The sequence below is a fragment of the Aythya fuligula genome, chromosome 2, assembly GCF_009819795.1.
Source record: "Aythya fuligula isolate bAytFul2 chromosome 2, bAytFul2.pri, whole genome shotgun sequence".
Classification (NCBI taxonomy): Eukaryota; Metazoa; Chordata; class Aves; order Anseriformes; family Anatidae; genus Aythya; species Aythya fuligula.
The window spans coordinates 16,808,019-16,929,914 of record NC_045560.1 but is presented as its reverse complement, the minus strand read 5'-3'; the positions used below and the strand labels follow the sequence as shown (position 1 = coordinate 16,929,914).

At 42.6% G+C, this 121,896-nt stretch overlaps 3 protein-coding genes across 4 annotated transcripts; 2 read left to right on the top strand and 1 right to left on the bottom strand.

The window, feature by feature from the left end:
* Positions 1-15,422: 15,422 nt before the first annotated feature.
* On the bottom strand, positions 15,423-15,767 carry LOC116486891 (Sjoegren syndrome nuclear autoantigen 1 homolog). Its single transcript, XM_032183440.1, has one exon. It carries the CDS (start codon positions 15,765-15,767, stop codon positions 15,423-15,425), a length of 345 nt encoding a protein of 114 aa, XP_032039331.1.
* Positions 15,768-17,059: 1,292 nt separating this feature from the next.
* Positions 17,060-75,161, top strand: WAC (WW domain containing adaptor with coiled-coil). Of its 2 annotated transcripts, none has more exons than XM_032181480.1 (14): positions 17,060-17,185; positions 17,340-17,376; positions 18,825-19,020; positions 41,841-41,947; positions 42,544-42,659; positions 43,050-43,162; positions 44,628-44,936; positions 54,660-54,905; positions 56,770-56,892; positions 57,860-58,011; positions 62,107-62,225; positions 69,166-69,349; positions 72,134-72,261; positions 75,022-75,161. In XM_032181480.1, the coding sequence occupies exons 1-14, from the start codon at positions 17,145-17,147 to the stop codon at positions 75,089-75,091; spliced, it is 1,941 nt and encodes a 646-aa protein (XP_032037371.1). In that variant the 5' UTR covers positions 17,060-17,144; the 3' UTR covers positions 75,092-75,161. The 2 variants fall into 2 exon arrangements, with proteins under 2 accessions (XP_032037371.1, XP_032037370.1); XM_032181479.1 differs by having other exon boundaries at positions 69,163-69,349.
* A 26,460-nt stretch (positions 75,162-101,621) lies between these two features.
* On the top strand, positions 101,622-105,802 carry BAMBI (BMP and activin membrane bound inhibitor). Its single transcript, XM_032183135.1, has 3 exons — positions 101,622-101,788; positions 104,305-104,592; positions 105,009-105,802. Exons 1-3 carry the CDS (start codon positions 101,713-101,715, stop codon positions 105,422-105,424), a joined length of 780 nt encoding a protein of 259 aa, XP_032039026.1. The 5' UTR covers positions 101,622-101,712; the 3' UTR covers positions 105,425-105,802.
* The last annotated feature ends 16,094 nt before the right edge of the window (positions 105,803-121,896 follow it).

The following is a 121,896-nucleotide window of genomic DNA, read 5'->3' as shown; positions in this document are numbered from 1 at the left end:
CGCGCACAGGGCTGAGGCACTGCGACACTGTCGTTTTACATTAGACTGCAGAGATATAATATGTCTGTTTTTTCTTGTAATGCTTGGCCCTGTAATTGAATGACTGCGAGCTTATCCAGACATCAACTGCTCTTGTGGCAGCACAAATCCCCTTGCAGAGTTGTTATCTCCGATTGCTCCCAAATCCAGACAACAACTGGCTTATGAGAATGCCAAAAATGCAGAGGCATTCAGGCAATTGCTGCGAAAACAAAGCAGCGAGCCACGGATGGCGAAGAGGGGACGACGAAGCAGGGCACTGTCGCTGCTGTGAGGAGTTCAGCATAGAAAAATGTTCCTGGACTGGGTCTGCGATCAGTCCCCCGGCGCGTGGCCCGGCAGCTGGGATCAATACCGCTGCAGCCAGGGTTCCCAGCGAGCTGAAGCACAACAAAACACGCACTCACGGGGGCACTGCCTCTCGAGAGCACGCATTTCCCAGTTAAAATGAAGGTCAGTCGTAAATTACATCTCTGATTCCCTCGGGATTTCTCCCTCTCGCTCTGTTTTGGCAGTTTAAGGCCTCTTTGATATTTGAGCAAGGCCTTTCCCTTAGCACATCTGATCTTGATTACGGTTTATGGCAATGGTAATTCTGTACCTCCCCAAGGCAGCAATTTTGAGAGGAGAGAGGGAAAGCAAGTACAGTATGATTGTTTGGGAGAGGGGCACGCTGTGGAGTATTTTAACCATTTCTCCATTTTGTAGCTGTGGCTCTTCCACACCGATCAACAGCATTAATACTGAGCCCTTCCTATGGCAGTGCCTCACGTCCACCAGCGAAATCACTGTGTCTGGAGGCAGAAAAGACCAGGCTGTGAATTTATGCGTCTAAACACCAAGCTCTGAACAATGAAGCTGTGGCTTGGGTGTATTTTTTGATGCTTTGTTTCCTGGTGAATACAGAATGGGATGGGTGAAACCCAGCCCAGCTCTGCCTCTCCGTAGGTGTGGAAGGCAGAGGGAGATGCTCCATCCGCGGACACGGCGCTGGGAGCATTTGAGGCAACGTGGAGGTGGCAGAAACGTTGGTGCCGATTTGTTTTTGTGATGTGTTAGGGCCACGGGTGGTACACGGCGTTTTGGCACACAGCTGCAATTGCAGTGAGGGTTTTCGAGCCGGTTTGTACCATGTGCTTCATTCCCTTACTGCTTTCACTTCTCTGCCTTGGTTACACCGTAACCTCTCCGAGTTCACTGAGGCTTTTCAGAGGGCTTGCAGTGGCTTTTACAATGTGGAGGGCTCTTGAATTTGAATAACTACTCTTGAAACTCTGGCACCACCGGCCTGCCCCCAAACAAAATATATTCTTGCAGACTAGAAGTGCGATTCACAAAATGGTTCAACTGCCCTTCAGGCACTACAAATGCCATCCAGTTAGCAAAAGCATGTGATGGGTATGGTTTCTTTTGAATAGGTGACCATAAACATCTCCCTGGGAAGTGCAGGCAGCCGGGACTGCCAGGCTGGTCGCTGTTTGATTGGGGTGCCTGCAGAAACACAGCGCTAGAATTGCCAGTCATCTTTTTTTTTTTTTTTTTTTTTTGAGTGTTTTGGGTGGGAGTGGTGTTGTGTTGTTGTTTTTTGTTTGTTTGAAGTTTGCCTGTATAAAACTTTTTTATAACATGCTGTAGTGAACCTGCTCAAGGAGGCTTTTACAAGCCAAAATTTCCACTCTGTTAATGCTAAGGAAGGGCCCAACAGATTTTTCCTTTCCCTTTAGTATTTAAGTTAGATCCTCAGTATTACCTTGGGTTGAACAACTTGTGAGGAACGCCACATGAAGGAAAAAAGGCTTTCTGCTGTACCTCTCTTGCATTATAACTGTGAGGAACGAAGCAGAGGTTTGAGAGCCCAGGCAGGCAGCGGGGAGCGGGAACCCAGGCTCAAGTGGGAAACGGTGGAGCCAAAGAGCCTCGCTGCGTCTTGCTCTCATAAATCAGCCCAATTATTCTAATGAGGAGAGCTGGGTCCCTCTGCTTCAAGCCCTGCTGGTTTACAGAGAGAGGGAAGTAAATAAAAGAGAACAATGGTGGCTTCTGCTGCAGGAGGGACAAAAGGATAGAGGACAATAGGACGATGCTCCTTGCCACTACTGCATCAGGAGGGAAACAGGGTGGCTTTGCACAAGCCCGAGGAGTTATTCCACGTCGGAACCAAAGTGAGAATCTGGCCTCAGCAGCATCTCCTGAAGGAAAAAGCAAGTAAAATAGGGAGCAAAGGCACGTTGCTTTCAAGGCTCTAAAAAGTTGTCCTACGGGCAGAAAAAGATGGGGACACAAGACTTTGCAATATCTGTTTAAAAAAGACACTTTAAATACAACCCTGACTGGAGCTGTAATGGCAGGACCAAGTTTTAGCTCCCTGCCTTTGGGTTCTTACAGTAAAAGATATATTTTTTGGTTCTGAGTTAAAACTCTTGCAAACTTGTCTCTTCAAAGATGTATTTTGGTTCCTTTTCTTGCTCTGTAGTGTTCTTGCAATTGTGAAAATTAGAAACTTGTTTTTCTGTGATGGCAACTCAGGTTCTTATTTACTAAATGAATCTGGGAGCCGAAGCTCTAAGCAAACCACAAACTACCATGAGATTTATTAATAAAATATGAGAGCCAAAATTATGTACAGCCTTATTGTTTTCTATATTTTCATCTTGTTCCCTCTTATTGTCCCCTCTCTGCGATGACTGAAACAAATCATTCAGGTCTAGATCTCTGATTATGACACCCACAAAGCCTCCTTGCTATTGTTTTGGCCAAATTAAAAACATTTGTCAAGAGTAATTGTGGAATGGCATAAAAATTCATCTTTAGGATGAGGACTTAATCACTTCTATTGTGATAAATGATTCTTTATGTTAGGTAATAAGTTTATATATATATATTTAATAAAGAAATGTTTAAAGATTGACAGTTTTGGTGGTCTTTGTGACATTCTCCTCTCACGAAAATTTTTCCTGATCTCCCGGGATGTTCTCAGAAGCTTATTCTCTCTTTTCCCATGTCAGTTTTCCTAAAATGTCTTAATCCTGCACTTTACTTGGCACAAGCATGGCACACTTACTTCTATCTTTAGCTGCAGTCTGATAAATTATTCCATTTCTCAGGCCCATCTCCAGTCTCCAGCTAGGTGCTGTGGTCATATTTTTGGCCTTTCAGACTCCAAAGCAAGCTCTGTAACTATCAGAAAAACCTCCTCTTCAGTCATCATTTACGTTCCCTGGATTGATTTTGGTGAGCTAAACATATTGTGATGTTTGGAGATGCCCTAGACCCTCCCCTTCAGCCCCAAAATGTGGGCTCCTCCAGTGCTCCTGAGGTGAAACCTTGCTTCTTTTGTGATGGGAACATAACACGGGGGAATTTTTGGTAGGACTTTTGAGCATGACCAGCAGGCAGCGTTCAAAACAACACACACGAGGCCAAACACCAAGTGTGAGATGGTCTTTAAGTCATTAAAAAGATCCAGAATGATTCATACCTGCCTTTTATTCCCGAGCCTTTCATATTTACTTGCTTTTGCATTTTCCACCTTTCCTTTACCAGGAGGAGAAATGGAACTTCAAAGGGGGGAGGAGGAACAAAGAAAATGCCAGGATTTCAGGAGCTGGGCCTCTCAGACATGCACCGAGAATCCTGAATCATAAAGTCCAGAGATACAGCAGAGCACAAGACCCATGAACTTTCGGTAAGCCTTGTGGTGTAAAAAAGCTTTGGTAAATGATTAAATTCTTAGTGTTATCTTCAAACTCATCTCTGAATTTTAAAATTATCTTCGTTACCCTCTTTGCACTGTAATTGTTTCAGTACTGCTGCCGTACAGGAAACAGCACCAGAATCAGAAGTTACAGATGGGGAAACTCAGCCCTTTGAAAATCAGTAGCACTGCACAGCTACTTTGCTCTGCTGGCTCTGAGTGCTTTTGTAAGTGAGCCTATTTTAACTACAGATTAAATCAGAGCTTCCTGATGCAGCAGAATCAAACGGCACAGGCAGCATCACATAGCTCAGGCAGCACACATGGCCACTTCTATTTGCACTTCACACAGAGCAGAAGCAGAGCAGAGACCCCCAGCTCCTCGTGCCTGGCTGGGGGCTTTGTGGGGCTCTGCTGCCTCCCCTCGTAGCAGCTCATCCCGCTGTCCCTGCAGAGCTGCTGGCTGCCTGGTAGGAATAAAGGGTCTGGGAAATGGAGGCTGTGCTGTGCTGAGAGCTCCTGGCTCAGAACAAACACCATGCTTAAAGCAGCTTCTGGCAGGTGAATCCAGATAGAACTTGGAAAAATGCAAGCAACGGTGGTGTGTTGTTTTGTTTTTTTTTGTGTCCAAATGCAGTGATCCGTTCGTGGCCTGTGCAGCCCTGGCTGCCTCAGAGCTCCCCTCAGAACGATAAAACTGAGGAGAAGATAATAAGCAGTCATCTGCTGCTGTACTTATTTCCAAATATTTTTTCTCTTAAAGCTTTCCTTTCAGATCTGGGGCCAAACCATGGGCATGGGCCGTGCTGATGCCAGGAGAAGCTTGGAGTGACCGGAGCTGGAGGAGGCAGGAACCAGAAGCGCTTTATGCAGGACGTACGTCAGCCAAAACCAATGGTCTCTGAGACCTCTTTAAAATATTTCCCAGCAAATACCCAAATGTAGAAGTTGTTTAAGGCAAAAATGTTCATGCGAGGCAATAAGGGAAGATTTAATTTAAGTCCACAGAAGCCAAGTCACACCTCATTGTGTTTGCTTGCTGACGACTTCACTAACAGATGAAACTATAAAATACGCACTGGTAAAATCTAAGTTAAAATGTTCAGCTTAATGATCAGAGCTGAGCTTCATTCTAGCTACTGCAGCGTAGTAACACATGGTTTATGAACAGTTATAAATTAATTTCATATCCATATAAGCACCAATAATTGTACTGTATTATCCAGCTCATCTAAAATAATAATTAAAAAAAATAGATTTGAAAATAAACAGGCCCAAGACCAAAAATCCACATTTTGGACGGGCAATACTTGTCACCAAGAAGCTGCACACACAAAGGCAGCTATTGGAAGAATAATTGGCCCACAATTACATGCAAACACAGCATTTTGTTGTTTCCCCTTCCCCTGCAATGGCTGCTGGCTTTTAGCATTTGCATGATGACTTTTTTTTTTTCTGAAGGAAAAAATAGAGCTCCCGTGGGGGAGCTTTACCTGCCTCCCATGTGGAATTGGCTTTTTGTGGAGCAGATTATCCCATTTATTATTATTCATACCTTTAAAGAGAAAGAAAATTCTTTCCCTGCTCAGCCTAATAATGATGTAGTAGGGAGGGAATTTAAAAAAAAAAAAAAGAATAAAAAGAAAGAAGCAAACCTCTCACTTGCTACTTCTGCCAGCAAGCCTGCTCAATTCACATCGAGGCCAGCAATTCTGTCCTTTTGTGCTTCTCCTCCTGTTTGTTGGAGGCCAGCACCAGACACTGCTCTGGCCCGGATTCTTTCACTGCATTATCAGAAGGCTGCCCTTCCCTTGTGAGAGCTGAGATGATGCATGCCAATAAAAGAAAAGCAAATTTTCTCTGGTCTGGAGGAGCCAGTTTGTCACTAAGACTTTGCTATTAGTTAATAAAAGTACAAACTATGTGCAAACATACAGGATTTCAGTTAGCGTGACAATTCTTGAGCTACCATCCTCTTTCTGTCTGCATTCCATCACCCCATACAGCAGGAAAAACAATTGTTCCTTAAAACATTAAAAGATTATATGCAAAAATGCTGGTACCCAGCGATTTCACAGCACGCAGACCGTTAATTGCTCTCCTTCCACCCGGCAGTGAAGGCATCTGGAGCATTTCTCTCTAGTGCAGCGTACCGGGGGATGTATTAGTTTGTAAAATAGAGCAGGGCTACAAAGAAAAGTGCTGAATGCACACGGTGTCGTTTTGTAAGCAGCCTTACTGTGAGCGCACTCCACTCTAGCACAGCACACGTTTGTTATTCTGCAATATAGGTCACAGTCAGAGCTTATGGGTCATATTCAGCGCTGGAAGAACTACACAGCTTTCTCAATCAGATCACTGATCTGCAAGCTCTCCCATCATAATCCTTTTTCCTCTTTTTATTTTCAAATTATGGCCTTTTCTCAAACACAGTGCAATCATTTCTGGAGCAAATTCAAGTCACTCTGCATACGGCAGTACTATTGACTAAATTACAGCATCCCGTATTTATTTCTGTATTTGCTGATGACCTTAAATAAAGTCTGAATTTGTTAGCACAAGGACATTCTCATTGACATACAGATAATAAACTTTTCTTTAATCTCCACAGCACATCAGGAAGATGGAGTGTAATGCTCCATCCACCCATCACTTCAGCCTAAAAGTCAGCCTTGTTAGGATGTAGTTTTTCATAGGATGCAAATCCTTTCAGATCAGGTGTCTGTTATTTCTCTACAGTACAAAGTTCTTACCCTGTCCAGCCATAACTTCTGTAACACTACCAAACTGAGTGAAATCTGTTTATCTTTGCAAACTTTTTTTTTTTAAACAAGTGTGCCAGAACATGTCTGGACACTATGAAGATAATGAAAGCATCTCTGGCCCACCATGTGGCAGAAGAACAGTGCGTTTCTTGTTGGCAGCTTGGGAAAACTACAAACATGGCCATCAAGGGGCTAGGAAATAGGATAACTGCAGGCTACAAAGTGAGTTTGTAACAAGGGTGTGAGGGTTATTGGAAGCAGAGGATAAACAACCTAATGCATGTCTCTAATGACCTAAGTTGTCTTTTTTAGTAGCACAGTATTGAAGTGTCAGATAGGTACAGAATGCTCTCAGCAGAAACCTACTAAATATTTTGCACATTTTAATATAGTTTCAAGAATATTTATATTTATTGCAATGCGTGAAATAAGAGAATACTGCTGTCAGGTGTCACCTATCTTACATTAAAGAGGTTTAGAACCGGCTTCTTTTCCTTGTCAGAGAGCCCTGTCCATCCACATCACTAGCTCTTTACTTGCCAGGCTACTTCACTTCTATTAATCCAAAGTAAGAGCCACGATGGAAAAAGGTTGGCGTACCTTTGTCTACACCTGCAGAAGCCTGTTGCTTTTACATCACAGATTTATAGAATGGTTTGGGTTGGAAAGGATCTGAAAGCCCACCCAGTTCCAACCCCCTGCCATGGGCAAGGACACCTCCCACCAGCCCAGGCTGCCCAAAGCCCCATCCAGCCTGGCCTTGAACGCCTCCAGGGATGGGGCAGCCACAGCTTCTCTGAGCAAACGTATGGTCAGAATGCTGTTGTAAGGACTATATATGGGATAGAGTTCAGATCCTGAACCTCAATGCCTAGAAATCCCTTAAAGAATGTTGGTAAAAATGCCTGGTGGTCTCAAATAGACTAATATAAGGTAGTAAGTAGCCTGCTGAAAACAGGCAAAATGGAAGGATCTGTGAAGACAAAGTATTGGAACGAGGTTAGACTTGTGAAAGTAATTTATCATCAACCACCAGCACGGCTCTGTTCCTGTGACCCATCTCCTACAGTCAGCTCCCAAACATCTTTGAGTAAAGGCTTGGAGAAAGCAGGTCTGGAAAGTGGGAGCAGCTGTTCTGGAGCAGGGTTAGTTTGCCATGCTGGGTGTATCCATGGAGAAATGGAAAAATACTTCTACATACCATCATGACACTGCATATGACGTGAAGTATGCATTTATTCAGTTATTTCTCTCCCTGTAACACACAGGTTGAGAACATGTAATCCCGTTATTGCACACCAAACACCAAGCAAGACGTGGGACCCAGGGAAGTGGCAGAGTCAGAGCGTTCAGTTGAGGCTGAAAAAGTGAAGCCTTCGCTTCCAGATCTGTCCCCAGCTTTGGGCAACTTACCAGCAAGTGTCACGGTCTATCAAACAGGATAAAGGTGTTAACAATGTTAACATATATACAGACTCATTTGCATATGTGTATACGCAATTGTGTATATTTATGTATATACACACAAATATTTGGCATTTATGAACACTTTCTAAAATAAAAAAAAAACAGAACAGCATGAACTCAAATCTTGTTTCAGTTAAATATACGTATTTTCCTTCTGATGGTCCCAAAGAAAAGCCATATATTCAAATACACAACATGAATGTGGACTGCAGGGTGCCAAAAACAGCACCATGTGAGGCCTCAGCAGAACACTTCATTAAAAAACAAAAAAGCAAAAGTACACTCCAAATTGAACAAGCAACGCTTGTTGCAAATCGTTTGAAGAACAAAGGGGATCAACAGAATTTGAAACACAACTGAAAAATGAGACAGCATTTGACCAGGAACTTGGAGTACTAACTGATGAACACCAACCACTTCCAGGCATGCAGGCTTCCGGGGAGCTTGGGCAGCCACCCGGATTTTCCCCTGTAGCCACGGGTTTTTGAACTGCAACAACTTGAAACAAGAACACTCAGGTCTTCAAAGAAAAGCCCCAGAAGGTAATAGGATTTTAAACAAACATCCTTCACATGGAGCTGTGTGTCACTAGAAGACAAAACTTCCCCAGTGTGAAGGAAAGAAGCAGATTACACTTTTTAGCAAGCCCAATGAATCCTGTGTGCACTCATGAGCCTCCACATCCTTGGTCACTTTTTGGCAGGGTAAATTAACCCTTGCTGCAGGACTGCATCACATGTGCTGCTTCTAATTAGACCTGGGCTTCTACCTTTAGAGCTAAGGACTTTGACTAGGCATCACCAGGTATCCCTTGTGACTGACAGTATGGACTAGGTTTTCTTTTTTTCCAGCTTGCTTCAGGAAACCTGCTTTGACTTGTCTCATAACCCTTTACGATGAGCTGGACTAAGAAAGATGCTCCTCTCTTCCCTTAGGTGGCCGTTCTCTGCTGCACAGGCAGCTCCCCTTTTGTCCCATGCCCCGAAGGATGAAGTACCTATTCCCTTCAAGCTAGCACCAATTCTCCATGAGGGACCAACATTTAATGAACAGTACCTTGGGTTTGTCTGCTACAGCAAACAATGCTGCTTAATATTGCACAGGAAGCAGCACAAATCTCTGACAGGATTTCTGTTACTGAACAACTGCATAAACATACAGAGAATTACTGCTGCCTTTCTGTTTTTTAAACACCTTAAAATACAGTTCAGATGTGAGCACTGTATAAAAACACATCATCAGTACCTAACAATCACACTGATTTTCAAGCCAAGGGTTCTTACTGCACAAGAGAAGAGGCTTTAAAAATGCAAAGCTGGCAGAACACAAAAAAGATTTTGTCTCTGGAACTGAGACTGATAATCATGCCTGATCAGTACAGGTGTCTATCAATGTTACATCAACTTGATAATAGAACAACAAAAAGAGAATGATAGAATAATAATTAAATCTAACTCTGAGTATGGATAGGTAGGTTTGAAAGCATTAGGAAATAAATTTGCCTTTTTTTTTTTTTAAAAAAAAAAAACAAACTACATGTATGTTCAATTGAATCAACTATATGAAGTGGGAAAAAAAATAATACAAGTTGCAGATCCATCATGGACTATGATGGAAATAATTTTTAAGTGTTCCTATATACCAGATATCTATGTTAGGAGAAGGAAATCGTCAGGCTCACTACAAAAGCATTCTCATTTTAAATACAAACAAGCACGGTGCTCTGGAGCATGAGAACCTATGCATATGAAACTCAAATAAAATAACACCCATGATGATTAAAATTTAAAGTGATCTATTTTTTACCATATTTTGAAATAAATGTTTAAAATTAAGTATTAAAAAATGCTGAGCCTCTTCCTTTGCTTTATAGCCACTAGGTAACACTTCCACCTTTTTGATTTAAGCTGGCCGCTGCAGGAAGCTGTGTGCCTGTCTCTAGAAAGATACAAATGAAAAAACTCAACACTATTGTAAATGCTTCAGAGACAAGTGCAAGTATTCTACAAAACAGGAGTGGAGGTAAGCAGAGGGGAGAAATCATCCCATATAACTTCAGGTGCCTTGGAGTGAGATGTGTGCCAGGGACACCGAAGCTCCCATTCCAGTCAGAGGAACCACAACCGGTCCCACCTCCAGAGGGCGATTGATCCGACTTCTCTCCCAGGCCTCTTCCTGAACGTGATGGATCTGTGCTACAGATGCCCATTTTGCTCAGGACGGAAGAATCCTATTCCAAGCACTTTACTTCCCCCTTTCTGATGTGCAAATCAGGCATACTGACAAATAGTGCTGGCTTTGAACGATGTAGCAAGACAGAGGCTTGCGACAATCACGGTGCAAAGATTTGACACCATCATTTTCAGTCCTACAGCTCAGAAAGACATCCAAGCCTGCACTAAAATTGGCTGTCTGATCTACCGTACTGGCAACTGTGGTGCATCCGTAGCCTCATCTTGCAGAAGTAGACAAAAGATGCAGATTTTATTGCTCTACAAGATCTTGTAAAACTACTTTTCAAACTACTACAAAACAAAACTGCTTTTTACTAGCCTTACCTCTTCTAAAAATCACATTTTCATAAAATTAAACTACAACACTTCACTCCTTTTCACACAAATCCCATAAGCTAAAGCCATGAAATAATATGTAACTCTCCTGCAAGCCTGAACCTCTCTGTAATGTCATATTAATAGCTAACATGCACATAAATTGTGTCACCTACACACATCTGTTGTGTTGTGTTTTTTTTTTTTAACGTTGGATATTAAATAAGACTTGGTCTGAAAAACAACTGAGAAATACAACAATCAAGGAAAACACAGGGACAACTGAAATGAAAGGCAGATTTATAAAGTAGCAAGGGACAAAGAGCAAAGTAACAGCAACTCTCAGTTTTAAAAGACGTGTAGAGCACTTACCCGAGAGGCAGATGCAGTGCTGTACCCCTACCCACACAATCACAATGACTGACAAAGCAAGTGGAGCACAAACTGAACCTAAGGCTAATCTGTCCTTCTCCTGATAAGTAAACAGATATAAATATCTGTATTTAAACACACATACATTAAAAAAATCTCAATAAACTCACTGATTTTAGGAAAGCTTCCACATCCATACACATCTTTAAAAAAGCAACCAAATCAATATTAATGAATTTACTCTCACTCACAACTAAAAAGATGGGGGGGAACCTTGTAAAAGGAATAAACTGTTTTACCTAATTCATACATAACCCAGCAGTCCAGGAACTTCTCAAGCTGAGCGATAACTTCAGCAACTGCTGCAAACTCCAAGTTAAGGATAATTTCAGCACCTGCCATGAGCTACATCTCCTAATTCAAATTTCTCCTAACAAGTAAAACCACCTAAGGAGTATTAGGTACTGGTCTTCTGTTCAGGACTCACCTAGATGGTGAATTAACTGTAGACATTCAATCCTTTTTCTCATTGTCTTTGAGTTTTCTTGTTCCAGAATAACGGTGTCTTGTTCCAATTACATTTAATCCGTTTGGAATAAATCTCACTCACACCACAAGCTCTAGATGGACCTGAGATACCGAATTCTGGAACTGCATTTTAAGACCCAGTCATCTGGTTAATTATAACTTGCCTCATCGTTTGAATGATCAATTCTTTGGGCATCTGAAATTCTGTCTAGTCTTGGGAAACAAACCTATTGCACTCACAAAGTAAAAAAAAAAAGAAAAAAAAAAAAGCAACATACATTCCTCAAGATCAATGTGACATCCATTCCAAGGGCATCAAATAAACTGACAGACTCTGGGTTCTTTGTAAAACCCAGCAGTTCACTGATCGCTGTTCCTAAAAGAGCTGCCAGGGTCAGAAGTAAAGGAACGTGTCTGGCATGGGGCTGGCAGAACACTTACCCAAGGAGCTGGAAGCTCAGACGGACAGACTCTCTCACATCTGGGGGATTTGAAGCGTCACCTCGCTCAAGTGGCTGCTGGTTGGATCCTGTGCTATTCTGGAGAGCTCTCTCTGCAGCCTCCCGTTGGAAACGGCCACTGAGTGGCTGAATGTGCCAGTTTGGCCAGAAAGAAGTAAAGAGCCAGAAAGAGGAAGAAAAAGGCAGGTTGCCCTGCTTGTGGTCAACCTCAGTTGATTTCCACGTTTCCATGTATCAGGGAGCAGGAAATGCAGGCTGTAACTCAGTACAAGCACAGTTTGAGCTGAAACAGAAATTAAGAGGTCAGCCTCCATTTCTGTCAGGCACCCTTAACCTTCTGGCTTTGCAAGCACTCCACATCCACATTTCCTCTTTACTTACCACCCCAAAAATTAGCACTCATCCCAGCCCACTCAGCCCTTTTCCTGGTAACGTGGTTAGCAAAAGCTGCGTGTGTGGAGGTACCTGAATAGCGAGCATCCCCGCAGAGCTACGGATTGAGTGACTGCTTGTACCTGGGGCTTCCGCCAGTGGTTTGTGTAACCACCTCCACACAGAGAATTCCTTTCCGCATACCACCCAAAAGCAGTTTCTCTGGTAACCACCAAACACCATCGTAAATAATAAACTCTGTTTACTTGGCAGGAGTCAATACTCAAACGGTTTGAAAAGCCTGTTGATCACTAGAGCTTTACGTGGTGAGTACACACTGCAGCGTGGTTGTAAAAGCTGGGAGTCATCACCTCTCCTCCAGCTAAGTACTGGTATTGGGAAGCCAGCTGGAAGAGCCACTACCTTCATTCAGGAAATGAGCCCAGAGCTCTGCCTGCATTTCACAAGAGCTCTGAATCAAGCACAGATATGAGTTTCATAAACCACATCTCCTCACAAACCAAATAAGCTGCAAGACACCCTGAGCAGCACTTCAGACCCAGCACTACTGTTTGCTAACCTGAACTTTGTCATTAAAGCCCCTAGCTTGCAACAGTCAAGTAACTTATGGAATCTAATCCTGAAGGCCATGCAAAATCAACGTAGAAAAGTAAGTTAGGAACAAATATGATGCTTCAGATTTATAACCAGTCTTACTTCAGGTAGTGTCTTTCACAAGCCAGCCCCACAGAGCTGCTGTGATCTCCAGATTATCATTTCTCTTCTCGAAGTCTCTTAATTCACGTCTTCTGAACAAACTGAAGCTGTTTAAGAAAATCTGTCAAGATTTGTAAGTATACCAGACAATCGATAAAAATACAGAAGACCTACACACCTGAAAAAGGTTTATGACTTCAATAAAAAGATACACTGCATTCCTTTGGGTCAGTACAGAACACAACGGCAGGAGCCATTCTTAAGCACCATTCTGCAGGTGCACTTCACAACGACTGCCTCACTTGGAAGCTATTCCACGATGAACAAGCTCTGGAGATAGGCTATTATTGCTCCCCATTTGTGAATCTGAGTTTAAACAGAAAATTTACAGATTGGGACTACTGAAAGAGCTCTAATAACAGCTTAACTTCTTATCTGAAATTTGAGAGGCGCAATGGAAGTAAATATTAGCTAACAGTTATATTCCCCCTTGATTTTGTAACTTTAAAAAAAACACATCTCAAGTTGCAATTGCAGTTGAGCTACGCTTTGTGGTAATAAAGGTTCTGAGGTAGATATCTTTAAAGACTTACAATGCATCCCCCAAAGGTTTTAACATCCTAAATAAAGTAATGAGAGACATTAGTTATAGTACAGGATTACTTGGAAATAAACCAGTAATTACTGAATTACTGTCTGAGATGGATAACACAAGAAATTAACTGTACTGCTCTTTGTAAACTTTCCCCGGTAAAAGCTGTTTTTAAAGTAGACAATTTCAAGCTCCCTTTCAGTTAATGAAGTGAACCCAATTACACGTGCAACTTTAAAAAAAAAAACAAGTCCTTGCTATTTAGTTAGTACCTTTCAGAGACATCCTATTGCGATGTAATTACTACCATGACCAGACCAAGGGGAAAGAGAATGCCAAGATACATCCAGTCAAATCACCTTTCTGCTACTAAAAGAAAAACATTTTTGCTTTTATGCTTCAGTTCAGTATAAACAAGGGTGCCATGAATAGGGTGGTACTACAACTGTAACAGCACTCCTGAGGTTCTCTCATTTTACCACCTCAGTGTTACTCAGGGGAAGCCAGTGGAAACGCTACACAGTTGTTGATTAGCTCCCTCACGCTAATCCCTGCTGCAAAAGATGGAGCAATCAGAAGGATGTAAAATTTGCTTATAATTATTGGTGAAGAGCCGTTACCGAAACCATTCACATCTGCATACCCTTTATACTTGCACCTGAGAGACACATGGTTATCAAGTAGGGAAACTGCAATTGCACTTGTTTCAATTCAGTGAATTGTTACAGAATGAAGATTTGACTTACAAAGCAGATTAAAGTTGCTGCTAAATGTGAATGAGCAGGACAAAATTCATGCGCTTACACAGAGAGACTTAGTGACTTCTAGATATAAGAAACAGGACTGAGATCTTTGCCAGTTTGGAGTCCTCCTCCCAAGGCTCTGAACTACGTGCCTCATCCATAAGAATGGATAACAGCTGCCCATCTACCTCCAATCTCTTTTTTTCTTTTTAAGTTCCATTTTTATTTATTTCTCTAAATTCCACGTTGTTCACTCTTCTTTACAATCTCTTTTATAGTTGGCCTTAGTATACATGGTGTATCTATAGCTGCTTGTAGTGCTGTGCCTTGCAAGCAGGGAGCATGTACTTGTACCTAAACCTTTCACCAGTGTGACTCCTTTCTATACAAGGTTTTTGAGTATAGCTTCAGAAAATGCACGAACCACGTGGATTCTTACAGTTTAACCTTCCATACCCTGCACTATGCATGTTTTCTTACCTTATCTGAATTCCAGGTAGGAGATGACTGTAAACACTGGCTGTCTTTGTGCATGCAACCGAAAGAAACCTCCGAACCCCTTAAAAGGAGGGAGCTAAGTAGCTGGTTCCTAAGTATCTGGTCCCTAAGTATTCAGAAAGTGAAAAGAAGTATTATCTGATTTACTTGCATCCATTAGTTTTACAATGGTTGTCTCCTAGCTGGGTAAGTAGGGAAAAGAAAAAAAGGGCAGGGGAAGGCAGGTGGGGGTAAGAGATCTGTCGAGATTTAAAGTAATATTCAGGCATTCAGTAGCAACCACCTGAAGCTCAACAGTAAATTTTTTTTTTTCCTGTATTTCAGAATAGCCTTGAAACATCAACACGTAAAAAACTGACAGCCTCAAATCTGCCTCAACTACGTATTTGCAATAACTTTGCAGTGATTTAAGTGACTATATAGATTTTGTTAATAACAAAACATCAACTTTATTTCATCTATTTAATCTACATTTTTTCCTAACGCATTTAAAAGCCATGGGAATTGTATAGAAAGGTTGAAGGGAAAGTCCCTCTCTATTTGCACTGCTGAGGTAGAGTTCTGTGGCTAGCCACGTCTCACCTAGCAGAATTTTAGTACTTTGGATTCCAAACACTTGACAGTTTCACGTTACATTACTTTTCAGTTCTGGGGTATGCTTTAAGTCTCCCACCTCCTTCTTCAGGACATTAAGCAAAGTTCTAGAACTATCCAAAATCTTCATGTAAGCGGTTTCAGCTTCGTTAAGAATTTTACTAAGATCATTCCGTAAAGCTATCTTCTGGTCCAGGTTTTCACACACATGCTCCAATTGTTCATTCAGGACTTGAATTTCATGCTGGAGCTTATTTTTTTCCTCTTCTGCTTGCTGGATTTGTTTGTTCAGCTCCTCTTTTTGCATACATAAGTCTTCAATGTATTTTACCAGCTCGTTATTGTAACCCTGAAGAATAGCTCCCGGCTGAGTCATCCTCCACTCCTGTGCCCGAGCTCTGCCACGGCTTCTTCTTGGCAACAGCCTTCTGCACCCTAACAAAGGGAAACAAGGAGAAAATAGAAAGTTCTGTAACAGTTAGTGTGTATAATGTGATGATAAGGCTGAGACAGGGTGAGGATACGCTGTTAAAGGTTTATACACTGGTTTTGAGGTGGGCCATGCTGTGTCCCTTGGTGGAATGGGGGCAAGACAAAAGGCAGAGAGGGCTGAGCAGGGGGGCTGAACAAGCACAGCCAGCAGCACCCACATGTTTTTAAGCAAAATAAGGGGAATAACGGGTCTCCCCTCGCCCACAGAGCCCAAATTTACCACAACCCACTCAATCTGACCCCCCCAGCCCCTCCCAGCCCCACCACCCCCCTCCCAACCACCCCTCCCGAGCCCCCACCGCCCCTCTCCCCACCCCCCTGAGGGGGGGACGCTGAAGCAGCGCAGCCCCCCAGGGACATCTTACAATCACCTCCTCCCCGCCAGCCGCCTCCTGGCCGCGGCCGCGCCGCGCACAAAATGGCTCCTGCCTATACATCAAGTCCCCGGGCGGAAGGGGAGGCGAGCCGGGACCTTCCCTTTCCTACCTCACAGCCGGAGCCGGTCCTTTATGGGCGCCCCATCGCTGCCCCCCGCCGCCTCTTGTGGTCCCCTCAGCGCCAGGCTCGCCCCCTCAGCGCCGCCCCGTCAACGGCCGCGCCGAGCGGGTTGGCGGAAACAGCCGAGCGCTTCCGAAGGGTGTGGGGGGGGTGGAAAATAACACGAGCCCTCGCTCCGGAAACGGCCGATGTTTTCCGAAGACAGGTAGCGCTCGGGAGAGGAGGGCGGGGGGAGGGAGCGGCGGAAAGAGCCGATGGTTGCCGAAGGGCGGGGAGCGGGGGGCGTGGGGCTGGGCGAAGGCAGCCGATGTTTGCCGAAGGCAGAGTCGCCCGAGAGCAAAGGGGACAGCGGGGACGGCGCGCGGCGGAAAGAGCCGAAAAGAGCCGACGTTGCCCGAGCGCGGCGGCGCCCGCGTTTCCCGGATGTAGTTGGAGGAGCGGCGGCGGCGGCGGCGGGCGGCGCAGTGGGGGGAGGAGGCGGCCGCGGCGGCTCCCACAGCGGCGGCCTCGGCGCTCCGGGGGCGTCTGAGCGGGCACGGGGCCGAGCTGCCGGCGTCTGGAGGAGGAGGAGGAGATGGGCCCGTGAGCGCTGCTCGCAGCCCAGCCCAGCCGCTCCCCCCCCCCCCGCCGTGCTCTGCCTGCCTGCCCCCGGTGAGGCGGAGCGCTGCCTCCCCCTCCTCCTCCTCCCCCCTCGGCGCCCGTGGCCCGGCCGCGGCCGTCGCCTGCTGGTGCCCTCACACTCACGCACACAGGCCGGGCATTGATGGTAATGTATGCGAGGAAACAGCAGAGACTCAGTGATGGGTAAATCCCTTCCTCCTCCTCCTCCTCAGGCCCCCGGCCCCTCCGCCATGTTGTGGGCCCCCCCCCACCCCACCCCCCCCCTTTGCCCCGGGGCCGCCTCCTCCTAACGCCTCTCTGTTTTCTCTCTCTTTTCTCTCTCCGTTTCTCTCTCCAGCTGTCACGACCGCAGGGGGGACTCGCAGCCCTACCAGGTACCTGCAGCGCCGGCCGCTAGGCCCGGGAGGAGGAGCAGGGGAGGGGAAGGAGGGGAAGGGGGGGGGGGGGGGAGCTACTCCAGCCCAGGCTTCGGCCGCCGCCGCAGGCCGCGCCGCCCCACGGCAGCCCGGAGGGGGGCCCGGAGGCCTGAGGGGGTGGTGAGGGGCCGGGGGGAGGCTGCCCGAGGAGGGGACGGGGCTGTGGAGCTGCTGCGAGGCCGCCGGGGCCGGGCCGAGGAGGAGAGGCCTAGTGCGGGCCGGGCCGGGCTCGGGCCTAGAGGCGGGGAGGGGCGGGAGAGCGGCTCGGGGTCGGCGGCGGAGGAGCGGAGCCCCCGGGGGGAGGTGAGTGGGGGCCTCCCAAAAACAAAAGGAGGCTTGTTCCACCCCCCCGCCCCCCCTTCTTTAGCCCTTTCTTCGCCCCAAAACTGCGGCTGTGGGTTGAAACCTGAGCAGGGCTCGATTGGAGACCCTGAGTAACTTGAAGGGGGGGTGTGTGTGAGGGTTAATTTCGACGGTTGCCAGCTGCTGGGCTCCTTCGCCGAACATCAGAGCCTTGAGCTGCTGGCAATAACCTGGATTTCCGTCAGGCAGGTGCTATATTCCTCTGCCTTGGCTATGGGGAAAAAAAAATCGGTTCTCAGGGTGTGAATGTGGGGAATGCTGCGTGTGGTGATATCCCTCTCCTTAGGGCACATAATGGAAGTGTTTTATTACATTTCTGGGTATTTGTGCCACCGTGAAGAGCAATCTGACAGTCCAGGGCAGCTGTCAGTGACAGTTCATGTAAATGTAAACACTTGCCCCTCAGAAGCTCAAGCTGCAAAATCAAGCACGTCAGAGAGAGGCAGAACATGTCATTTTTGGTAAACGTTTTAAAGTTAATTTGTCAAGTTACATGTTCCCCAAATTATCAAGTTACACGCTCCCCAAACTCTAGATTTTTATTACATCTGTTACCAGGTTGCTAGTACTGAAATCTACCTCACAAAAGTTAAAGGTAGAGGTGAAACTGAGCACCCTCGATTACAGTCTGGAGGACATATTCAAAGTTTACACTGATTCAATGCAACTTTATGTTTATTCTCTTAATATCAGCAGAACTTGTGCTTCTCCCAGAAGTGTCAGAAGTACTGCAGCCTATGTACTGCTGAAAGTATGCAGTCCATCACTGGAAAGATAAAGAAATTAGGTCCATCCTAACGGCAGTTGTTAACTTTGGATCATGGTGGGAGCAAATGGTTTGAGTTCTAATTACAGAACTTGTTGCTTTAATGTAGGTAATTAAAATTAGAAAGGCTAATGTTGATTAATAAATGGGAAATGAAAAATTAATTACCTTTAAAAGTATATTGGAAAGAGGTCTGAAATTTAGATCTGATGTTAATTTTTTTCTGTGACTTTCTGTCTAATGTCAATGCCTGCTCTCTTGCCATCTTCTGTTACAGGCTCTTAAGTACTCATCCAAGAGTCACCCCGGTGGTGGTGATCACCGTCATGACAAGATGCGAGACACCACAGATCCTTCACCACCAAATAAAATGTTGCGGCGCTCTGATAGCCCTGAAAACAAATACGGTGACAACACAGGGCACAGTAAAGCAAAAAGTGTGCATACTCACAGAGTTAGAGAGAGGGATGGTGGTGAGTTATCTTTAACCTTTATTTAAGCAATTACTAATCCTCATAAGTATCAAAATTGAGCAGTTACCACTCAGGTGAAGGGAACATTGCAGTAAATGGTATGCCTTGATGCTTGGAAAACTACAGAGAAACCAAAATGCACGTTTCTTTGGAAGCAGTCATTTTGGCAGTATAATACCTATTGATTTTCTTATTTTTACAGGTGTAGGAGTTTCTGTTTGGATCATAAAGCTTATATAAACTTTTCCTTTTTTAAATTAGCAAGTCTGACTTATTTTAGACATGGAGCAACATTCAATAACGTGAAATGGTATTCTAGATTATTTTTCACCAGCGTTGCTGTCTTAGAGACTATAACATTGCTGTTTTAACATAATTTTGTGTATTGTAACGCTCTACTATGGCGTTTATCCTCTGAAACACATAACTACATAAAAAGGAAGAAAAGCTTCATATTTAGATGCTGTGTAGAATTCTTAACAATCTTAGAATGATGATCAAAGATAGTTCTTAGAATCCCTCTTGGCAGAAGCTTAGAGTCAGTCAGCTCACCTGTGTTTTTACAGGGCATGATAGATAGTAATAACATGCACAGATATTTCTTAACTGATACTATTTTCTATCCCTGCCTCCTAGAAACAGGAAAGAATAGGATTTTCCTTTTAATAAAAGATGTAACAGCTATAGTTCAGAAAATTGTGCTTACTGACTGAATTTGGAAGCCTGTTCCCAGTTTTGTAAGTATTCTAACTTGATATGAAGAACAAATATAAAGTATTCCAGTAGAGAACTTGGAACAAAGAAGCATTGATTCAAAGTTCCATATAAAGTTAACAATCTGTGATGTACGGATATATTTATGCTGCAGGATTGTTACTTGTAATAGTTTAAGTAAAATGTCTGGAAGTCCCGTTTAGAATATACTAGTTCACTACCACAAGGATATTTATGGTATCCAAGTGTTCTTCCTAATTTTTCTCCTTTTTTGGATTAATACAGAGGCTCTGTAGACCATTGATAATGTGATACGGTTCTGTAGAAGAATTACAAAAACATACATCTTCTGTTAGTACGCTGGTTTTCATTATATTTGATCATACTTGGAGGCGTAGGAATCTCACAATCAAATGCATGTGTAAAACTGGTAGGCTGCTGTTCTGTGCTACTTTCCAAGACACAAATCGGCCTTCTCTTTCCTGTTCACCTGTCTGAAGATATTCGTCCTACATACTCCTGTAATTCTGCTGAGTTTTGCTACAATCAGTAATTTTTTTGTTTCAGTGCAGCTACGTTTAGTGGAGTTACGCATATATGAAAACATCTGGAGGATGAGGCTCTATATGGGGAGCACATTTGCTTATTTGAGTACTGAAACTGTTTTTAAGGATAGGAAAGATATTCTGAAGTTCTCACTGAGTCTGGCTGGATTGAATAGCTGGTAAATGACCTGATGTGTGGGTGTTCACAGTAATGATGGAGGAAAATGAAATATTTGTAGTTCTGTAAGTGTAAGGAACACTTAGAAACTTACTGCCCCTTCTCCTTACTAAGGCTGCAAACACAATTAAGAAAAATCCTGTATTCTGATCTGAAAGTGCTTCTGTCTACATCGTATGTTAGTAGACTAGGAGAAGGAAGTAGTCTTAAACAGTTTGAGGGAAGTTAGTAATTCTGAAACATAAGCATCTGTAATGGAACGGCTAAGTGATTTGTGTGTGTGTGTGCTGTTAATAAGGTTAGTTTGGTGCCAGTTTAAGGGTTTCAGAACATAATCAAAACAACCAAAGTTGTGTTAAGCACAACGCGTTGTATATAGTAAACCAAAGTTGAGCAGGTATGGGCAGGAGGATGTTAACTTTGTCTTCCAGAGTAACTACATACAGGTTTGCACTTGTTGGTTCTTTTTTTCTGTCCCACTATGATTTACTGAATCTTTCTGTCAGTATGAATTGAAGGTAGGTGTTAGAATGTAGGTAAATGTGGACGTTTGCACGTTGCTAATATCCAAAAGACATCATCCAATAATTTACCATGCCCTCTGTCTGCTGAATTGCACTGAGGTACTGTTTGTTGTTGTAATATTCACACAGTTTTGCAGGTGCAGACGTACAAGGGAGAAAAAGGAAAAGTCTGTCTTTGTTTAAATGAGCAGGTAACAAATTTTTAAAAAGCTAAAAATTTTCTTCAAAGTCCTAGTGTGACTTTCTTACATCATCAGTGTAAAATAGGTTTGGTTGTGTTCTTCTTGTAGTTGCCCTGCGTTACTTTAAAATGAGGTGCTTGATTTGTAACTACTAAAAAGATATTATTGCCTTCCTGTTATCTAGCTGAACTTACCAAAACAAATCACATTGAAAAATCTCCAGTATTTATTTCCCCAAACTGCATTAAAGCCCCAAACAAACCATCTGTTTTTCTCTCATCCCTTAGAAAATAAAACAAAAATGTGGAGTGTTACTGCTGAACAGAAAGCTGAATTAACCGAACCTGCTCCCTTTCAAGTTAATCTTTGAGAAGTCATTCCTGTATAACCCTTACTAAGTTTTGCTGTGAAGTGATAAAAAAGATACACCAGTACAGCATGCTGATTGGTATTTCAGACTCATTTAGTCATGACTGGTTCACTTTTTTATGGTAAATACAGAACTGGCTAAGTGTAATTTAAAGATTTGAGTGGACGCATATAAAATGTAAGAGCTATAATTAAATTGATTTCAAATGAATACCTCAGAAATGGTAGAACCTCCCACTGCAAACAGCTTTGGTACCTGTGTAAAGGTATTTGTCATCATCCCTTATTTTTGTAGTATTTGTAGCAGCATCTTTTGTGTTCGTAGAACTGTATCCATGGTGAGAAATTTCGCCGCTTACAATTAAAACTTGGGTTGGGGTAGGCCCTCCATACTGATACAGTGCAAACAAAACATTTTTCAGAGTTGCTTACAGCATGGTTTCTGTGGAAAGAGACTACGTACAGAGACGGGAGGTTCTCTGGAGAGGGACTTCGAAGTGTACCTTGTACTAATCCTAAAACTTGCAAGTTTTTGTCACATCCCTGCTTTCCAAAGAGAACTGGTAAGTCTAGCATGTAAAAGTGCTGGATTAACTTTGGTCTTGCCTTCAGGTCCCCGTGCATGGGGATATTGTCCCTGTGTGCAGGGGTTTGAAACATAATGAACAGCTCCCCCCTTCTCTGTATCTCTTATTTCTAGGTCAGCTGCTATAGGCAAGTGCGGAGTTTGAAGAGATTAGGAGTCCTGTGAGACCAACTCAAGTGTGAAGTTCCTTAACAGTAACAAATAGGGAATTACAGCTGGCATTGTTTACAGGGAATAGAAGTATGAAGGGCCTTGCAGAAGGGGAAGAGTGTTTCCATTAAAAAGAAAAGGGAAATACAAAGATTTTAGCATTCCCGTGCCCAAGGATGGTGGATGATACTTGTAGGCCTTTTCAAAGCTATAAAGGAAGTGATAATATTGGTGTAAAAGTACAGGAAAGAAAGCAAAGAGGTCAGATGTGTAGGGTAGCTTTGGGAATGCTGTGAGGGGGAAGGGTGTGTGTATGTGTGTGTGTATACACATTATTTAGGAGTAAGAATTGCAAGATGTGGCCTTCACGTTGTTGTTTTGTTTTGTTTTCCATCTGAAGTTTCTTCCTACTGAAATATATGTGCCAGAAAGACCAACTAATGATAGAAAAGATACTTCGCAAAACTTCTTGGGGGGGGGGGGGGGGAAAGAGTGCAGTTAAACCAAATATACTCAGTTGTTTATTATAGTGAAGAAAATGCTGAGTATTTTGTTGCGTTTATATTTGAGACGTTGGAAATGTATGTTTACTTCATGTTATGATCATGATAAATTGTTTAACATCAATGGAGAACATCAGTATGCACAGCATGATTTTTTTTAGCTGGATTGTATGCTGTGTATGCTATTTTCATAAAATTTCATTGTAACTTGTGATACTGAAGTTCCAAAATACCACTGAACTTTAGTGAATATTTCTTTTGCATGCTTTTTTTAATTGTCAAGAGCACTCTCAGTAACAACTCCCTCTGCTCTGTGATACAGTCCTAACATTCAAAATGCTACAGCTAGCAGGGCCTGAATGGAATATTTTATGAGTCCCTAGTTGTATGGAATTGCTGCTGGGAGCTTCTGTCATGAATTGTTTTCGTGCTTTGTTTCCAGTGGTTCCTGAAGGAGTTCAGAATGCTCGTTGCAAAAGGAACACGGAACAGCTGGAAGCAGGAAGCTCAGCTTTCCTTTCCTGTGTGAGCAACGCTCACAGGAGAGGAGGACAAGAAGCTGGCATTTGAAAAATAAACTATAAATAATAAATAAATGGATAAATTAGCACGATCGTTGACCACCAGTCAGAAATGAACAGGGCATTAGGGCAGGTGCAAGAGTGAAGTGCTACCTGTGCAGCACTTGCTGCAGAGAGGAAATTACAGGACTGCTGGAAAGAGGGAAGTCTGAGAAGAGTGAATCATAGTGGAGGGTTGAGTCACTGTTAACTGCTGTTGAAGTTATTATTCATTACTATGAAAACAGTTCTCTCACAGTAACCGTGAGATAGCTGGGATGAGAGAAGTCTGTGATCCAAATGAGCATGGATCATCCCTGAAACATGCTTTGAAAGCTGCATCCCACCCCAACATAAAAGTGTTTTTTAAAATAAATAACAAAATAAAAAGAAACTCTGCTACTTACTGCTAGTAGTTTGGATGGCTCTGATGGAGGTGGGATTTTTTTCCCTTTTATTATTATTATTTTTAATTAAAATATTTGTTTCCAGAACCCGTTAGTACTTCAGCTTTTCTGTGAATTATAGACAAATGCACACACACAAAGGACAGAAAAAGTCGATTTCTGTGGCTTTCTAGTTTTGGATAAAAGCTTGCTTTCTTTCACTAATATTAGTACCTTCAATTGGTTGCACTTAATTTTAAGAGTTTGTTTCAAAACTTGGAAATTGTAGATAGAGGATAACTTCACTCTGTATGTTTGGCAACATTTCTGATTTTTTTTTCTGTATTTTTTGCTGGATTTGCTGGGTTTTGTTGTTTTTTTTTTTCCTTCTTCTGTGAGAATCTCTAATAGAAAAATGGAAAGTGTGATAATGGAGTCACAGTGAGTGATATAACTTCTGTATGCACTTCCTTTAGTTTTGAAGTGCAAAATGTCAATGACAAATTGCTTTTAGTTTTTAATATGTATCATTGATACATAAAAAGTGTTCCTTTGTGTTGAGTTTACTTACGGTCCTGCTTTCTGAAGGTATGCTCCTAGCCTTAGCCTGTATATTCCACTTCTGCAAACTGTTGCCTGGGCGTTTGAACTTGTACTTTTGGCTTGCTTTTCTGAAAATGAGAAGCAGCAACGAAAACTGGTAGTTTCTGATGAGTTGCCTGCTGCCAGGCAGTAGTAAAGATAGCAATTTACAAATTATGTTTGTTTTTTCTTTTTTTTTTTTTTTTTTTCTGGAATCGCTCTGTACTGTGCAATGGCCCCTGCTTAAAGTTAGTTCCTGAACTGCTGGTTGTGACAGTGGTGTTTTCTGTGAGAGGAAATAATGTTTATTCACAATTTACGTTTGTTTTTCATGCTCTTTTAGCTAATCCATACAGACTATCAAGTAAGCCAAGTATCATTAAATTACGCAGAACTTGCAGGGAAAGGCCTGTCTGGTTTGGCTGAGAGAAGAGGTGCTTTTCATTGCAGTGTCGTTTGCCCTCTGCAAGGTGTCTTCTAGTTCAACGCGCTGTAATAACTTTCTGGTGGAAAACAGTAGTTTAATGGCACCAAACTTGCAGTGTGAATTACGTTTAAGCTTCATACAGGCACTTCCTAGGAATATCTTTACTCTGGGTGTACAAAGGAATTGTTCTTTACGTAAGTTCTTCAGTAAGGCCAAAAAAAAACGTTCTGGTATTGAAAAACAGTTCTTGACAGTGATGCTGTTAGGCCCTTGCATTGCCAATACATGGTTGTAAAGCAAAAATGAATTTCTGGACTTTAACATCTGAAGAGAGAAGCATTTATACATGTTGAGCAAGACTGGTCTCCTGTTAGTGTGTTCTCTTGAATTCTGAAGGGTCCCAGAACATTGTTGTATTTCACTGCAGGTGTTTCTGCTGTAACTTCAGCATTTGATGGTTCTGTTCCTGTTCTTCAAGGACTTGAAAAGATTTCTTAGCTTTTCACAATAAAACTACCCTAGAAAAAGTGCTTAAGTTCACTACCTCACTAGCTGTTCCTTTATCCCAATATTATATTAGACAGCGTTCATAAAAGAGCACTGTTTATCTACTACCGGGCTTATTCTCCTTGTTTGTTTTGCACAAGTTTCATTTTTTTTTCTTTTAGTGAAGTAGTGTTGTTTTTTTTTTTTTCCCTTGGAAAGACTAGCCTAATGATGCAGGGGTTTTTGGAATAAACCTGTATTCCTTTGGTTCTACTAAAAATACTAACCAATAATAATTGTGGCTTAACAGATTTTTGCTGAACGTTGTATTTCTGTCTGCAGTTTTATGCACAGGGAAGAATATTAGAATTTTACCACATGCCAGTTACCAATTTTATTTAAATTTTCGTCCAAGTGTTGCTTTGTGGAACAATACTTTAAAATTCATTCATCTGTAGTGATTGACAAATTTATGGTAATACATAAGGGACAAAATTTTGTCAATTTCTGAGGTGTGAGCTTGTAAAAAATAGTTGATCCTGTAAATTTTAACAGCGTTTTAAATTATTCCAAATACATCTCTTGACCCTGACATTCACTTCAAATATTTTCCTGCTGCAGATAGTTTTTCTCAGGCCTTCAATGAAAACAAAAATAAAACCCTTGAATGTTGATTTTCAGTTCAGCTCTTCAGAAAATTTGGCTATCAGCAAAACAGCCTGGAGTTGTCCCGCATAGCTCGGAGAAATACGAGTGTCTCGTGAGAAATTCTGTTGAGGGAGGAGAATATTCTGCAAATCAGAGTTTGGTGGATGAATACTGGCAGACTCCCATCATCTTGCCACAGGTTAATAGGTCTGAAAGAAGGAGATGCTTGTGTATCCAGCACTTGGTTCTTCTCAGTGCTTTCAAGCTTGTGAGGTCGAGATGCATGTTTTAAGACAAATTATACTTGGTTCTGACTAGAAACTGATGAAAAGGAGCACTACTTGGAGCACTACTCAAAAATAACATTCAGTTGGACATTCTGACTTCCAAGTTATTGGAAAGGGAGATGCATTTTTGAGTGGATGACTGACAAGAGACCTCATTATTCACTTTCTCTTTATGAGAACTCTGCTAAATGTTTGTGGCCTTGACTTGTGACTCTATGTATGCAGCAGCATTACGGTGTGTTTGAAGGGAATGGAAAACAAGATACCTAAATGCCTTTCTTGATTAGACCCCATGCTACTTTGGAATAATTTGCTTCTTGCTGTGCCTGTTACAACGAGAAGCGTTGAAAGGGAGTAGTATGTCAAAGTTTGATGCTGTAATTTTTCTGTTTCGCTTTTAAGACACACCTAATTTTGTTTCTACAACAGTGATACGATAAAATAATTTCCTGCTTTTGTCATCACTCAAAAAAGGCATGTAATGCAGTATTGATCCAAGTAGCAAAGGCAAGGTGCTCAAAAATGAACTAGATTCTTCTGTGAGGAAGAAATCTTAGGATTCTTCACAATTTGTCAATAATTTGTCACTGAATGACAAATAATAAAAACTTTTAATTGTACAGAGCTGGTAAAGCTATGTAAGAGTGCAAATGCTAACTTCTCTGCAGGTAAAAAGTGGTCTGCTGTGTGAAATGTTACAGGAAGGAGTGGAAGTATTAAGAGAAGGAAGATGACTGCAGATAGCGATGACTTTTAAAACAGATGTGAAACTCCTGACGCAATTAAGAGCATAAATACTGAGTGCAGTGTTAGCCAGAAAGGCTTTATAATCAGAGGATATCAAGTGGGACCTGAGAGAGGTTACCTCTTAAAGCTAATGGGACAGCTATTGGAATACAGTCTCTGCTTTGATTTTCACAGTTTAGGAAGGATGCAAACACGGAGATTTTCAGAGAAGAGGCAAAAAAAAAAAGAGGCTGTAACTGATACTTGGGCCTTAGAAGAGACTTGATGAACTCTTGGTTTAGTTGCAATGGAAGCATTAAGGGTTTAATTCAGTTAATAACTACAGTGAAAAGAAATGGCATACTTTAATATTCATTCAAATTAAAGAACTTTAAAGAGTTCTTTAGCAAACAAAGGTGCAGCAAGATCCAGTTAGCTTAACTGAAGTATTCAGAAAATAGAAATTAGGCACAATTTTTGCTGTTGTCAGTAACAATTGGGGAAGCTTACTGTGACAACTTTTGCAGAGCTAGATGTTTTCAAACAGAATTACTTAAAGACAGTTCTCAGAGGCATCTTCAGTGCAGAAAGTTGAACTAGCTGTTCAGAGATCCACTGGCAGATAAAACAATAACGTGAATATTTGTTATTCAAATGATCTAGATTAGTGGCCTCTTCAAAATGGAACAGATTAGAAATTGTGAGTTAACTTTGTAAGTAAGACTCCTGTGATAACTTTTTTTTCCCTAGTGGTTGAACTTAGCTCATGGCACATGGAGGTTATCACAGAATAGAATCACAGAGTCATATAGGTTGGAAAAGACCTCTTAAGATCATCAAGTCCAAGAGTTACAAACCTGTGAACATAGTTCGTATTGAACTGTAGGATTTTTGGTCATTGAGAGTATGTTCTTCTGAGTGCTGTTTTGAGGTCAAGTGAAACTATGACAGATCTACTGGCAGCATATATGCTTTGATTTGCTTGACTGGTTGTTATATTTGCCAGATTGGCTTTTAGTATGAGTTGGCCGTAACTACAGAGCTTCATCTATTTGGACAGTATCTGAGTATCATGAAATTGCTTTAGTGTTTCAGGTTTGCAGAATTTGCACATGCCAAAACAAATGTAAAGTTCTTGAGTTTCTTGTTTTCTTTGCCAGGACTTGTTACAGAAAGGTTGACATGCTTGCCTGGGTGGCTTTTTACAGAATTATTTATAAGGCCCTTCTACTTCCCCTCCCCCCAGCATACATATACATTATTTCAAAATTAAATTCACTGATTTGAAAGAGAGTAATTGATACGCTCTGTAGGTAAAGATTTCTGTTTTGATTAGAGAAGCGTTGTATTCATTAAACTTGTCAATTGTAGATCATGTTTTTGTGGAATAATGTGAATTTAGGGAATAATTTGACTTAAATAATCCTTCAAGCTGGTTTTAGGTTTATCAAACTGTTGGTTTTTTTCCTGATGTTTCCAATCTCATTTTCTTGTTCGTTCCAGTTAATTTTGGTTTAAGTATACTGAAAATTAAAATGTAGAATCTTTTTTTTTCTGAATTGTGATACAGATGTTTTCACTCAATAGAAAGGATTAGTGTGTCTTGCAGAATTCCTTGAGGAGGCATGGTATAAACTGAAAGAACTTGTAACTCATAAGAACTTGTGAAATCTTTGCTTTAAATGAAATTTCCTTTTCTTATGTATAAGACGATGAAGTCAAGATACATGATCAATTATCCAAATGAAATTGCTGTCAGTTTTTCTCCTCTCCATGCCAGATATGCTGGCTTATCTATTTGGATACTTTTCTTGTAATTCATTGTGACTCTAAAGGAAGCAGGCAAAGTAGTTGGACACAGGAGGGTGACAGCTTGATAGTGACATGTGGCTCCTTGCTATCTATGTTTCTGATTCCCTTCCTCAACTTCAGCTTTGACTGAATGTGAGAAACGGATCTGGGTGTAGAGACTGAGATAGCTACAGGATGAGACGAGAAGCAGGATCAACTAGGTTACTTCTGTTTACATTAAGATCAAATCCGTTTTATTTAAGTATTAAATAAGGCAATATTGAATGGAAACTGCTCACACATCATTTTGTACAGTAATTTCACGAACATTTAAAATAATAAAAGCCTGTGCTTAAGATAGTAAAGCTTCTTATTGAAGAAAAAAAAAAATTAAATCTTCTGTAAAATTACATTTTCCTCTTTTTTGAAGCTATTTGTGATATTTCTTTAAAAACATGCAAAAAAAGTGTGTTATACAGCAGTACAAAGTGACAGTATTTTGATCTGAGGCACATGTGTTTTGCGGCTCAGGAAGTTCTTGCAGTACAATCTGTGTAGGTGTTCTTGTGAGTCCAATTCATGTGATAAAGTGAAATTCCTTCTTAATGTTTTCCTAACTTCAGAGAGTTGGGAGAGCTACCTGAAGTGTAAATAAAAATAGCTCTTCTGTGCCTCCTCATGGGCAGGTGACTAAAACCCAAAATGCTGCCATGTTTAGGAGTGGAAGAATACAGATTCATCTCTCTCCATGTGTGTAGAGTTGAGTTAATAGAAGTGCCTATGTGGTGGATCCTGAACAGGCAACGACATGGAATCATTTTGATAAATTAGGAGGAAGGAGGTGTGTTTATCTGGGATGTGTTCGTATGTGCATTTAAATCCCCAGTATGAGCAATTTGCTTTTATTTTAAAGCCAAAAAGTTTGGCCATTACTGGGGTAAAGTAACATCTTTAATTTGCTGTTTTCTCGTGAAGAGCTGTGCACTCAGAACTGGTGCTGTCATTACCCCGTGCAGTTGTTCTGTCAGAGAAGCTGCCGACCGCAGAAAAGCTTGTGAGAAGGGAAGCTGTGAACATGCTGACTAATTTTGGCCTAAGCAAAAGGCAATGAGATAATAAATACTTGGAAATTAAAAAAAAAATAATCTTAAAAAATATAAACCATTTCTGGTCTGTTTTTAGTGATGTGAGAGCTTTACATTTTTTCCTGTAACTGTACCAAAGGATTTGAGGTTTCAGTGATTCTGCTCTTGCCACTAGTTATCTTACATCGGCTTATTGCAGGATTCTGAGGATCAGCCTTTTTGTTAAAGGAAAAAAATCATCATTTGAAAGAAGAACCATAGTAATAGGTATGTTAGCATTAGATTTTACTGGTTTCAAACTAAGTAAATATGTTAAATTGCCTTTTTTGGAGCTTTACCACAAAAAAAAAAATCTCAATCTAGTTAAGCCTTCCAATAAAAAAAAAAAAAAAAAAAATCTCCCCCACGCACTGCTTTTTCAAACCTGTTACATCTGTTACTAGAAGTAAGTTTCATTATCCCTGGAAAGATGTTTTTTTCTTAAAACTTGTTTCTGTGGAAGAGAATATTACTGTAGAAATCTGATCTGTTGCAGAAAATGTAGGGCATGGCAGTCTTCTGAAACATTTTTAAGCAGCAGTATTTACAGCTCTGTCCCAGTTACACAGATTAGTTGCTTTCCCTTGGTTTCCTGTATTTCTTAAATATCCTGCTGTTTTATGTCCTCCAAAAGCGACAGTCTTCTTCAACACTTCTCTGGGTGCGTTTGTTACTGAGCTTGTCAGAGTAGCTGAGCTGTAAATTATTCATACCTATCGGTAACAAAAACAGGGAAGGAAATCTATGATCTGCCCTACTGTTGCGTTTCAAACATACCTGTTCACCTGAGAATGTAGGGGCAAAAACGTCTTGTGTTTTGTTTGTTTGTTTAAGGCAAATAATTATTGTCCAAAGCCCCATCCAGCCTGGCCTTGAACACCTCCAGGGATGGGGCAGCCTGGGCCAGGGCCTCACCACCTTCTGAGTAGAGAATTTCCTCCTAACCTCTAATCTAAATCTCCCCTCTTTTAGTTTAAAACCATTCCCTTTTGTCCTGTCACTGTCTGCCCACGTAAAAAGTTGCTCTCTATCTTTCCTAGTAGCCCTCTTTAAGTACTGAAAGGCCGTGATGAGGTCTCCCTGGAGCCTTCTTTTCTCCAGCCTGAACAGCCCCAGCTCTCCGGCTGTGGCCAACCAGCCAATTCCTTATTCACTGAATATTCTACCATTCAAATCTATTTCTTCTGAAGTTGTTGAGTTCCTCAGCCCTCCCAGTGTCTGTTGTTAGCATTTCTCCCTTCTCATTTATTGGAGGAGGAATGCTCTCCTTGGCCTTCCTTTCCTGAGCAGTGGACCTCTAGAATCCTTTCTTATTACTCTTTGCAGCCCTTGCCAAGTTCAGTTCCACCTCTGCTTTGGCTTTCCTGGTCCCGTCCCTACATATCTGAATGGCATCCCTGTACTCTTCCCAGGTCACGTCCCTGCTTCCCCTACCTGTGCATTTCCTTCTTGCACCTCAGTTTGACGTGTGCGTCCTTGCTTAGCCATGCTGTTTTCCTGCTTTGCCTTCTTGATTTCTTACACAGGGGGATGAAGAGATGTTGTGCTGTAAGAAAAGCATCCTTAAAGATTTGCAGGCTCTGATTCTGTCCCTAAGGACAGTTTCCTAGGGGATCCCATCCACTAATTCTTCAAGGAGCTGCGGGTTTGTTCTGAAGTTCAGGGTCCTGGCTTTGCTCTTTGCCATGTAACACACGTTTATGTGTAGGTTCCTCTATACAAATTAGGTAATGCACTTAAACACAGGAGGAACAAGTGAGGTAATTTCATGTAATTACATTCTTCTGGCTGATGGTGATTTCATGTCAGCTGTCACCCTTGACATCAGCGGGCATTCACGCACCTCCTGCTTAAGTGCTTTGCTTATTCAGACACCTGCAGCTGACAGGTTAACGCAGACTTAATTTTCAAATCTTCTCACTTCTTCTGAAAGAATACTATATTTACCTGATGTAATATGGGGAATAATACGATCATTTTCCAACTCAAGTGATGTCAAGTTCACCTTTCTTACTGGCAAAACGCTGTCTGTGCTAATGATTGCAATCTCTCTCCACTCATTTGAGAGTGTTTACTTAGCTAGGGAAATAAATGAGACACTTCAGCAACCAGGGAATCGTAAAATGTATTTTCAGTGTGTAAACTTCAGCTTTTGTGGAGAGTAAGGATTTCCTGGGATTTCTTCTAGTAAGGAAATTCCAGGAAAGATCAGTTGAATTTTTCTATATATTTTTAAGAATTATTAGTTTGGAGGAGGGAATAATTGTCATCTAGTGTGCTTTCCATGTTGGAGAATTGTATTGCACAGCACCTTCGTTAAGCTATGCTGAACGTTGAGCCTGACACTGGCTGGGAATCCATGATGTTAGAAGGCCAGTGCTTTTATTTGTATGTGTAATATCTACATGCATGTGTATACATAAAAATAATCTCTTTAGGTGTATCCTTGCTATAATTGAGTGTTTTTCTGTAACTGTACTGCATGCATACGAAAAAGATCTACTGTAGTATATATTCAACTAGATTTTATGTTGAATGGCACAAGGAGATCCATTTCTGTGTAGTTGCTATTTCTGTGTGCTTGCACTTCTTTGGAGGCAACTTTCTTCATGCGTTTTTAGTCTCAAGAGAGTACTCTGACCACTTAAATGGTCTGGTCATCTCTGAAATTAACATCTGAAGTTTGATACAAAGAAGAATGTAAGTCTTGCAAGAGGCATGTGACCAGAATCTGTGTGCGCCTGTGGGGATGGATAATGCAGTTTTATGATAAGGTAAAATAAAATAAGTCTATATTCTTGCTGATTTTTATAAAAGTTAACTGTCTCTGCTTTTTTCTTTGAGCAGAATGTTAGCAACACTATAAACAGCAGAAATGAAGGTGAACAAATGCTTCTGTTGTTTTTTTTTTAAGAAACGTTTTCATTAATGACTGTTGCTTAAACTTTAAAGAAAGTTCCCTTTAGGCAAATTGTGACATGGAATGTGCATTTTTTTTAAAGAAGTTAAGCATGGAAATGTCACCAGTAGTTCACTACACGATCTTCGATCTTTTTTTCTGAGTGAAGGTGTTTTATAGCTTTAACAAGATAACAATGAGCTCGGTATTGAGGCAAGGTTGTTAGTTCCACACAGTATTGATCAAACAGAATTTTTGCCTTTGTGTATTGAGGGTTTAAATACAAAAAAAAATGTGCACTAGCTTCCTTTAAATGCGTTTTTTTTTTTTTTTTTCCCCTCTCTTCGCTGTTTTGATCTCTCTTGCTGGTGTTGAATGAATACCGTTGCCTGGCACAGGGAAGCCCATGGTGGAGGTGCTGTTGGATTTCTATCACCAAACTTTATCTCTTTGTGCTGTATTACAGCATTGTCGTGGCAGGGCTGTTCACTAGGGTTTTGTGGCAAGGCCTCAGAAGGGGGAAATTCAGCCTATTGCCCTTACGCTGTGCAGATCCACTTGGAGTTGAGATAACACCATTTTAAGTTTGTGGTAAGAGTTCTGGCTATCAATTTGACTCTCTTGTTTTGCATGTCATAATTGAACCCCGAAATAACAAAAAGGCATTTGCTCGAGGACAAAAAAAGTCTCTTCCTCACTTTCTTGTTCTGTATCAGAGAGATGAGTGTTTTCTGAGCTATAGTCAAGAACTAAAGCATGGTTTTGCTTTACTCTCAACTACATCTAATTACTTCTTAGGGTAATGTTCCACTCTAATGCAGGGGGGATAATGTTAGCAAGTGGTGCAAGACTAAAAAGACCTATAGTCTTTTATATAGTGGGGAGGTTGGTGCTTTGTGTTTTTTTTTCTATTTTTTTAGAGGGTCAGGAATATGACCGTGAGTTGCTGAAGTTCACAGTACCTTTTCACACTTCCCATGGGTAAAATTGTTTAAGCTGTTTTTTCAAGCAGATTGATCTCAAGTAAGATCATAGAATCGTAGAGTGTCCTGAGTTGGAAGGGGACCCACAAGGATCACGGAGTCCAACTCCTATAGGAGTTAGGCAGCTTAGGTATGCTGGGACAGGCATTTTGGGCATGCTAAGCAGTGTTGAGGATGTTGCTAGCAATGTTCTCTATTAGCTGCCCTAATCCAAGGGGAGGAAATAGCAAATGGAAATACGAGGAATTTGGTGTCCACTTACAGTTCTTAATTTCCTTTAAACTCGACGTGTACTTTTCGATTTGTCTAAATGGGTCTGCTTTAGAATCTATATAGTCTTTCTAAGGTGTTCTAACTTTTCCTGGTAAGAAGCTGACTGTCTGCTGCTTTATTTTAGGAGAAACAGGAAATTCATTCAAATAATACTGCTTACTGATCCTCAGAAATGAAATAATACCGATGTAAATTTTTACAGGTGATTTTAAAATCTTCAATCTTTTTTGCCTGTTTTTATTTTGATAGTTGAGATATCAAGAAAGCTGCCAATATGTGTTTTCTGTTTAAAAAAAAAAAATAATAAAATGGTAGGGATTTGTGAGCGGAAGGAGACTTCTGTGGTAGCTTCACATACTATGTTAGAAGTGTTTTACATTTATGTACCTGTGTTTATGTAGACTTACCTACATTACAGTGATGAATTCAGTTGTGATCTAGGGGGATCACAATCTTAGCCAAGGAAGCACCACCTGTGGAAATACGGTATATTTATATATATATATTTATTTTTAATTTATTTTAAGAGGGTAAACCTTTATGCAAAGCACTTGGAATTTTTGAGTTGGTAGAAAGTCATTTTGTGTAGCTTGGTTGAAGTTTCTGTTGTCTAACCAACTCCTTATCTTGAGTTAACATATATATTAACTCAGATAAAGAGAAAAATCTTTGAAATGTGTAACCTACTTGGGAGGAGACTTGGATCTGTTGTTTGCAGTACTCAGCGTAGTGATGTAAAGGTGCGTAAAAAAATCACCTTTGGAAAATGGAAATGATACACATTTGTCTTTGCCAGCTACTCTCTTTCCCTGCTTATTCATGCATCTTATTTCTGTTTCTTTGCTCTGAACTATGAATTCCTGGATAGCCTCGTAATTGTTGTGAAAGGACCCATGGAAGGCAACCTGCACTTGTTTATCCTCTTGTTCTCCATGCCAAGGTAGAGAGGGAGTTCCCTGATTTTTGGTAAAACACCTGAATAAAACTGTTCTGCGTGTGAACCGAGGTGTAATTCAAGAGATAAAAATAGGAAGAGAACAACAACAAAAAAAGCAATAGTGAGATTGCTTGGCTGCCAACTTGTTTGTAGTTGTAGTAGTGCTCCGAATCTTACTCTTTCAGGTACCTGTTTGTATTTTTTCTGGAGTGCAGTGGAAACCTGTTTTTCATCCCCTAGCCTTTTTACAAGGAATGCCTTGGGACATGAAATGTTTCAGCAGCTCACTAGATTCAGTGAACTTTGTTCATTGAACCTGATAGTTTTCAGCAGTGTGTGCAAGTTGAAAAATGATTTCTCACTGTTAACTGGGGATGGGCAGGGGGTTAAGGGAAGGAAGAAAACAGCCCCAAAAATCTTTAATTATTTTGCTGTAGCTATAGCAAGGAAGAAAACGGGTTAGAAGGGGATGATTGGACAAAAATAGGTTTATATCTCTTCTGCCAGTGATATAGTGATATACAGCACCTGAGCTGTTAGGTCCATTCAGACCAAAGTGCAGCAGCTCTAGGAAAACAGCCTGCCTGCTAGCTGCTGGAGTAGTAAATCCCTCAATATTGATATGTGAGAGCTCAGGGTGAATTTAATTTGAGCCATTTTATTATTGCCTTTGCTTTTGTTTTTGATGGGCAGATAACTGCTGTTCTTTCTAGAGGGGTTTGTACTGTTTGGCTCAAAATTAAACTGCACTTTCTGAAATAAAATTGGACGTACCTAATTAAAATAGAGATGTAAACAGAAGATAGCAAACTTGTGTTCTGTAATGTGTAAGAGAAAAATAGAAGCTAATATTTCATTTTAATGATAAGTAGTATCTTGGAGTTCCTTGGCTATTTTATTAGTTAAACAGTGCAAGTCCTTGGCTTTCACTGGTTTATTGCTCCTGCCTTTTCCTTCTGGAGGTGTTCCTTAGCATTTTAGAAAGACAGACCTACTTTTATGTTGTTTTTCTGAAGTAAACATATGCATGTAGTATCCTTTTCATCCCTTATTAGTAACGTGTCCCCCTCCATGTTGTGTATGACTGTTACACTAAGGTCTTGGACTGATTTCCACAGAAGCTTCTGCAAATGCTAACTTGGAGAAAAAGATGAAAAATTCTTTCCAAAGGGAGGATTGTCCTGAAAACCAGCTGTTAGAGAACAGCACAGGCTTCTCTGTTCCAGATAAGGGACAGGGCATGAGAGGAGGAAGGGCAGGAGAGGAAGTGAGGCTCTGTAAGTTATTTTGCTCACAGTGTAAAACATTTGCTTCTGGGGGCATAACGAGTATTTAATCGGGTAGTAGAGAGATCAGGCTAGTGTTTTCTTTCTTTGGCAGAGCACTCTGCATTCAACTTAGTATGTTATGAATTTCTGGAAAATGTTACTGCACAGTCGGTATATTCTCTGAGGCCATTGCTCTGCTAGAAAAATGCAATTTTTTATGATTTTAGTTGCCTATGGAAGACAGCCATATTTTATTTCAATACAGCAGGCCACATAAAAAAGTACTGAAGAAAATCATGTTTTGTCTTCTTATTTTTACATGTGGCAAATAAAAATGACTGTGATAAGCTGTTCAGTTAGTGCTGAGACATGGGTATTGTGTTCCCATTAAGTTATTTTATTCCCTCCCCTATGCAGAACTGTAGAAAGTGTTCTGCACAAACATTTTCATGGAATTAACGTTAGCTGAAATACACTTCAGACGTCTTAATTTAAGCACACCAAGGCTGTATCATTTTAACTCTTTAAACAAGTCTTAATTAGTTATCTCCATAAAGTGTCACTACCATAAACTATCGTGCTGTTAAACTTTCTGTTAACAAACAATGTCCGTGCTGTTGAGAAGGGTCACATTCTAGCAGTGTCTCCGGTTGAATAAATTGGATTGTGTGTTAGCCAAGAGATGGAAAGGGGAGTCACAGAACACTATCTGTGGAGTATAAATAAGTTGAATAAACTTCCTTGCTTTTCTGCTGCCCAGTGCTTCTTTCTGTATGCCTGGTTTCTGAGCACAGAAGACTATCCTAAAATCCTTCATAAATCCCTTTTGACGCTGGTGGGAGTGAAGGGGAAGGACAGGCTTTGAGTTACAGCACTGATTATTGCTGGGGGGTGTTTTTTGTGCTCTCTGCCTGGCTGGTGGGCATTTGTAAACTTTGTATTATCTGCACTGGGACTTTTTATTATGGACAAAAGTGAGGATATTGACAAGGTATATATATCTAACAACAACAAAAAAGGGATCATAAGTGCTCTGTGTGTAGATTAGTGTAAAATTAACTAACATACAGTACAGTATTGTTCAATGGTACACTGCTGCAACCACCATAAACTTACTCTTTGTGCTTGGCCAAAATCTTGGATATCAGGGGAGGTGTGTGATCGTATTTACTGCCTAATTTCTCAGTGTTAGTTTTGTGGAAAGGATGTAAACCAGCATTTTCCTATCGTTTGCTGGTGTGAATTATAGATTATCTTTTGAAGATAACTTTAATGTGTCTCAGTGTTCTGATACTGCTGTTTCAGTTGGAGGTTTGTTGATACTGCATGATATGAGACAGAAGTCGTTTTAATTAGGCTGCGACACCTGGATGCCAGAGGAAAGTGTTGACTGCATGGCGGTATGTTTGAGTCTTTTAATCAGGCAGTGAGCAAATTGGTTTAAGGTGGTTACAAATTGATGCTGTAGTTGCTAGTAGAGGTTTGGGAAAGTGTTTCAGCTTGTTAATGAAAGATGGGAAGGAGGGAAAGAAATTAGGTGCTTTATTACTATCTAATGCTTACCTAACTCAGAATTTCAACTTTTCTTAAATGTAAGAACTACTGAAAAAGTTGACTATACTGCAGGATGAGGTATTTTCTTCACCCTATGTTATGTCTGTTTCCAAGTCCATCATAGTGTTGAAGCCTCATTGTGGATCAAAATGTCATTGATTCAGCAGTTTGGATCAGGAGAGTACTTTAAAAAAAAAAAAAAAAGTGAAAGTGAGACTTGGCATGGCAGAACCTCCAATGTGTAGTAGGCATAAAGTCACAGCCGGTTTTTTGAATTGGTTCCCAGAACCACGCTTTTTGTACTTCCTGCTGATTTTCATGCATGAGTGAGGAGGATTTTTTTTTGTTGTTGTTGTTTGAAAGACTTGAAGATAATTATGATAGTTTAACCTTAACCTGTCCTATGACCTGTTCATAACGAGCGATAGTGTTAGTGACGGCTTGCTGTCACCGTTGCACCGCTGCAGTTCTGTACAGCCCTAGTGCTGTGCCATTTTTGGCAACCTGCAGTTAGAAATAGCTCTCCCCAGACTTAATCCTTCCCAAAAAATGATTGAGCTGAGCAAAGTCACGGTGATGGTGCTGTGGACATTTCCATAGGGAGTTCTGGAATTGCTACATCCTAACATAAGCTAATATGTATTTTAAAAACCAGAAGACTTTATCCTTCTAAGAAAGTTAGAGCCTTGCTAGCTTTAACTAGGAGGTTCCAACTGTTGGGAAGAAATAATAGGAAGTGCTATGAGGGAACACCTCCAGGGGCAGTGAGCACTGCCTGCCTTACCAGGCCTGTTTCTGGGCCATGGGGTAATCTCAGCGATCCCGTCCTTGTGATCTGCTTCCCGTCAGCAGCTTGCTGTGCGTGCAGCTTGGAAATAAATGCAGAGCTGATTGCAGCAGTCACAGCTGTGTAAAAGGATTTGGGGTTAGGTGTTGTGAAACCAGCATATGAGGGGAACTCCCCCTCTTGGTTAGAGGCAAACCTCCACAGGGGGGTCGCTCTTTGAGTACCTTTCTACCTTGGTGAGCTCCTGAAGATCCTGAGCAGCTTTCCCTGGGGACCTGAGCTGGCAGTGCTTGCAGGGCTGGGTTGTCAGAACTCAGAGAACTAAGATCACAGAGTTCTAGCGTGTGGTTAACTTGGCGATGTGTGTTTTTGCTGTTTACGTCTGATCTGTAAGCCGTTAACCTCGTATGAAGTGCCTAAAGCCCTTGTTCTTCAGAGCCTCGGCTGCTTCTGAGATGGAAGCTTCCTAACAGCAAGCACCGTGTCGGCAGCTCCCTGCCTGCTCGTTCCCTTGAGATTCTGGGCCTGATCCAAACGTAGAGCGGCATTAACCAGAAAACTAAACGGAGGTTTGTGGGGAAAAGCTGCACCTCTAATTGCACTCTGTAATTGCCCCAGACACCACCAGGTATGTAATTACAAGTGGCCTTTCGAAAAGCCCAGGGAGCTTGGCCTGGCAACCTGAGGCCGTCAGCATTGCAGAGAGGCCACGACGGGTTTTCGTGCAGCTGGGGCCAGCTCAGATCACTGATTTAGGGCAAGTCCAAGTGCGTGCAGCCTGGCGGTCCTGCAAGGAGCACTGCAGCTGGGCTGAGAGGCCTGGGGGGCTCCTTGGGCAGGAACTGCAGCAGAGCAGGCGTTGCCATTATCAGGGCCAGCTGTAGGTGGGTGTGACTGCAGCGCTCTGATACTCGCTCAGAGGTGCTTTGTGACTCAGCCCTGGCTGGAAAAAAGCCCTCGAGGGAACAGTGCCAAGTGGGGGGATGCTGCTGAGCCCTTACACCAAGTGGGGGCTGAAGGGCTCTTCAGTGAGTTTGAGGGATTTGTTTACAGGAGGGATAGAATTGGCATTAAAGGATTGTATTGATTTAATACATACGTTGTTGGCTCATACTCTTGTTTGGAAAACGCTTATTAGATTATTCAGTGTGGCTGTTTATTTAGACCACGATAGGACTTAAAACTCACCAAACACATATTGAGTATGCTGAATATAGCGTAATGGAACTGCATCTATAGTAGAGGATCACAAATAAACTATATTCGTGTTTTCTGAAGTATTAAAGGGACTGATACCAACAATTTGTTTAGACAAACCATCTGATAAATTTCCATCTTTTTTTTTTTTTTTTCCTTTGAAAATGGGGATGATTTTACCTCATAGTAGAAATTAATGTGTCTGTGGTAAGCAACCTACAGAAATACGTGAAGATATTTAGTAACTGTATCTCAGTAGAGTCTGGAAAGGGTACAGTAAATAGATAAAGACTATTAACAGGATGATTAATACAAAAATAATAAACGTCTATCTCATTCTGTAATCAGTCTATGAAAAAGATCAAGCCTCTGTTGATACGGCTGATGGTGGAGCACAGCCTTGTAATTATAATGTTCTTACATGCATTTAAGGGAATTAGTCTTTCTATAAATGCATAATGAAGTCTAAATTCTGGAATATTCTAACTTACAGTGAACGAGGTGACTTTATATGTTATGCAAGTTCAATTTTTTGTTATTCAGATGTTTGCAATGCACATGAGTATGGCTCTGACAAGATTGACACCCCCCCCCCCATCATAAGTGTCATTCCACCTGGCTCTGAGCACACCAGGTAGTGTTGGTGTAGCCCTAATTGCCTTGCTTTAGCTAGGAGACATTTCAGAAGACTTCCTTTTTCCTCTCCCTACCCTCAGTCTTTAAAGTGAATGTCATATATTTGTTAGCCAAAATAGTGCTGGAAAAGGTTTAGAATTACTGATGCTTCGGGTTGCCAGTACCGTGTATGTGCAACTCCATCTTTATCTTTTGTAGGGGACTAAACGTGTTAGTCATGGTGTACCTCTTTTGTGATTGTTTTTCTAACCTGTGTGTGGGGGCACAAGTTTGAAATAGTAATTCTGTCAATGCTTGTATAGTCAGAAATCAGAATTTGTATTATAATCTCTCCTGTGCTGTACGTGGTATATTCCTGGTCATCATCTGTGTGTGTGGCTTTCAGAAGACTTGTAACAACTTCTCGTAATGGCTTCGTTCATTCCTACCTGTTACTCCAGTATTGGTGGGGCTGTTTATTGGTGGATGTTTATTGTAGTTGCTCATAAGATTTAGTTTTTGCTATTTACAAAGCTCTTTGACTTCATATTTAGCTTGCTCTACGGTATGTGAAGCTGCTAATTCCTATTGTAGTATTCCTGGGTATTTAAAAACTCGGTAGAGGAAAAGACAAAAAGAATATAAAATTTTCTTAGTTTGGTGTGATTTATGTGAACACTTACAAATTAGGAAGAATAGAAAAACTGAACAGTTTGTACTTAGAATTTCACTACAGCCTCCTACTCCTTCAAAGAGCAGGATGTTTATAATAAGATCACAAAGGGTAAATGGATGAGATTGTTTAACTGGAAATTAGAACCGTTCAGGTTGAATTGGTGACTTGAGCGTAGGCACAAATGTGGTTGTAAAAAGTGCTTAAAACTGTCTCCCTTCTCATATCCCAGCTATTCCTTTGTGTTCGAGTGCTATCATGGCAGGGAAGAAAACTAGGTTATCTCAAGAAGCAGTTGTTAGAAGGCCAGAAGCGTGCAGCCCTCTGGGAAAGGCTGTTTTTAGTATTCTAGATGTTGGCACCTGTACTGCAGGAAAATTAATCTATATGCATAAATAGAAATAGTTGCAAGGAGTCTCAAAAGGGTTAAGAAAACAGCATTGCTCCAGTGAACTTAAAAACGGTTCTTGTGCATGTAACGCTGCGCTAATGATGAACCCATTTGAACTTTCTAGCTTAACGTTGAGGAGAAAATATTTCTTAATTTTGGAGTTGACACGTTAGCATTTTTTCAGCCTACTGAAAAATAAAAGGCAAATAAACAAGCTACATGTTTTGTAGTGGAGTGAGATTTGAGAGTAAAAACAGTGCAAGGACAACCTATGTTATTGTAACGGGAAAAACAAAGTGAGCTTTACCCTTTATGCAACAGAAAAAATGTGTATGTGTCTCCTGAAATACTTCTGTGTTTGACCTATGTCATGCTCCAGGCTGTGGATGATGTGCCCCCTTCCCACCTCCTTAGAGTGCAGATGTTTAATTTCTTTGCAAACAAACGTGGTAATTGTCTTTCTTTTTTCTTTTAGGGACCAGTTACTCTCCACAAGAAAATTCACATAACCACAGTGCTCTTCATAGTTCAAATTCACATTCTTCTAATCCCAGCAATAATCCGAGCAAAACTTCTGATGCAGTGAGTATTTTTGATTGGTATTTGTCCTTGCATCAATCACCCCATTCAAACAGACTTCAATAGCGTTTTGTCTAAAATGGGGGGAGGGGGGTTGTACATTACTTGTTTTATTGAATTATCCAACATCAGGCTTTATTTTATAAACGCTCTGCATGCACAAGCTGCGATTGTTATATGGTGTAAAACTATTCTAATTGATAATCATTAGAGGTTTGAGGTATATATCTTGAATGTAAAATATGACATGATTAAATGAAGTAGATACAGAAAGAAATATTTCCATGAACTTTGTGGGTAAAATCGTATTGTCTTGTCTAAGTTTAATTATTTATAAGACAAAGTACATGTTATTGTATCTCAATAAGCATAGTATTATATTGGGGGGGGCTGGTGAGAATAAAACAGAAGAAACTACTGTAGAATGCAATAGAAGTATAGTGGTCATGTCTTTAAACTATCAAAAATGAAACAGGCATTTAGAGATGGTCTAAGTAGGAAACAGTGATACGGGTACATGTGAGAACACCACATAGTATTAAATGTGTATGTTAAAACTCTGGGGTAGCCTTTTGTCCAACACTGTTTGTATTTTAAAGGCTTATGATTCTGCGGATGATTGGTCTGAACACATCAGCTCTTCAGGCAAAAAGTACTATTACAACTGCCGAACAGAAGTTTCACAGTGGGAAAAACCAAAAGAATGGCTGGAAAGGTATTTGCGTGTGTCTACTCTCGATCTATAAAGAACATACAACTCCTGTGGTCATGTAGAGAGTGGTTGAGTTTATATAGTAGATTACTGCTATAATAGATTGGGTCCAAGTCTAGTCTTTCTGCACTGTACATGGCCTCTTGCACCTGTTTTCTCCCTTGATGATCCCAGAGGCAGGGGAGGGGAAATGCACATTTTCTTTGCTATCTTAGCAAGCCAAAACAGGTCTTCAACAAGTGCTGGTGTCAGGAAGCAATAGATAGTTTGCCAACCCCATCTGCAGCAGTGACCTATTTGAATGATTTAATTCATCTTTATGTAACTTAACTGGTAGAAAGTATTACTAGGTGATGTTAAATTTTGACTTAACTTGTGCTTTCTTTTCTTCAGAGAGCAGAGGCAAAAAGAAGCAAGCAAAATGTCAGTTAACAGTTTCCCAAAAGATAGGGATTACAGAAGAGAGGTGATGCAGGCGACAGCTGCCAGTGGGTTTGCCAGTGGAAGTATGTGGTTGCTTTTTTATTTTGTTTTGTTTTTTTGTTTTTTTTTTTTTTTTACAGTAATATATTCTTGTCTTGCTTGCCTTACTGTTTTCTTTTCCAAACTTACAGAATAAAATAATTCCTTTTCCTTAACTGTTTTTCTCTCCTCTTTATATAAAAAAGCCAAATCTGATGGTGCGGACAGCTCTCTCAAATGTTGTTTCTTAAAATAACCCTGAGCATTTATTAGTACAACAGTTGCTTAATGCTTTTCGTGGTACTCCTTTATGCAGCTTTCACTGTGTAACTTAATCTCTCCATGGGTAGTTATAGAAGCTTGCATTGTTTATGGTATAGTTGCAGTGTTGCGATTATTGAGACTTGTCAATTCTGAGCATGAAATTAGAAATACAGAAGTCTCTCCTAAAACCTTGATTTAACACCTGAAAATAGTAAAAATAACTTGATGGATTATGATATTGGGGTTTTCAGAAGCCTGTACATGTTATTGAAAGGGTATTTGTACTGAGCCCATACAATTAGCAAAGCCTTCCTCAGACTGTGAATTTCTATTTGGAGTTTTCTTTTTCCTCATACCTAGCTTTAATCTTTGCCAAGTTTTTCTAGGAAATGTGTGACCGTTTCCTAGAAACGTGTGAGATTTCTTCTGTATGCAGATTTAGTTTTGTTAACTTCGTAGCATATGTCTCAAGATGGTTTAAAAGGAGAAACCAAAGTTTATTTTTCTAAAGTATCTTGTTTCTTTGTATTGCAAGGGACTTGACAAAGCAGAGGTGTGTAAAGGACTGTTCTTCTGTGTACATTGAAACACATTGCAGTGCTAAAACAAAAAGCATAATTACATATTTCAGTAACAACTTGGTTTGTGACACATGAAAGTCTAGGAATTGAGGGGAAAAAAAGTTCAGGACTCGCATTAGCATGTGACAGATGCAGATTAGTTGCCCACTTCGTGTGTGGTTGTCTTGAACTAATTAAACTAAGAAGTAATTCTTTGTGGTAGTACTGAAGTAACTTGAAATGGAATTCTTTGAAGGCTATGATTTGAAACTATTAAATTATACTTGGTGCTCAGTATTTTTAATGAACAAAAGAAAAATGGCGCAAATTATCTTTTAACACTAAATATAAGATGGATATAATAGATTTTGATTTAGATTCTTTTAGGAGACTTCAAAAGGTAACTTTGACTGTAACGCTCGTTATAAGCAGCCTTTCATCAAAACACAGTGCTTAACCGGAACTCTAAATCAAGGACAGGTCAGAGAAAATGCAATTTGTCAGTGAGTAAAATGAATTTTGCCTTTTTTGATGCTAATCTGCTTGAGATTTTTTAAATCATAACAAGTTCAGTCAGTTCTAGTTATTGATGTGCAACTGTATTAATCGCAGTATAATCTTAGACGAGTTTCTAATATATTTTTTTTCCTTTTTGCAACGTTACTTGGGGAATCCTGAAAAAAAGTGGAAGACAAGCATTCCAGTGACGCCAGTAGTATGCTCCCACAGAATATTTTATCTCAAACAAGCAGGCACAATGACAGAGACTACAGACTGCCAAGAGCAGAGACTCACAGTAGTTCTACTCCAGTACAGCATCCCATCAAACCAGTGGTTCATCCAACTGCTACCCCAAGCACTGTTCCTCCTAGTCCATTTTCTCTACAATCTGATCACCAGCCAAAGAAATCCTTTGATGCTAATGGAGCATCTACTTTATCAAAACTGCCTACATCCACATCTTCCATCCCTTCACAGAAAACAGAGAGAAAAGGTACGTCTAATGCAATTCCTTGTAGTATTTAAAATGATGCAGTGCCTTTGCTTTGCTTTCTTGGTTCAAATATGTTGCTTCTGGAACTGAGATACTTCTGGTGTTGTCTGTCTGTAACCCAGTTAGTATTTTGATGTGTTTACTTAAACCACATTTGCTCTATCTTACACAATTTTAAATTGACACTGTAGTGTTTACTGGCTTATTCTGCAAATTATAATTTCAGATGATCTCTTAGTAATACATTTTAGTTTTTTTTCCTCCCTCATGTTCTTTTGGATCTTTGCCATTTTTTGAGTTCTTAACATAGATGTAACTACACTGTTTGAAAGTCATTTTGGACCATTACATTTTCTGAACTGCTGTTACGGTTTGGAAAGCTAGTGTCAAACTGCAAGTGCCATTTTTACAGAAAGCAACAAAATTTTCTACATATCTTTAATAGCTACTCTTCTGTTATGATCTGTGTTTCATGATGTACTGGATCTTCAGGTCCAAGGTTGCTGAAATTTGTATTTCTTTGTTATTATACCTTAAACATTTAGAATAATCAAACAAAGATCATGACTTCTTTGTGTGTTGTGAACTTTTAAAAATCTACAAATTAATTGGATTTACTTCATTGCTAGGGAAGAAAAGCTAAAGAAGATCGTGGGACTGGAGAAGTGTATTATTAGTGATGTTTGGGTATAGTTGAGTTCCTAGAGAATAACGTTGTCAGATGATGATGTTTTGGGGGAATTGGGAGAGGAAAAAAAAAATGATAATCTGTTTTTAATACAAAGTGTTACCTAACTAGGATGACACTGGATTAATTTTTGAACAGCCTGTTGCCCTGTTGAAATTTGTGGGTCTGTCTAGGAAGAATGATAAGTCCTAAAAAGCACTCCAAGACGACTCAGGTCTGATATTAGTCTTAGGCTCTGCATTTGCTTTCCTGCCTTCCATTTTTTTAATTAAAAAATTGCAGATTTAAGTGCAGATATAAGTACTTCAGATAATCCAAACTCTATTGTTCATTGGCAAATAACTGCAATGTAAGGAAATTGCACGTGAAGAATTTTGCTGTTTTTCATTAGATTTTGTGCAGTGTTCACAGGACCTGAAACATAATTGACTATAAATGCAGAGGAACAGAGGAAAGCCCTTTCCTATGCAAAGGAAGCAAGGTGTCTGTGTGTGGTTCCTGTACAGAACACCATGAAGTTACCTGCTTCAGCTCAACCTCTGTGCTTTGAGTGCAGTTTGCACTCTTTTAAATGTGACAGTGCAAAATGTCCATGTGATATGTTCTATTCTTAAGCATATCCTCTCTTTTTTTTGTTGCTGTCTTTAAAATATACTGAAAGAAAACACATTTTACTCTGTTTTGGATGTTTGATTCTTGTTTGGTGTGTAATTGGACTTCAAACAGGGTATTCTTTACCTGTTTTCCACATACCTTTCTTACTTGCTTCCAGTTAAACTGAGCAAATGCATTTTATTGCAGCTGAAGGAATTTCCCACTGTGACTACTGCTAGAAATGTTGGCAGATAGTTCTAGTACTTCTTACATGCAGTATTTGTTTGAGAACTGAGCATATACAATTGGGTACATAGTGCAGGTGACCATATGGGGCAGTCTTAACACTATAAATCCTACCTGTCAATCTCTGTTCCCTTGGATGCTTCTGTCTTAATAACCACTTAATTCCTGTATTCCTACATAGAGATTTTTTTTTAAGCTTATATGAGTGAAATGGATATGTTCTGCCATACCGATGACTAGTTGATGTAAATATTTCATGGCACTTAATTATGAGCAAATGCAGCACTTCCTGAGCTTCAGACAGGGTGGATTGCAGTTTTAAAGGTAGTAATTGAAGGGTTAGAATAGGTGAATGTTAGGCTTGACACACTTCTTCATGCATTTCGACATATTGCTTGAATTATCTCTCTTCATTCAGAAGCAGAAAAATTCAGTGCAGATAAAAAAAAAAAAACATTTAAAAAAGGTGTTCTCAGTAGTTTTGCCTTTTTATTTTTTTGTGATTAAGACTTTCATTTGTTTTTTGGATAAGAAATTTGACCAACATAATATTTGTAGCACCGTGTGTGTTTGAATGAAGGGAGTAAGCAGTGTTGTAAGCAATGTTTTTGTCTAGCTTTCTTCTGTTACTCATTCTCCCAGATTTGGTTGTGAACCTGTAGTATGATAGGTATATCATTTTTCAAGTATTTGTTCATGGTTGCTGTACAAAATGAAGAAAACCTTGTTCTGAGATAGTCAGTTCAAACAGTCTTTTAAAAGTATCTTTGTAGAATAGGAAAACGGTTTGAGAGGTTCATTTTTATGGTAGTCGAGCAAAAAAACAGACTTTGATTTTTATTTTTTTTCTGGTCAATAGCTGTGCCATCCCATCCCTCTCTCTCTCTAAAAAGAGGTAAAGCTGTCTTTTAGCATTGCTTGTAAAAGTAGCTTGGTCCAAATGACTGAATAATATGTGAATTATCTTGCCTAAATGAATTTTTTTATTCCTGTCAATGTGTTGTTGGTGGCGATATGCCACTCTTTTAATAGTTCTGTTGTGTGTATTATTTATTTTTTTTTTGATGCAGTAATAGCTATGAAGGAAAAAGAAACACAAACAAGAACACTTTTTTCAGCTCAATCTCTTTTGCTGCAGGGGTATGTTGTAGTCCCACAAGGAGATTGAATAAAATCCCTGGCTGAACTATAGCTCAGCTCTTAGCAGTAGTCCTCTGCCCTCAATGGCTGGCAGTGGTGGAGAGTTCCTGGGGAACTATTTGACCTCTACCCTTTGATTTGAATGTTCCAGTCAGAATCTGCTGCTTCTGTTTGTGCTCACTGTGAGTGCTTTATGCAGGTAAAGTGTGGGGTTGCTTTTCCTACTTTTTGGCTGCTTTATCTGTAGGGCACACCACATATTTTCCTATTTCTAATTCAGTTACTGTATGAAATATTTTACCGTCTGTATCTTAACAGCCTGTGTGTCTGTAGGATAATTCTCACACCTTTCCAAGTACCGTCCTGTTTCTAGTCCAAGTCCACTTCTGTTTCTAGTGCAGCAATACTCTGAAAAATGTCTGGCAGAATTCAGCAGGATGGCCGCTGCGGTGTTGTGTGGGTGGTGATGTGGATGCTGACAGATCGAAGTGGTTGGTCAGTGACAGCTGAGCTTCTTCCTTATCCTTTTCTCACCCTCTTGCTTTTCATACTTATAACACTTGCTAGTCTTCAACAGTGAGTTGGTAACCTTGCTCCTGCTATTGTTGCATCTTCTTTGGCAGAGTTTTGCAGTTCTAAGTATATTACTCAATTCATACAGTGGTTACAAAAAAATGACATTGGTGAGGTTGTTAGAGGTTTATTCTGCTGTTTCATACATGTTTGCTGAGCATAGCTTTTGCATTTACTCTGGCAATTGGGAAAAATTATAAAAATTATCTTCTGAGACTGAAGTAATCCGACATGAATAGAATACATTTTTTTTATTATTATTTTGGAGAATTAGAGTACGTTTGAGAGAACCCAGTTGCTGTTATTTCCTTAGTTGCATTTGTCCTAAAGTATTTACAAAATGCTTTGCTTCTAAATATTCACATATCTTGGTAGGGCTTAAGGTCCTTAATAGATGGAATTGAGCTGTGCGAAAAAGCTAAATGCGACTCACTGCTCAGAACATGGTACTTCAGCACAAATGAATGTGTTATGATTCTTAGCCATCAGCACTGAATCAGAGCAGTTCAGTGAGCTGTTCTGGGTGGTAGCTGTTCAATTATAGAGCAGAAGGGAGGTGTAGGGGGCAGGAAGCCATTGGCTTTCTGAACATTGTGTAGTGCTGGTTTCCCCCCATGGAGAGCACAGCATGAGAGCACGTGTGTGACTTGTCAATGGCAGAGATACAACTCAAGCTCACAATATATGAATTCAGGGAACTGAGCGCGTTGTGTCTTTTAATGTCATTAAAAGAAGCAAAACAGGAAAACGTGAAGTAGTTAGAGCTACTGGAATGCGGAAGGGGTCATATTGATAATTTGGGAATTACCCAGTCAATTGTGAGTAATTTCCATATCATTATTATATACATATATATATATATATATATATATATTTGTTGGAATAAATCACCTGTCCACATACATGCCAGAATAAGAGCAAGCCATCTACAGCAGTCTCCAGCCACGATGCGCAAGGAGCCCCTCAGCGTGCTGACTGTCAGGAGGAGGCCTGTGAAGGAAGCTGCTGCGTGCGCACACAAATTCCTCATCCCTCTTCACTTCTGTGACACACACACACACATGTGCGCTCTCTCACAAATTCCTCGTCCCCCCTCAGTTCTGTGTCACAAACACACACACACACAAGAATTCCTTGTCCCGCCTCAGTTCTGAGGCCTACCAGCATGCCTGTGCAGCGCAGCATGGGGACGAGAAGGGCAGGCCCGGTGCAGGCCCAGCTGGCACTGTGTGGTGCTGACAGGGCTCTGCTGGAACAGGATGCCTGGGGGGACTTAGTTTTTCACTTCCTGCATTAAATCTAGTCAGAATAACTTTATTTCAGTGGCAACATACTAGGCCAAGAACTTCATTTCACCTGTAGATGCTGGTTTGCTTAGGAGCAAAGTGGTCTTGTCACGAGAGGCAGCGACTGGCGACAGCAAGATTCTCGAGCCTTTTAACTTACTGCCACAAACTTGGAGACTCTAAGCTTTTGTCTTCTCCTATCTAGGCTGTAATCAAAGAACGTTGTGGCACAGCTGTCTAAAATAATCTGTGGTAAATTTTTCTTGAAAGGATTGCTTGGCCCTTTTGATAAAAAATCCATAGTGCTTGGGAACGTTCAGTATTTCAGTTCTGCCTTGAAATGACGTTTCGGGGGCAAGCAGGAGCCTCCAGTTCACTTCTTTCACTTGCCCCTTTGTGAAACCTGCAACCAAGATGCACCTTTGTACATCTCAAATTTCTCATAGTCCAGCAGAATGATTTTAAATAGAAAGCCCTCCTCTAATCATTGTGGTCTTCAGAAATGCTTTGTTCTAATGTAAAACCACTTACGAGTTCTTCATACTACTGTAAATTAATCTCCACGCCTGTTTTGTGTTTGCCATCTGGTTGCTTTCTTTTCCTACTTTTTTGGATGGCTTCAGTTCTTGCTTCTCTCCCATGATAACAGATACTGGTCCAGAAATGTGTTTTGGTCTTAAAATATATATAGCCTGCATCTAATTAGTTTGTTTATCTGTTTGGGTTTTTTGCTTGCTCTTTTTGATTCGGAACAGTGATCTTAAGAGCTAAAACATAAATATCAGTTAATGAAGTTTCCAACAGGTCAAAAGATCACAGTGGATTATGTTCTGCTCTTAGTTTTAATTGTTCTTTTTTTTCTTTTTTTTTTTAAGAGTTTTATTTGGTACTTTTATGATAGTAGCTGAAATTTTATGTGAGATTAGAGTCGTTTGTGTAGAAGTTGGTGTTGATGTGAAGGAACTTGAGAATTACCTTGTCCAATAGCAGGCAACTTTAACTCACTGTCATCTTAGACGTTTTTATGACCCTTTACAATATGGTTTCTTTCCTTTAAGAATGCTTATTCTAAAACACACACACAATTTGCATTTTCTTTTTGTAAAATTTCATAGTTTCAGAATTAATCCATGACAGATGTATTAATGCGTAAAATCAGATTTATGAATGACTGCCATGTAATCAAAAGCCTTATTTTGCAATAATACTGTACGTGGCTTATGAACGTGAAGTTGAATTGACTCAGGAGTACAGAACAGCATGTCAGAGCTGTGTAACTGAGAGATTTGTAGAGAAATGCAACTTTTCTCAGTATGCAATTTTCACCTAACATGTTCCACAATGGTTGTGACTTCAAATTCAGAATTAAACAGTCCTGTAACTCTTAACGCTTTATTTATTGATTAAATGTTTTAGGAACTAGGAAATAATAATTTAAATGCTGAAAAAACAAACCGAAGTGTGTGGCAACTCATACAGTGAAACAGTCTGAACTTAAAGCAGATCAGAGAAGGGCTATTAGGGAGGAGGAGAAGGGTGAGAAGTTTCTGCTTCTACTTGTAGGAAAAGCAGGAGAAATGCTGCAGTGAGTGGTAACGTGAGGATTTTTGTAGAACTGACACTCCCATCTTGAGGAGTTTTGACTGGTTATGTTAACTCGAGAGGTGAAAGTTGCAACTTCTGGTATCATAAATGAAACAAATTTCAAATCTTTGTTAAGTATACAAAAACAGTTATATAATTATTTAGAAGTTTTTTCTTAATTGGCTGTCATTTGTATTTCCTTCTGTCTGTGAAATAGCGTGTCTAGTCTGCAAGCGATGGAGTGAAGTAGTTTGGTTTAAAATAAGTAATGAAAAATGTGATTTTACAGAAATAGTCTGTATTCTGTATTTTTAGCATATTTGCTTCCATCACAAAGGAGTTTCCCATTATTGAGAAGAAAATGGCCGTTCAGGCTACTTAAAAATGACAAATACTTCCACAAAAATACTTTTCAGACTTTTGATTTGGCAGAAACACTTTTGTACCCTTTATATCACTAAGTACGTATAGATAGTCGTGATCATAGGGATACATTCATCTGTTACATCTGGACTGTTATTTTCATAATGTTAGCAGTCTCAAAAAATGGAAGTGTTAGTCTTAGCTGTTAGTCTTAGCCATGAATCTTTTCACGTCATTTTCTCTAGGTGTTTAATGTGGGTGGAAATAAGCAAAACAAAACATACCTTTCATAGGTGTATTTTAACATGTACTTAAAATGTCTGTAATAGTGCAGTTACAGAATAGCGAGGAGTGTTTTTATATTGTCTAAAAGAATTAATTGGATTGTGTTGGTTGTTTTGGTACAATACACTTTGTATTTTTGTAGCAGAGAAGCTCACTCAAACTTAAGTACTTCTAAAGACCTCTGGCATTCAGTGGGTTTGTAGGGCAGACTTTGAATCTGCCCTACAGCAGACATCGAGTCCTGCTGTACAAGAAACGAGAAACACCCAGCACTGATCTTGAGGTCTGCCTTCAGTGTATTGCTCGCTCAAGTTTGCCTTTGATTCGGTTTCTTTTTTTGTGTACAAAGCTGCAGCATGGGTGAAAAATACTTTAAGCTGTTTGGTGTAGTGGAGTGATTTGAAGCTCAGGTGTTGCTTATGTGAATTCATAATACAGTAGTGAGTGCTTTCTTGACTTGGAGTAGATAATTTCATCTTTTTACCACTGGTCATAGGAACATGATTGGACTGATGTAACACCACTAAAATAACACAATCTAACTGTGAAGACATGCCTAACTACATTAAATATGTCTTGAAACTAGTCCTAGTAGTTGCTTAGGTTTTGTGTTTGTTTGTTTTTTTTTCCATTTATTTATTTCTGTTCATTTTTATTTTTTTTAATTAGGGTGGTCCACCCTGCAAGGGTCTCAAAACTGTGGTAAAAAACTTACAAGTACTAGCATGCCCCCCTCTGCTTTATCTCCTTGCTTTTGTCTGCCAATATATCTTGTTTTCCTTATGTGCGCTATGGCAGATACAGGTTTAGTTCAAACTTTACATGTTTTTTAGTGTGATAAGGTTCTTGTTTACTTGATGTAACTTGGCTTGCGGTAGTTTGGATACATTTACCTAGAACAACATCGTATTGTGAGATTTTGTATGTAATACTTCTATAACACAGACTTTTATCAGTGTCTTAACTGTATTAAGGGTGAGGGCTTATACGTAGTCAATTGTCCTAGTCCTGTTAAGGAAAAAAATGTATAAAAAATTGGTAACATCATCATTTTCCTTTTCAGTTTGTAATGCTGTTCCTTTGTGTTACTGGAAGTTCTATGTTCTCGTGAACATTCCTGCCAAATAACCAGGTCCCTTTACAAATACAGTAAAAAAAATAAAAAATAGATCTATTATCCCAAGGCTTTTTGTAACTAGATAGGGCCACCTCCTTTTTTAGAAGACTTCATGAACCACTGGAATACGTCTGTGTGCCCTGGCTGTTGCATCCTTACAAGCAGTCAAAATAGGGTTCTTCAGCATTTTTTCTGCTTTACATTTCTCAGCTAATTGTCAGCAAAAGTTTTTTTTTGTTGTTGTTGTTGTTGTTGTTGTTTTTTCAGTATCTGTGACCTGTTATGAATTTCCTGCAGAAACCATGTCCCTTCTGTGTTTTGTTGCTCTTAGAGATTTATTATCTCAGTCAGGTTTTTTTGGTTTTTTTTTTTAACATTCTCCCACTGTGTCAAACTCAAAAATTGCAGTTCAGGCTGTCAGACAACAACAGTTTTTAGAAATTATGTGACATGTTATTCTTAAGTAGTAAAATAAAAAAAGGCCTTTTGATTTTTCTTCTATAGTAAAAGTCAACCTCTTCTTACCTTTACTTTCTCTCCAAAGGAAAAAATAATTAAAAAGTGACAGAGTTTCTAAACCAGTTATTTTAGCTTTCATTTGGATTTTACTTGAAATATGGAATATCCAGGTTGATGTTCTATGTCCAATTTGAGGTGGATTTAAAATCAGGTCTTCAGTATAATGTACAAGCATCCTGGTTGAGATCTTGGATCCACATTCATCTTTTCATTCTTATCCAACCTGTTGGTGCTATAGGAGTGCTCATTTTGATGGAATTTGAGGGTCAAGCTTCATGATGTGGTTTAATGGGGGCGAGAGAAAGGGAAGCTAAAATCAGAGTACAGAGATCCAGGCTTCTTAAAGAAAGGATACTTGAAGTGACTGTGTGCCCGTAGCGTGTGGAAATGTGTCAGTGCAGGAATTTCTCACAGTACTGGAATGGAGGAGAGACTTTCAAATTAACTGAAAGTTATGTTTAAAGTGTATTAAAGAACTCTCATTAATTAGAACCAAATTGCCATATGATATCATCTAAGTACGATGTAATTTAAGAATTTAAGCGCTAAGCATGTATATAGGCAAAAAGTGTTGTTAGCTGCTAAAAAGAGATTAAGCAAATAAAGAATACAGGTCCTGATGCTTCAGGGGAAGTTGACAGCTTTGAAATTAATTATGAGCAGATATATTTTTAGATGGCTTTTCCATTCTGTTGTGAGGATGCCACAGGATGTGAGGAGCTCATGTTTTAAGTTTTCAGAACAGCTTACCATCTTACATTGTAATCCTGAGCAATGTAGGTGAATTGTATATGATGGACTTGGCCTTTATTTTGTAGCATCTTGTAGTCTGGTCTCTGAATAAGGGAAGTATGGCTTCTGTTCTCTGTCAAATTTGACATACTAGTCTGTTCGTAAAGTCTATTAATTTTACAAAAAAGTTTTTCTTCATTACATGTTTTCCAAAGAAGGATTGAAACGATGGGTAAAAACATACAAAATGAGTATATGCACAGCAGACAGAAATTCCTCAGAGATTTTTTCTTTTAAAGTTTGTCCTAATAATTAGGAGTACATTAATGGTAGAAAAAAATCCCATTTGTCATATTGGCAGCTTTCAGTCAAATCCTTGAAGTAAAAGTATTTTTTCTGTGTGTTCCTAATAAATACTAGGTTCAGTTGCCTAAATTATACTAGTTATCAAATATCTTCAGTTTTTATGTGAATATGTAGCTTTTTTTCATATAGTAAAGACTTTGATCTTCTGAATTGAATATGAATGTTACAGTAGTGAGAAGTTGTGAGGCTGTATTGAGGAAATTTAAAATTACTTTTTGTATTCCATTCAGAGTCTACATCCGTGGACAAGTCTGTACCCCATTCTTGCACAACTCCTTCTACATCTTCTGCTTCTGGACTGAATCCAGCTTCTGCACCTGCTTCATCTGCTCCTACAGTTCCTGTCTCACCTGTCCCACAATCACCAATTCCTCCGTTACTTCAGGACCCAAATCTCCTTCGACAGTTGCTGCCTGCTCTGCAAGCCACATTGCAGCTTAATAATTCTAGCGTAGATATATCCAAAATCAATGAAGGTAAGAATTCTTTAAAGTTGATGTAATCTTTTATTTATGCACATTACTGTAATAAAATTAAGTAAAAATTAAGCTAATAAATTCTCATGTACGTGAGCGGTTTCATTGAGACTGGTGACTTAGTCACTGTATCAGCATTCTGTTGCCCAGAATTTCCTGAGTTTTTTTATTTGTTTGTTTCATGTGATACTCCTTGTTTTCCACAGTTTAAGCTCCTATTCTGATAATGGTTTCAAATACCAGAACTTCTAGGGATTATTAAATTTTGTTGCCTGGCAACTTTTTTCTTTAACATAATGTGTTAGCTGCTCTGAATAAAAGATAGCGTATTGATAATTTTCCAACCAGCTAAATTTTACGCATCTATTCTCTGTGTCCCTCAGGTATTTTGTCACATAGACTTTATTGGAAGGTTTAGAACTAGCTGTAGTGCCTCTCAATACAAGAACAGGTAGAGTTGGTGTGTTCTGATTGTAATTTTATCTCATGATGTCTGCGTGTGTCAGGTTACCGGAGGAGATGTTGGGTAGTGGTTTTGTCGTTGGTTTTGTTGTTCAAACGTGTTCTGCACTGATCATCAATTTAAATTGGAAGCAACACGTTTACATGTAGTGCCCAGTGATAATGAACTTTTTGAAAGTGCACACCAGGAAAACCTAAATAGTAGAATTTTACTTAAAACTTAGGATTTTGTACATTACAATCGTTTCTGAGGAAAAACTCAGTTGGCTTCATTTTAATCAGTAAATCTTCATTCACTGCTAGGAGGCAAGTAGGTTATTACTTTTTTTTTTTTTTTTTCCCCCTGTACTGGGAGAAATTTTTAAAAGTATTATACCAGGTTGGACTGAAAAAGTAGGAATGTTGTAGTTTGTGTTGGAAAAAAAATAGGTCTTGTCAACGCCAGTTGTGTTTTATTGGTAAGTTGCTAGCTTAAATTCCCTGCCTTTTTTATGTGGACACATCTAAGCAGCAACCATGTCTGTCTTGGAATAAAAGTGCTTAGTATTACCTTGATAGCATGAGGGCATGGCTGACAGATTAAAAAAAAATGGGCAGTGTGACTTCAGCCTGCACAGCAGGGCTGCCCTCACTGTGCACAGTGTAGGGTTACTTTGTGTTTGTGCTGGTGGGTCTTTTTTCTTTCAGACTTATTCACGGGTAGTGTATCCTGCAAAGACTCTAGACCTTTTTTGAAAAGCTAGTTCAGAGGCTGGATCTCCTTGGCTCAGACTGTGCAAGATGCTTTAACTGTGTAGTGCAGCTTAAAACCATTTGGTTGAAAATTAATAATTTCTTAATAAGGTGGGAGCAAATGGGACTGAAAGTCAGAACAATTTTATTTTTTTAAAAGAAAAACTAGAGCATTTTAATTTTACCATAATTGGTATTTTAAGGTATTGTTATTTTTTGAATCGGGAATGGTCTTTCCCCCATCCCCTCAAATCTCTTTTTGGGGTGCTAAGTGATACAGCTTTTATTTTTTTATTAGCAGTATTTAATAATTATGGTAGCTTTAAAAAACCTGCTTATTCTGCTTACAGCAGTAACAAATAGAACAAATGTGTTCTTTGTTTGCAAAAATTATAATTGATCCATAAGATCAGAAGTTGAAGAGTTAAACAGTTTCTTAAAGACTTTTTAAAATGTACGTCTTCAACATAAGCTGCTAAATAACAAGGACTTGGTCAGACATGCAAAGCATTCATGTATTGAACTAATGTCATTGCAAAATAGATCAGGTGGTGCTCTGATTTATTGTGGACATGGGGAAAACAGTTGATAAAAACAGCTTCTATATGTTTAGGCAGTTTGAACGGTTTAAACTGTTTACAATTCTCAGTGAAACGTTGTTTGTTTTTAGTTCTAACAGCAGCTGTGACACAAGCCTCTCTGCAGTCTATACTCCATAAAATTCTTACGGCTGGACCATCTGCTTTCAATATCACTTCCCTTATTTCTCAAGCCGCACAACTGTCTACGCAAGGTATTTAAAGTTGTCTTCTCACTCGTGTAAAATGGTGAGGTTGTATTTTATAAAAGCTGATACAACTGAAACTTGCAGAAGCTGTTTCTTGTCGTATCTTTGGCCACATGGTGTAGAGGATCTTGAACACCTTCCTTTCCCAAAAACAGGATAAGAAATCTTTTCTTGGGGATCAAGAAGCTGGCCAACAACTAAGTAAACGTGTTTTTCTGTCTCACCTTTTGGGGTTTTCTTTGTTTGTTAACTTTATACGAGTAATGTGAAACTTGCAAGTTTGTTCTGAACCTTAATGTGACTTACTTAATGTTTAAAAGAAAATGTAACTTCTGTGGTTGAACAACCCTCTTGTAAGGCTGTGTAGCTGTGACTCTGGAGGGAGACCTTCAGTTCTTAAAAGGAGTTCATTGTACCTGGTGTTCTTTATAGTCTTCTGTAGATAATTTTCAGCTTCTAGGCATGGTATTGCTTCAGGTATCTGTAGTACATTGTGGTTTGTAACTTAAAGCTAGAAACTGAAATCAAAGTCATGAATATTGTCATGATATTGAGTAGATAAGCTGTATTACAATTACACTAACTTTTAAGTAATGATGGAAATGTGACTTCGGTTGTTTTGTCTTAGGATGAGTGAATAGGTACAGCGTTCATGTGTTTTATGTTACATTGAACTGAGCACTTGAAAATAAAAATCACAAGTGAAACTAATGTAATCTCTTCATGTGTAAAAGGCATTGAGCAAAGGCCTCTTCCATTCTGCTAAGTTTTAGAAATGAACGTTTTGGGGAAAATACAATTCTTTAGGGTTGTTGTTGAACATTAGATTGTTCCAGTTGTTCACGTCCCCACCCCCGTCCTTTCAAGTTGAATCTGTTTGTGTATTATCTAATATAAAATACTGTGAAATACAAGATCTATTTCAGTTTAAGATTGGATATGGTTTTATAAGAAACAATCTTCTCCTTTACAGCTCAGCCATCGAATCAGTCTCCAATGTCTTTAACATCTGATGCCTCATCACCAAGATCATATGTATCTCCAAGAATAAGCACGCCTCAGACTAACACCGTTCCACTTAAACCTTTGATGACTACACCACCAGTATCATCGCAGCAGAAGGTGGTAAGCTCCTCTTGATTTATGGCATATTGCAGTAAGAAACCATTAAGGGTAATAGTAAGTATTGCTGCTTTATATTTCCAGGTACTAGCTGTTACAAACAGGATGATAAAATAAGTGTGTTATCTTTCCCAAATGGAACAGAAGCAATTGGAAGCAACTACTCAGCTGTGTTTTCCCAGTACAGCTCTAGCATGGTCTTACAGTACGCTTTTTTTGTTCTGCAAGTAAATATTGTGCTCACCTCAGATGCTGTCTTATGCAATAGTAGTGTCTGTAGATAGTAGTAAGAGATCAATATTGTAGCATATTTATATGAGAAGAAAAGCTTGCTATGAAAGCAACAGTTCTTTAGCTTTTAGCCGAAAAAAAAGCTTGTTAGAATGAGAGGGATTCTTACGGGATTTGACTTTTTCTTTGCTGTAGTCTCAGATTTGGTTCTAGGTGTTTACAAGGTCAATAACATCATGTGCCTTTCCCTTCCAACCCCCTCCACCCTCATTCATTCAGAATTTCTTAATCAGATCAATGACAAGGAAATATTAATTGAAGCTAAAAATTAGCTTCTCTTCCCAGAAGCGGATGGATATGCAGAAGAAAACAAAGTTGTGACTTCGTTTTTTCTTTTTGTGATTCCCTCTCATGGGTGACTGTTCAGAGGAAAAGAAGTCTTTTGCAGAATCTGAGCTCAGTATTCCATATCCTACAAAGGCAGTATTGAGAAATAAATAATTTTGGAGCTAAGATAGATTTATTCGTTTATAGAATTTCTCTGTCCAGCAGATCGGAAGCGTAAATGTAATTAGGTAGATGAACTTTCCTTTTTCTCAAGAGTTTTTCTTTCTGCTTTTTAAAACTTGAAAGTCATATTATAGATCAAAGGTGGGAAGAGACCTTGGGCTGTAGGACCTTCTATTAAGGAAGATTTTCTTAGTAGAAGGCAGAGCTATTAATTTCTACCTCATGGTGGAATGTAACATTTTTAAATTCAAGATAGGTTGCTCCTATGCCTTTTAGGCAAATTTTTAAAATAACGAAACAAATCAATGTAATTTTGGCTGTGAATAATGGAAGAAAGTTAAAGAGGAGTTTGACACTTCTTTGGAGGTTTGTTTTTCATGCAGTGGGGACTTGTCATCCTGTCTCTTCATTGTATACAGAGATCTTTAAGATTGAGACCCTCAAATTCTAACCCAGTCTGTCAGGATGTTGCTCACTGTATGCAGTATTTCATCAGTGGAAGAAGCATGAACGTAGACTTCGGGATTCTTTTTATTTCCCTCCTAAAATCTGTTTTCCTCCCCTCTTGACTCTTGTGCTTAGCTAAGATGCCTTTCAATTTTCTGCTAGGAGAAGAACCTCTTATAGTTTGATGGCCTTAACAGAATAATTTTATCTCCAGGAGGACAGATTACATTCATCATTTTATTCTAAGCACCTAATTTTCTTACTCTTGAGTTCTTTCATGGATGTAAACAAAACCAAATAATTCCTACAGTTGTTTGTTGTTTTTTTTTTTTTGTGATTCACAGTGGTACAAAGATTTGTGAAAGCTAGATGCGTGTACTAATCCTTTTGTTTGTTGTCTTTGTTTCTGTCCATGGAGAGCATCATTAATCTATGTGGTTACGTCCTATAGATACAGGTGATGAGTATTTAAATTGTCACATAGTAAGCTTGAAACTAAGAAAGGTGATATCTGGCATTTTCAAATGCTGGGATATGAAAATATATATTATTTTTCCTCTTAAGCTGTTTACCTTCAATCGTCTAAAGTTGATCTTTCTGGTCTCTACAGTCTAGAGATCTGGATCAACTTTATTCAAGTTCTGGTCATCAGCTACTCTGTAAGACTTTCAAAAGTTGTATTCTGTGGCATCTCCTAGATCTACAGTACTCTGAAAGAAAACATGAAGAAATGACACCTCAGCAGGATTTTTTTTTTCTACTTTTATTTGCAAGGCATTTATCCCCGTCTTAGAGCATCTTTAGTACTCGTGCTTTGTACAGGTGTTTTCCTAGGACTATGCAGACCAAGTTGCACCCACTGCCTTTTAACCGGTACAAAGGCCAGCATTAGACCTATAAAATAGGTGGCACAGTAGTTAAGTATGTGCGAAGAGAAAGTGAAGGCGAGCCAAATGTCGTAAGTAAGGCCAACGTGTCTTGGTAGACCAGCTGTATAATTGAATATGCCTTTGGGCACATGAGCCTTCCCTCAGGTTTCCAGGGGAAGCAACAAACTTTAAGGCTAAATGCAGGTTTGAGGAGAGTTGAGCTCTCCTTTTTTTGGGAGGTGGGCTGGGTGGGTAGCAGGGCTATTGATCTTATCACTGAGGTCAATTATGCATCATCCAGATGTGCTGTGGGGCCAGGACACTGTTTCAGGACACAAGCTACCTGGCTTAGGGGGCTTCTCTGCAGCAGGCGCAGACAAAGGAACTCGCACTGTGCAAGCAGAGCGCAGTGCCAGATCTGCAGTTACTTCCAGGCTGGCTCTGGAAACAGCACAGTGCTATTTTTAGGACAGGGCTTGTTTCTTAGGGGCTGCACAGAGGTGCCTGTACTGCTTTTAAACTCAACTGCTACGGCTGCCTGGAGGCGTGCTGTGTGCATGGGACAGCCCCGGTGTGAGTGATGCCAGGATCTGATGCACCACATCTGGCTGTTCTGCTGTGTCTGTGTTGTATGGTAACAAACTTTGGAATTCCTGTAAAATAATCGTGTAAAGCATACTTTAGAAAGACTAGTCAGACTTGGTGAGAATGTCGATTATAGAAATTTGGGAGGGAGAGTGGGATTTAGCCCTTATTCTTTCCTGTTCTAGTAGTCTTGGAATCTTCATAACACTTAGGAGATATGGAATAGTTCAGAGGTTTTGTAGCTTCTTTAAAGCTGCTTATTTTTATCTCAAATCTGCTTTTTTTTTTTTTTTTTTCTTACAAATCCTTTTAAAATTTTATTTACTTATTTACGAGCCAAGGAGCTAGTCAGTATTCTGCTTTGGATCTGCAAGGTGATGGTATTACCTGTGATGGACCTTCCTTCTGAAACGATTCCTTCTGTTAGAACAACCTCAGTAGTTGTTGTCTGCTCACAGGGTGACCAAAATTCAGGCATTGGAGGCATTGATAGCAAAGTTTTTCATGTCACACATTTCATAAAGATACTTTGGTAGTCTTCATAAGTCAATTTACGAATTACTGGTGTTCCATCCTCCTGAACTGTGTACTTCTCTATAGTTCTGTTGACTTCAACTGAAATGGTCACTGAATAATCTACAGTAATGTTGCTTTTTCTTTCTAGAACCAAGATCTTTTCATCTACTAGTCAGATTTTTTTTTAGCTTTTAGCGATAATAGGTTTTCCTCTTAGACAAATAAGTAGGTTTAATATTACATAAATATTTCCTGGGTATTTAAATAGACTTGGGAAATAAGTTCATTTATTTCAGCAGAGACTGTCTGTGGCTTGTTTCACCGGCATCTGTTTCTGAAATAGAGCATTTTTTTTTTTTTTGAGGTTCTGATAAAGACTAGCTGCTAATTTACACCAGCTTGATGTCAGCAAACACCAGACAGGCACCCTGATTTTTTGTCTATATGGATCTCTAGAATCTGTTTGGCCTCCTTCCCTATTGCTTAAAATTGTTACTTTTTTTTTTTTTTTTTTTTTTTTTTTTTTGGGGGCAGGGTGATACAACTTTTGGAGCTGCTGCCTCTGTTGCACTTGTTTAAAAAGGATGGGGTTGTGTGTATGGGGGAGAAAAATCTTGAACTCCAGATGCTGTAACTTGAGTCACTTGAGCATACATTAGTATGTTCCTGCTTGTTTTTTCATCCTGTTGTAGTTCAGGAATTTGAAGGAAAAAGGTCAGTAGCACTTAAAATAATAATCAGCTCTTCTGAGGCTTAAAATGGTCTTGATGCTTAGAAGAGATGACTTATAATAAACAACAACAAAAAAAACCTGAAAAATACAAAATTTCATCAACGTAAGATGTACAAAAAAAAAAATTGGTCTCGTACCTCGTAATTTCCATGTTTTGCTCTGCTATTCAGTGCAGAGGAAACCTAATGAAGTTTTTGAACTTTCCAGGTTGCTACTCCAGGAGTTAAACAAGGACCAGCTTCACAGTCAGCACCGCAGCAGCCGGTAATAGCTGACAAGCAGGCAGGCCATGAACCTGCCTCTCCTCGAAGTCTTCAGCGCTCAAGGTATGTTGAAATATTTCTCTGTACTGGCCTTTGCTTTTGTTCTGAATCTGGGCAATGTGCTATGTGTTGCAATTTGTGGATTCTTCTTGGCTCTGTATGGAACGTATGATTTAACTCTGCTGCTGCTGAGAGGATGCAGCTACATATCTTCATTACAGATCTAATGTGGATTCCTCCTTTTGAGGACCGTTTCTAAGAGTTCAGTTCACAGAAGCAAAATTAAATTCTTATTTCCACCCTGTCTCTCTGGGTTCAATTCTATAAGTGATGCCTTATATTCTGATTCTGAGTTTGGGATTTTTTATTTTCTGTGCAGTTATGGGATTCAGTGCTTTAATTGTGTGGTTGACTTATTGTTAGATGTTGGTGATGTCTTGCTGTAGTGTAACTTGATTTTTAAATTAGGGCTTTTCTCTAACATACAATTTTGCTGCTTGAATGAAAAAAATAATTAATTTTTCCTTGGCCAGCCTTTCTTTTGTGGCAACATTGCAGCCCATTCAGATGTTGCATTTTACCAACATTAGCCTTTGATTTACAGGATGTGTTTAGAATCTGTGTCTTGTCTGAAGTTTTTCTTTGGGGAGATGTTTTTTCCATTGTGTATGTAGGATGTTGGGCACTTAATCGTTTTGGCTCCAGAGGCTGTAAGACACTGATGTGGTGCAGTCACGATCTAGAACTATGGCAGGAGGGATACTTGTCTTCAAAACGTGCATCATTCCTGAAACCCTGCAAGCTGTGTTGCGCTTAAAAACTAGATTTTATGGTTGTGGAATAAGGTGTGCAATGTGATGCTTAAAAATCAACCAACCAAAAAAAAACCCACCTCTTTTCCATGGCAACATCCTCGAAAGCAGCGGTGCTTTCCATATCATAATATAGTCAGGTCTTTTTGGCTGCCCTTCTGGGACTAATTAAGGAGGACTTTGATCGCGTGTTATCATTGCACTAGCTTCAGTGTCTAGTAATTATGGATGGTGCTGTTTAGATCTTTCTAAATAGTAGTATTAAAAATAAAATGATATTTTCATAAGGAGCGGTTAGGAGTTGGGAGACCTTTTTGGCCTTTGGTCACCTTTTCCCCACGGGAAATCTTGCTGAAGAAGGCATGCGTTTTCTTGGGCACGCTCACCATGGGTTGGAGCCTGCGTGAGGTGATACTGGTTAGCATTTGGTCTGCTGTCCCATTCCCTCACCCTTTTGGGATTTAGGACTTCCTGTGCTGGCGTGACCACTACCCACATCCAGTTCCCTTCAGATACCTACTGGCCCTGTACAAACCAGTGCTCCGCTTGGCATCAGCATCGTGCTGGAGAAGGGAAGCTGGGTTTGACCCAGAAGCTGAACAGCCGAATAGAAGGGTCATGGGGGCAGCATCCTCCTGTGTTCGAGGAGGAGTCACAGGAGACTGTGCACAAGTAGAGCAGAGTATGCAGTCTAGCATCAAAGGTAGCATGTCAGTATCTTTACCTAAAAATTCAGGTATTGTTAAGTGTTATGCGTCTCTCAAATGTTGCATATATGTGATAGTGGTGTGTTGTGCATCACAAGCTTGAGAGTTTCTGCTGCTTGTTGACTGATTTTACTGATATTCACTGATTTCACTGGTGTCCTGTTCAAAAACAAAACAAAAAGAAATGAGGATCAAGTGATTTGGAAAAATCTGTATGATGGGTATTTTATTCTGTTCAGTGCTGTGGAATTGAACAAAAATGGACCAGCCACAATGCAGGTTTACTCATCTGCAGATTTCCTACATCTGTACTTCTGAACTGATAAAGAACGCACTTTTCCTTCATAAGAGAAAGCAATCGCTTGGATTTTGGACTGCTCTTAGGTCTGGCTTCCTTTTGTCTTTTTATACAAACGAGCAACAGCTTCACAACCTGAACTGTGAATGGGTGGTCCAGAAAGAGGCTGTAACAGTTAAGGATCTGTTTTTCTACATGGCTCCAGTTTCAACACAGATCCGTTGTGCGGAAGTTTTGAATGTTTCCTTGCTGTTAGTTAGGAAATTAATGCAACGTAGGCATACAGTGAGCCTTTCTCTTAAGAGATGATTCCAATGGCATGCCATGAATTATCACCATTTTAAAAACAAAAAACAAAAATAAATGAGTGTGCCTCTGTAATTAGTTTCATCAGGTTACTGTTCTCTCTTTATTTCTGTAAAGGGCCGGGAATGTTTTTCCCTTTCTTTAGAAAATGCAAAACTGCTGCTGGGAGGTCTTTCCCCCAGTTTTTTTTTGTTTTTTTTTTTTTTAACGTGTTGTAAGATTTTTGTATTTTGTAGTAGTGTATTTCACAACCATCCTGTTTTCATGTTCTCGTACAGATGCTTTTGCCTGTCTGGAAACATTTCATTACTTGTGGCACAGACAGTCTGTAATTCATTTAGCAGCTAAGGCGGGTATTTGGCATTAGTGAAGCATTAAAAACCAAACCAGTAGCTTCGTATCATTGCTGCATCAGTAGCTCCCCCTGCTGCTAACGTAGCAATGCTAGGATGTTTTATGACAGTGTGTTCTACTCATAATTAAGATAAAACTGTATTTTTGAGAAACCCACAGGCTTAGTATTTCCCTGGAATGTTTGATGTCTTGAGATTTCTACTGGTTAGGTAGGAGTTAGGGAAGTCAGGATAATGAATGAGGGAAACAACTCACAGAGGGACTTTGATCCTATTGCAGCTAAGGTGGAAATAAGCACTGAAGGTCATGCCTCAGTTCTGCTTAGTAAATAAATACAGCCTTTCTCTAAACCAGCAGTATGCTGATGCTGTGTGAATACACAGAATGATTTAGGTTGGAAAAGACTTCCAGTTGTGATCTAGTCCAAGTCCTAACTCAAAATAGGACCAAAGATCAAGTTGTTTTGGTGATTTTTGAATGTCTCTAAGGATAGGAGCTTTGCAGCCTCTCTGAGCATCTCCTTTGAATGTTTGACTACCCTCACAGTGATTTATTTTTTTCCTTATGTCTAATTAGAATTTCCTTTGTTTCAACTTGCACCTCTGCCTCTTGGCCTGCAACAGTGCATCTCTGAGAAGAGTCTGGCCCTGTCTGCTCTCCCCATATGTAGTTGAAGACAGTAAGAAGATCCTCCATCCCCCTCCCCCCAGTCTTCTGTTTTCCAGACGGAACAAATCCAGTTCTTAGAGCTTCTCTGGCGTGTGCTTCAGCCCCCTAAACAGCTCTGTGGTCCTCTGCTGGATTCCTCTGGTATGGCAACTTCTTTCTTGCCCAGTTTTGGGCTACACACTGTGCGGTACTCCAGGTAGTGTGGCTCTCACTAGGAGAGAGGAAGAGTTGCTTTCTTCAGCTGTGCTCTTTCTGATACATCCCAACTTGTGCTTGGCCTTCTTTGCCACAGGGATTCATTGCTGACCTGCATTTAATTTGTCTGCTGGAATCCTCAGGTCCTTTTCTGCAGTTTTACCCCCTTAGCAGCAGCCAGCCTGTGCTGTTGTGTGGGGTGGTTCCAGTGTTGTTGCAAAGGGGAATTCCAGCCCAGCTGCAGGACTTTGCCTTTTATTTTCTTTTTTTTTTTTTCTTTTTGAAATTGATTCCTGTCTGTCCATTCCGGTCCCTCTGGAGAACAACCCACCCTACAACATACTGACTGTTCCTCCCATCTGCACGCTCACCAGAGGAGCTCTCTGTGGCATTGTGTGTCGTTAATAAAGACCTAATGCAGCATTGGCCCCAATATGGATCAGTGGAGGACAGCATTAGGCTCACTGGTGTGCAGTTGGACTTTGTCCTGCTGACTCAACCCTTTCGGGCTGACAATCCAGTCAGTTTCTGTTCACCTTGCACATGAAACACAATCGTCAGTGAGTGAGGAGTTAAGCTATAAGAAAACTACAGGAGACCATGGCAGAGGCCGTGCTGACGGCTGATAAACAGCATCACTGCTTTCTCCTGTCCTCTAAGCTGATCATCTCATCGTGGAAGTAAATGAGGTTGGTCAGGCAGAATTTGCCCTTGACAGATCTGTGCTGACTCTCTTTATTTTGCCTTTTAGTTTTTCGTGTACTTGGAAATGCTTTCCAGGCAGGCTTGCTCCATAATCTTCACAGAGACTGAGGTTAGGTTTACAGGCCTCTAGTTCTCCAGTTCATCCTCCTTGGGTGCTTCCTGAAGATGGCTGCAATGGAACATCTGCCTTTCTCCCGCATCATCAGGCAACCTTCCTGCTCACCTCCATGCTTTGACGTGATGCAGCACCTCAGTTACACCAGCCAGCCAAAAAAAAAATAGCAAAAAAAAAAAAAAAAAGACAAAAAAGTCACTGACTATTCTGGCCTCATCCATGTCCTTTGCCAGTAGGTTCGCTTGCCTTACAGAGGGGACAGCCCCACCTGTTCCTCAGCCTTTCTTTGCTGCTGATGTGCAGCCCTTGGTACCCTCACGTTCTTGGATAGGTTCCAGCTTCAGCTTCAGAATCTAAATTCAATTTTTTTCCTTACCAACTGAACATTTCCTATTTCTACCCTTAGCCATTTTTACTTGTAAGTGGTTTTAAAGTGGTTAAACCAATTACTGAAGAGAACATGTAGCATGAAGTAACACTGTTCTTTCCCCTCGTTATGTTTTACATTCCTTTTTACAACTTCTACTGTCTGAAATCAGGGGAGGTTTATGTATACAACTCTAAGCAAGCTGCCTGACAAAGTCTTCCTGCATAAGTGTTTTTAATAAGAGCTTTTACCCAAGTTAGGGGGCACTGAAAAGAGTGAGGTTAAACAAAGTTGTGGAGTGGGACATGAGTCTTTGTTGCTGCAGAGCAGTGTGCCAGGCCTAATTCAGGCTGTTTGTTTGGAAAGCTGGTGTACTCTGCGAGTGTGAGCCATTTGGGTAAATGGCTGGGCACTGGGCTGTGAAGATCGTGGCGTTGTGCTGGGGGGCTGTGGCAGTCCTCAAGGGGGTGGTTCGGTGGTGAATTGTGATAGCTCCTCTCAGACTTGTTTCTTTACGGTACTTGCAAATAAGTAGTAAGAAAATTTTAAGAAATAGACTGAAATTATGGGCGTGTTGAAAGTTACTACCAGTGCAAGAGGAGATGGATTGCGAACAAGTGCATCTTGTGAATAATGGCTAGGTACTTACTTAAATAGTGCCACCATTTCTCAGCATATTTAGTGCCAAAGAAAATCATAACTGTGAGGTACCTCGCTCTTAGGATACTATATAAAGTGATACTCTTTTTCCTGCTCAAGATTGCTGCTTCCTTTGTCTTCCCTTGTAAGGATGGTGAGGACAGAGGCAGACTGAACTCATCTTGACCTGTCAGTGCCCGGCATGCTTTAACCAGAGCTACTCCTGCCTCTTAGTTAAGTGCAAGAGCAGAGCCCCCCTCTGGGAGTGGAGGGGCTGTGGAAGCGATTGAGAGCACTGGGAAGGGATGTAAGAATATAAAAGCCTTGTTTTGGCAGGGACCACGGGAATAAAAAAGGATATGTGCTGAAACTCCACCTGCAGCTCTGGCAGTTGTCAGATGCAGTTGGATCCATATGGTGTGAGCGTGGTGTTTGTGCTGGTGTTGATGCCTAGGCTTCTAGACATGTGGAAATTAAGTGATTTTCATTTATTTGGGGGGAACCTCTGTAGCTTGTTGGGCTTGATGTTAGGTGTTCAGCTTGTATACCACAGCTTTGTTGAGGGAAGTGGTACAAAGGAAACAATAAAAAACTTCTTTAACTTGAGAGCTTACAAACTAAGTGTAAGGTGAAGGGTGGGTACTTGGAAATTGGGACTACAAGGATTAGCCAGTCGTATCAGTTTACCAAAGATTTAGCTGAGCAGAACCCACCTCCTCTAGACACTGCAGCAGGAATGGGCTTCTAATGAGATGGGATTCGTAGAAATGAACTTGATATGATCCCTCCTGTTCATGTGGAGCATCATGGGGTAGAGAGGAAAAGTGTCTTGTAAAGTGGAGTGAGAGGGCAACTAGTAGAGGGAATGTGATTTAAAAAGCAATGCTTAAAGCAATAACTAGAATACTTTATAGGTAATGTAATATTGAACTGGGTGGATGGCAAAAGACTGTTATCAAAAGATCAGCATTAGAGGCTTGTTTAGTAAAAATTTGCAGAGTTTTTTGACCAAGAAATACAGATGCAAAATAGAATTGGAACCGCTGTGTATGGCAGTAGCATTCAGAAAATGTGGAAGTCAGTTTTGCTTGCATGTGGAGATTGAAAGAGGCCAGTGAAAGGCTTTGTTCAGGGTACAGTGGCTTTGATTTGGCTTACAGTGTGAAGTTATTAACTGAACATGTCTTTTGGTCCCACTTATTTTTGCTTCTGTGAACAAATTCTCCAGTTTGTGTGCTAATGTGAATATATTCAAGTAAAGCAGTCGAGTTGGTAGCTATAAATGTGATGCTTCTGGTTTTCTGAACACCTGAAGCGAGGATGTAGTGTATCAGCAGCCCCCTAGGCGTTGGTGTTTTGGCATTGGTAAATGGCTAAACTCCTCAAAGCCCATATGGGTGTATTTTTAGAGCAGGAGATCAGGCTTTGTGCTTAATAACTGTTGTGGCACTTGCTGTTAATCTCTTGAATATGCCTGCCTGGCTCTGATGCGTGGTTACTGAAAATCTTAGGTTTGCAGCTATTGGCATACGTAACAAGAAGGTGAATATGCATGTATATATTCTCTGTGTAACACTAAAATATAAGCACAGCTTACATTTCTTGAACAGCTATCAGAGTTTTAAAGAAAAAAACCTCTGCCATGCTGTAGCACTCAGATGGTTCCCATACAACCATGAGGTTTGTGGAGAAGTGCTGCAGGGCTGATCTACCGGCAATATTTATGGTTTAAATGCTTCATGTACTTTGTGGCTGGAAGCACTGAATAGTGATTTTCTCTACACGTTTACATACGTTTTTAGATGCTTATTTTTCTTAAATTCTTTCTTCTAGTAGTCAAAGAAGTCCATCACCAGGTCCAAATCATACCTCTAGCACTAGTGCATCGAATTCAACATCTGCACCGCAGAATACATCTGTACGACCCACTTGTTCATTAACACCTACGCTAGCAGCACACTTCAATGAAAACCTTATAAAGCATGTTCAAGGCTGGCCTGCAGACCACGCGGAAAAGCAGGTGAGTACGCTTCTGCTCTGCTCCTTCTGAGGGTGCTAAATGGGTAGCTTTAAAACTCTTTTTGTTACCCAGGTTGCTTTTTCTAGAAATTGGAAGCATCTTCAAAAAACAGAAACATGCTTGTCCTCAGCCAGAAAGAGGTGGGAGATTAGGCCAGACCTTGCAGGCTTTACATGCGATTACTGCTTAGCAGTTGGGTATTTTCTTGCTTAATGTACCAGTGCTTTTGAAATTCTCTCCGATGGAAGAACAGTCGTCATAGCTATTTTCTCTTATTGCCAGAGTTCTGTTGAAATTTACAAAGAACATAAATTTCAACATAGTTTTTCAATAACAACAGTATCTTTGATAGATGTCATTAATTAGGTGATATAGTTAAAACTATGTGAGACCAATCCACAGTTTGAGCCCACTGTTATTAACTCTTCGCAGTGAAAAAAAGAGCTGTGCTTTGTTTGTTGTACCTGTTTTTTAAGGTGATGTAGGGGTCTCAGACTAAATTTGGACTTCATATTTTTTTTTGTTTGTTTGTTTCCATAAATGGAAATCCATAGAATCATTATTTCATTATTTCATAAGTAAGTGCACGAAACATACCCTTCTGGTGGTAATATGGGGAAACTGGATGCATGTCAGCTACTTGAAATGTGTTACTGAAAGAAACCATATTGATACTGAGTCCAGTTCAAGGCCTTTCTGTCACAAGCAAACCAGTCTGACACAGTCTGTCAGGTATTAACCTTACTTGGCCCAGCTGACTTTGGTCTTTTGGCTGCATGCTGGCTCAAGGCTACATAGGAAGTTTTTGGCAAGTAACTTGCAGGGTGACTCTTAGAAGTGCAGTCTAGACTCATTCTCTGTGTGGATTCTGCTTTGGGTTCTTGGTTGTTGCCTTGGTTTTTTTTTCCTCCATTAAGTTTGAAATATAATTTTAAGGTATTGAAAAGCTGTGCTGAGTCAAAGCACCATTGCTGGGGAAGGTGTGCTACATAGGGACGTGATGCAGCACAGTCACTTGTCCCCGTGGCCTTGGCCCGGTGCTTGGAGAGTTCAGATTGGTAGTGTTATTTTCACTGTGTACTGAACACCTTTTAATAACAATCTTATATGCAAAAATGATTCTAAGACCTTCTGGGTGAAGTTGCTTTAAGATGGATGGCTGGACAGCTTAAAAAACTACTTAAAGAGTGGTTATTGCTGGTTTGCTCTAAAAGCTATGGAGCTGTGTATGCAGGACATGAGATGATGACGTCCTGCTGGAGCCCAGGTGTACTCCTGGATGTCAACAAAATCCAGAAAAGAAAACTTAATGGAGGGAATTAGATCACAAAGTTCTTTGACCTGGATAAATTCCAGAAGTTGATGAAGACCTCTGCTAAATACAGTTCTGTTCAGGAAGGGAAAAATGAGGTGTACAAGTACTTCTGCAGATGTTGCGGATTAACCCCGGTAGGCAGTTAGGCAGCACACAGCTACTTGCTCACTGCCCCCGCTGAGCTAGGGGACAGAACTGGAAGTACACAAGTGTGAGAACTCCTGGACTGAGATGAAGGTAGCTTAATAAAGAAAAGGGAGGGGAAACAAACAAAACAAAACAAAAAAAGGCAATGCAAAAGCCATCGCTCACCACCAGCTTACTAACCAACGCGCAACCAGTCCTGAAGCAACAGCAACCCCTGGAAGATTGCACCCACCCTCCCACTGCCCCCCCAGTTTTCTTGCTGAGCATGATGTTACGTGATCTGGGATCTCTCTTTGGTCCTGTTTGGGTCAGCTCTTGCAGCTGTGTCCTCCCCCAGCCTCATACACACCCCCAGCCTGCTTGCTGGGCAGGCAGCATGCGAAACAGAAGGCCTTGACAGCGTGTAAGCGGTGCTCAGCAGTAGTTACAGCATGGGTGTGTTATCAGTACTGCTTCAGGTACAGAGCCAAAACACAGCATCATACAGGCTGCTGTGAAGAAAACTAACTCCATCCTAGCCAGACACAGTGTGGCAGAGACCAACATTGCTAAACGGTAATACTGCAGGGAAGGATCTGTTTGAGAAATCAACTTTTTTTTGCATTGTGCTGCTTGCAAGAAGTCCTCTTCCTATATCTTGGTGTGATGCAGAGAACCTCTGAGTAATTGCACTACTGCTCTTGGTGCTGTTGAGTTAGCTGGAGTCAGATATCAAGTTCAGTGACAAGAGGTTAAGAAATCTTCAAACTGGGAAGATGGGTCGTGTCTTCTGAGCATACACATCTGCTCATCTCCACATGGCTAAGTGGAAACACCAAAGTAATGGAGTTTGTCTAGAAGAGAACACCTGCGGAGGGTTAAGTTTTGTTTTCTATATGAAGTAGGTGAAAAGAAGATGGCATTCAACTGCTTTTGTCACTGAAGCTTAATTTAGATGAGAAATTTAAGTTGACCATTGAAAAAGCAGCTGGAGGCTCTTAACTACTTGAACAAATTAATTAGCACATGACAGGGTTCTGAGTTTCCTAACTTTAAGATGATTCAATAAACATTTGTTAGGATCAAGGATATCTGAACCATTCCTGCATCAGTCTGAGTTAACATCATCTGTTGACATCCAGTATAATTTCTGATTCTAAATGGGCTTTTTTAGAGAATTTACTGCTCTTCTGATTTAATTTACAGTGTGTTCAGAAGTCATAGCACTTCAGAAGTTACAGTGCTTTGCTGTTTCAAGACATTCATCCAGCAGTCCTTTAGCTACAGCCAGTTGTTTCCAGTGCTTGGGTAAAAATCCTAACCTTTATATTTAATTGTTGCAGGCATCAAGATTACGTGAGGAAGCCCACAACATGGGAAGTGTTCATATGTCAGAAATTTGTACTGAATTAAAGAATTTAAGATCTTTAGTTCGAGTATGTGAAATTCAAGCAACTTTGCGTGAGCAAAGGTAAGTGGGTTTGTTTTCAAAAGCATAATTTTCAAGGTGGCATTAGAGTTCCCATTCAGGTATTGTTTTCCATGAGCTGTGTTTTCTGATGGCTTTGTAAGCAAGCTGATTGTTAGCAGGGGCGAGAGCTGTCTTCCCTCTGTGCGTTCTGTTTCCCAGGCAGGTAACTCTTGATAGTGCCTAGTGGATAGAGGCAGATATGCAACAGCTGTATATATTTTTGCTTATACAGATGGAAAAGACATCTTTCCAGATACATTAGTGGGTTAAGATTCTCACAGTAGCTCAGAATAATTCTAAAATACCTGTCCATACTTGATGCATAGATTACATAGATACACATCTATGTGGTTTATACTGGTCTTAAACACTACAATTTTCATGAGATGTTTATTGGGTCAAACAAGTCTGACGAGTTCTTGTTGATATCACAAGCTAAGGAAAAATAAATCTGTTATTTGGGTAGGAGGTATCTCAGAAGGTCTTGGGGTTCTTCAGTGAGAAAGAGGTGATTATGGCAAAGTAGACTTCTGCTTCTCAAGTCAGTAATGCAGGGTGTCTTTCTTATTAACAGCATGGTTGTGTATTGTTTCAGAGACTGTTGTGCAACATTGAAAAGTTTAGTCTTACTGCATGTTCTGACACATTTTTCATTGGTAGTCATGATCTTGAGTTAACTTTCATACTAAGTTTCCTTTCTGAATGATGTTATCCTGTATACTGTGACACTGGTTTGACTACAGTGATTCTGATTTCCTATTTCATTCAGCCTTAGTAGCGTTGTATGCTTTTTAAACAGCTAGTTCTGTCCCAGAAGCTCTTGCTTTTTGGTAGTTGGTAAAAAAAAAAAAAAAAAAAAAAAAAAAAAAAAAAAAAAAAAAAAAAAAAAATCCTTGTAATCAGGAGTAGGCTGTAAAAAAATTTGTACAATTTCCCTAATAAACAAATATAAAATGTTAATTCTTTCATAGCTTCATAGTGTCATTACATAAATTATAGTTTCTGTAGGAACTGCTTGGTTCCTTACAGATGAAGTAAAACCTCTTAAGCTTTCAAAGCTTTCATTTCTGTGTCTGGAGGCACATTTTATCTGACATAACATGTCAAATGTCATTGCCGAGCTCCCTAAATGGCACCTTGTTTCTTGTATGCCATGAATGGATATGGATGATCATGACTTTGAATCTCTGGTAATCTTTCTTTTTGCTGCCATCCCAAAGACAATGAATATGTGGCATAAGTAATAATTTGGGTGGGAGGATAGGGGGGAGGCCTTCACAAAGTATGGGATGATCAAAGCCTATCAACCTGAATGACGATATCATTTCTGTATTTTTGTACTGAATAGAACTATTTAGGTTTGTTGTGAGAAGGAACTTGAGCTTTGTTCAAAGCAAGTGTGTTGTTTGAACCAGAAGTGACAGTTTGTGAAATGACACTCTTCACTCACTGGTGCATTTCATACGCCTATACCTTTTGAGCTTAATGTGTTTTTCAGCGTGTCTGTCCTGATTATTTATCTACTTTTTAGTAGAAAATTGATTTTTACTGAACTGGGGATGTATTTGAAAAGGGTTCTACAGAAGTCTGCTAAAGTGGATGCACTTTCTTTATCTGATTGAAGTTGCTTTGGACTTGCAGAATATTTGTCATGTTTCAACTCTTTCTTAATTTTTTCTTCATTCATATGCTTGCATTACACTTCAGTGTTATGGAAAGTTGTTACAAAATATTTATTAAAAACTTTAGGAAACAGTATCTAAACCACATGTTTGTTAACTGAAATAATTGCTTAGGCCTGTGCAGTAGTAGAGGAAAAGTTCATAAGGGAAGTGTTAGCAACAAAATTGATTTCTAAGTAAGTGTAGTTGCAGCTTTTTTCTTGGATCTTCTAATAAAGGAATTTTCCATAACTAGAGGCAAACCTCAGAATCTATTTTTCCTCTACCAGTCACAGAGCCAAATACTAGAAAAAAAAGGTTTTGCCTAGAAGAAAATTTCCTTGTTTAAAACTTCTTCACTAAATTACTCTGTATGTGGCTGAACCAAACTAAAATACATCGGGCCATGTTATGGAGATAAGCATTTTAGGGAAGCAAGAGCATGTGTAACTCTCCTGCCTGCACTGTTACCTAAATCTAGTGCAGTATAAAATCCTGCAGAACAATGGGAGGAAATCAGTTAAAAGACATGAGGGCAGTGGCTTGTGTCTCTAGTGGCACTGTCTCTCCAAGAACAGGCAAGTTCAGGTAGAAAACAAGGCTGCGGGGGAAAAAAAGCTGTAACCTCTGTACCACTGGAGGTACTGAGGTTAGGGTGGGGACAGAGGAGCAGTGTATTTGCTGAAAACTTGAGTGCTTTGGGTTGTTGCACAGTTTGGAAAACTGCATCGCAGACATAATAACATTTTTCAGAATATTGAGCTCATGTACTCTTCTGCTGTGTTTCACTTCTTCTTGAAGTTAAATTCAGCTGAATAGGAGGCTTAAATGTCACCGTGTTTCGGTCATAATGAAACTCAGCAGCTTAGTTTTCTAAATAACGGAATCTAATCCTGCAGGTTTCTGCACCTGCACACGGAGCCTGTAGGTGATTAAATAGATTGGGAATTCATTTTAAAATACTTCCAAGTTTATTAATGGAGCTAAGAAGCTTGGAATCTTCCCAGGAAATTGTAAAGTATTTGTGTAGATACTTGCACTTAGTATCTCTGTACGATGAAAATGTTTACGCTAATTCTTTTTTTCTTTTCTCTTGCAGGATACTATTTTTGAGACAACAAATAAAAGAACTTGAAAAGCTAAAGAATCAGAATTCCTTCATGGTGTGAAAAGTTGTAAACAATTGCACATGGTTTTGAGTACAGGAACTATGAAACTGATGCCCAGTCTTAACACTTTTGAGCTGCATTTGAGTAGACTTTGGACCGTTGAGCTGGGCAGAAAAAAAGATGACATGGGGAAGGGGACAGGAGGGAGTCAAATTCAGGGGAAAGATACAAGAATGATTTGTAAAACCCTTGAAATGTAGATTTCTTGTAGATGTATTCTTCACGTTGTAAATATGTTTTGTAGAGTGAAGCCATGGGAAGCCATGTGTATCAGAGCTTAGACATCCAAAACTAATCAATGCTGAGGTGGCTAAATACCTAGCCTTTTACATGTAAACCTGTCTGCAAAAATTAGCTTTCTTTTTTTTTTTTTTTTTTTTTTTTTTTTAGTTAATTTATCATTCAGAAATCTTGCATTTCCTAAAATTCAATGCAAGCGCCAGGCGATCTGTGTCTAAGGCTGCAACAATTTGGGTAATGTACAAAAATATCATGAAACAACTGTTTCCACACTTGCACCGAATCAAGAGCAGTGCTTCTCCATTTCTGTTTTACAGAGAAATGTTTTTCATTTTCTGTGTTCCATTTCCCCGTGAAATCCTAAATCTGATTTTATCAGTTTTTTAATGCTTCTAATTTTCTCTTTTTCTTAAGGCACTGTTGCTATGGCACTTTTTCTATAATCTTTTCATTCCTGTGTACAGTAGCTTAAAATTGCAGTGATTGAGCATAACCCACTTGTTTGTATAAATTATTGAAACGTATTTCCATTTGCACCCTGTAAGAATGGACTTATAGTACTGCTGGGCATGTGTGCTGAAAGTACATTACTTGCTCAAATATAAAGAAATAGCCCAATGAACATGTTAACATGGTTGTGGGAGGGGAAAGAGGAAAAAAAAAAAAAAGCTAGTCAGATGTGAATTGTATCTGTTGTAATAAACATGTTAAAACAAAGAAACACTGGTTTTCATTTCCTTTGGTCAACACATTAAATTTTGGTCTGTTTGGGGACTCTTTATTAGAACTGTTCTTGTTGAACGTTTTTGTACTTAAATAATTCCTCAAGGGAGGTTTTGTTTAAAACTTGTAAACAGGAAATTGTGTATAAAATATTTAACGAAATATAAAATTCAACAAGAATGATTTAAGACACCTCCCCAACAGTTGTCATATGTTAACTCCTGGTTTACTTGTCTTGATATTATGACATTTCATTTCGAAGGATGTTTGTGTTGTAGCTAACTGTTTAAGTCTGGTGCTGACTGCTGTTCTTAACCATCACAAAACGCTGAATTTGTGTAATTGGAGCAACCCACCGTTTGAAAATGGTGGCAAAGCTCAGCTTTGTATATTGTTTCCTAAAGTATATTAAAAATAAAAAAGAAACTATTGCTACTACAAAATAACGTGACTTTTTCTTTGCTTAAAACAACAAAAATAGCGATGGCACTGCCAGTTTATTTGCAGAGGTTCGTATGTTACAGTAGTTTGTTGAGTGAGTTCACAGTTCATTTTTTTTAATCCGTAACCTTAATGATAAAGGTATTGACATGTGATGCTACATGCTGTGTTCCTAGAAAACCCTGTCTTTCAGCACCAGAAACGCTACTTGATTTTCTTTTGCCTTGTCTCATCCTGAGTGGGCTCAGATCAATTTTATTTATTTTAAGTAGTTTTAATCAGTGGAAGTTGAATGCTCTGTCCTGAGACATTGCAAATGAAGCAAATTAAGATAACTAACAGCAAAAAAAAAATCAGATATAGGACAGAGTAATTTGTTGTTCACTTTAATTTAGTCTGTGCTCTTGTGTTTTCTATCATGCAGATGTTTGGTTTTGCTCAGAAACTGGGAATAGAAACATCTTGAATGCATTATTTTTATCATACATCATTCTGCCCTTTTAGACAGCAAGGCAAAGTGACTCAAGGCTTCCTGAGACTCTTACATTTGCCCAATGTCCTATTGCTTGTGGTGCTTGTGGTCTTGGGGTTGCCCAGGACAGGGAACTGGCAGCAAAACAGATGGAAGTAGAGATGGGCTTTCAGCAGTGGGAGTCCTTAGTTCTGGTATTTTGCACATTGCTTATTAGCTAAGACAGATCGCTTCTCTCTTAATAGATAAGGGGGGCCTATTTTTCATGAGCTTACTTCGTTCCCTTGATTCATAGGGTATCCACTATAACATCCTCTGTCGATGAATTTCACAGGTTAATTTTCTACTAGAAAATTCCTTTGAGTCCATGTTGTGCTTTTTTTTTTTTTTTTTTTTTTTTTTTAAATAACCCTCTATTTTGAGTGACTTTATTCGTATATGCTTAGCTGCTGCCTGTGCGTCTTTTATCATTCACCATTTTACAGGAAAGTCTCTTCCAGCCTAAAAGGTTGGAGTCATTGTTTTCACAATGAACGTACCCCGGATCATCCTTCTCAGCCCCTGTGCAGCATTAGTAGTGGTCACAGAGAATTTGGAAGGGACAAGGATTAATTTGCTCATTTAACTGCTTAAGAATGCGTGCACGTACATCATGCAGAGACGAGCTCTTCAGGTGATGTCCTCTCTGAACTAATGCAGTAAGGACTGCTCTGTCAGCCTCAGATGACAAACAGAAAGCTTGTTGGCTCCTGGCTCTGCTCGCCACGCAATAGCTTGTTTTCCCCCTTCCAAAACCTGGAGTTGTTGTGAGCTGAAGAGCGACAGCTTGCCAACCTCATCAGGCAATTTGGGGAAGAGCAGGCTCTGCTTTAAAATAGATGCCAACCAAATGGCAGGAACCGAGTTAATGTCCTTCAAAACAGCTTCACTAACATACAAATGCAATTTGGGCTTTTCTGTGTTATCTGGAGTGACACACAGGGCAGGGGGAAGCGATATTTTGCTTTTTCCTATCAAATCTTTCTGAAGCTGGACAACAAAGGAATGGGCAGGTGCACTGAGAACCGATTACCAGCTTATTATTTATTATCTATCCCGAAAATGATGCTATCCTTTCCAGTGTGATTGACATTTTTAACCGGAAGGGGCTTTATTGGCTCACATTACACCTGCAAGTCAGATTGAGTGAATTTCCTCTGGGGCAAGGCTTGTTTTCTTCCTAGGCAGATGTTCAGAAAGCATTTACTGGAGTTGTGGGATGTGTTTCCTACGTTAATTACTTGATATGGCTGGTCAAGGAATAGTGTTGAAGACCTGATAAAAGAACAGTTGCTGAGTACATTGCTTTTGGTTTCCCTCTTAGGTATTCGCTAAGCAACTATTTAATATAATAAAGAGGAGGTGTTAAGAATTGCTTCACGAGTTTGTCCCAGCAGCGCTGCTTGCAGCTGTACAATCGGTGTTTCACCATCTGGTGGTGTGCTCAGGGAGCCCTGCTGGAAGGACGGGCTTCGCTGTAAAACCACGGGACTGGTCCCAGGAACTCCCGTGTTGTTGCTTTGTAACACCACTATTTATTTGTTTTTGTTTGTTTGTTTTATTATTATTATTTTTTTTTTTCCCCTACTCTACAGGCCTTCTGATGTCCTTGAAGATCTGTTCATCTTCCTCACTGGCCTGGATATTAAGATGACATAGCTGTTATCTTCCACTGCTTAGATGGATGTTCTTTTACAGCAACGTTAGTCTCCTTTAGGACTTGTTTTATTAACTGTATTTCATTTGGTAGGAGGGTCTTTTCTTTTGGTGGACGCCAATGTTGTCTTCACCGTTGCAGTTAAAAACACATTCAGAAGTAGTATATTTTATTTGCTTGACCTTCAAATTGAGGCCAAAGAATTAAAGGCATTTTGCTTTTTTTGTTTGTTTGTTTTTGAGAAGGAAATGGTGTTACACCTGCAGCCTCCAAAGACAGTTAAGAACATAGTAGGTATTTATGTCATGTCTACTAAGTCTGTGGATCAAAGATGACTGTATCTTACAGTCTCCCCTTTCTTTCCAGTCTCACCTTTCTGGTGATGCTCTGCTGAGTCCTTTGCTGCTGTGAGGTTGGCCACGGTGCTCAATGTTGTGTGTTCTGCTGAATGAGAGCAGTGGTGTGCCCTGAGCATCCCATGTCATCGTGCTTTGGGGATATTCACAAGTCATCTGTACGTAAGGGGCGTTCACTTCAACCCTAAATTAATATGTGGTACTGAATATGTAGCAAAATCTCAAGTCTAATATTGGATTAGGAGCTGGAAATTTTTGTGAATGCTTCATCCCTGTTGCTGTTTCTGAAGCAAAAATCTCTCCTCACCAACACACACTCTCTTGTACAAGCATAAGATAATCAGGATAATTTGGGGTGTTATAAAAATAGCGCCTTGACTTGTGAAAGTTACCGAGGAATATCCTGAGCCAAGGTGCCATCTCGTTGATGCTAGCACTGCCCTTCAGCTGATAACTACTTAGGAACGGGATGTCGTGTGACATATTTTTAAGAATTGGAGCTTTTGATCCAGGAGGAATTCATTTCTTTGCCCAGTTCAACTTTTTTTGGCAGTTGTTTGCTTTTGCAGTTGAAATAGTTAAGCAAAAGCTTTCATTTCCAACCAAGATCCACATACATGTCGACTTTGCAGAGAAAACTTTCAGCTTTGATAGTTTTGAATTCCTGCTACACGTTGCTCTTGTGAGCTATCTGGATCCCCTAGGACCTGGGGCATCAGGTACTATATGGCTCCTTAGATCTGCATGCAGCTTGACCAACCTTATCTTTCTAGATGGTTATTCAATACACGTGATGCTATTTCGTCACCTGCTGTTAGTCACATGTGCCAGAGAGCACTTTCAGAGGGACACTGTTTACTTCTGTGTGCAGCACTGTGCTGAAATCTCAGGATTTGGTCTGAGTGGTCGGAATGGCCTGTGATGTTCATTTTCTCTTTTTACTGTGCACTGCAAGTTCAATTAATTACGGGTAATACTGTCACCACCATCTGTACAAGTAGCTAGAATGGTGTGAAGTCTCTTATGTTTAATTCTCTTCCCCTTTTCCTACAAAATGTTTAAGGTTGACATGTAGCTGTCTGTCAGTGTGTTGCCTTTCAGACCTAACAGCTTCCTTCTGCCTGCCCTGGCAGATCTGTTGTCAAAATCTTACGCGTTTCTTTGTCCAAAAATCAATTATTAGATTTTTATTTTTTTTTCCAGTGTAATTGGGATGCTGTCAGAGTTTGCTTGGGGTTCCTGTTCTGCTAGATGCGTCCTCATTAGCAGCAGAGAGCTTGTGTACTGGGAAGAGCTATTTGGCAAAGGGGCCGAAGCCTGTGGCAGACGGTGCTGCAGAAGGTGACCGTGCTGTCAGTAATTCTGGATGGTGTGCTGGTGCCAAGGGGCTCTGACCTCCGCCACTTCCACACAGGTTCATGGAGCTGCTCCTGTGCATGCTCGGAGTAAAGGCTTTTCCTTTCTTCCGTGTTTTGAAAAGCTTAATTGAAAAGTTTAATTATTTTTCTTCCTGTCAGGATTTAATTCCTTAGGGAGTCTTCTTTTTTAAAATGGGAAAGCTGTTAAACCACTGGCAGCGTGTCCCTGTCTTCGCTTGCTGAACAAAACTGCCTTTCTGCTTGCAGTAGCATTGCCAGTAGAAACATGGGTAGGTGAACATCTTGATACTGTTCTTTCTTCTAGAATAAAAATTCTCAAAGTTCACGTTGACCTAGGGTGGTTTCCAGATTTCACTTAATTAAAAATAATAATTTTGTTGTATATTTTGATGTCACATCCCTTGGCATCTCTTCACCAGAGCAATTAGAGATGGAGGGTATGCGTAGGTGAGTGTGGAGTCTGCATGTAACTGCAACAGGACAGAAGTACTCCTCTTGTTTTTCTTCATGGGCGGTTTCATCCAAAAGAATTGTTGAGGGTGAGGTTGCACACAACAGGAGGGCTTACCTGACATCCTGTTCCCTGCAGTGAGAGCAGACCTTTCCTTATCACTTCCCTGCTCCCCGCCGTGTGCTCCTGTTGTGTCCCTTTTGTCAGCTCTGAAGCTGGTCAGGGAGCAAACCCCAGCAGAAACCTGTGGTACGTGTGCCTGCTGGTTTCACAGGCTGGAGAGGCTCACCAAGGGCTGAGCAAGGGCCCTTGCCCTTCCAATATTGAAGGAGAGGTCAGAACAACCCTTTGGGCAGCAGTGAGCTCAAATGGTAAAGTCTAGCAGCTCTTAAAACTCAGAGGTACATGTGGAAAGAGGGGAGCGTGAGGCGTGGAGATGGCTATATAGTTTTCTGAGGTTTGAATGCAGGTATGCATTCACCTGAAAATGTCACTGAAAATGCCATCCATGTGTGCAAGCAAAAAAAGTCCTGACCCAGCAGCCAAGCTGCTGCATTAACTGTACAATAAATTTTCAAGTAAGCACGAGTAAAGGTAGAATTATCAACCGTGATCTCAGTAAAATATTTAAAACAAAGCACCCATCCCAGAGCAAACAGTGCATCTTGGCAGGTTTGGAATGTGAATGGAGGAGTGTCTCAAAGCAGATGCTAAATTGTTTCTCCCTGTTAGACTGACACCGAGCTGCTGATCATGCCTTGATGGTTTCTTTAGATACCATCTCTCAACAGCAAGAAAAATCATCTCCGCTATCCACATCTGCCACCTGAGGAGTATGAAGCATTTCCTGAACACCTGAGCTGCTCTGGGAAGGTGTCTGCAAGCCCTGGGAGCACACAGGTGTCCCACTGCTGGTCCAGGGGTGGGCTGCCAGGCAGAGGGGCTCCCACAGCTCCCGTGCGAGCTCAGGCTGCTTCATCCTCTACTGCTCAGTTACAGCATCCTTGACCAATGTCAGATTAAGTAGAGTTTGTGTGTTGGGTGTACATTTCTGACTACACCTTTCTGATTTTTACCTGAAATGGCAGCAATTTTTCCAAGTCACTTAGGCTTCCAAGTCTAATTCAGAGAACAGAAGGCAACCATTTGGTAGCTGGTTCACAGGGCTTGCTGTGATGTGCTTTTGCAGATGCGCATGGCTGATCTTCATGGCATAGGTAAAGCATAGCTGTGATCTGTCAAAATGAGTGGATAATAGGATGATAAACATCATCTCTGAATAGTACTTAATAAAGGACTTCACTTGTGCATGCTATAGATAAATTACTCAATATTTTGTAGTCTGAAAACAGTTTTCCATTATCAAGCACTGATGCAAATATCTCGCTATTTTTAGGTAAGCTACTCACAAGAATAACGTGGGTTCACATTCAATGTGCTAAGCCGTGGGTGCTAGATTTTGGATGATCTGCTTTGAAGGCATCAAGATGTAAAGAGACTTAAACCTTAAAACTTCAAGACTGCACAGTTAAACAAATCTAGATGGGGAACACCTAAAAGAAACCTGCCATGAACATTTTATCAAATTCCCATTTACAGTATTCTGCATTTTGAATGGCACTTTACTCTTTCATGTTGTTGAACTTGAGTGGGATTTTGATTATTAGAAGAGTTCTCACAAGGGAAATGTAATTATATGCATTTTTCATCAATGGCTTCCCTAGCTGACAAGTAGAAATGTTAATATAATATCTTCAGCCTCTTCATAATAGGGGTTATGGGATTTTCTCTTTGGAGCAGGAGGGATTCATTCACTAACACAGATTTATTCAAGAGAGAGTTTCTATCAGGGAATCTAATGTAGTTGTAAATTATTTTTGTTATGCCTCAATCATTTGTATGCAGTAAGCAAAGCATGCATACACGAGAAAAGCCTTTATACTGTGTATCCTAAAAACATTGAATTCAGAAAAACAAACAAACAAACAAACAAACAAACAAAAAAAAACAAAAAAAAAAACAAAAAAAAACATGAGAATCTATAACTTTCCCAAGGGGAGGAAGAAATCAGGGGAGGAAGAAGTCTAAAAATGAAATCAGACTTGCTTGTTTGTTTTGTTGCACGCTCAAATTCTGCACAGGCTTAACATTTTCAGTGAAGGTGGATTAAATTTCAAGACAACACCATCTTTTCTGTGCGCTTTTCCATTTTGTGGAATTTCCTGGAGTGAGTGACAGGACACTCCTGAATAATGGGACGAAAAATTAACTGAATCCACCTTGCAGTATTAGTCTAAAACTCAGATTATGAGTGCATTTGAATCAGTGCAGAAGTAGTCTGCAGTGGCATTACAGTCTTCACTGAACTGGAAACCACCTCCATCTCTACTTAGGAACTGTGTGCCTTTTCAGATGGGCAGTCGCCCGCACCAGTAGTGTTTTAGTGATGTTTCAGACATGCAATTTCTCTTTTTCCAGGTAGGCTTTTATCACCCATTGTAGTGGGTGATATCTATCTTCGTGCTTAAGTTTTTGACTCTTGTTGTCTCATGACTAATGTTGTTTCCCTGCCAACAAAGTCCTACTGCCCTTTACCTCCTTTGGTCAGTGTCTTGTAAAAACCAAGCTCCTTCTGCTTTTGATGCAATTCCCTTATTCTACCCTATGGTGAAGTCTCTTTGAATACTCACTGGACAGCATGGATGTTGCTCTTTGGGAAAAACTTGTCTAGTTAATGACTGACAGCCCTTAAACCACTACCTCTCATGGGAAGAAAGCAGTTCTCTGTAGTCTGCATCTGAAACGTTTTGGGCAGCCCCAAAAGTACTCATTAGATAGAAACCAGCCTTGATCTCTGGGCTTGCATGCACTAGAAATCATCACCTAACTTCTCTCACCCATCATCTGTTCTGTTTTTTTTTTCTGCTGGACACATGTATAAGAAATAGAAAAACTCTCCTGAGTTGCATGTGCTTATCAATCAGGCACCGCCACCACAGTACGACCATCCTACTGTGTGGCACAGCCAGGGTGGTGGCTGCCGGGTGTCAGGGCTCTGTGGGGAGCTGTTGGTGCTTCCACAGCTGAGCCCAGCCTTGGCAGGGGGCCCATGCCCTGTCCTTCTTGTCCTGGTGCCCCCCATTGCCCTGTCTGGTGCCTGCAGCCCCCCTTTCCCTTCACCCCCTGCTGGAGAACAGGCCATGGCAGGAAGGATCGGGATGTGCAAGGTCAGGGCCTGGGCCTGCTGCTCTCTTTACCCACTGGCGGAGCTTGTTGGGGCCAAGTTTCCTCTCTCCAAGCATTTTCCTCCAAAACAGCAGCAGAAGGCCTTGTTCCACCTCAGATCTGACAGTGTCACCCTGTGCCTTCGTTCTGAGGCCATCTGAACTTCTGGAGCACTTCACCAGGAGTGAACCCCACCAGCACCCTCTGGCAAAGCGCCACCTTCCTCCAGTGCTCATAACTCATGAACATAACTCCTCCAGTTTCTCATAACCAAAGCCCAAGGGAGTCCAGGCTTTTTCCCGATTAAAGCTGAAGGCTTAAGGCTGGGTGAAAAGACTGGACACACTGTTTTGTTTTGTTTTGTCTTGATGCTACTTACGCTTCTGACTGTTGTCATCTGAGCTACCGCAGTACACTTTCTGCAAAGGATCTTCTGGGGAATGTAGATTTTTAAAGGGTGCTTCTTCAAAAATAATAAAAAAATAATAAAAAATCAGCAGTACTTCATGTGTGTGAGTGCTGTGGGTATGTCTAGGCCTTAGAATTGCCTCCATGTGTGCGGGCTGCAGCACCTGGCAGGAAGGTGCCTGCTGCTGCCTCAGGTTTCCCCCTCACGGTGCTCATCTCAGTCTGTCCCTCAAGACCCCGGCCTCAATGCTGTAAAATATTGCCAAGCAGAAGCCTGCCAGGAGGGAACGGGGCTTTGAATCCTTCTGAATCATCTTGGAAAAGGTGCTGAGCCTTGAGGCCTGCACTTGAACTGGTTTTGCAGGTTTGTGCGCTGCTCCTTTTTCCCTTTGATTTCCTCCTTTCTCAGTTGAAATGAACAGAATCTTAATATGAAATATAATAGAAATATAATAACATGGCTTTTACTAAAAACAATTAAAGGAACCAGGGAACCAGCCATGTAGGCTTTGTTCTTGCTGCCATTAATAGCCAGGAGCAGACCCCACCATTTTACCATGACTGGCGACTTCAGCAGGGTGGCTCTGGTGACATTGCCTCGCCCTCAGTCTGGATGCTTTTTCTTTCACGAATTTGACATGTTTGGGGACACATTAGGGAAATTACTGGGGAAAGCATTGTTTTCATTCCAGTTGTTTTTGCTCGAAGTGCTGACACATGCTGTCTCTCCAAATCTTGGTGATTAAGCGAGGAGGCTTTTGACCCTGGAGATGACAAATAAATTCGCTCGGTTTGCCAAACCAGCAATGGAGTGTCTTGTGACGAGAGGGTGCTGATGAATTTTTTCAGCTCCCCCTGCTCCTGTCCTCTCTCTTCCCATGTTTGTCCTGTTCCTAGCTTTGCTCCGTGGCGGAGCTGCTTTTTTCCCTTGGTCTGTGTCCTTTTCCGTCAGCTTACCGGCAGCTGCCAGAGCACAGCGCTTGGGTTTGCACACCCAACCCCACACCCAGTGGGTTTACAGAGAGATTTTAAGACATCTACCTGGAGAGAGGGTTTGAACTCACTGCTCTTTCCCCTCTAGGTTATCAAAAGCCTCCAGCAGCCATCCCAGATCCTCCTTTGTCTGGCTGTGCTCTGGTGGGAGCAAGGCAGAGAAACCCCACAAGGTGTAGTGCTTGCCCTTCCAAAACCCCAGCGGGTGAGGTAAAAGGACGGGACTCGGTCAACGGGAAGAAATGCAGCTTGCCTTCCAGCTGACCTTCGGGCTTTTACAAGCTTAGAGAGAGAGAGTTACAGAATTGTTAACAGCTATTTTATTACACTTACAGATCGTGTGAGCCGCATTTTATTGGAACGTGGGCTTGGCAGTTTCTGCATCTGGCTGTGAGTGAAGCTGGAGGCTGCGGCTCTGCGGGCGTTAACCCCCTGGTGCCAGGGCTTCCCGCTGTGCTAAGCGAAGCCAAACGCTCGGCACAGCTGCAACCTGTTTCGTTAGAGAGGTGCCATGCTGGAGGATGGTCGCGGCTGGCCAAAAGAGAACACGCTGTGGGGTTGGAGGGATATGAGTACAGAGCAATCCTTTCAGATCAGAGCACCATATACTGATGCCATTGTTTAGTTTTGGGAGAGGTGATGCTGCTCAGGACCCAGCAGGGTCCAGCTCCAAAGCTGTTTTTCCCAAACATTTTCCAAACAAGAGCTCTACTCAGAGCAGCACCACCTTAGAAAGAAAACTTCTCTTACTTTTCTTCTGTAGGCATCATTTTGAGGCATTCTGTGGAGTAAGCACCTGAAATCTCTGTGGGACAGCATGGAGGTGCTCAGCTCCTGCCAGGGTGAGGCCCTGGGTCCTGCTCCCACCTGCTGGAGGCACTCCTGTAGTGCGAAGGTACCGAGAAACAGGACATGCGGCTGTGTGGCTCCAGAAAAATGTTCTCATAAGGTGTTACAGTTCAAACAGGAGAGGAAGACAGTGGGGACTCCTCGTTTTTTAAGAAAAGTTGATATATGCTTTTGAAAATTCGTAGGTTTTGGTATGTTTGTTTTGCTTTGCTTTAATAACCGTGCTGGGTAGAAAGTAAGACTCTCCCCATAGACCTTGCCACATAGCTCTGTTTTCTTGGGTGTTTTTTCTTGTTTGGTGCTGCTTGTTGCTCCCTGGCATCAGCTCTACTATGTATTTCTGTCTAAACATCCCTAGCTTCTCATCACGCTTCGTAAGGTCATTTTATTTCAGGCCTTGGCAATTTGGGAGGCAGAAAATTTGGATGAGAGGATGGGAATGCTGAGAGTGCCTGTTCCCTTTGCTCTGCTCTCTGGCCTGGTTTCGCATCCATCTGTCTTCACAAAGGAAGAGGCCCTGGCAGCTATCAGAAGAGGTGGGATGTTGTAGGCTGTTTTGCTAGTCCCCATGTATATTGGAAGAAAACCAAAATCCATTGACCAGCCCAGCTTGGCAGCACAACGGGAATGTTGCAATGAGATGATTAAGAAGTTTGATTGATTGATTTTAATACAAGGACCAAGACTTGGCTCCTGTGTGTTTGACTTCCCAAATCTGCTTGGACACAAGCTGGTCTCTGTCAAAATATTTCCTGTGTACCACGCACACCCATGTCTAGCATTAAGAAAACATTTTTGTGGGAGAGCCATGAAAGGGATGTGTCTGCTACCTGTTCATTCGTGGGTCATATGTGGTCATGCAAGAGCAGCTGGAAAGGTCACAAGGGTCTTCAGTGGCTTTGGGCTATGCCAATAGCTGGTTGATGCTCAGGGTGAGTAAAACCTCACCCAAATTTATGAGCAATTATGGGAATGGACCTCACAAGTTTAGTTCTTTCTGGGATTTGGGGAGTTTCAGACAGTAGGAAATGGCCTTCACTCTGCAGAGCCCAGTACGGTATAAAACAAGTTGCACTGACAGCGACAGATGCACTGCAAAAGGAAGGAAGAAGCTGCTGTGGTAAGCAGGTATCTTAGCTTGATGATTCCATTTGAGCCTGTCCCTGCAGCAGCATAACGTATGAAATGAATTAACTTTTCTGAAATTCCCTCTCTCATTTGCTTGTCTAAGGGAACAGCAGAAGAATTCACTGAGTCATGAATTTTGGCATAGATTTTCTAATCTAAGCATGCTGACCCCTCCTACCCATTTGACTTTACCAAAGTTACCCCTTGGTGACATCTTGCAAGCTCCCTTTGCTTTTCTGTCCCCTTCACCCCAGCAGTCCCCCTCAGCCCACAGACAGAGCTCAGCCCCTCCCAGGTCCCAGCTCCCACAGCAGAGGTGACCGCCCAGCACCGCCAGGGACCATAGAGGAGGGCAGATGCCCATTACTTTGGGACTAGATGATCATAGAGGTCTTTTCCAACCTAAATGATTCTGTGATTACAAAGTATTTTCAGTGGTATGTTCAAGCCAAAAATAATAATAATAATGATTCTGGTGATGTGGAAAAAAACGTGGAGACGTGGCAGAGCCTTCTTACTTAAATGTGTACAATCATTTATTTCAATGTTGAAGTGACATTGAGATAAAAAAAAAATGAATAAATGACTCAGTTTTTGTTTTGTTTGTTTGTTTGTTTGTTTCAATAATTTTAAAGCATCAGCTTTACATTCCCAACACTGATTAGGAATGACCCCTTTTGGTAAGCTTGACACTCAGCCACCTCTCTACTACTGGACAGGTTTTAAGGTATAACCTTAATCTTAACCCAGTCCTCCTGGAACGGGAGAAATTTGGTGACTTCAGGTAGATCAAAACATGAACTGTGAAGAACTGACTGAAAAGAAAATGGGAAGCATAACTACTATTTATTTTGTGATGCCTGACACAGGAAGAACCAACCTCGTCTCTTCAGGGATACTGAAGATAGACAATGTGTGTTCAACTGAATAGCTGAAATAGAGTAACTAGTTGACTCAGACAAAGCCTTTTACCAGCTTCTTTTTGAATGTTAGGGTTTTTATTGTCTAATATACATACTAGCAAACTGATAGTGTGCTTGCCAAGAGTCTATCTATAGAATTGGTGTAGTTAGTCCAATTTCTGTTGTGAGACAAGCTGCTCTGGCAGCTAGAAGCTCTACACTTGCTCAGAAACAGACGGAGGGTTGCAGCTCTGTTGCTCCTCCTCTTCACCTGCTTTGCAACTCTTTCTCATTTAGTCTTTCCAGAGTCTGAGAAAACTGGTCTGACTGACCTGAGTTTTTAAGGAATCCTAGCACAGCCACACAATCCTTCCAGCCAGAGCCATCTGCTGCTGTTTCTCCAAATGTCAGTTTAATTAGAGGTACCATCTCTGCCCTCTTTCTGCGATTTAATAAGAGAGCAGGGTGCTGGGAGAGGGTGTGTGAACCCTCAGCACCAGCAACTGTGAGTGAATAGGGGGCAATGAAGGGGAGTTTCATGGGGATAAAACCTGGGGGGCTGGCTGGATCACAGTCTGCAAGGCAGAAATGATGAAACAATGCTGCAAAAGGTGAGACCTTCCTTGACCTGCAGCCATGAGGCCAGGTCCACGTTGTCACCACAAACACGCATTCTGCTGAGGGTAGGGAGGACATCATCATCCCGAGTGAAGAGAAGTGATGGGGAAGTTTCTTTATAAGCAGCCTGCAAGAGCTGTGTGAGAAAAGGTCAGATGTAGACAGGTCCATCTTCTAAAGACCCTGACAGGGTGAATGTGAAAGCCTCCAAAAGCAAAAGCCAGGACACTGAAGTTTTGCAGCAACATCACTAATGAGAGAGGAAATGGCTGCACTGCAAAGAGAGAGCAGTTGCTGGTTTGGTTCTGGTGCCTGTTGCTTAGTAGGGAAGACTAAACAGATCATTGCATGAGCACAAAGACCAAACATCATTGCTGTAGGTGATCCATGCACCTTAACTTCTGCGTGATTCATGGCCATTACACTGAAGAAACTGAAAAGGCTGGGGCTTGGAGTCCTACTGCTGCTTTCACAGGAGTTAGTGGCTCTGCCAATGATGACAAGAGGGAGGACTGCTGTGACTGCATGTGTTCCTGCAGACTGCCAAGCCAGGAAAATGGGTGGACCAGGTTGCCTTTCAGCAGCCAGCAGCAGCATCCAAAGCACAGAGCACGATGGTCATGGAGGGCTATAATCATCTACACGCCTGCTGGGAAAGGATGAGCTGGATGCAGAGTGGCAAGAAACTCCAGCTTTTGTTGCCATGAGTTTCATGCATATCTTTGCATATTTATAACTGTATGAATCAGATGGGAAATTATTTTTTCACCTTCTTTATATATGTATAAAGTAATTAAAAAAGAAATTCGAGGTTTGAGTCTAATCAGGAGAGCGAAACAGGTTGACTGCAAAGATAAAATGTAATGTTTGCACTGCTCAGGAACAAAAAGTGAAAGAGCAAACTAAAGTCAAAAGGCTGGTGTAAAATCAGGATTAGTAGGTAATTTTAGGGTGGAAAACTAAAGGTAAAAAAAATGTTAAGCAGAACCAGTAATTCCTTTACTTTAAAAATAAATGCTAAGAGTACCAATGAAAGTGGTTTCAGCATGGATGAACAACAGAAAAAGCAGTAAGGCAGGATACTGAATAATGCATGATCTCTTCTTTCATAAGGTAGGAGGAATGCTCGGGAAGTGAAAAGTAGTCACCAGTCAGTGCTGGGGTTTCCATCAAACACGGCTGATGCCTTGTGCCACTCTTCCCAGCCTGCCTCTCCAACCAGCGGAGTCTCCTCCTACAAAGACGTTTGGACCACCCGAATTAGACAGCTGCTCTGAAACGTCCTCTGGAGGAGCCTCTGTCTTTGCAACGGGGAGATGAGCTTCTTCATCTGGGGGAGCCTTTCAGGCTATCTCTCAGTGTATTGATGTCACAGAACAGCAGCAGGCTCAGATGTATAACACAACTTCTGGGTTGCAAAACACACAAAATCAGGAAAGGAGGTTGGTCATAGTGACCCTTTAAGGTCTTCCCTAGAACTATTTCACCATTTTCTTATTATTATTATATATATATATATATACATATATTTGTATCAACCATTACTTTATTGCTTTTGTTTTTCCTTGTTTCTGAAGTGATAATGGATGTCAGGATATTTTACTGCTGCCTGCAGCTCTTTTCTTGTCGTTTCCAGATGATTATAAATGAACTTCCAACATCTGTACAATTTGATAGCTTCAATTTTGGATGCTGAACAAGTCTCACACATTATTTTATGTACTGGAACAGGAATCCAACGTGGGGCAGGGCAGCACTTTGTATAATTGAATGTTTTCTGAAGTTGGCTTGGGAAATAGAGTTCATTCCTTTCCTCTTGTGCTTACGGGGTCAAATAAGATGGTATTTGATGACTTCCACAGGGATGTGTTTAATATTTCCTAACACTTTTCTGGTAAGGGCACTGTTCAAGAGCAAGTCAGGAGAACAGAAGGTCTTGTGTATAGAGGTCTGCTGGGCTCCTGTAGTTTCTGTAGTCCAACACTGCTCACAATGTGCTGCTTTCTGCTGGAGGAAAACAATCTGGTGGAGTCAGCGTGACTTTTCTAGCAGTGATAATTTCATGAGTGTTACTGCTGGGCGTGCAAATTCACTGAACCATTCTGGCTGCAGGTGCTGCATGGCTTCTACCGAGGACTCGCTCAGCTTCCCACGTCTGCTACATTCAGGTCTGGTTTGGAGCTGCCACTCTTTGGTAATGCATAGGATCGCTTCTGTGGCCAGCGGGAGCTTAGCACCACTGAATTCCCTTGGTGAACACCAGTCTTAATTGTTAGGGTTGGAAGAAATGAGAAAGCTTGTGGAGGGGTTTCTGTGCTTTCTGTATCAGCTGTAGGATTGTTGTTGGTAACGGTCCAGTGAAGTTTAATACAAGAGCCATGAGGACTGGTGACAGAACTACGTGTTTTGCAATTTATGGAGAATCAATTGCCATTTATTTCACTTGCTTCAGAGCTGGCATATTTCTCTTCAGGATTGTCACCCACACCACAGCTGAGAAGGCGCAGGTCTTTTAAACGAATACCATGCAAATCGATCATTTGGGCTGTTTTTTGCACTGCGCTTTGGGGGATCTTCTGGAAGAAACATGCTCTATAAGCAGAGGGCATCTCCTGACACGTTATTTGCTAGTCCCCTTTGGTTGTTGGTGGGAAGTCACTGCATACCACAGTGTTTTTAAGGAATCTGTGCTGAGGGAGTCTGAGGCAGCTGTGCAATTTTAAGGATTAAGGTAGGACCCTGGCACTGTATCCATCTCCAGATTTCTGACAACCCCTTCTTTCAACACAAATGAAGTAAATCCCTGACACAAATGTAGTGTGGAGGGCTGCTCCAGATGTGCCAGCAGAGAGGGGAAAGAACATGCTTTCTGAGAGAGCCACGTCATTTGTGCTTTCTTAATTATGTCAGTGAAATCAGAAAGGAAAAACCTCAGTCATCCATGGTGAGATAGATAATCCTCATCCAAGTGTTGCTGCAGGATGGTCAGGAACGGAGCACGCCATGGGAAGACTTGTTTTTGGGGCAGAGTGAAAACTCCTGAGCTTGGTACGGTAGAAACGATGATCCATTTCTGGAGCTACCAGGTTTGGGGAATGAAAGCACAAGGATGTGGAGGGTCCCTTTCTGCAGAGAGGGGTCCTGACATGCACAGGGGTTGTGCCCCTGCAGAGCGGCTGCCTCCTGCTCCTCAGACTTCAGGTGCATCTTGGCCTCTCTCTCCATGCTCCTTGCAGCCACCCCTTGCTCCCAGCTCCTCCCAGCATCTCTGCAGTCCCAGCTGGACTCACCAGGAGAGGATAGCGAGGACAATTTTTCATGTGTGGATGTTTGGTGATGCCAGTGTCTGTCAGTCAGCATCTCCTTGGCCATTATTACCGCATCTCTTTTTCCTGGCACATCACACCATGTCCACCAGCACAGAGCCAGGGCCAGCTTCACTCACCACGGGGCTTGCATTCAGATCCGCTTACTGCTTTCCACTCTGGTGGCCTGTTTCTTGGGCTTCCTCCCACTGCCTTCTCAGGCTCCTCTCCGTTTGGGCTGTTCTCACTCTGCTTGGTCTCAGTCAGTACATCTTCCCTTTTCTCCTTCCTTGCCTCAGGTGTAAATGCAGGGGGAAGTAGTGTGAGGGAGAGGAGAGGCACAGGTGAGCTTGTGAACTGCCCTCTGTCCTTGGTGGCTGCTTGGTCGTGTATGGCACAAAGTCTTCATGAACTTCAGGCTGGAGCTGATGAGAGAGGGAAAAGGCCATCTCAGTTGTGCAACAAAGGCACTCAGATGTGACCGTTCATAGGAAATACTCCACCACGACATCCTTGGAAAGCTTTCCTGCCACGGGTGATGTTTCTGGTGCAGATACCTGCTTTCATTCTCAGTTCCTCACTGTTTGCCACCACTGCAATACTTCCATCCTTTTCCTTGATCCCTGTGCCCAGGGTTGGAGCACAGCCAAGCCTTGCCCTGAGCAGGAGCCTGGTGCTAAGTGGAGAAGGGCCAGGGAGGGAGGAGGAGAAGGAGGAGGAGGAGGAGGAGGCAGGCTCAGGATGTGCACATCCACATCTCCAGCAGGCTCAAGCAGTGCCTCCTGCTACTGGGAATAGAGGCACTTCAGTTGGCGTTTGCATCAAAAATGAGCTGATGTTGTCTTAATCCGAGGGCTTCAGGAAGGGCAAAGGGATCCAGCCAAACAACATGGTCCTGGCTGGCAGTGACAGGCTTGCAGCATGGCCTTGGGCAGCAGCAGAGCCCCGACCCCCTCCCCTCCGCACGCTTTGTTTATGGGAATGCAGTTCAGATGGATGTAAACGGTTTGTTTAGAAATGCAAGGCTCTGGGGCTAACGATGGGAATACTAACTAAGGCAGATTGTTGTGTCTGATTTCTGTCACGATAACAGCCGGTCCGGTTGCTAAATGTCCAGCAGCAGTTTTGTTTGTTTGGCTTCTAATGCCAGCCCTTCTGTTGCTTACATTGCTAGAAAAGGATGAGTTTAAAATCTGTGCCTGGGAGGGAAAAACACATTCTTTGGTATGTTATCAGTCCTCCTGCCAGGCTCCCGGAGTAGAGCTGAGCACCTGACTTCATGTCAGGCTCAGACTGACCGTGCCTTTACAGAGACTTTCGGAGTTTTGTTTTACCAGGGCTCTGACAGTGAAGATGAGAACCAGGCGATGACTGGACTGATTGAAAGAGGAGGCAGCCGCAGCTCTGCCCCTCTGTGCCTGCTCGTCTCTGCCGGAGGTGCTGAAGGCACGGCAGGGCGGTGAGCCAGCCTGCTGTGTGTCTGCTGAGGGCCAGGCCCCAGCCCCACCGCTGCTTGTGGGAGATGGGAGCTCCCAAACTGGCTCCCAGGCTGCGAGCAGGCTGCTCTCACGACCTGCCCTTTATAAGTGCACTGTGTGTGTAAACAAAAAGGAGAAATAATAACTAAAGGCAAACTGGCCCCTCCCGGACGCGTGGCAGCAGCGCAGCGCTGGAGGCAGGCCGGAGTGGCAGCAGGCCTGCGGGGAGGCCCTCGGCTTAACGTCCTCCTCTGCAATATAGACCGGGGCTATTCTCCTGCTCCGTGGCTTTGCTTTTAGTCCTGTGTAACTCTGATGTGGCTTGCACACTTCTCTTCAGCGGTTATGAAAATGCCAAGGCCCAGCTTTTTCCCATTGCAGGACGCCCAGCTCTCTGAACTCGCCTCTCCTGCCCCCTCGCTGCCTCTCGGCCCCGGTCTGTGAGGAATTTGAGTTTCTGTTCCACTTGATGTCTCTTTCCGCCAAGGCTCTGCAGCCCTCTGCTGACCCGTTCCTCTGCCTGAGCTGCCTCTGGTCTCACATTGCTCCTGTAGGCATCTTGAGGTGCCTCTGGCAAGAGCTCTGCATCCTTCCCATCCCCATGGGATTATCCTTGCCATCAGAGGGTGGTGGGGACTGAGCCAAACCTTCTCCTCAGGTGCTCATTGCCAGGCTGTGGGTGACAGGGATGGGCTGCCTCCTGCAGCCCCTGCCACAAGGGTGGGTGTCCCTTGTTGGGGCAGGCAGAAAGCCAAGGATGTGACCACCTCAACCCTCCCTGGTTAAGCCCACCAGAGATGGTGAGTTTGGGCCTTCAGACGCTGCCCTGCCTGGCAGCTGGGGCATTCAATGCCACCAGCATGTGCATCTGCCAGAGCTCACTGCAGCTCCATTTGTCCTCTTAACCCCCCTCTTTATGATTTTCTAACTCCCAGTTGCCAGAAATACCCTCTGTCCCTGGCGTAGCTACTGTCCCTGCCCCAGTGTCAGAGCAGGGAAGCCTCTGTGCCCACCCGGAGCACACCACCACTGGTGCTCCACTGGCTGCTGACCCACAGCCTCCTCCAACACACAGTTCCTGGAGTCCCCTTACTCACAAAGCTCATCCCTTCTGCTTGTTGGAGCGAGCAATGAGGTCTTATTCTTACTGCAAGTCTGCATTTAGATGCTTTTGCAAGCAGTTGCTTTCTCAGGCAGAATTATTAAGGTCTTCACAGGATATTTATATGTACATTTCTAGCTCTGCCTTTGGCCTTTTTTACAGCGATTGCACATGCCTGTCAGAGCCGGAGTTTGGTGTAAACTGGTAAAGCACTGCCTCCTCCAGCAGCTGGGACTCTGATCTATTATGATGTGTAGAGGCTTTCCCGACTGCCATTGACTGCCTCGTCTCTGGCGTTTGGCTCTGAAATATGCGGCTCAGAAAATAAGAGGTTGAGCAATAAATATTGACTAACAGCAAGTAACATATCACCGGAGAGAGTCTTTATCTGGATCAAAAGCTTTTAGAGCTGTGGTTGTGGAGGGGCTGCTGATGATTTTTACTTGCAAGACCAGAGAAGACCCTTGCACAGCCCCTCGCCCCTGCAGAGCATCCATGGATTTGGCTACTGGGTGTAAGTCCTCCAAGGGACTGTCTCTGCTCAGACTTTGTTAGGTCTCTCTCTTATGTGTAAATATGAGCCTGAGAGGCCTCCTTTAAAAGGCAGTTGCCAATTTTTATTTATTTATTTATTTGTGAGAGGCTGTGGTTTGACCGTCCTCCGTGACTATTTCTCCAGATGTCCTGTCTCCATACTGTACCTTTCTGTAAGCTGTGTTACTTACACTGTACTTTCTGTCCAGTTACAATTATGCACAATTTTATTTTTTGTTTTATTTTTTTTTTTTTTTTTTTTTTTTGGACATGTCATGTCTCCAGAGCTAACTCCCCTCTCCTTAGTGCATGCTATCCTGTGCCAGGACATAACTAATAGTTTCTCCCGCTCGAGATCTAAAGAGAATTCCTAATATTTGCCCTGCCTTATCACTAGACACCCGATAACTCAGATCTGCTGGGTGGTGCTTGGCATTTTTGGGTACAGTTTATGGATCCTGACAGGTAACACCTTTACGCGGATGTTTCCCGAGGTGGTGGCTGAACCCTGGCCATTTTCTCCTGCCTGCAGCTCTCGGGCCGGTGCAGGAGCTGCTGCCAGCCGGGGCTGGTCCTGCATCCCAAGCATCCCAAGCATCCCAGCAACAGCAGCAGCGCCGAATTTCCCCTCTCCCGGCCCGATTTCGTGCCTGCCGGGACCCGCTCGGCCAGCAGGGGGCAAGAGGCACCCGCTGTGGGGACGGGGACGGGTTCAGGGCCAGGAACGGGGCCGGGGCGCTGCCTCCTGCCCGGAGCCACCGTTTCAGCCCCGGCAGCGTTAGGAGTCCAAAGGAGGCTTCAATAAAACCGGTGCCGGAGCCTTTCAGAGCCTCCTTTCTACATGAGCTGGGAGAGCATCCCTGCACTCCAGGGGAAGATGCACTTTCTCCCCCTCCCCAGTCTGCAGGAGCCCCTAATGGAAATTTCCCTAATGGAAAAGGGAAAAGAGGAGGTTGTGCCCCCCCAGCTCGGCCCAAGCTCCGATTTTCTCCAAAGCTCGGGAGCTGTCAGCACGGGAGGGACCCCCCCAGGAGCAGGCAGGATGGGGCTGGGCTGCGGCACAGGGCAGGGCTGCGTGAGGGCTGTCGGCACCGAGCAGCTGGGCTCGGGCTGTCTCCTCCCTGCGTGTCTCGGTTTGTATTGAATGATGCTAAGCAGGGCTGGAGCTGGCGCCTCGGCCTCATTACCTTCAATTACAATAATTGTTGCCTCTCTCCAGTGTTTTGCATTTCTCCCTGGGGGGAATCTCGCTGCTGCTTCTTTTCCAGCCTTGCTCCAGCTTCCCCCCTATCGATTGAATCGCTCTTGGCCCCCCGCTCCTCGCAGCGCTGCCTCCAGGAGGATAAATGCAAATCGTCCTATTGATTGGGAGGAGCAGGAGGAGTGCAGCTCGTTTGGGGAGGAGGGGGAAGGATTGGTTTTAAATGAAAAAAAAACTAAACCGATGAGCATCTCAGCAAACGCTGATATTCATATTCTGGGGCCCCTAAACAGCGTCTCCTTCTCATACCATCTATCTGGGGGATGCAGACGGGCACGGAGAGGTGGATGCTGTGAAGCACACATCGGCCTTGCTTTGTGTCTGTTCTACCTGGCCAGGTATCACCGAGCATCTCTGGAAAGCAGCTCCCCTCCTGCAGTCCGCAGGTCACCGGGTTTCACCGGGGACATGCTAATTGCTGCTGAAAGTGAGCAGGCCTCCATCCGCCCCTTTGAACTGCCCCAGTTATGGGGGATAAAGCTGCCTGGGAGTTTTCCACCTGCGGGAACCTGCTCGGCAGCCTGTCTGTCACCGGGGAGCGGCTGGGGAAGGAGCCAAGCTTTGGGCTCTGCGTAGTCTCAGCTCCTGACACGGCTACTTGATTCACTAAACCCATGGCCAGCCCCAGAAGTGGGAAGCCAAAGCCAAGGAGTCATATTATGTTCCCTGCCCCCTGGGCTTTACGTTGAGCATAGCTACGCTAGCTTAAGCCTTAATTATTTTTTAAAGGCAACAATCAGCATAAGTAAAGGCAATTCAGTAGAATTAGCTTGTGTATATCATGTCCCAAATGCTAGCGAAATAACTGGGAAAAGAAAGGTGTTGGTTGGCTAGTGCTGAGTGGTTAACAAAAAACACCACTTTGATTCATGTTGCTCCAAAAATGCTTGAAAGCATCCCAGTGCTTTTTTTCCATTGTATCATTTGCAAACAAGAAATTCTCTGTCGTAATTTCAAGGTGAAAAAAAAAAAAAAAGAAGAAGAAGAATGGGTATGGTATGTGAACATTGCTTTTGACACCAGTTTGAAAGGGGTGAAACGCAGTAGTGATTTTTCCATGCTGCTGAAAACACTGCTTTACGTGGGCAGTGTTAGCAAAAGTCAGCATGCATGTGCAAATATCCCGGGGTGCAAGTGCTGAGCTCCACAAGGAGCACGAGTTTCCCCAGGACAGGGCTGCTGTGATAATGCCCTGACTGGAGATGAACACAGGGTAGATTTCCAAACTGCACTTGTTATCCATTTCTTTGTTCCTTTTTTTTTTTTTTTTTCCTTCTTCTTTTAGGGGGGAGTGGGTTGCTGGAAGTGTTCAAACAAGCAGATACTATTATGTTAATGCAGGTTTTGTTTGATAGAGGCAGGCTGGGTGGTTACATCCAAACATTTGGGGGAAATGGTGGCAAGTTGCCAGCATGCCAGGCAAGTTTATAGAACAGCGAGGAATTTGTGATTACGTTCAAAGCTGCCAGATGAAGGAATTGCTTCTCACTCACTGCAAGCCATGTTTCTAGGGGTGGCTGCTTAAACCAGGAGCACCTGCAAGCTGAGGTTTCAACCCATTTCAGTCACTTCTGCAGGTGTGTTGCTGCTGCCGATAACTGCATGGTATGCAGCATCAGCTGGGACAGGAGTTGATGTTGATTAATGTTAAAAAAAAAAAAAAAAAAAAAAAAAAAAGAGAGGAAATGTATGAGAGAAGCGATACAAGGGGTGGAGGTTAATTTTTCTGGAGTCGGTTTCCCAGAGCCAGAGAGGAGTTTTGCTCTTATTCAAATGTGCTCAGAAAGTGCTGCCAGCTCAGCCTCTGTCTTGGCTTGTCTTTGTTTTCCTCCTAGATCTAGGAAAGACCTAATCCCTCATGCCAGTCATGCTCTGGTGCCTGTAGTGGGTCTGTCAAGCACGTGGAGTTTTGGGGTTTTGGAGTTTGGGGTTTCAGTGGGGGGGGTTTCACCAGCTGCCTGGTGGGAGAGGTCTGGGTTTGAAGCAGTTCAGGGCTCACTCAAACTGGTCTTCAAGAAGGACTTATCAGAACCCTCTCAGCAGTCCTCCTAGCAGAAGGCTGGAAACTGATGGCCTACGAAATGAAGTGAGACAACCAAAACAGCGTTCAAGTCATGTCTTTGGATGGAGCTCTTCTTTTTGGTTGGGAGTTTCATGTTCTTAGAATCAGTGACACAGTCTTGAGCTGACACAGAAGGGAACGTGCTCCTCTGCGACGCTTCCCGAGGCAGTGCCTTTCTCTGAGGTGTCCAGAGGCTGGTTTTGCAACCGGGTCCTTTGTTTGTGACAGTTTCAAAAGGCTTCACTGTACCTGGGGGAGGGTGGAAGAGCACAGCCCCATGCCCCTTGGGCCACACAGTCCCTACAAGTGGAGTCCCGGGTCTGCTGTCCCATGGCTGCCAGAGACATATCCTGCAGCCTCGGGCTCCTGATGCTTTCCTTGCTGGTTCCCTGTCTTTATTATCCCGCATTCCTTCTGGTTGCAGAACATGCTGTTGTTATTGCTTTGTGCTGGGGCTGTCTCCTGTCCTTTCCTTACAGGCCAATCTGGCCCTGTTTGCTCCTGCCTCTGAAATAAAAGCAAATTAGTGCCGCAAAAGCTGAATTATTTTGTTTGCCTTGTGGTCTGCCAGAGGACCCCACGCGATCCTCGCGCAGCTCCTATGCAGAGCCACGGCGGTTCCTATGAGTGAGGGGATGTGGGAAGGCAGTCAGACCCCCTGAAACCTCATTTTGATCAACAGATTCCCCCAAAGGGCATTTAAATTTGTGGCTTTGTCCGGCACAAGGCTGGGGAGCAATCCCTATGGGACCCTCTTCCCTGTGGTGCTTCAAGTCAGCCTCTTACATACAGAATTTACCCATTTTTTACAGTAAATTGTAGATCACAATTCAGGCTTGACAGCTGTCAATGAAATTTGCTGCTGAAAACTGATTTCAAGCACATTGCCTTCTAGTTAGTCTGCCCGCGTTCCCTTGGACAGGATGTTTATAATATTCAGGGAGTCTCTCATGTTACTTAGTGCAGTAATGTGGCTCCACGAATAAAAGCCATTTCCAGTCTGTTGGTATCACATGTAACAAATGAGATCTGCTAAATGCACTTGTCACTAGTGGTAGGAGTAGAAGGAACGATGACTGCAGACTTGCACATGTTGCTGTAATGATTATAAATTATAATGAATGATATTTTCGTATGTTTGCAAATGAGTGTCTGATAGCCAGTGCCAGAGTGGGAGATATGGCTTGGCTGATCTCGCTGTTTTTGTAATTTCTAAACAGAAACAAGAATTAGAAAATTACTTTGTGGTGGAGTGCAAATATGTATAACATAAGTGTAAAGACTGCGGTGCAGCACACGTGTGTCTATCTTATACATATGCAAATGGCAAGACTCGCAGTAAAACCATTATAATGTGTGATGGCATCAGCACTAATTAGCCTGAGATCCAGTCTGCTCCTCTCTGCCAAAGTAAACTGGAGTTATCTCAATCTCAGACTCATATTTCCTCCTTTCTCTTTCAGGGGAGGAATGTCTCTGTCACAAGGTATTATATCCCGGATAGAAAACATCTTGAAAGACTCACAAAACATTTCAAATTAAGATTGTAAAGCAATTTTTGCTATTAATTTATTATCTACGCGCCATCCCACAGCTTTAATACTAGCTGCGGACCCAAATATTTAAAGCATTTTGCCCATAAATGGGAAACAGTTGGTGTGCAAATACTGTAGAAATCAAGGCTTATAAAACATAATGAGAAGAGAAAGTAGAAAACTGAATTAGCAAAGAAATGTTAACTATGGGGCGTATTGTTTTCAGGATTAGTATCTGAAGGAAAGCTGTCCAGGCTGGATGAGACCTCGAGGAGCTCCTTCTGGCTGTGGCAGTGTCCGGTGATGGAGCATCGCCTCCTGCTCCCATTCCCAACAGCAGCTTCCCAAAAGGGAGTGCTGGAAGGAAAAAAAGAGGGTGTACTTTGAGGGGGTATCTGCCTGTGGCTGTCCCGTGGGCCTGTGGTTGTGGCGTGGAGGTGACAGAAGTGGGGTGGCCCCTGGAGCATCTGTGCAGGCTGTGGGAGTTGGGCACAAGTGTGAGTGTTGTTGTATTTTTTTATTCATAACCGTGGAAAATAAGGTTTTAATGGAAATTCTGGCATCCATGATGTTGCAACACTTCTGCATCCTCGCGAAGTGTCGGAGCAGAGAGGCAGGGGCAGGGCGAGCGGCAATCACCTGCTGCAGGCCCTGTGGCAGCGCCATCAGCGCGGGGCAGTGAGCGCAGGTGGGGGCTTCACCCCGCTGCCATTTCACCCAGCCTCTCATCAGCAAGAAACCCTTTGGCCTCGTCATTTACTCATCAAGCACATCTCCGGCAGCCCTGCCAAGGGAGATGTGGGGTGGCTTGGGGGTAGAAGCTCAGGGCTCCTCGCTGCTTTTTGGAGCAGGACCACCATGAGTAACCTGCCCGTGGCACCTCAGCGGGGACCTGGGGCTGGGCTTTTGGGGGCTGAGGGCTGGGGTCTTCGGGGCTGGGGGCTGACTGGGGGCTGACTGGGGACTGACTGAGGGTGACTGAGGGTGACTGGGGGCTGACAGAGGGCGACTGAGGGCGACTGGGGGCTGACGGATGGCGACTGGGGGCTGACGGATGGCGACTGGGGGCTGACGGAGGGCGACTGGGGGCTGACTGGGGGTGACTGGGGACTGACTGAGGGTGACTGGGGACTGACTGAGGGCTGAGGGCCCAGCTCTGAGGGCTCCATGCCCGTCCTCCGCCGCCCGGGGGCGCCTCGGGGCGGGCTCCCTCAGCCGGGGCGGCCCCGCGGCGCTCCCCGCCCGCCTCACAGCGGCGCCTCCACCGGGGCGGTGCTGGGGGCGGCCCGGCCCGGCCCGGCGCCGCCGCTATTTACGGGGCCGGGAGGCGCCGCCGTGTCAGTGAGCAGCAGCCGCCGCCGCCGCCGGTGCTGCTGCTGCCGCCACTGTGCTCGCAGCCGGGGAAACGGGGCCGCCCCTCGGGCGAGCGAGCGGAGCGGCTCCTCGGCGGAGGGGAGGGGTAAATGGATCGCCATTCCAGCTACATCTTCGTCTGGCTGCAACTGGAGCTGTGCGCCATGGCCGTGCTGCTCACCAGAGGTGAGGGGGGGAGAGACGGAGCCTCGGGAAGGGCTCGCTCCTGGCCCCGGGTCCCCCTCACCCCGCCGGGGGGGAGCCGGGAGGGCTCGGGGAGGCTGTAATTAAGGCGAAATTGCAGCGTGCCGGGGGGGAGCCGCCTGGCCCCATCAAAGCAGGGAGCGCCTGAGTGATGGGAAGTCGCAGATACCGAAACTATGCGCCTGATAATGATATAATGAGGGGACCGCCGGCTGCTGGCCGCCGCCGACTTCAAAAGGCTCCCGGGAGCGGGCTGCAGGCTCTCCTGTAGCCATCTTGCCTAAAAGCAGACATTTTTTTTTTTTTTTTCTTTAATAGCTGCGTACAGTAACAAGAAAGAGGAGGGAACAGAAGGGCATTGTTCGCGGCTTCAAAAATCCTAAATACCCTGCCCGGCCTTTGGCGGAGCGCAGGAAGGGGCTTTATGCATTGACAGCAGCACGGGCGTACAGAGTCCGGTCTGTTCGGCCAAAAAAACGTGGCTTTAATTAAAAAGCGGCTGCCATAACCTGGTGACGAGCCTGTCAGGTCCTGTTTATAGGACTGTCTCGGGTCGATAAAGCGAAGGGTTTCGAGCAGGGCTGTTTGAGCGTGGAAGCGCATTGTTTGCCTGCCCTCCCGGGCTGTCAGCTCCGGCGGGGTTCCTCGCCTGCCTCTTATTTTTAACTCAAAGTGAGGAAAATGACCCCAAAAAATCACTTTTTTGGAGAGGGCGGGGGGTGTGTGGAGCCGTGCACGAAATGCTCCGGGAAGGGCTGCTGCCAACCGCAAACACAAAGAGGCTTTTCCATAGCGCGCGGGATGGGGAATGTGTGTGAATTGGAGAAAAATTAGGTTACTTGCTCTGCAGAAGCCCGAGGGAATTAGCGCAGACTGGAGACAGTGAGCCACTCCATCATTTGGCTTCCATTAAGCGCAGTTATTAAAGAGCAGCGGGAACTTCAAGGCCTGCAGCCTGCGGTGGCGTTTGGGGGAGGTATTAGGGTGGCCCAGGAGGGCACCCCAAACCTGGCTGGGGGCTTCACGTCCTGCAGGACGCCTCCTGAAGGGCATCACGAAAAGGGGTGGCACGGGGAAGCCTGTAGATTGATTTCTTCACTCCCCCCCTAAAAAAAATCAGTATGGAAGATGCCCTGTCTTGTAGAAGAAAGCTCTGACAATCCAGCAGACTTTTAAAGCCTTGGTGCCGTTCTGATAGCAATACACGAAATGCACCAGCACATCAGTAGTTTTGAGTCCCATCTTTGTAAGGATAGCCCCAAAAATCCGCCTTCCTCCTAGACCTTGGGTTGACGGCACACTCAAGTAGGTTTGAGTCGCGACTTGCCTAGAAAGAGTAAGTTTTCCCTACAGCGCAGGACGTGTATAATTCGTACCAGAGCGGTTTGGAGAGCATAAAATGAAGAGTTTTATGAAGGGAACTTTTTATCGCTTCCTTCAGAAATTTTTGAGGTTTCCTGAGAGATTTTTCATAGAGCCGGTAGAGGATTTTCAGTCTAAGTGTTTCCCTTTTTGACCGCATGTTGGATTTCATGCAAAATTGCGGGGGGGCTGAGGAGGGTGTCTGACTTTTTGCCTTGTAATTTCACTCCATTTAGGAACTTCACAGTCAGGGTTGAAAGACACAGACTCTGGTGAACTAATTAATTGTAAGCTGCACTGTCTCTTTTTTTAATACTGATTTTTAAAAAGTGCAACTTTGCTTGAATGATTACTTAAAAAAAAAAAAAAATAAAAAGAATTTCTCTCTTTCTGGAGAAGTTACAAATAGTTGCTCAGTTTCACACAGTAAAAACCTTCCTGACTGAGAGATTTTTAGATGGTAATGGTTTCTAGCTAATAGCTTTATAAGGTGTTAGTTAAACCTTTTAAATTTTGGCACAGTACTGAGAGGTAATAAACAATTCAGCAGTTCCGACTTTTTTTTTCACACAAATACTTAAACCTAAAGTTTTTGTCGTGTGTTTATGCCCGATGAGAAGAAGCATTCCCTTTATAAAAAGAGAATGCTGTTCCTGTAGTAACAGTTTAAAACATAGATTTGGCTTTCCTGGGGGACTGTAGGTGTTTTTTCTTTTAAAGCTGTGATTTTATTTTAAATGTAGCTTAATGCAACTGCTGACAGTGAGTGGAAGTAGCTATAAAGTGGTCTTGTTAGTTATTTACCTTGGAAAAAATGCCACTTTGACCTTCCCGACCCCCCTCCCCTGGCCCCTGGTTCAGTGAAATGTACTTGCTTTAATTCAAAGGACTACAGCAGTAGTAATTAAAACAAGTGCCCCAAGGCTTTTGCTGGGATTAAGGTTACAAGGAGGTAGGCACTGTACAGTGGTGGAGAGGAAACAACCCCCTGCTCCTCTGGATTTACAGTCTAGAGGAGTACCCCCAGACTGGCACCGAGTCTGGCTGTGTACTGCTTGTGGCTGATAGAGTGCCTAGCGAGGTGTTCCTAAAGGACCAAGTTCTTACCTTTATCTTGCACAATTTTTATTTTTTAGGTGAAATCAGATGCTACTGTGATGCTGCACACTGTGTTGCAACTGGCTATATGTGCAAATCTGAGCTTAGCGCCTGCTTTTCCAGACTGCTTGATCCTCAGAATACACATTCCCCACTTACTCACGGCTGCTTGGACTCTATTGCAAGCACAGCTGATATCTGCCAAGCTAAACAGGCACAAAACCACTCTGGCACCACCATGTCCACATTGGAATGCTGCCATGAAGATATGTGCAATTACAGAGGACTACATGATGTTTTGTCTCCTCCCAAGGGTGAGACTTCAGGTAGGGCAAAGAAGCTACTGTGAAATCTCGCTTGTGGCCTTCAGGCTGGTGCTGGTCGAGACCTTGAAGGTCTGCTATTGATTTTGTTGTTAATGTAAGTAGAGCCAGCAGAGGGAGAAGCGGGTGGCTGGGTGCAGGGGAGCATCTCGGCTGAGTAGCTTTTATGCCTGCATTAATATTAGAGGGCCGTCTTGTCTGTCTGCGTCATTCCTTCTTAAATCAGCTCTCAGGGTAAGAAATTCCATGCCATAAACACCCTTGGAAACGTCTTTCAATTTATAGGAGTATTTTCAGTACATGCTTAAGTGTGTAGCTGTGAATGTGTCCACTTGTCAATGTGGACTTTCAGGGAGGGAGTTGTAGCATAAGCGAACTGCTGATACTGAAATAAACCTCATGTCTTTCTCCCTTTGCAGGACAAGGGAGCAGATATCAACATGACAGCAAGAATCTCATCACCAAGGTGCAGGAACTGACCTCTTCAAAAGAATTGTGGTTCAGGGCAGCCGTGATTGCTGTTCCTATAGCTGGTGGGCTGATCTTGGTGCTCCTTATCATGCTGGCCTTGCGGATGCTCAGGAGTGAAAATAAGAGACTGCAAGACCAGCGGCAGCAAATGCTCTCCCGTTTGCACTATAGTTTCCATGGACATCATTCGAAAAAAGGGCAGGTGGCAAAATTGGACTTGGAATGCATGGTGCCTGTAACTGGTCATGAGAACTGCTGCATGACCTGTGATAAAATGAGACATTCAGACCTCAGCAATGATAAGATTCTTTCGCTAGTCCACTGGGGAATGTACAGCGGACATGGGAAGCTGGAATTTGTATGACCAATTATTTTTTAATCTGAGCTAAACTTACTCTTTGAACTCTTGAAGGCCTTTGGGTTCTGCTGGACAGGAGCACTTTATCTTGAAACAAAAACTCACAGATCATCTGAGAAACAAAGGACCTCTGCAAACAGAATCTTGGATATTTCTTCTGAAGGATTCCAAAAGTTGTCTTATTTGCACAGAGTAAAATACACTCAAATGTATTGTTGCTTTAACGTTATGAAAGCAAAAATTAGAAGTTGTAAACACTGTCACCAGGGTTATCTGAACTGTAGGGAGCTGAGAATTGAGTTATAATAAACTGTATGCAAGCTCCTATGTTTCCTGACTTATTGTAAAGATTTTTTAAATATATATATTTTGTCTGAAACTTGCTTGTGACTTCTTGTTTTGGGATGGTTTTTGGGTGGGGGAATGTGTTGTGGAATAAATTGGGGTGCAATGTGTGGTCATGCTGTGCACTTTCAGATTCTGAAAAAGTTTTTTTCTTACTTGCTGAGGGAAATTGGGTGATTATTACTGAACAAGAATCGCAGCTCTTCTTATTCAATAGTATTCAACTTGTGTCCTCAATTCTTGGCTATTGCACTTTGCTCATAATCAAGTGAATTCTGCAGCTACACGATTGCTTTTTCTTCCTCTCTCCATACAAAGCATTAGAAAATGTCTCCTAATTCTTCGTAGCTGGTCTTCTTTGTTTCACAATTCTTGTTTTCTGTAACATTTTTTGTGCCTTCTACTCTTGCCTTGTATTTGGCGGTGAGGAGGAGGTGGGAAGGAACTCAAAAAACCTGAAGCCTACTCTGTAATTTTTTTTTTCCTACTAATAATCCCTCTAGGCACTGTGGAAAACAACATCTGCCTGCTCTTATAGTGTAACTCACTGTCACATGCTGCTAAACTCCTGTGTGGGACTGAAAAATCAACAGTGTGTTCACTTTAATTGCTGTCTCTTTATGCTCTTCTTGCATAGGTATCTCTTCTTCCCAGCCTGTGTTTGTGTGGTTCTTTTTTTTTTTCTTCTTCCTCCTTCAACAAGTTGGATTCACTTGATTATTTCATTTATTCAGGGCACAGTTGGTACAATCAGACAAAACTTCTGGACCTAAAAGTGTTTTTCTTGTTTGATTAAGCCAAAAGTAGACTTGCTTAAAAGGAGTTACTACATCATGGTGAAAGAAAAGTAAATGCTGCTGGAGACAGGATTTGGGAAGCCTGGTTTTTATCTATGTTTAAATCACTTTAGGAATGCTTCTGCCACCTTCTGCTCTGGCTGTACAGTCAGGCCCGTATTGTTATCACCAATGAGAAGGAGGTGGCACAAACAAGTTTACAAAAACTTTGCAGCAATGCTTGGATCTTGCGCTCTGATTATGATAAACTGCTTTGGGATACGTGGCCTGAAATGCAGAAGGATGTAAGCCAGGGAAACCTGCCCCTGTGTGTCACAAGTTTGTGTTGCTGAAAGTACACTTAAAGTATCTGGTAGCCTTGTTGCAGATAAGTTGGTCACTTGGCTGTGCAAACAGCGGTATTGATATTGCAAATTTGCCCGTAGTTAAACACTTCTATCAGCCAAGCACAACGAGAGCCTTGGGCCTGCCAAGGTCCCACCGAGCCCATGTTTACAATATTACAGTATAACTTGGGAGAGCTCATTTCATCTCTGTATGTCAAGTTACGGACTTATTTCCTCGAAGAGCCTGAGAAATGGCTTTTAAGACCGTGCATTACGTAATTTTTTTTACCTTTTTCAGCTGCTAAAGTCTTAAGTCATGTGGCTGCATCTGCTGTAGGAGGCTAGCCTGTGGTCGTCTGTCTGACCTTTCAAAGTGCTGCTTTCCCGTAAGAGCTCTTTGCACTGATACCAGGTTCTAGGGCAGCCGTCTGCTCTTCCGCATATTTTTGGGAATGACTGGCTTGGAGCTGGAAGAGATGAACCTGAAACAGTGCAGCTACAGCAGTAGTTTCGATGGCTAGGTGAGTTATCAGACCTGATGGCTCCATCCTTCGAGTACTTTCTCCCGGAGCCCGGAGGAGCAAGTTGTGCGGTCCTTTAAGCATCCTCTGACCTTCAGCACTCATTTGCTGCTGATTTGAATACAGAAGGGCCTAGTTCTGCTTGCCATTGAAAGGCTAATAAGACCGGGAGCCTCTAATTGGCCCCTCGCTGTGGAGATGTTTTAAAGAAGAGCAGAGATTGTTTGCCTTCCCCTGCAGCCTCAGAGGCTCAGGACAGCGCTGGGGCAGCAGCTGCCTGCTCCCCTCTGTGTAGTTGACATGGGGTGGCTGATGCGGCCTGGAAGCTTTTAGGCCCGGAGTCCTCTAAAGATGCAATCTGGATTTTCAATTTATTTTAGAGCCCGTAGTATATTCAGGAAGCTGCGTTATGAGCTCTGGTGTGCGTCTGGCAGCAGCTACGTGGGTTATGGGACGAGCCCCAAATCTTCGTGCTCAGCTCACTGCAGCATCCCCGGGTGTCAGAGCAGGCAGGGGCTGTCGGCATCGCTTCTCCTCTCTGCAGACCTCACCGATGCACGTTTTTCTTAAAAAACAAACAAAAAACCCCACTGTATTCCTGTCATGAGAGCTTTCTGTGATATTCTGCAGGCTTCCCAAAAGCAGCATCGGCCACCGGCTGCGTGCAGGGGACAAACAATGTCAACAGCCGCAGAGGCTGCAGGCCAGAGGGGTGAGACAAAAACTGATGGCTATCCTTTAAAATGCATTTGACTTCATTTGACTTGGGAGCCTGGGTTTGTCGTGGTGCTGCCCTCTCGGATTTCCCCTGCAGACAGTAACAAACACGCCTTGCTGTGAAACTGCTGCAAGCCCCGGAGCAGAGGCAGGACAGCCCTCTCTGTTTCTAACTGCAAGGTCTCTCGGATAGGAATAAATGAAATCAAACATTCCAGATGCAATTTAGCTTTCCCTGTCCTTTTCTATTTCCCTGACTTTTTTTTTTTTTCCTTTTTTTCCTCAAAACAGTAATGATTGTGGCTTTTCTTATGTCTCTGCTTCTCCTGGCCTTGGGAGCCATTGGGCTGGTATGTCTCCTCTTAACTCCTGCTGAACTGCTCCTATTAAAATCCCCTTACTCCACAGGGGGCTTGACCTTTTTCTGAAATACCAAATGTGTCTGCTTTGGAAATCACAAACTTCTCCTCCTCTAAAGAGCTTGTAAATCTGGTTCCAATATTGGGTGATTACAGGCTGCGCGGAGAGCTTGAAAGTAAGCAGCCGCTGCTGGTAGCGGTGCTGGGGCTGGGCTGTCCTCGGGGTTACCCCCGTGTGTGCTCTGAGCACAGCCACTGATGCTGACAGATCCCCCCCCAGATTAGTGGTGGGGTGACCAACCAGCCTCTGGTCCCAGGACAGCTCACCTTTGCTTATCGGGACCTCAGGATCATTTTTTTTTTTGTTGGTGTACAACCCCTAGCTCTGTAATAAATCCGGTGGTCTTAGTACAAGTGGGTGCTGCCCTGGAGGGCTTATAGTGCCTGGGGAAGGAGCAGGGTTTTCCATAGGAACGATGGATACAGCTGCAGAGGAAGGTGACTTCCTCTGCAGCTGTCATAGTTGCTAAAAGAAGGGAAAATGTATGGCCAGGCTGCCTGGCGTTGTGCAGGATGCGATGTGCCTGTTAGCCCCTGAGCAGCAGGGGTCCGTAGCCAGTAAATGAAGCAAATTTTGGCTGTCCTATTGAAGGAGGGCTGTGGAGGGGGAAATAAGAAGATTATCTCCTGAGGAGAAAAAAAAAAAAAAAAAAGATCCATGACCAAAAAAAACCAAACCTCTATAATAAGGCACAAGATGAGTGAATAAAAAAGGCCTCTGAAGCAGGCAAAGTTGTCTTTATGTCTTTTTTTTTTTTTAGCTGTTTTCCCATGTGAAGATCAATAGAAGCGTGTTTGTTTTGTTCCAGTGGCTGGTCACTTTGCAGGGAAAATGCTCGTTCTTGTTTTGGTTCTTGGAGCTGCTCAGGGAAATGGTATTTGGATCTGTCACTGGTTTATTTCTGGAGAAAGGCTTGTAGAGGGGTGCTGTAAAATTATGGTTATCTTTTGGGAGGAGCCCAGTGTCTCCAGCATTATGAATTCTGGCTCCTTCTAAATAAACAAACATCCTTGTTTTCTTTGTTTCACCTCTAACCCTTGTCTGCAGCCTTTATAATCCCAGTGGGTGAATCCTGAACTAAAACAAACTGCAAGGGAAGGAAGCCAGGAGGGAGCCACAGTGCCTGCAAATTAACAAAGCTTTGTGCTCTCCAGCCAAGCTTGACAAAAGGATTCAATCCTGTGCTGACCTTCAAGGGGAAAAACAAAACAAAAACCACCTTGACTTGAACTTCCAAGGCTGTAAGAATTTAATGCTCAGTTTGATGTCTCCTAAAGGGAGCAGGGAGCCAGAAACGCCAAACACCTGTCTTGGAAACCCAAATCTTAACAAGTTCTCGGGAAGTCTGAGCCCAAATTCAAACGGCTTTGTAAAATGTAGGCTTCACTCAGCACTATTTCCATGTCATTCATTATTTTTAAAACAGCATTAAAAAAATGCCTTTTTTTTTTTTTTTTTTTTTTTTTTTTTTTTTTTCCCTAGTGTGGCTCTCTAGGCATGTTTATACCATCCAGCTATCAGTGATTTCTGCTGAAGTAGCAGAGTTTAGATGCAACTTTTCACTGCCCGTTTCTGCCTGGATCAGGTCCTGTCCCACAGCCCAGCCCCTGCCTTCTTCCCTGACGGCAGGAAAGAAGCAAACAGGGCAGTACTGACCCGGTGAGCAGAGATACTGGCATGAATTCAGGGTGAGAGTTTCATTTTTAAGAAGCTTTTCTTAAAACAGGAATGCTAAAGGATTTTTCCCTCTAGTTTCACGCTTTTTAATATAGTACATCAGTGGCCATGCAGTTGAGAAAAACTAGTGATGTGTGTTATTTCCCTCACCTTGGCTGTTGGCTGCTTTAAAAAACAGTGACTTGAGACAGCTTTTAAAAACGGGGCCTCTGGTTTAATTGCTTTTTCTCAGATGAAGCAGCCTTCCAGGACAGTTTCAGTGAAGCAGCAGGAGGACGAGATGCTGCCTTCCTTTCAGTTACACTTCCATTTTTAAAACAAGGGCAAACAAAAAAGGTAAAATTGTCACAATCATGAGTTTCTAGCATCTCTGTGTGACCGAGGCCCTGGGCCCTGGGGGACCATTAGCAGGGCAGTGCCGGCAGACGCGGCGCGTGAGGCTGGTCCCCGCTGTTAGCTTTTGGGATCGTTTCGCAGGAGCAGCCTGCAGATTGCAGAGGCAAATCCCCTTCCTGTCACTTGGAAGGAAAATATTAGTGCAGTAAATCTCCTGCTGGCACTCGGTTGTGACACCAGGGAGGGGGGAACAAGACAGGCCAGGCGGCTCAGCGCTGCTGCCCGGCGCTGGGATGTTTGTGTTTGTGTGCAAATCAGGGCTGGTGTCAAACAGGTTGCTTTGAAATGCTCAATTTGTTTAGTTCTGGCTGTGAAGTAGCTATTTCATCAGTGGAAGAAGATTTATTAACCAATTTTTTATGGCTATCAACAATGGCTTAGCTCCAGCAGGGTCCCTAGCATTTTTATGGAGTGCCGTGGGTTACAGAGGCAGAGGTGTTTTATATTGTTCTGGTATTTTAACCCAATGAACTAAGGCCTCTATCCTACACATGCTTAAGGAGGTGCATAACTCACTCCGGGTCCCAGGGGTGGTGTTTCACCATGGAAGCTGCTGGGGCTTTTGCTGAGCACCTGCAGCCGTAGAGGGACCTTTGCCTGGCAAAACCCACACCGACTCTGCCCTCTGCCTATGGCACCTCCCTGGCATGTGAGCCCTGTCCAAGCAGTGCCTTTTGGTGGCTGATTTCCAGCTGGTGGGCTAGTGATAATGCACGTCTGTCCCTACAGCCGCCCTGGGCTGTCTCCAATGCCCCCTCTGAGGGGGCCAAAGCAAACTCACCCAAGCAACAGGTACCGCTCCCAGCCTCCTTGCCTGTTATCAGTCTGCAATAACCTTTCCCTTGGTATTTTTTTTTTCCCAGTGTAACTATAGGTTTGACCAGCGTGCAATGATGTTTCTTCAAACCAAATTCCATCCGTGGGTGGGAAGGAGAGAGCATGGTTCCCTCCCTGGGGCTATGCCAGCCCACTCTGCCAGCCTGCTCTTCCCTCTTGCAGCATCACCATGGCATGGGATGGTCCAAATGCTGGGGACTTCTTAAATAGAGTGGAATTCCAGCTGTCTTGGAAGTGCCTTTTCATGTTCCTATAGCTTTTATAGTGGAAGCTGACTTCACTTCTTTCTGTATTAATAGACAATAGAAATAAATTTTTGTGTGTAAGAAACTCATCAAATCTGGGACCTGTTCAGACTCTCATGCTGTTTTTATTTATAATGACTCCAGTGATACTTACTGAAAGCTTTTTTCTCAAAAATGTCCTGTACCAAAGGATTGCATTTCTATTTGTGTTCAGAGGCTAGCATTAAAACCGGTCTGCAACAGCTCCTTGCTGCAGGATGGATTGGTTGGGAGGTGCCGTAATCTCTGTCTTCATTATACGCTGTTATCTGTGGCCTGATTACCGCTGTGCTGCTCTGATGGCAGGACAGCCTTGTCTGTAGAAAGGTTGCTACCCTTTACCTCTTTGAAATGAACTTCGTCCCCTCATATCTGTTGGCAACCATTGACACTCCTTTCTGTCTCCTGCAAGAGAGAGGGGCTCCCTGTGGCCCCTGGGGCTCCCCATGCTCCTGAGCAGCTCGGTCCCTGTCCCCAGTCCCCTCTGTACTGTCCCCATGCAGCCAAACGAACCCTCCCAGGTCCTGCTGGCATCCTGCAGCTCCCCAAAGGGAGGCATTTCGTGGCAAGCACCTTATCGCAGATTATGACCAAACACACACAAGCACTCCCAGTGACCAGTGTAATCCACTCTTTACTGCCCTAATTTGACTATATTTTCTATTTGCACAGGGAGGCCTGGGTGGAGCGGTGTGTACGCTATCACAGAAGTGGTCTGCTCCACCTCGGGGCTGCAACCTCGCTGGAGCCAGCGCGCCGGGCATCGCCCCGAGGCGCTCAGCAGCTCTTTGTACTTTGCAGAGCGTCTCCTCGCGTGCGGCAGGCACCAGACTTTCTCCTGCCTTAGCAAGCAGGTTATAATGGCCCAGTCATCGGCGATATGTGGCCAAATCCTCAATGACATTTCCTGTTTTTAAATGGCAATCAGCGGGCGTGACGTAGCAGCCCTGAGTGCAGCAGCAGGTAATTGCCCATCAAACACGGCGAAGCTCTTATTGAAGCAGTGGATCTCTTCTGATAGCGCACTGCATCTGAATATTAATATTTGATAGTTCGTGGACAATTTGCAAATTTGTAATAAGGAAAGAAATACCCTGGGAACTGCTTGCTCGCAAATACTTTCCAGAGTATTTCATTACATATCACGTATTTGTAAGCAAGTCCTTGCCAATATTGGCATTCCCGAGTCATCTACACTTCAGGAAAGCACAGATGCGGTGCAGGCTACTGGTGTCTGCGTGATCACAGCTGGGGATGTTTCAGCGCCAGCACCATCTGACAGAAACCTCCACCACAGCAAGATGGCAGGGATCTGCTTGCTACCTCCATGACTTGGTGAAAATGAATCAGAAATATACAGCTATAGCTTCCAGTCTTTATGCAACTACCTGATGTGCTGATTTCTTCCACAACAAACCATTTTCCTTCTTTCAGTAAAAGTTGTCCACATGCATCCAGAAATGCTAAAACTACATTTTTCTTAATTTTTGTCAACACCTTTCTAAAAAGCTGGCATTGCTGAATAGCAGAAATTGAACAGTAATTGCAATGAAACACAAGATTTCAGACCAGGACAGTGGAGGCCTGCCAGAGAAAGTCACAGGGTGCTTTTGCCTGAGCCAAAGTGGAAGGGTTTGGCACAAAAGGAAGATCAGAGTATATGAAATATAATTTCTTCCCTGAAAATAGCAACAGCAGTTATAGTTGTAAGTGAGCCCCTTTAATATGTAGTGTGTGAAGAGGGTGACGCATTTGTCAGGATTACCAGGATACTCTACAATTTTAATGGAAAAAAAAAAAACAAATGAAGCCATGCCAGCACTGAAATACTGCATGGATGAGTTGGCTTCCATCTTTTACCACCTGCACGGAGGATGAAGGACCAGCTTTGATCACAGCTGGGCAATAGGAGATGGCTGCAGAGCATTAGGACATGCACTTGGTTCAACGTGACCAGCTCTTTTCAAAGACAGCTCTTTGGTGATGTCTGTGTGACATGCAGTGTCTGCTAACCGACCAGGTTTGGTCCTCACTGCGCTTGGTGCTTTGTGGGCATGGAGCAGGCATTGTTCCCCAAGCTCACAGTGGATGTGCAGCTTCTTTGGTAGAAATTCCTCTTCAGCTGGGCCACCTTTCACTGAGTGGGCAGTGGGAGATGCTGGGTGTCCTTGCAGGGATGAGTGCCTCTGGCTTGCAGGTAGCAGCACTGCCAGCAGGCTCTGAGCTGGCCATGGCGAGGAGTTGAAGGCCAGGTTTGCTGGGTGGAGCAAGGCTTGATGGTTTTGTGCCTGTCGCCTCGCTGCAATGTGCTGTTTAACATTTACCAACAGATGCAAAGGTCCTGTGAGTAATGCATGGGGGAAAATCAAGCAGCAAGATTTCAGCTCTCCAAACCGACCAGCTGCTAACCTTGCAGGCAGCATGGAGGTGAGATTAAACGTGGGATTGCATATTTAACTGCAGCTGCACAGGCTGGCAGCCTTTGCTCCGGGCCAGCCTGGGTCAGGTTGCCTTGCTAGGGCAGTGGCACTGTCCCTGTTGTCACTGTTCCCAAACAGTTCTCAGGATTTTGTGTGAGTGAAAGCTTGACCAAAGGTCTCCTGTCTCTCAGGCAGGTGTCTTACCTGCTGAGTTTTGGATTACATGCATTCTAAAAGACATAAAAATACACATTTATAAAATTTATAAATATATTTTAAATCTTCTGAGCCTGAACCTTCTGGCTGAGGCCACAATTATGTGATTTATTTATGTGTAGGCATTGTATAATTCATTTTATATATGTTATATATAATACATATATGTTTTTATATAAGTAATAACACATTCAATGGAGCCTGAGTAATCAAGTATCCTGTACAGAGGACTGCATGCTCCTCTGGCTGTTTTCCAGGCAAAAAGTTCACCTCCCAAGGATTTTGCGGACATGAGCTGCAGACTCCCACCAGATATGTGCGATAATACCTGCAGATATACATGTGCATGCAGGTGCCAATATCCTTGCGTGTGTCTGTGTACACACGTATATAAGTGTTTCCCATGGAAAGGCAGGCGGTTTTCCAGAAAAGCCTTTGAGATACTTGAGATGTGCTTCGAAGGGTGCTGTATTTCTGGGACATGCTCTTAAATACTGTCCTCGCTGCTGACGTGCCCGTAGCTGGCAGGGACTTCTCCAGGGCAGCGGGAAGCAATCTCCTGCAGGCTGTGGCTGAGCCTGCTGCCTGCAGCGAACCAGCCCTTTTCTGCAGACAAGCTACAGAAACATTTCCCCAAAGCCTACAGCACATCAGGAATGGCTCCTTGGAGTTTTCTTCCTTCTCTCCCTCTGACCAATAAAATGTTAACTCTATCTCTTAAAAATAAGGGGAAAAAATAACCTTAAAGTTCTGCTCTAAAACTGTGCGTGTGGGGGAAACCCCCTACTTGGTCAGAAGAGGAAACAGTAGAGACATAGCAACAACTACTGCTAAGCCTGTTTATGTTTGTTCTCCCCAAAACACGAAGACTTTAAAAACCCTGTGAGTAAATACAATTAGTCACCAGCGGCTGGTGGCAGCGAGGGGGCCGCTGAGTCACGGCCTGCTCAGCTCTGACCAGGGAAGGCCTGCCCGGCCCGGGCAATGGCAACTCCTTGTCCCCCTGCTTGGGGACAAAGAGTGGCCACAGGATGGGGGCCGAGTGGTGGCCCCACCACCAGGGTGTGTGCTGTGTGGGTCCACGGAGTGCAAGGAGTGGCAATAAAGGAGGAGTCGCTTCCCTTGGAAACACAGCCACCTTTGGGGCACAGGGTCCCGAATCTGCACCCACACCTTGCCGAGGGACGGATTTGAAGGAGTCTTTCCAGCTTTGTATAAAGTGAATTTTTAAGAACACATTTAGGCTGTGGACTGTCATGACTCCCAAGCAGATACACCCTGTCTGAGGCTTTGCTGCCTTTACATTACCGACATTACCAAGGGGTTTCTTTTGAGTCCTCTCTCTCTTTCTCTGCTTGCACCCCTCAAGGCAAACAGATGGAAGCTTAATCCTCTACCCTCAGCATCTCTGCATTGCAAAGCCTTTGTCAAAATGGAGCCTGAGATCTTGAAATCTAATGCTTTATCCTAGGTATCTAGATAATTGCTCTGGGCTGGACACAAGGAGAATAAAGAGGTGAGGCAAAGCAAGAGGGAAGTAAGTAGCAGCAAGTGAGAACTAGATAATGGAAAAAATAATTCAAGATGATTTTCTTCATCTCTCCATGTGCTCATTTGCTACTTGGACAGACAGATGGAAATTAGCTTAATGGATTCTTCTCTGCTCCAAATGTTTCGGATTGGGCAAACTGAATTCCTGCCAAATTAGGGAAAAGTATGGGCATTTCCTCTCCAAAAGCTGAGAGAAAACCAAACAAAAGAAATAAGGAGACTTTGCCTATTTCAGCTTCCTAATTGGGTAAGTGGTAATTTGGGCAGAAGTGGCAAAATTTGGGGTGACTTTTCTGGCTTGCCTCTTACTACAGAGCAGCCTGGGTGTAAGGCACAAAGAGCAACAACATCATTGTGTGGGGCTGGATTGCCCTTGGGGACGTGATGCTGTAGCTGACTTGGCCCGTTGATAGTGGTGGCTTTTTCTGCATGGGATGCTGAACAAGCCAACAGTCCTCCCAGTTATACTCTGAAGGTGCTGAGGTCCTTCTGCAAAGGCTCTTGTGCTGGGGAAAGAGTGTCCCATCATGGTCCTTTGGAAAGCAGAGCCTCTGTCCGTGTGTGCTCATGCCAGTGTGGGTCTATAGAAGCTAGAAAAAGAAAACAAATATACAAAAACTGTATGAAGAATTTTACTTTCCAGGCAGATTTGTTGTGCAGATTTTATTATTGTAAATCTATTATTTGTATAGCTCTTGCTATCTGAAAAAAAAAAAAAAAAAAAAAAGTCTGATTGATTGTAGATGGATGCAGAATGGTGCTTTCTCCAGAACAGGAAGAACAGCTGTCCTGGGGATGCTCGATCAGATATCTGTTGCTACAAAACAACTTTGTGGCATTGACTTCAGCAAGACAGCACTGATCTCATCTCTGATACTCTACAAGTGGGCATTTCCTTATGCATCATGGCTGCGGTTTTATTTAATCCTCCCTGTACATAGTCAATAACAGGTAAACTCTTGTGACATTTTTAATTGGCAACAAGAGCTCACATGCTTGCAGAAAATACTCTGTGTGAAACCACTTCTGGAGAGCAGTGCCTGTGTGGAGGGAGAGCGAGGTCCCTTCGTCTCTGGATGCCCAGGCAGGATCTGCGTGCACCCAGCCTTTGCTTTGGTGATAGGGATTTGCCCCAGCAACAGCCTCAGGATTTGGTTGTCTACTCCCATCAAGAAACCATGAGAGAAGTGGGAGCAGCTAATTCAAGTGGTTGGTGATGATATGAGAAAGAGGGTTATTTTTGTCGGATGGAAAACAGATGATTGTCCCTTTTAAATTGGATATAAAGTGTAAATTATTGTGGTGCGTCACAGACAAGTGCTTAAGCACAGCTCCCAGGTAGATCAGTCCAAACAGCGTCAAGGCAGAGATCAAACATAACTTTTCCTGTAGGGACATAATGCACATTGCAGTTTCAGTCAACCATAGGACAAAAAAATTAGAAGGCAAGCTACACAAACCATTAATGATGCTAATTACAGTTCTCAACGAGGGAGATAATAGCAATGCAAGAGAAAGTAAATACTTATTAGCTCTAAGGAGCATCCTGTTATCTGTATGAAAAATAAACACATTTATCTAGGCATCACCTTAATGGCTCAGGATATGAAGAGGCGGTGTGCTGACTTCACCCAGATGCTGGCTTGATGTATCCTGTCTGGTGGAAACCAGAGGTAGCTCCACTGATGCTAATGAATGTAAAACTGGTCTGAGAGGCCAAGCAGACCCTCACAGGCACCTCGCCTGGTGCCGGGATGCCAGCCTGCTACCTAACAGCTGTGGAAGGTGCTCAGTATTACTGAGCAATATGCTATGCATTCAATATGTAACAGGATCTGTTATACAACCCCCCTCCCTCCCGGCCATCTATAACCCCTTTGAAGATCTCATTAGCCCTAATGCAAAGGCAAGGGGCACTTAGTTTAAAGGTAGTTAGTATGCACTGAAGGTCTCTTGAGCTACGATGGCACAGGCTTTAAGCCTCTTCTTCGAGATCCACGTGACAGATGTGCTGAAAGCTTTTGTGGTGTGGTGTCTGGAGGTGCTGAAAATCCTGGTGGTTGCAGGGTGGGTGGCAGGTGCTCAGCACCTCAGAAGGTCAGGCCAGTCATGTCCTTGCTGGCTGCCTCCCTTCAACCATCTCCAAATGATTCCCCCAATTTATTGCCACTAAAGGACTCAGCCCTGTCTCAGAGGTTCTCCGTTAATGGCATAATGAACTGGTACAACTCTAAGTCACAGGACTCAGAGCTAGTGTGCAGTAAACATAAACATATGTTTAGTGTTGGGTTATAAACTACTGTAGCCAAAGTGGGCAAGTGTTATAAACTTCAAACACAAAACAGATGCAAGTTAATTAGAGGCATGAAAGTGATGACAATAGAAGTGAGCTGTAGCAAGGAAATGAAATGTTAGTTTAGGCAGAAGTTGCTGCAGCTCTGCCTTACGCTGAAAATGCCTTTGGTCTCCGCTGAAGATGGGAAGGGACAGACACATTTTATCAGGAGTCAGGCATGTTGCCCATATGCCAGAATTGTAAGTCACTGTTATGAGTGAAGGCTCAAAGAGAATGCAATCTGTCAGGCATTTGAAAGCTGGGAATTAGTTTGCTGCAAGGTCGGGCTACAACATTAATGTCCCATGATGCCTGGTGTGGCCGTAGCATCCCAAATAAATGCCTAAATAACAGGAGCTCCGGGGTAGCTAGGGAAGTCCTGGAGATGTTCATTCCCTTAGTGTCAAATGAGCAAATATGAGTGTGCTTTTTGGTCCCATGCACAGACTGACTGCCCTTGTCCTCCTCCAGGATAGCCCTTGTGTGCTGCCCTCCAGCATTTTCTCCACCTCAGATGGAGCAGGGAGCCAAAAGAGCTGCCCACAAAGAATGTGGTTTCAGACAACTCCCCAGAGCCTTTGCCAGTCCCATCACAGCCTGGCTGCATCCCCTGCCTTTGCCTGGTGCAAGCCAGGGCTTTGAAAGTGGACTTGTGGGTTTGGAGCAGTAAACGTCCTTCTCTGAATGGGGATTTCAGGTTGGGGCCTGAAACGGCAGCCGTTTGGAAAGCACCCAGTGGCTGTGCTGTCAGGGAGTGCTCGTGAGTGGTGAAATAAAACCGTTGCCTAATTATCATTTCACCAAGGGGCACCAAACTGCTGTGATGTTAACTCCTTGCACATCAGCAGCAGTCGGCGGGGGTTTGCCAGCAGTGCTGGTACCTCCAGGAGAGCAACAGGTAATGGGGCCACCGTGTTGCCATCCAGACAGCAGGCTGCGTGGCAGGGAAGACTGAATTACAGGCACAATTGGTCATCCAGTATCAAATTGCATGTGGCTGGGGCAGAAGTTGCACCCAAGCACCATCCAGCCCTGCTTTCACCAGGGTGAAGTCTCTGATGGGGAGCAAGCAGGCTGTGGCTGAGCAAGGCAGGTAAAAAAAAGGGGGGTGGGGGGATGACTTCCCACCATCTGTGGAGATTGAAATTAAAGCAAACAGGGAAAAAAAAAAAAAAAAAAAAAAAAAAAAAAAAAACCAGCAGCCCGGGGAAGGTTGTAATTACTGTACAATCGGCTATTCATTTAACGAAATCACACACCGGCACAGTGCTGATGGGAGGGTCTCGGCTGACGGAGGGGTGCAGATTAAAGCGGGGCAGCTCAGATGTTGTTGATATTTTTATTTGGGCAATGCTTTCCCCCTTTAATTATTTCAGACAAGATGATTGAAAAAAAAAATAAAAAGAAAGGAATGGGATTGCTGGGAATGGCTGTGCCTGGGGGGAAGGGGAGGTGTGCTGCAGGCTTTCTGCTCAGGCACAGATGGGTTTTGGGGCTCGGTACCGTGGTTCCCCCCTGTCTCTTCACAGTCATCCCCTTCATTTACAGCAAAACCCCTTTGTCATTCCCACAACGTTGCTGTTGCAGCAGCTGCCCCTGATGAGCTCAGTCACGGCAGGACAGTGTGTTAGCCATCACACCATCACACAACCTACAGGCCCAGATGAAATATAATGAGGCGAGATGTCTGGCTTGCAGAGATTCCTGATGCCATACGCAAATGTTATGGGTCAGTTACACCCTTCAGATACTGGGGGAAAAAAAAACAAAACAAAACAAAACAAAACAAAACAAAAGAGTAGTTTTCTTAAAGCTTCCAGGTCTGTGTACGTTAGGTAAGAGTGCAGCAATGCCACCTGCAAACCTGTAACCAAGCACTGGGAAGTGACCAAGCACAGATCTTCAGGACACCTTTAAACGGAGCTCCTTTCACAAGGAAGGGTTACTCACACAGGCAAGGGAAAGGACTGGAAATACTCAGCCACAACAGTGCAAGGTCATATTTCATTTCCGTAGTGTTTTCTCTCCCCAGGAGGCAGCCAGCAACCAAAGCAAAGCTCCAGCCTCTGAAGAATTCCCTTATTAAAGATTACTAAGCTCTCTTGCAGCTCCAAGATGTCTCTTAGGAACTGCTCAATTCATACAGAAGGTATATTAAATTGTATATATGATATATATATATATATATATATATATAAAATTTAAAAATAACTTTCCCCTTTCTATCATCCTTCCAGGTCAGGATGGAAGTTCTTTGACATTAAAAAGTTTTTTTGGCATGTTGAATTAAACGTTCCCGACTTTAACTAAAAGACACTGTAGGGCTAAGATAATTAACTAGGCTGATCTGGTGATTTATCTGGTGATTTAGCAATGCCTGCTACAGAGCTTTGATACCCACATCTGGATGGCCCACAAAACAAGAGAGTTTAGTCACCTTTTAGGACTGTTTTCTATCAAGCATACATTATTATTATTATTATTATTATTATTATTATTATTATTATTATTATTATTATTATTATTATTATTATTAATTATTAATTAATTAATTTATTTTTCATAGCATCAGCTTTGTATTTTTCCTCTGCCAGTGGAGATGAGCACCAGTGGAACCTGGACCGACACTCTAAGAAGGTCAGCATGAGCAGCAGCCTGGGTTCTGCTTTTTGACTTGTGTTCCTCTTGGCATTCATCATCTGACCCTCAGGTTCTTCAATGCACCCAAGTTTTGGCTTGCATGTGTTTCTCTTTTATTTTCAGGAGGGAAACCATAGGGGCCAGGTGCTGCCTGTCTCTCCCTGCACCGGTGTTAGTGACCTGCAGGCTCAAGGTAGGCCAAGGGGCAGGTTCTCCATGAGGTACGTAGACAAGCTGTGGAGCTCCTGGCCACAGGGACAGTAATGACTGCATGAGCTCACGTGGTGACTAAACATTCCTGTGGGAGAGAAATCCCTGGGCATAAAAGGACATTGCCTCCAGCTGTGGCAGATTGCTGGGGGCTGGAAGGGTGTCCTGGAGCAGGAGCTCCGGGTGCTCCTACCATCCCTGCATCTCCTCTGAGGTCTCTCGTGGTGGCCATGGGTCTCTCACTGACCAGAAAGGCTCATTTGTCCCTGCTGAGAGCCAAGGACAGGCTGGCCCAGCAACATGAGCACCAGCACCCTTGGTGGGGCAGCCAAGGGGTGAGAAGCCTTAAGGCCGCCTTGACTTGTTCTGCTCTTGGTGGAATCCTCCAGGGTAGACAAAAGCTCTCCTGGCCTCACATACTTGGTTCAGGGCAAAAGCTGGGACGTTCTGGCAGTGGCAGGATGGACTCTGGTGAGACCAGCCCAGCTGATTTAGGACAAATGCAATTATGCTATTTCAAGTGTAGGTTTATTAGAATTACATGTACAGATGTGACAGAAATAGGCTCTGAATACAAAGTAAGTAATTTAGGATGGAATATGAATTTTACAGTCATCTGTCTAGATTTTGTCGGTTTACTACTAGTTTTTATCTTCTTTTGATTCAATTTTCTGAGTAATCTACTGCTTGTTCTTAAATGTGGTAGGGAAAGAAATGGCATCTACAGGCAACGTGCAGGTTTTGCACATTGTTCTTAGTCCTTCAGTATTGTTAGCCTGCAGTAAA

Excerpts from the sequence above, each read along its gene's own strand:
- LOC116486891 (XM_032183440.1), bottom strand. The coding sequence starts at position 15,767 with ATGACTCAGCCGGGAGCTATTCTTCAGGGTTACAATAACGAGCTGGTA.
- WAC (XM_032181479.1), top strand. The coding sequence starts at position 17,145 with ATGGTAATGTATGCGAGGAAACAGCAGAGACTCAGTGATGG. Across the intron at positions 43,163-44,627 it reads CAGTGGGTTTGCCAGTGGAA|TGGAAGACAAGCATTCCAGT; the intron begins GTATGTGGTTGC and ends CCTGAAAAAAAG. Across the intron at positions 58,012-62,106 it reads TATCATCGCAGCAGAAGGTG|GTTGCTACTCCAGGAGTTAA; the intron begins GTAAGCTCCTCT and ends TGAACTTTCCAG.
- BAMBI (XM_032183135.1), top strand. The coding sequence starts at position 101,713 with ATGGATCGCCATTCCAGCTACATCTTCGTCTGGCTGCAACTGGAGCTG. Across the intron at positions 101,789-104,304 it reads GGCCGTGCTGCTCACCAGAG|GTGAAATCAGATGCTACTGT; the intron begins GTGAGGGGGGGA and ends TTTATTTTTTAG. Across the intron at positions 104,593-105,008 it reads TCCCAAGGGTGAGACTTCAG|GACAAGGGAGCAGATATCAA; the intron begins GTAGGGCAAAGA and ends CTCCCTTTGCAG.